Source organism: Jatropha curcas, chromosome 1 (assembly GCF_041381405.1).
Source record: "Jatropha curcas cultivar XTBG-Jc1 chromosome 1, XTBG_Jcur_1.0, whole genome shotgun sequence".
Lineage (NCBI taxonomy): Eukaryota > Viridiplantae > Streptophyta > Magnoliopsida > Malpighiales > Euphorbiaceae > Jatropha > Jatropha curcas.
The window spans coordinates 19,001,747-19,145,925 of record NC_143151.1 but is presented as its reverse complement, the minus strand read 5'-3'; the positions used below and the strand labels follow the sequence as shown (position 1 = coordinate 19,145,925).

General features: G+C 34.7%; 3 protein-coding genes and 2 long non-coding RNA genes across 14 annotated transcripts; 4 read left to right on the top strand and 1 right to left on the bottom strand.

Annotated features, from left to right (window-relative positions):
• The first annotated feature begins 19,093 nt into the window (after positions 1–19,093).
• Positions 19,094–22,341, top strand: LOC105634569 (protein TRANSPARENT TESTA 16). 3 transcript variants are annotated; one of them, XM_037640647.2, is made up of 8 exons: positions 19,094–19,304; positions 19,441–19,691; positions 20,703–20,772; positions 20,864–21,028; positions 21,434–21,475; positions 21,566–21,607; positions 21,800–21,983; positions 22,084–22,341. In XM_037640647.2, the coding sequence occupies exons 2-8, from the start codon at positions 19,504–19,506 to the stop codon at positions 22,107–22,109; spliced, it is 717 nt and encodes a 238-aa protein (XP_037496575.1). In that variant the 5' UTR covers positions 19,094–19,304; positions 19,441–19,503; the 3' UTR covers positions 22,110–22,341. The 3 variants fall into 3 exon arrangements, with proteins under 3 accessions (XP_037496575.1, XP_020535106.1, XP_012072832.1); XM_020679447.3 differs by having other exon boundaries at positions 19,095–19,304; positions 19,500–19,691; XM_012217442.4 differs by having other exon boundaries at positions 19,099–19,304; positions 19,500–19,691; positions 21,800–22,005.
• Positions 22,342–22,449: 108 nt separating this feature from the next.
• On the bottom strand, positions 22,450–24,201 carry LOC105634589 (pentatricopeptide repeat-containing protein At5g08305). The gene has a single exon (XM_012217462.3). It carries the CDS (start codon positions 24,089–24,091, stop codon positions 22,457–22,459), a length of 1,635 nt encoding a protein of 544 aa, XP_012072852.1. The 5' UTR covers positions 24,092–24,201; the 3' UTR covers positions 22,450–22,456.
• A 51,069-nt stretch (positions 24,202–75,270) lies between these two features.
• On the top strand, positions 75,271–77,215 carry LOC149499098 (uncharacterized). Its single transcript, XR_016319451.1, has 2 exons — positions 75,271–76,077; positions 76,963–77,215. It is a non-coding gene; the product is annotated as an uncharacterized LOC149499098 (long non-coding RNA).
• A 2,783-nt stretch (positions 77,216–79,998) lies between these two features.
• On the top strand, positions 79,999–82,628 carry LOC149499097 (uncharacterized). Its single transcript, XR_016322293.1, has 2 exons — positions 79,999–81,490; positions 82,376–82,628. It is a non-coding gene; the product is annotated as an uncharacterized LOC149499097 (long non-coding RNA).
• A 21,262-nt stretch (positions 82,629–103,890) lies between these two features.
• On the top strand, positions 103,891–128,215 carry LOC105634571 (lysine-specific demethylase JMJ25). 8 transcript variants are annotated; one of them, XR_016322076.1, is made up of 16 exons: positions 103,892–104,878; positions 104,989–105,104; positions 105,830–105,926; positions 106,042–106,186; positions 106,707–106,770; positions 106,884–107,601; positions 108,263–108,592; positions 109,688–110,281; positions 110,683–110,755; positions 110,860–110,945; positions 111,366–111,485; positions 112,960–113,021; positions 115,307–115,424; positions 121,764–121,935; positions 127,795–127,912; positions 128,021–128,215. XR_016322076.1 is itself a non-coding variant. In XM_012217446.4 (15 exons), exons 1-14 carry the CDS (start codon positions 104,201–104,203, stop codon positions 127,883–127,885), a joined length of 3,081 nt encoding a protein of 1,026 aa, XP_012072836.1. In that variant the 5' UTR covers positions 103,893–104,200; the 3' UTR covers positions 127,886–127,912; positions 128,021–128,215. The 8 variants fall into 8 exon arrangements, 4 of the variants coding, with proteins under 4 accessions (XP_012072834.1, XP_012072833.1, XP_012072835.1 ...); XR_016322067.1 differs by lacking the exon at positions 115,307–115,424 and having other exon boundaries at positions 103,891–104,878; XR_001046882.4 differs by lacking the exon at positions 121,764–121,935.
• Positions 128,216–144,179: the final 15,964 nt, after the last annotated feature.

The following is a 144,179-nucleotide window of genomic DNA, read 5'->3' as shown; positions in this document are numbered from 1 at the left end:
TCAAAATCATCTGAATCAGACTAGCCCTGAAAAAATGGTCTCAGAATTAGACTAGACTCTCGCAGGATGTTCCAAACATCGCCACGACCTGCCAGGTATGGTTTTCAAACCAAAAATCCATTCAGAAGTGCCGAAATTAGGGTCCTTAAGCTTGAAACTTGATCAACCCTGATCTTTCGAAGGAGGCAATCTGTTGACCATGATTTTAGCACCATGGCATGGGAACATGCCTGATTCTAGGTTCCAAGGCATAACAGGCCGGACCTAAGGCACTATAGGCCCCACCCATGGCATAAGATGTAGGAAATTTTTGATACGATTCCAATGACATGAGAATCAGCTCGATCGAATGTTATTTGGGCCTCAAACGGACCTTCGAAAGCTAAAGGACTTAGATTAGAACAAAAAGGACAAAGCTATAAATCTTCTTGGGAGGTATCGACCCCCTATCTTGTGGTACCGCTCAACCAAGAATTGGTACCGCCGGCAAGGCCTCTGGCAGCCTTGTGTGGTACCACCAGAAGGGGGTACAGTAACGCCAAGGAGCTCTGCGATACTACTCCATAAAAGGTGCCAACCCTTTTTGCCTATAAAAAGGCACTCTCCCACATTTGCACACCTCTTATGGCTTGATTGAATGTTTCTCAAGCCTCAATGATTCTCTTTCTCTCCCCCTCAAGTGCGATTCTAAGGCTATAAAGTCCAACTTTGCTCTTCACCTTAGTTGAGCTAAAGCCCGACTTGGTTCTCAAAAGTCGATCCTTTCGACTTTCACTCACACTTTGGTCTTCCTTGGACTAAAACTACTAGTTAATTAATTTATTATTAATTAATTTAAGCATTAATTAATAATGCGTTAATTAACAATATTAAAGGACTATATTAGGGCCCTTGCGCCCTTCCTTAGCAATATTTTGGAGTAAGACTCGATCTCCTTGATCAAAAAGGCGAATCATGAAACTCCGCAGCCCCACGCACACGCAAATCGACCACTCGACCCTGAACTGACATAGGGTATAATCACTGAACTCAAACCTTTGTCAATTAAGGCCCGGTCCATCCAGCACCTAATATCTGTCAATCACGGTCTGTTTGGCACCCAGTGCATGTCAAGCCCAATCCATTCGGCACCCTTTAAGCCCATTCTAAGAATGGCAAAACCTTATCATCCTGATCAATGATGGAACTTCGTGTGTCCTTATCCTCATATAAACGAGGTACGAAGGCATATCTAGGATTTCAGCCTAGGCAGCGGGCCCTAGACCAAACTAACTGGTCGAGACCTAGGAGAATGTGTCACACGACCTAGAATCCTCAATAGACGAGGCTGGAGTCGGTCTTCCCTTTAAATTACACACTTTTCGATAAGTACACTTTTAATGCTTTGTTTATAATTGTCATGCATTATTAGTATGTTCATGCATTGATAAACTGACATTCATGTAAAATCACCAATTTTGATTTCTTAGTTAAGACCCAAACTGTTGATTCCTATGTAAAGAAGCCCAAAACCTAGTCCCCAAACTCAATGATTCGAGGCTAGTGCATTTTATCCTTGTGGCACATTAAATAGAGTCAAACACAGGGTTTTTTACTTAGTCTTTTCCCCGAACACAAAAATAAATTAAAATGGTGACTCTAAACACCTCACACACACTCAAAGCGCTCTAAAGAGCCAATTCGACATCACTTAAGCGCTAAACCGAGCCATAATTTGATAACCTGTTAATCTGGCCAATAAAAAGGAACCGTAGGGGAGTTCCGACTCAGTTCCGTGATGATCCAACCAATGGGCCTGTCTGGTTAGATTTCGTCCTTTGAATCTTTTCCATGGGGCTCAACAGGAGCTCATTGCATCTCGCTTCAAATCAAAGAAAAATGAGAAAATGCAAAAAAGAAAAAATAACAAAAGACAATGCAATAATCCATCCTAACAGTGTTACAACTCATAATCGTCTATCCTTAGCAGTGCAATCATTTTAAGAATTTGTCTTGCCCTTTTCTCAGTAGTGAAAACATTTTTGACTGCGAAAATTAGAAATCTTCCTTGCTCTTTCTGTTTTTAGGAGTCAATTAGAAATCCGTAGATCTAGAAGTTCTTTGACGATTCAGTTTTCGCTTTCCCTATGAAAGATATTAAGGGCAATTAAATAATTGAAATATCCTTATTCACGTGTCTAACATTTTAATTCTGATGTGGCATAACCATTTGATCCTAATCATCACCTTTTAAAAAATCAATTGGGCTCCACATGTCCTATTTGTAATTCCGGCATGCCACGTCAGTAGGCGACACTTGATTGGAAATTTTTAATGAATGTGAACATTCGATTGTAAACGTTTTCCATTGAAACATCAAAATATAAAATTTTAGAAAGTTGGGACATTAAATTTATAATTAACCCTATTTTTTATATCATGATATTTTTATCATTTAAAATAAAAAAGATTTAATATTATAAATTTGAATATTACAAGCTTTAAAATTATTTTTCTCTAAATAAGTTATATGAATATTATAAAATAATTTTAATAAAAAATGAAATGTTAAAATTGAAATTAAATATTAAAAATTAATATTTATTAAAATTATGCATTGCACAAGCATGTGGCGAGTATATATATATATATATATATATATATATATATATATATATGCAGGTTTTCCTTTGGTGCAACCATAGGATTTGAAAGAAGTGACATGTGTAATTTTTATAATTGCTTGGATTTTTATTTATTAAAACCCATAGTAATAGTATGTGCTTTAATTATTTGGCTTTATATTTATTTGAAAATAAATTTAATTTATGATTATTTATTGCTTGAATTAAATTATGTTAAGTATAATTTATTAGTATGAGATTAGAAAATCAATAACATATTAAGTAATAACTTATATACATTTTAATGATATAAATAAATTACTTAATTTATGGATTTTAATAATAGAATGGTTATTGTTTTCTATTAATTTCAAAAATAAATAATTTGAGAGTAAATTGAATAGTTATTTTTTAAAAACTTAAATTATATTAAATATGGTGGAGTTTATCATATTTAGAATGAATTACATAATTTATAGATTTTAGTGATATTAGGAGTTATTTTTTATATTAATTATAAAATAAATCAAATTAATTAATTTTCTTTTTATTTTATTTTTTATTTATCTCTATAAATCTGCTATTTTTAATACATGTGTATCTACTCATTCTCATTCTCATTATCAAAAAATCATGTGTGTGAAGAGATTACGCACGCCATTTGTACAGTAAGTATAATCTTGTAGAGAGTCTAAACTTAATACAGCTCAGTTAAATCATATTTATGATATTTTTGTTCGTTCATAAACATGAAATATATTAAGCTTTTACAGCTACAAAATCTCAATTTAACTGATACTACTGTTGATGCAAAACTAGACTTTGAATTTGTAGAATGGTTCAAATGTTATGTAAGTAACTTTCTAGTTACACAACATATATTTGTACATTCTTATATTTTACTCGTGTCATTGCTATTTCCCATAGGCTCGAAGCTCGGGAAGCGATGTTGATAACAGATTCATTACTAATCTAGCAAGAGGACCTCTACTAGTTGCTAATGCCTACTCTAGCTACTTTGTAAATGGTTACAAGTTTCACATGAGGGTTATGGGAGAAGTAGAAAGACAATGAACAGTGGTGTTTGCATAAAGGGATCAAACTACAGTGACGAATCAAATGATTTTTATGGAAAATTGGTTGAAGTTTTGGAGTTAGAATGTCCATCCCTACCAATCAAAGGCACAATCATATTCAAATGTGAATGGTTGATCCTACGCCAAACGTTGACATGAAGGTTCATCCTAAGTATAATCTTGTAGATATTAATCATAGAAGAAGATATACGAAGTACGAACCTTTTGTGTTGGCGATGCAAGCTACGCAAGTGTACTATGTTCCATATCCATTATTGAAACGAGATCGTTGCATGGATGGCAGTATGCAAAATCAAGCCTAGAGCAGTTTTTCATGAAGTTGAAACTAAACAATCTACTTTACTCACAATATTTGAGCCATTTCAAGAAGTTGCGATTGATATGCAATTGATGCAAGTTGTTGAAGATTTAACGGATAGACTAGATGATGAAACCAAAACTTATGTTGAAATAGGTGCATCAGATGATGAAGAGGAAGAAGATCAAATCATCATAGGTACCTCAGAAGACGAAGATCAAGAAGAAGAAGAAGAAGAAGAAGATGATGATGATCATGAAGATGAAGACAGAAATACTTAATGCATTATGTATTATGGATAATAAATTAGTAGATGTATATATAATATTTATGATGAATTAATTAATGTTCTTGACTTTTTTATACATATTTACCACATATTCTACAATTCATATAATAGTATACGTATATATTTAGGTTCTGTTATCTGTAGTACATATGGCTAGCTGCAGGGGCTTGATTCAGACGCGTCCGGAAGTGGTCCACGTGGAGGTCGTGGCGAAGAACGTAGTACACGTGGACGAGGAGGGACTATCCCTCCTCTACCTCCTCCTTCTTCTTTAGGTACACTTGGGGCTTCATCTTCTCCCGTGCCACCACCACTTCCTTCTATTCCTTCCTTTTCTACCCTATTTTCTAGACCAATAGAGTCTTCACCAGCTTCACAGTCACCTAGTGCACCAGGTAATCATAAATTTTATTTATGTACTATTTCCCTGTATTTATAGCATTTGTCACTTACTCCTTTTGCAGCTTCATCAAAGCCACGTAACAAGATCAGTTTGGTAGCGGGGCAATAAGTACTTATTTACTTTTTCCTTTGAATTTATTTTTTTTAGATTTTGATGCATTCGTCTACTTATATTTCACTTATGTTTTTTTTCTCAGCATATATCCATCCTCTCGAGCATCAAGCCAAATTATGAGGATAATCAAGCAACATTTGGATAAAGATAGATACACATGGGATGCCTTACCACAAGAGGCAAGAGACTTTTATTGGGAACAGTTTCAGATACGATTTGGTTCAAGTTATATTTTCATTTAATGTAATTAATAATCTGAATCTATGAGCCTTCACTTACTCTTTATGGAAATATTATTTTTCATTTTTGCAGAAGCATTTCATATGGGAAGAGCCTATTACAACTATGCTAAAAGTGGCCTAGGAGAAATTGTGTGCTCTATGGTATACTGACTTCACTTATAGGATGTGAAAAAGTGGTAAGAAACAGCAGTGCGCGTCTCAGGAGATATGGGAGAGTTGGCAGAAGGCTTGGAAGGATCTTGCATTCAAGAGAAAGTGTGAGATATTTGCACGAAACAGGTGTAGTGAGATTGGTGTGAATACTCAAATTTTGAGGCTCAAAAAGCCAGTTTTTCCGGACTGCAAACAGTCCGACCGGATCAGATGCCATTTTGGAAATTTACCGGAAGTATGCCAATATGGTACTTGAAACGTCCAGAAAATTACGAGGATCACGGAACTGGTCCCGGAATATTTTTTGGAGGTCCGGAACTCCCAAAAAAGCCTCTGGAATGAAAAATTAGCAATCTCGCAGGCCCCGGTGGCTCAGGCCGCCGGACACGGCGGCTCTGGCCGCCGGGACAGTCGCCGTTCACTGCGGCTCAAGTCACCTGACCCGGCGGCTCAGGCCGCCCGACCCTGGAGGCTCAAGCCGCCTGACCCGGCGGCTCAGGCCGCTGGACACGGCGGACCAGGCCGCCGAAACAGTCTGATTTTGCCTATAAATATCATCCCCGGCACTCAGTTTGAGGCACGCAGTCTGTGTTGACGGACGCTCCTTCTCCCCTACGCTCCTTGCGATTCTTTACTGCTTTTCTGCATTTTAGTTTAGCTTTATTGCTTTCTTTGCTTTGTTAATTGGTCACTAAATTTGAATTAATTAATATTCCCTTGACGAGGAGCTTAACCTGGAGTTAAGAAGTGGCCGTCGACTAAATCAGGTACATAAATTAAACTCTGCTTACTTAATTTTAGCACTTCATGCATACTTCTCTTCTACTCCTAATTCTACAACTGCATAAATGCATTCATGTCATCATTAGGCACATAAGCTGCCTCAATTAAATAATTTTAGGCTAAAATGCCCGGTTAATTAATAATCGTGGTATTAAAGCCTAAATCCGACAATATCGGCTTAAAATATCTAGTTGATTAATAGCTATGGTATAATCGCTTTTATTTCGAACAGTCCGGCTTAAGTCCAATTAATCAATAATTGTGGCTAAACAGCTTTAATTAAGCACGTTTTTCTTGGCAATAAGTTGCCTACATTGCAAATCAATTAATCACTTTTGGCAAACAAATTGCCTATAAGTGAGATTAATCTTGTTTTTTAGCGACAAATCGCTTAAATCAAAATTTTGGCTAAAAGCCTTCAAATAATTACTTTTGGCAAATAAATTGCCTTAAATCAATCAATTTTGGCGACAATCGCCTAATCATCAATTTTTGGCAATAAATTGCCTAAATCAATATTTTTGGCTAAAAGCCTTTAAATAGTCAATTTGGCGACAATCGCCTAAATCACATCAATTTTTGGCAACAATTGCCTAAATCAATCTCTTTGGCTAAAAGCCTTAAATCAACATTTTTGGCAACAAATGCCTAATCAAATCAATCAAACTTTGGCAAAATGCCTAAAAAAAATGCCCGAAGCATACACACACCCATGCATTAAGCATACCCATTCAAAGCCCTCTAAAAGAGGCCTATCGAACTACGTTGACTTTGATCTTCCATTCAAACAGAAGTACGTAGGCACGTTCGGGATTTAACCCCGGGTGGCAAGTCGAGATCACATAAACATTTTCATTGGTCCAATTACTTCATCTTCCTTGCAAAGCATTCATTCATTGGTTAGTTTATCAGCATGACATAGTCTCGGGATCCACCTCGGGTTCGTAGACCATGCCTTAAACATTGGGTTAATTAATCTAGTATTTAGGTTAATTAAAATTGGAGTCACTTAGGGTTTTTTCCTAGTTTACCCTAAAATAATTAAACAAGGTGGCGACTTATACACTCACGTGCATTTCTGCCCTTAGTCACATGCATTCGTATGCGTGATATTTGGGGTAGGGGTTCACAATTGGCGGTGACGGAGCAGGACCTTTCTGGCACACAGGCAGATCAATATGCGCTATAAAGACATCTCAATTATTAGTGAGTCAATTAGTTACAGTTACAAAACTGATGTTTAATGAAATGACACCATATTAATATATCATGCATAAAAATTCGTTACAGGCTGAAAAATATGGTTGTGAGCCCATACCAATGGAGATGTTCACTTACACTCGCAAAAAGGACCACGATGGAAATACGTGTATTGACAGGCGTGTGTTGGGCGTTAATGTAAGTAACAATGAAGAATTTTTTACATTTAGTTTCTAATCTTCTCTAACGCATACATGTTCAATATAATAAAGCTTGCAATTGCATTGATTAATTAATTTGTTGTTTTCAGGAGAACTGCAGTATAGCTTGCGAGTGTGTTATTTCTTCTCAGGCCGGATCTGAAGCTGAGCCAAGAATTGATGAGTTATCACTTTATCTGGAGGCCGCAGGGGGGGAAAAGAAGAGAAAAGTATATGGCATTGGGTCTCAAGCATCACAGTTTTACTGCGGCTTAGCGTCTGATGCTCCTGCAGCTTCCTCACGACCACAGCCCGACCAAAGTACCGAGGAGATTAGTGCATTACGGGCTCGTGTTGATGTGCAGGAGAGACAGCTTGCAGAGCTTAGAGCGCATGTGATGCGGATGTCTGGTCATCATGGTGTTAGTACTTCTTCCTCTGATCCTCCGCCTGCTATAGATCCACATGTTTCTACAGCTCTGCATCAGCCACTATCGTTTCCTCTTGATCCTGATATTGCAGACGATACCTTGGTCACTCCTGCAGACACTACGACACATCCAGCAGATGCTACGACCCATCCAGTAGACACTCACTGGATCGTCCAGAGGACTGACATCATAGATTTGATTTTGGACCTTTTTAGCTTTCTGTGATTTTTCCATATTTTGTATAGTATATTACATTTACAGTTCCTTCTTAGATTGTTATTGTGTTGTGATGTTGATGAGGATGCTTGTGATTGTGATATATATATATATATATATATATATATATATATATATATATATATATATATGTCAATTTTTGATAGGTGGAAAAAATTATGGTTGTTAATATCATTAAATTATTTTTTTTGCCTGTTATTATATTTTGCGACCGACAGGCAACCGAAGTGCGATCAAATTATAATCATTAAATTTAAATTTGCAATATATCACCAACCAATCACTTTCAAATTTTGCGATCACATCGTGATAATTGCGACCGATAAATTTTGCGACAATCTTTTAGCAGGAAAAAATGACGAAATTTAGTGATTGATTTGTCATAGAGTGCGACCGACTAATTTGCAACCACTTAGTCATTCAATTGCACAATAATTTGCGACGACCACTTTTGCGATCAATCGAAATCTGTCGCAAATCGGTCGCTACTTTCATTTAGCAACCGATTTCTTAGATTTAGATCGATTGCAATTTAGCGGATTTTTTTTATAGTGATGGCTGTATTTTTTTATTACCATTTATCTTTATTTATATTTTTTTAATAGCATAATATAAAAAGTTTTACTCGAGAATCTATCAACAAGTTATATACATTATATTTTTTTTTAATTTTTTAAAATTTTTTTAACCGTGCATAGCACTGGAATATTGCCAATTAATAAATATATATAAATTTCTAATTAAAATTGAAAATTAAGAAATACTAAGTAAATTATAGTGAATTTAATTTATATTTCTTGTTTACTAATATAGTCGGTCAAAGTTTGCTATCACAATAACGTACCAAAAGAAAGAAAAATTATAATTATACCCTCATATTTTACAAAGAAAAATTACATTATTCTTGTCTTTTTAAAAATAAATTGTTATACCTCGTATTTTGAATTAGTTATATATACTAAATTGCCCTTCCATTGAATATTTGCAATTTTATATGTTAAATGCGTGTAAAATAATACAATTGATCATGATTCTACCTACCACAATCTATAGTCTCTGCAAAACTTCCTCAAACCCCTAATCTTTAATTTGATTTTCAAGATTATCTATGTCAAACCTTTTGCTCTACTTTCTCAAACTATCTCTTTATGTTTTTGTCTATACCCATCTAAATCCATCGTTCAAATAATCATCCATCACTTGAAAATGGCACAAGCAATCAAGGGAAAAAGAACATCAAAATTGAAATTAACAAATTAAAATCATTAAATTCAAATTGATTTTTAGTTTTCTTGGAAGCATTTTCCTTAAAAAAAAAAAAGGATATCTTCTTCTTCATCTAGATTTGGATTAACAAAACTTAAATCTAGTGAGGGGTAAGGAACCGGTAACATGAAATCTCCATGAATTTTTTTTTTCCATTTTATGAATTTTTATTTTTTACATTTTTTATAAATCTGGTGCTTTGTTTTTTTGCTTCCAATATTCTGAATTTGGTGCTTGTGCATTGTTGTTACTTCTATGTCTACTTTCCTGTTCAACTTGTGTGATTTTAATATTGTTTAAGAAGGACATGATCAGGAGGATTGAGGAGGATGAATATTAAGAAGACGAGGAAGAGGATATTTTGAAGAAAAAATTTTCTTCTCTCTTTAGACTGTCAAATTTTCTTTGAATTGTATTCTCAAATGCAAATATTGGAGAGAAGGCAATTTAACGTAATAGACTCAATTTATAAGGGTATAATTGCATATTTTTTTAAAAAAACATGGATAATTTTTTTTTTTTTTTGCAAAATATAGTGTAACGTACTCAAATTATAAGGGTATAATTGCATATTTTAAAAAAAAAATAACGATAAATTATTTTTTTTCTTTGCAAAATATAAAGGTATGATTATAATTTTACCTAATAAAAAAACATATATACTAATACACAATATTTTATGAAAATAATTAGTGAATCGCAAAATTGATTGTTTCCTCATTAATTTGCTAAGTTAAAAATGAATTCGATAAAGATGTTAGAGAATAATTGTTAACCATAATTTTGCTTATTATGTTGCTAATATTCATGAACCAAGGTCCATGCATGCATATAAAAAGTCTTTTCCAATTTGATTGTTATACGTTGTCGTTTCCTATTAGGATCTGGGCGGTAAAGTAAATTTATATTTATTCACTTCAGTAAATTTTGCTTTCATGTATTTTAACTTTGTAAAATTACCTATTTTATTTATACATATGTTGGAAAAAAAGCTCATAAGCACTTAGGATGTGTTTATTTATAAAAAACAATTTCCTATTTTCTATTTTTTAAGAAAATAATTTTCTTCGAAAATAAAAACTAGAAAACAGAAAATAGAAAATGCCTTCATTTGGTAATAATAAAAAATCATATTTTAAAATCTAACTTTATCAGCACTTAGGATATGTTTATTTATAAAAAATAATTTCCTATTTTCTATTTTTTAAGAAAATAATTTTCTTTTTTTTTTTTTTTTGAAAGAGAGAAAATAATTTTCTTAGAAAATGAAAACTAGAAAATAGAAAATAGAAAATGTCTTCATTTGGTAATAATAAAAAATCACATCAGATAAATACAACTAACTAAAAGAGCATATAATGTGAAGGGTGAACCAACCAAAATGGCTTAGGCCATTTTGTATTAAAGGTAAGTCCAACTCATTATAAGCCCAATATGAAACATATAATTGAATTTGATTTGATTAATTTGCTCCTAGAGCCCAGATTCTCAACATAGTATCAGAGCTTGGGACCCGAACCTGCATGAGGAAAGTTCCCGTGTTGGGTCGTACCCTGATGGACCCATGTGTTGGGCCATCGTATGCTTGTCAAGTGGATAGTCCCACTTTAGGGGGGGAGTGTTGGAGTATGTGGTAATCCGACATCGGATAAGTGCAACTCTCTAAAAGAGCATATAATGTGAAAGGTGAACCAACCAAAATGGCTTAGGTCATTTTGTGTTAAAGGTAAGCCCAACTCATTATAAGCCCAATATTAAATATATAATTGAATTTGATTTGATTAATTTGCTCCTAGGGCCCAGATTCTCAACAGTTTATAATAATAATATCATTTTTTATCATTTTGTAAAATGTTTTAAAAATAAAGGACATTAATATATTTGTAATAATAAAATTATTTATTTATTAAAGCATAATATAAATTTTATATTATTTAAATATTTTTATTTTTCAATGACAATATTTTATGGAAAAAATTATTTATAGAAATTATAATTTTAAATATGAAAATATCATTTTTTTTTTAAAATAGAAAACAGTCAGAAAATATGTCTTTCATTATAAAGGAAAACTCTTAAAAATAACTTAAAATTATTTTTCAAATGTTAGTTAAATTTTAGAAAACTGGAAAAATGTTTTCTAGTTTTCTAAATAGAAAATTGACTGATTTAAATATAAAACTCTATTTTTCAATTTTCTTGAAAAATTTTTCTAGAAAACTATTTCTGCAGGTAAAAACACCCTCAAATTATTTGTTCTTTTATCTTTTTAAATTTATATTTTAATTGTATTTCCTTAAAACAATAAATTTTCGATTTAGAATTATATATGTATAGTAAAAATTAGATGGAGAAATTTTTATGGGTTTTACATAGTAACTATATATTAGTTGTGGGGGATATTGATAATTTTAGTGCCTGAACTCTTTCATTTTTTTTTTTATTTGACTGCCTGACTAGAAAATATTTTCAATTGGCTGCCTAAACGTTCTAAAAAAATGCAATTAAGTGCTTTTGCCTGACTTCTCTCACCAGATTGATGATTTTGCATATGTGCGCCCCACTTTTAATGACGTGTAATAAAAGATAAAGACAATTCAGATCCATATGGAATGGACTGCGAAATCTCAAAAATTCCCTTGAATTCCCATTGCATATGTGGATCCAAACTATTTTTGCCTTTTATTATACGTCATTAAAAGCGGGGCTCATATATACAAAGTTAGCAATCTAGTGAGAGAAGTCAGCTAAAAGTACTTGATTGCATTTTTTAAAACATTTAGGCATCCACTTGAAAATGTTTTCTGGTTAGGCACTCAAATCGAAAAAATGAAAGAATTCAAGCACTAAAATTATCAATATCCCTAACTGTGGGGTTTGGTTATTTACTTGCTAACCGTCAGACACCAATGCTTATCTATCTTTAAAAATTACTTCCTAAACATAATGTAACTTTTTTTTTTTTGAAATGTAATCCATTAGTAATAATATAACAAGAATTACAAATAATCATACAGACCAGACATAATATTTTATTATTAGTAGTTAATAAAGTTTGTTGATCTTCTAACAAAACAAAACAAATTCATATTATTTTGAATAATGAAACTAAAATTAAAAGAATATAATAATAGATCTTTCCACTTAGAGTTTATCTTCATAGCAATAACTAGTCTGTTAATTGATTTGGATATCAAAATAATAAATCATTTTGATCTTTTATAACTGGTTTGTTTTTCTAAGAATTTGTAACATATGATGAACACAAATGAATTTCCGCCACCAATGCATCAATAGTATCAATGGAGGAACATGCTGCACTAACAGCCTCCATGTCCCATTAACAGGCCCCATGCTACATTAATAGGCTTCATCGATTGAAGATCCAACGTCTGTAAATTAAGGTCTAAAGTTTCCAGCTAAATAAAGTCTAATATTATAGTTTTATATAGTAATAAACCCCTATAAAGAAAAGATAAAAAAACTCTAAATATAAAGACAAACCAATAATAACAAAAATAAAAAAAGACAAAATATGTTATAAAAAAAACAAATCTTAATTTGTTAAAGCAAAAGAAAATTAAAAGTAAAAGAAGTGAATTGAAAGAGAGAGTAAAAGGTAAAAGGTAGGAGCTGCCGCTGATAGATATTGGCGACATCAAAATGTAACTTTTTCATATCATTAAAACATGAAAATTAAAATAACCATTTCTAACACTTGGAATTGACTAATTAATTTGTGAGAATTAGTAAACGAAAAGCTTACATATTTAGCAAATACGTGAACTATTAGAGGAAGCATCCGTCTCAAAGTTCAAAACACAAAAAGATGGGCCTTAAACCAAATTTTTCTATGAGAAACTGAACCAAGTTTTAGTTCAATTTTTTCTATTAAGAACAAAACAAAACTGAACTGGTCATTTGGTTCCAAGGCAAATCTAGAAAATCAAATTAGTAGGGGCAATGTATAAAAGTAATAATTTAATGAGGCAAAATGTAAAAACTCATTAGAATAAACACAAAATAATATAATTATATATACTACGATGTAAAAAACTATAAACTAAACGTTGAAAAGGCAGTAGGGCAAAGTGCCCTCTGTAAAGGATATGTATCGGATGTGTATCTTGTAACAGATCGTAACAACTCCCTTTAGAATAGGTTAGTTATAACTTCTTTTGTGTATATATGTAACCTATTTTACTGCGAATCAAATAACAAGAAGGAGTCTATCATTCTGCTCCTAATTCAAAAATGTATACTTTCTACCGGTTTCTTTAATTCTCTTCATGGTATCAGAGCCTAAACAAAGCTCACTACGATGATGTCTCCCGACGATTTAGCGAAGATTCTCGCTGCGATTAACACCAAAAATAATGCGGACGATCTGTATCATGTAAACCATTCCGAAGCCCCTGGGTTCAGCCTTGTTAACACGCCTCTGACGGGACAAAATTATCTGTCCTGGAGTCGATCCGTTCAAATCGCTCTTCGAGCAAAGAAGAAACTCGGATTTATCAACGGCAAAATCAAACCGCCGTCACCGGAATCTGATGATTATGACAGATGGTTGACAGCAGACAGCATGGTAGTCTCCTGGTTGTTGAACGCTATATCCAAAGACATCTCTAATGCGTTTGTATTCTGTAAGAATGCAAAGGCTCTTTGGGACGAATTAAAACAGCGTTATGGAGAGAGTAATGGGCCGATGATTTACCAAATTGAACGAGAAATCGCTGGTTACAAACAAGGTAATACTTCTGTTACAGATTATTATACCAATCTGAAACGCAGGTGGGATGAATTGAGTTGCTTAGCTCCATTACCTATTTGTTGTGATTCTGGTACTGCGATTGCCGATTATGATAACAATCGGCGGTTGATGCAATTTTTGATGGGGTTAGGTGATGAATATGACAACGTGAAAAATCAAATTCTACTCCAAGACCCATTACCTTCCCTTAATAAAGCATTCTCTATGATCATAAGCGTTGAAAAACAACGAGAGGTGCAAACTGACAGTACTGCTTCCTCTGAAACTGCTGCTGTTATGCTTGCTCAAAGGAATCCTACGGGCACTCGCGGCAATGCAAGGGCTGGGTATACCAGAAATCTTTCTTCCGCAAGAAAAGAGGAACGTAAAAAACAGTATTGCTCTAAGTGCAAAACTACAGGGCATACCATTGATGACTGTTTTCTTATTCATGGATACCCAGATTGGTTCATCGAGTTGCAGCGGAAGAAGGGAGTGGATGTTCGCAAGTATTACAGTGCAAATAATGTTGTTCGAGTTGCATCAGCTGATGACCCCTTAAATTTGGTGGTGCCGCAGCAAAAGGGCATGGATTCTTTGAACACAGGAATGCCCGATTATTTACTACAGGAATTTCAGAAATTTCTCACCGCCAAAGACAGCAGCAGTGCACACGTTGAAGGGGATGTCCGAAACGTGAACTTTGCAGGTACTTTACTTAATTCTGTTTTTACTAGCATTAATTTTAATTGCAAGGATAATTGGATAATAGACACTGGCGCAACAGATCATATTACACCTCATCTCAGTTTTTACGATCATGTTATTAAACTCAATCCACCCACAACCATCCGACTACCTGACAATTCCACACGATTGGTTACTCACATTGGTAATATCAGATTGAATGCCAGAATTGTGTTATACAATGTTCTGTATGTTCCATCCTTTAGTTGTAATCTTTTATCAATCAGTCTTCTCACAAGAACCTGTGGATTATCAGTGCACTCATTTCCTGAATATTGCTTATTCCAGGATTTACTGACTAGTGAAGTTTTGGCAAGGGGAACCGTGATCAGAGATCTTTATTATTTGACGAAAGATTCTTTTTCTAAGCAAATCAATTGTAATTCTGTTGCTCGTTGTTCTGAGCATAATACGCACTTGGCCTTGCTTTGGCATGCCAGATTAGGACACGTTTCTTTTAAACGTTTGAAACATGTGGATGGAGTTGCTCATTGTGATTATACTGAATTGATGTGTTCTGTCTGTCCTGTTGCAAAGCAAACGCGATTATCTTTTCCTACCAGTGTTATTTCTTCTGTGCATGTGTTTGATTTGGTTCATATTGATTTGTGGGGGCCATATAAATTGAAGTCAATTACCAATGCAGTTTATATGTTAACCATCGTTGATGATTATAGCCGGTTTTGTTGGACTTATATGCTGAAAACCAAAGACCAGGTCTTGCTTGCTTTGAAATCTTTCTTTAATTATGTGCTCACTCATTATGACAAACGGGTAAAGGCTATTCGAACAGATAATGGAACAGAATTTGTGAATGCTGCATGTAGCACTTTTTTACAGGACCATGGCACTTTACACCAAAGGACTTGTGTTTATACTCCTCAGCAGAATGGCGTTGTTGAACGGAAGCATCGGACGCTTTTGAACATTGCTCGCACCTTGCTTTTTCAATCAAAATTTCCATCTATTTTCTGGTCTGAATTGTTGTTAGCTGCCACTCATATCGCCAATCGATTACCATCTGAAAATCTGGATTGGAAAACTCCTTATGAACGGCTGCATGGGAAACAGGTAAACTACAGCTATTTTCGCACCATTGGATGTCTTTGTTATGCTACCAACACTGTACCCCATAAACAGAAATTTGATCCTCGAGCTTTCCCTTGTGCTTTGTTGGGTTATGCTCAAAATCAAAAGGCTTATAAACTCTATTGTTTAACCACCAAGTCCATCCTTGTTTCCAGAGATGTTGTTTTCATGGAAAACATTTTTCCTTTTCATCAAACCAATCCAACAGATGTAACCACTTTTGTACTACCCAAGTGTGCCGTTGATACTGATCCTACCTTTTTCGAATCTCAAATCACCAACACTCCACAACCTGAACCTACCCATGAGCCTACCTTACCGAACACTGAACCTCCAACCCCTTTTCTTACCGAACCTCCTACCCATTTCCCAAATTTACTTGTTTCCCCTGCTCGAAATGATGGAATTCCATGCGAGGTGGATGATGCTGCTATTTCCAAAAATATTGTTCCTTTACCAGAAGTTCGGCGTAGCACAAGAACCTGACGACCACCTGCTTGGCTTAATGAGTATGATACTGGTACCTCATCCACTTCCCAAATTAATTTTACCACATCCCATATGTTTTTTATTGCGCAGTTGTCTAAAATTAAAGAACCTTGCAATTATAATGATGCTAAACAAAACATGAATTGGGTAAATGCCATGAATAATGAACTAGCTTCATTGGAACAAAATAACACTTGGATATTGACTGATTTGCCTCCTAATACTAAACCAGTTGGTTGTAAGTGGGTGTACAGGATTAAATATAATGCAGATGGCAGCATTGATCGCTATAAGGCTCGGCTTGTTGCCAAGGGATATAACCAGTTGCTTGGCTTGGATTATCTTCATACTTTTTCTCCAGTTGCAAAATTAGTTACTGTTCGTGTTTTCTTGACTATAGCAGTCGCCAACTCTTGGAGTGTTCAGCACCTGGATATCAATAATGCCTACTTACACGGTACTATTGATGAAGATATTTATATGCAGATTCCTCCTGGTTATGACAAAGCTGCAGAGGGACAGGTTTGCAAGTTGCAGAGATCTCTTTACGGGTTAAAGCAAGCCGGTAGACAGTGGAATAAAGCATTGACAACTTCTTTATTGAGCCAGGGCTTCACACAATCTTCGTTTGATCATTGTTTATTTACTAAAGGCTGCGGTGCTTCTTTTATTGCTCTCTTAGTTTATGTGGATGATTGCTTAATTACCAGCCCATCTGTCACATTAATTTCACAATTGAAGACTTATTTAGATCAGAAATTCACCATAAAAAATCTTGGGGATGTGAAGTATTTTTTGGGCATTGAGGTAGCAAGGGCAGATGATGGTATGTTTTTGACTCAACATAAATTTATCTCTGAAATTATTCAAGACACTGGTCTTCAAGATGCAAAAATTGCACACAGTCCTTATATTCAAGGCATGAAGCTTGGCACAGATATGGGGCATCCGTTGCCGGATCCAGGCAGTTACAGACGTCTTGTTGGCCGCTTACTATATCTGTCCATGACTCGCCCAGATATTAGTTATGCTGTTCAACAACTCAGTCAGTTCATGCAGGTTCCTCATCATTCACATCTAAAAGCTGCTCTTACTGTTGTCAAATATCTGAAAGGTACCAGTTTCACGGGATTATTTTTGCCAGCTAAAAATGACTTAAAGTTAAGAGCCTTCTCTGATGCCGATTGGGCGTCGTGTAGTGATTCTCGACGGTCCATTACTGGGTTTTGTATTTTTCTGGGCACTTCATTAATTTCATGGAAGACAAAGAAGCAATCAACGGTTAGTCGGTCCTCGGCTGAGTCCGAATATCGAGCCATGGCATCTACTGTATGCGAAATTCAGTGGTTAACTTCTCTTTTAACTGATTTTCACATCCACATTGCTCGACCAATTCCACTTCATTGTGATAATAAGGCAGCCATTCATATTGCGGCCAATCCCGTTTTTCACGAGCGTACTAAGCATATTGACATCGACTGCCATGTTGTTCGAAGTCAATTGCAAGCAGGTTTGATCAGCACTCCACATTTGCCATCAAATATGCAGCTCGCAGACATGTTCACGAAGTCCTTGCCCTCACATTCTTATCGCACTTTTGTCTCCAAGCTTGGGTTGGTTGATTTCTCCCCACCACCAGCTTGAGGGGGGGGTGTAAAGGATATGTATCGGATGTGTATCTTGTAACAGATCGTAACAACTCCCTTTAGAATAGGTTAGTTATAACTTCTTTTGTGTATATATGTAACCTATTTTACTGCGAATCAAATAACAAGAAGGAGTCTATCATTCTGCTCCTAATTCAAAAATGTATACTTTCTACCGGTTTCTTTAATTCTCTTCACCCTCGTTGCCCCCATTGTAGATCTACCCCTATTTGGTTCGATTGGGTTGATTTTACCATGTTAGAAATATTTTCTTTCAAGAAGGGTAAATATTCGGTCGGTGCAACTCAGATCAAGTGGAATTAATAAAATATGAGAAAAGTTTAACCAAATTAATTTAGTTTAGCTTTTCAACCTTGACAATTTTTGGATTCAATCAATTTGTCTTTAAGTTTTTTTATCAAAAACTGATCTAATTAAAAAAGAAATTGATTTTTTTATCAATTAGAACTAAAATCAATATTGGTTTAGTTCAATTTAATCTATTTTATTATATTCTGCTCAACTATAATTTTTCATGATATGTTTTTGATTTGCTAAAATTATATGTAAACTTGTGTCAGTTAAATTTTTTCGGAATAACACCATGGAGTACATAACAGGTACACAACAGAGGTAGCCTTTCCCTTGACTCACCAAATTGGTAAAAACAATTATATTCGAGAGGACTCGAACTCGAGACCTCCCACTTCTCACATAAATGAGAGGACTAATCTGTCACTCAAAATTTACTATTGTAGTAGTGTACAAACAGCATTTTATGAAAATAATTATTGAATGGTAAATTTTAATTAATGTATCCATATGAAAATGAATTTGGTAAAAAAATTAGACAATAATTGTTTGTTAACCATAATTTTCCGTATTAAGTTGCTATAATGCTTAATGACCAAGCGATGAAGAAAAGAAACCGGCATGTATATATATATATATATATATATATATATATATATATATATATATATATATATATATATATATATATAAGTCTATTCCAATTTGATTGTTACACTTTGTCGTTTCCTATTAGGGTCTGGGCTATCAAGTTTGTATGTATTCTAACCTACTTATCTGAACCGTGGTTCGAACATGCCAAAATTGGCAAAGTTCAGGTAACTTGGCAGAGAGTGGTTAACAGTCACAGCAACCTTCTGTCCATTCTTCCATTTCCATATTATAGCTTTGAAGATATGTTAACTTATAGCTTCAGATAATTGTAGAAGCAGAGGATTAAAGATAATAATAGGTATGGAATGTTTTCTCTTTTCTATTTGAATTGCACTAAAAGAGAAGATATTATAATTTTCCAGGTTTCAGAAACGCTTTAGTTTCCATTTCTCATTTCTTTGCGTCTTCTACTCCCTTATTTGAACCTTCTATAGATCTTTATATCTTTCCTGAAAAGCTAAAGGCTAAGGCTAACAAAGGTCTTTGGGATCAGATTTATGGGTCGTGGAAAAATACCAATTAAAAGAATAGAAAACCAGACGACGAGGCAAGTCACCTTCTCCAAGCGAAGAGCTGGTCTTCTGAAGAAGACTCATGAACTTTCAGTGCTTTGTGAGGCTCAAATTGGTCTCATCATCTTTTCTAGCACTGGAAAACTGTGCCAGTACTGCACTGAGCCTTTCAGGTTTATTCATTTTACCATTTCTCTACTTTTTTTTTTTTTTTGTTCTCCATTTTCTTTCTGAGATGGATCTGTTGTTTCTGATTTTTTCTTATTAGAACTTCAATTGACAAATATCTTGAGTGGATTCACTTTTCTTTTCTGCATGTTTCTGACAAGCTAGAGCTAGGGTTTCCAGTCTAGTTCCATTCTCTCCGTTTCTTGAACAGCTTCTTTTACAATGATTTTACCTTTTCTTTTTCTTTTTTTTTTTTCCTTTACTTTCTATTTCTGACTTTAGTTATGTCTGACATTATTCTATTTCATCATCCTTAAACATGTAATATATTGTAAATAAAATTGTGTGATATGATCTGATCATCATCACAATTTTGTCTTGAGTTCAACTGTAAGGCCATGTTTATGGACTGAAATTTTTGTAGTAAGAACTTTCAGTTCATTTATGAGCACTACAAAATTTTGTTTTCGTTCCAATAACTTAAATTTATATTCAAGTTTTCTATATTTTTAAGCATAATTCCTATTCTTGCTAAAAAAATTCTATTTTGTTATTCAAGAATTAAACTTTGGGTGGAATACTTTGATCTTAAATGTTTATTTTCATTCCCATTCCAATTTTTAATGTAATCCAAACAGTTCCTGGAAGTGATAACTTTATCTAAATGTGTGTTTGTGTATATATGTATCGAAATATATGAAAATTATATTAATAATCTGTTTCTTTAATTCAATAAAATATTGTTAGTTAGTAATAGAAAGTGAGAGACACAATTACATGCAACAAATTTCTTTTACTTGTTCCTCCACCTGAGCAATGATATAGTTAAGAGTAATTTGACCTAGACTTGAACTTCACCTATGAATGATCTGAGCTGACTACAACTGTAAAAACAAAAAAAAAAGTGTGCAATGCATGATTATTTCCAATTACAAATACTTAATCTCTCATATAATTATTAATTAAAGATTTCCATTTGAGATCTCGTTCTTGTTTTTGTTATACAAATGTTGTAGGATGAAGCAAATTATAGAAAGATATCAGAAGCTTAGGGGGAACAGTATTCCTGAGCATGATAGTTTAAGGGTAATTAATTGAAATACTTTAATTACATGTATGTATGAAAATTAATCCATGTTTTGCAATTTAATCCTTTTTCCATTTATTAATTTTGCAGGAACATCTATATGGGGAGTTGGCAATGCTAAGGAAAGAAACTTGCCGTCTTCAATTAAATCTGCAGCTTTACAGAGGTGAAGACATGAGTTCCATTTCTTTTGAGGATTTAGGTGAACTCGAACAAAAACTAGAATCCTCTGTTGCCAAGATCCGCAACCGGAAGGTAATTTTTCTTTCTTCTTTCTTTTCTTTTTTTCATTTGAAAATTTTCTTATTTAGTTGTTATCGCTGGATGTAGCGATAAGAACTCTGTGCTTTATATTATCAACAAGAAAAATTGCAAGAATGAGGAAGAAGAGTGATACTACTAAAACTTAAACTCTCTAAAATTGTAAATTTAAACTGATTTAAATACTCATAATAATAATTGAACACGTTAATTATTATTATTTATTATTATTAGTGGACCCGGATGAAAAGACTAGTCATGGCTTACCATACCCATCCATTAATTCCAACAACGTATACATTGTTATGAAGAAACTTTCTTGGAACATACAGATAGACCCCAAGTTTTTCTTTTTCTGAGTTAATTCTTTTTGGTTCTTTGACTTTGTTGTGCATACAGAATGAACTCTTGCAACAGCAACTGGATAATCTGCGGAAGAAGGTGAAAGCTGTTTCTTTCTTCTAAAGCACATGAGAATTTCCTAGTTGAACGCATGTATAACCTAATTCTTCCTTTTTCTTTATATGTCAGGAGCGAATGTTGGAGGAGGAAAATGGCAATATTTACCGTTGGGTATTCGATTCAGACCAAATATTTTCTTATCTTGTTATTTTATTTTATAGGAAACGTTCTTGTTGTATAATGTCTGTAGCTTATTTAAGTTGATATATATGGATTTATTAAGTACTACTAAATGTAATAATGTAAATTTAACATGATTATCTGAAAATTAATGCATACATATGATCGATTTAATTAAATCAGATCCAGGATCAACGTGTCGCAATGGAGTATCACCAGGTAACAATAGAAGCAAAACCAGCGGAGCATCAACAAGTTCTTGAACAATTCCCATTCTGTGGAGAACCAAGTAGTCTCCTTCAGCTTGCAATCATTCCTTCTCAAATTCAGTCGTACCATCTCCAGCTTGCTCAGCCCAACCTTCAAGGTTCTGGCATCTAGCACTTCAAGTAAGCTATATTAACAAAAATATGCATCATCTTTCTTCCCCGCTATCTCGTAATCTTTTTTTGTTTTTTTTTTTTTAGGCTTTTGCAGAACTGTAATGTTTTGAGAGAAGCGCTTCTTGGGTACAAGTATTGTGCAATTAACAGCAGACAGAATGCAAGCATTGCTTTTGAGACAGACTGTTCATATATTTGGTTTCTCACTGCATTAATGTTCTTCAAATTATGGCTTGGAGTGATAATTAAACAATAGTGGTGTGTCATCTTTGAGCCGAAAATAATCTAGCATAATTTGAACATTTGAAACTTTTCTTTGTATGTATATCCTGGTATTCTATAGAGTTATGTGTTTGTGTTCTATGGAAGCAAAGAAACAAAGGTAAAAACTGTTTCAACACATCTGAAGTAATTCGACGGTACCAATAATGAAAGTAAGAAAGTTAAAGGTAAAAAACTATAATAATTTCCCTTCATTATCATAAAAATAATATTCTTGATTTTCATAATCAACAATGTGTTTCATTTGGCTCACTATAAATCCTAGCATCATATATATTTGCTCTGAGCTAGGATGGGATTTATCATGCGCAACAAATCTATGAAGAGCTCCATGCATCTCTACAAAACTATAACCAGGGGATTTTTTCACCCCCATCCTCTCCATGGCCTCTCTCATGCTTCTGGCTTTATCCCAGCGTCTAAAAATAGCATAAACATTTGATAATCCAACATATCTACCATCTTGGTGTGGCTCTAGCTCAATAAGCTTCCTTCCTACAGTTTCAGCGAGGTCCAACTTTCCGTGATTCATACATCCATTGAGAAGAGCACCTAACATTGAAGCTGTTGGCTGAATTGGAATTTGACATAGAAATTGATAAGCCTCTGCTACTTGACCGGCACGAGCCATGACATCAACCATACAAGCATAATGCTCACTTTTGGGAGTCATGCCATTTTTACCAAGACAATCAAAGAAATACCAAGCTTCCTTTACCAATCCACCATGAGCACAAGCACTCAACAAATTCAAGTATGTGATCTCATCTGGCTTAACGCCAACTATATGCATTTCTGAAAACAAATCTAGAGATTCTTTTACCAAACCATGACATGCGAATCCTCCAATCATAGAGTTCCAAATGAAAACATCACTTGGCTTCATGAGACCGCTACGAAACACATGTAAAGCCTCCTGTATTGCCCCGCATTTTGCATACATGTCAACAAGGGAGGTACGTAAAACCAGAGTTAATGGCAACTCATTATCAATCACATAATGATGCATCATTCTTCCTTTATCAAGAGCACCTAAATGTGCACAAGCACACAATACACTGACCATAGTCACCTCATTCGGTTTAGGACCAGAAACTCGCATTTCCTCAAAAACAGCTAAAGCTTCATCGTAGTCCCCTTTCCTGACATACCCATCAATCAAACAACTCCATGATAAGACGTCTTGTTCAGGCATTAAATCAAACACTTGGCGTGCCATGCTTATATCCCCACACTTTGCATAGCCATCTAGCATGGAATTCCATGAAACCAAATTCTTCACCGGTATTCCATCAAATACTTTTCGTGCATTTGGAATATCTCTAAAGGAAGAATACATGTGAATCAAAGAATTAGAAACAAACCTATCGGACTCATAACCAGCTTTTGTAATATAGCCATGAATGGCCAAACCAAGTTCTCGCTTCAAGAGGCAAGCCGACGCCTTGGCAAGAAAAGGGAACGTTAAATGGTCTGGAAAGACACCAACCCTTAACATTTTAACAAAAAGTGATATTGATTCATTTGGTTTCTTGCTCTTTGAGTAACCTCTTATGACTGTATTCCAATTGAAAATTTTTGGCTTTGAGAGAGAGAATAGAACCCAGCAGGAGTAGTCGATGCATCCGGAATCAGATAGTGCAGAGAAAGAAAGAAGTCTTGACACAAAGGCCTCATCTTGGGAGAGGCCTAAAGTTATCAACAAAACATGAATTTGCTTCAGCTGAAACATTGACTTGCATTTATCAAGGATGGTGATTAGGGAGGATATAGGACTGGCATTTCTACCAACTAGTGATGCATTCAACATTTACAGGTTTTGAGCAGCTGAAGGGAACAGTGATGGAGGTGGCGAGCAGTGACAAGTAACAACCATTTTCTTGCAGCAGTAAAGATTGCGCATTCGACTCGCCACACCAGGGGAGTCATTATATACGGCGAAAAACTTATCTAGACAATGTCCTGTATAGACTAAACTAATAAAATTCAGTATTTTTATTGAAACGAAAGTATTTTTTACCGTACACTTAAAATCGATAAAGTCGAAACACTTTTTAAAAATCTTGAATTTCATTTGCTTAGTCCATAGACGAGGGTATGGACCAGATTTAGGCAAGTTTTTTTCTTTTATATAATTATCTACGGGCCCCAAGCCACGTGGACTTGTATATAGTGAGTGTAGAATACAAGGCAAGGGGTTGTGATATCATGGAAGTTCAAGGGCAAAGATGTCCTTGTATATTGAAAATGAGGTTTTTGAAGTAGAGTTGGTTGGTGCAAAGCTTCCAACGAAAGCTACCAATAAATGGCTTGGGGAATAGAAGAGAAGAAACTTTAGGTTGAAAAGTTGAGTTTAAAAATTTTTCAAAAATCATAGAGTAGAGAGTGGAAAATTTTGGTGTTGCTCTAAGGCATTGGCTGAGCGAAGAAAGTGGAGGTTGAGAAGCAGGTCGGCATTCTCACCAAGAGCTTCAGGTAAGCATAAAATGGAAACACACTTGCGTTCATATGTTTGCTGATTCAGAATGCACTCGTATTCATATCTTAGTGATGAATATTAGGCTTAAATTTGAGCATAACTTTGTATTAGGCACTGTATTTTCTATAATTGTCCAGCAAAGCCTTTATGAATTTAAGCTCTACTTCTTATTGATAAATGCTAGTCATTTTATATGTTTGTTGTTATTGTTACATGGTAGAGTATATGTTTGATGTTATTGTTACTTTGTAGAGTATATGGATGCTGCATATCAGTCTTGAAATGAAAGCTAACATATTGCTTAACATGATTTGGATTAGCGATGTCAATTAACATGATTCATCTTAGCATCAAGTACTATAGACAAATTTTTTTTTTTTTTTTTTTTTTTGCAAAAGGAAAATTTTATTTATATCTCAAATAAGGAGAGCCAGTACAATAAAAAATAATGAGACCTCTAATAGTTCGTGGCAAAGATTCAAAAGAGAAAAAACCTAACGAGTTCTGAGTAATTCTGCTCTGAATTGCAATAGAGTGAGCTACTTGATTGCCCTCCCTATATATATGTGTGATGAAAGAATTTGAGGATAAAAGGAAAGACCGAATAGATTGAATCTTAAGGTCAGACAAAATATTATGAGTTTGTTGTAACTTTTGAATCAGTTGCAAGGAATCCACTTCTATTTGGAAAGAGGTCGGAATTCTTTGAGTACACCATTTGATACTTTCCTGAAGAGCGTGGAGCTCTGCCTGAAATGGAGATACTGCTGAGAAGAGAAAGGAGTGGCCGGCCACAAAATTCCCATTTGAATTCCGAATGACAACGCCTCCAGAAGAAGAAGAATCGGAATAGGAAGCATCCACGTTAATTTTATAAACTGTTGCAGTCGGCTTTCTCCAGTAAACCAAAGAGAGTTTACGATGATTCCTCTGACCAAAACTAGTAGGTAGCAGATTGGTTAGAGCATTGGCAGGTTTTCTAGTGAAGTTGCGAGGCGAACAAGCAACTCCCCAATTAAAAATAAACTTACTAATCTGCTGCTGAAGTAAGTGAATTCCTGCATCACCTTCACCCTAGCTGAAATTACAATATAATTTTCATACATGCCACATAATTACTAGAGGAACTAGCCGACGAAGGATGCTTACAGTACTTTGTGGCCGAGAAACTAAATGCCATGTTATCAACTCTTGACGCAGTGTGTGACAAGTAGAATTGCCGCCGGAAAGCAAATATTGTCTAAAGAAATTCCATACCCATAGAACCTTTGGACAATGAAGAAACAGATGATCAATGGTGACTAATGAGCAGGAACATAGAGGACAGCAATAAGGCCCATTAATCCCTAACACATTCAAACTATGAGGAAGAGGAAGAGCATTTCGGAGCAACCTCCAAGTAAAGGCCGAGAGTTTTTTAGGGATAGAAGAGTCCCACATCATGCTAAATAACAATGTGTTGCTTTTATGTACTCGAACATGCTCATAAATAACAACGAAAGAAGGTGACACAACCTCTGCAGAATTATTTAATTCTGAAGCCACTTCATGAACACGACAAATGCGTTTCCATGAGCAGGAATCAGTCGCTTGAAAAGACATAAAACCTTTATGGTGATACCTCTGAAACATGTAAGCTGACCATATCGAATCGCGCTTCATATAAGAGAACCAAAGCTTGACTGGGTATGCTTGTTGAATGGAAGAAAGGGATCGCAGACCCAAACTGCCCTCAGCAGTAGGAAAACAAGTTTTCTGGAATTTAACCCAATGATGCTTATTTTTTGCATCTGTTTTACCCCATAAAAAATCTGCCATTTGAGTCTCCAAAATACCAATAACACGAGCTGGAAGCTTCATAGTACCCATAATATGTATGGGAATTGAACTCAAAACATGCTTAATTAAGACCAGTCTACCACCCATCGACAAAATTGTCTTAGACCATCCCATAAGCTTAGCAGAGATCTTTTTAATCAACTCACTGCAATATGAGGTACGATTAATACCTTGGTAAATCGGGGCACCGAGATATGTGAAGGGGAGGCATTTCTTTTTAATTGAAAGAGCTGCTTCAATTCTTGAGACGGTCAGGGACCCCAGTTTTTTTGAACAATAGAAAGAGCATTTTTCAAAGTTAATCATCTGGCCCGAAACATCTTGATAGTAAAGGAGAAACTTTTTAAAATTGGCGGTACTACGCTTATCCCCCCTAATGAAGATCAATAGATCATCTGCAAAGCTTAAATGAGTAACAGGGGAACAATTGCGAGCAAGCTTATAAGGTTGAATTTTTCCAGAAGAGACAAGATGTTTCAAACCGCGAGAGAAACATTCAGAAACCAAAATAAATAAGTAAGGAGAAGGTGGATCCCCTTGCTTGACCCCTCCAGAAGGTGCGAAGAAACCATAATTGACACCATTAACACAAACTGACAGTCTGGTGGCCGAAAGGTTTGCTATGATCAATCGAACAATAGGTTGAGAGAAGCCAAAGCAAAACAGGACTGCCTCTAAGAAAGACCATGAGACACGATCAAAGGCTTTAGCCATATCAAGCTTAATGGCAATATTGTTTCCTCTAGCTTTCCTGCCAATTTCATGAATCATCTCATTAGCCAAAAGGATCTTGGAGTGAATTGACCTACCTTTCATGAAACCAGCTTGTTCCGGAGAAATTAAGAAATCCAAAAGTGGAGCAATCCTGTTTGCCAAAATTCTAGTACACACTTTACTAATAAAGTTAGTAAGACAAATAGGACGAAATTGGTCGAAAACTGATGGATTCTCAACTTTAAGAATGAGAATAATCTGAGCGCAACTGAAAGATTGAGGTATTAGAAGGCCCAGAAAAAATTCCTTAACAGCGCTACAAACGTCCCACTGAATAATAGACCAACAGTCTCTATAGAATCTCCCGTCGAAACCATCTGGACCAGGAGCACTAGAAGGATCAAGTTGCCAAACCGCGTTTTTAATTTCAGAATCAGTAGGAATAGCTCCCAAAGCCAAATTATCTTCCGTTGTAATTAATGAGGGAAGATATTCAAGAATTTGGCTACAGTCTTGCTGCATAACTTCACCCTGAAAGAGACTGGAAAAATGTTTGATCGCCTCCTCACCTATGTCTTCCTGCAACGAAAGCCAAACACCATCAGAGTTTTTAATTGAGGAGATACGTTGAAATTTCCTTGATAGCTTGACATAATTATGAAAGAATTTAGTATTCGAGTCCCCATCTTTTAGCCATTTTACATGAGATTTTTGTTTCCAGTATATTTCCTCAAGCCGAAGTTTACAGAGTAGGTGAGCTTGTTTTTCCTGCCATGTCTTCCTATTATTCGGACAAGGATCTGCAACATATTCTCTTTCAGCTGTCTCAGCCGCTACTTCAGCATCCTTGATAGCAGAAAAAATGTCACAAAAAATGGTCTTATTCCATTGCCTAATCGCACCTTTGAGAGCCTTGAGTTTAAGATGAAAACCCTTCATCCCCCCTCCAGAAAAAGAGGAGTTCCACTACTCCCGAATCATGGGAAGAAAAGAAGGATTACTGAGCCACATATGCTGAAATTTGAAAGGTTTAGGAGCGTTGAACAAGCTCTTATTACAATTCAACAAACGAGGGGAATGATCCGAAGAGGTTTTACCAAGATGCTTGATCTGAATCTCATCAAAGAAATCAAGGAAAAATTGATTTGCCATAAAGCGATCAAGACGCTTCCACACGCGTCCAGAACTGCGCACACCAGTCCAGGTAAAAGGATTGTAACGTCCCATTTTTCTATTGAATCGAGTCGTTGCTTAGAGTCGAGTCGGGCTGCTCCAAAACCCGGTTCGAGCCATTAGAGTCTAGAGTGGGCTAGAATGAAATAAGGAGAAGAAGTGGACTTACTTGAAGGAAACAAAAAGATCAAAGTATAAGGATTCGGACTTGCTTGCACTAAAATATAAAGTTGAGGTATTAAGTTGTACCATTTTGACACTTGAGGTACCATTTGGTAATTTTAACATAAAAATCCATGATATTTTGGAGATGTACCCATGAGTTCCATTCCTTGTCATTTCTTCATCCTTATCTTCATCTTCTTCCTCTACTTTCCTCTTCCACTTTCCTTTCTCCATCACTTTTAATGGTAGTGAAGATGTTAATGGGATTCAAACATTAATTCAACTTCTATTCTATCCAAGTAAGTAAACCTTCTTGAATTTCATACTTGAATCATTTGGTGATATTTTTAGATGATTCATAAGAATTCTCATGTATAGGAGAGGTGAGCTCAAAGGTAAAAAGGAAGCTAAGAAGAAGATTCCAAGCTTGTTAAGTGAAGGTGTGCTATCTCTTTTCGTTTAATTAATTTCCTTGCACGAGAATTTATGTGGTGTGTTGATAATGAGAAAATATGTTGTTTCATGTTGAGTAAGATGACTGAAAATGGTGAAAAAGCATGAGATGAAATGAATAAATGAAGTAGATATTGAGTTCATGCTGAAACAAGTTTTGCTGGAAAAGTTACCAGTAAATTCACCTTGATTTTTACCCCATTTAATGATGGAATTAGGAAGTGTCATAGAAGAGTTATTTGTTCCTCTATGTGTTAGCTTTACATGGGTTTTTGAATCACCCAAATCGGAGTTATATATTGAGAGATATGGCCAAAAGAGTACAGACTGCGCAGGCTGGAAAACACGTCGCGCGCTCGCGACTTGGCCTGTAAACTCACTGACTCTCTTTTGGTGCTTTGCGCGCTCGCGACTTTCATTTGCGCGCTCGCGACTTATGTTTTTATGCTCTTTTGACTTCATTTTCAATGCAATTGTATTCCTTTGCTCAACTTATATGCCTCCAATCATTTTAAAACAAAAAGACAACATTAGAACATGCATCAAAACAACATGCAAGCATGCAAATGATGTGAAATGAGGTAAACACAACTTGTAATTGTATTCTATGCAATTGTGAAATGATGTGAAATGGTGTATGAAGTTATGAATTCTATGCAATTGTATTCCTTTTATCAACTTGTATGTCTTCAACCACTTTAAACCAAAAAGACAACATGAACACATGTATAAACACAAAATGCAAGCATGCAAATTACGACACAGTTACTATGCTTTTGTTTTATCTATTGTCTTTCCATTAATATGCTCCATTGAGGTTAGGTAGAAACCATGTAGATAAGGCTATGTCGCGACATAGAATAGCAGATCTGCGCCCCATACAGTTTGGTACTCCGGCTACAGGCCGTTGAGTGGATATGATTATATAGGCCATAGCAGCCAAGCATACAGTTTCATCCAGTTTCATACAGTTTTTCTTATCACTTCGGTTTCACTATAACCTTATGGAGCCATACAGATATCTTGACATAACATTGCATGAATCATACAGTATACTAAACAGCAAGAAAGATCATCAAGGTAAAATGAAAGTATCATGATATGTGTGCTTACATTCCATATGTGAGTACATGTTTATTTCTACATATGTATGTGCTTATATGTTTCTTTATTCATTGTGATATTCACTGAGTTTAATCAAAGTTGCAGAATTCATACAGCATAAAGAACATCAGGTAAGATCATAAAAGTATAATGCTATATATGCTTACAAGTTTAGTTATTGAATCTTTAAGGAGCCATACAGTCATGAGATGTTATTAATCATAACTTATATGATGTGACTAAAAGTGCATAAGTCATACAGCATAATGAATAGCAAGTAAGACAATGAACATATACTGTTATGTATTCTTACATGTTTATTGATCTCATCCATACAACACAATGAACAACAGGTAAGATCATGCTAGTATCATAATGTGTGATTACAGGTTCATGTAAAGGAGTTATGAGATAATTAGAACTAAATTATTGATGTTTATGAATTAGAAGTTTATTCGTTGCTATAAAGAGACATTTATGTTGAAATTTACTGATTCTATGATGATCAATGCTTTATGAAATTTGTATTTTAAGTTAGTTGCCACCACACTTTGTTAAGTATGTGAATTATGAGCACCACTGAGTTTTATACTCAGCGCGTCGATTTTTATCACGCGCAGGTTGAAGATCGTGGTTGCTACTTGAAGACTAAAAGAGTACCATCAAAACAGAAGTGACTATTTTAGTCATAGTAGATTGAGAGTTGTATAATTAAGAATTATGGATGTATTAAGATTTATGGCATGTATGATTATTACATTTGTTAGAGCTTATGTGATTGGAAATATAATTGAAGCATGTAATTATTATGGTGTAAGTATTTGGAGGAAATGATTGAATATGAAATATTTTACTATAGTTGGTATGATTAGGTCATGAAGACTTGATAGAGATCATGAACGCAAATATTTTGCTGGATATTAAATGCTATTGAGGATTTATACAGTTATGACTATCTATATAAAGTGTTGTTGTGTTATGATGATTAGTTGGAGATATTGGAAGTCTGAAATTTTAATTGGGAGTGTTTTATATTCATATTTCGCATACAGGATGATATCAGCATGACAGGATATAAGTTCAACCAGATTGTAGCGTCTCGGCTCGGTTCATTCGGGTTAACGGGTGGACCGGGAAGGGATGTTACAATTTTTTGTATCAGAGCCTAGGTTTAGGCGGTTCTCGGACTGTATGTGTATATATGTAGGAAGTTATATATTTTGCAGTGAGAATAGGAGTAATTGAAGTTAAAGACATGCCATATTGGTTTGCTTAGAAACAACCAGCCATTGGAGAATGGTGTTGTGGTAAGCGGAGTATATATTGAGGTTCCTATTGAGGATTACTGGTTATATCCTTCTAGATCATTATGCATGGAGGATATTCTTAGAGAATAATGAATAGGGAATTCGAGGTAGTGGTTATTGGAGATGAAATATTATTGAGGTGTTAAGGATTTGTGTATTTTCGTGAGTTGATATGAGTTCTTAATGTTATAAGTATTATGAGATGTATTTTGAAACTGATTTTTATCCATGATTGTGATAGCGTGAATGACTTGTAAAAATGTTTGTTCATGTGGACTCCAGAAGAAGCATAGTTTATGCTGCTTATGAACAAATGATTTTGCTATGAAAATTCTTCTTCTCTGAACACTTTGAAAAAAATAAATAAATTTTCAAGTGTGGTTTTCTAAAGTTTTGATAAATGAAGGATTGTTTTATACATGACAATGAAGTTACTTGTATAAATTCATGAGCTATGAAGTATATTGGTTTATGGCTTAAACAAGAAAATAACATATATGTAGATACAGATGTAAGATGAAGTGTACACTTGTATGGTTGTGTAAGCACAAAGCTATATTAAGTTATGCATGATTAAGAGTATAAAGGTGAAATGATGTGAATGTGAAATGCATGCATAAAATGCATGAATGTGTGTACATGTGCCTATGGAAGGAGTATGTTGAGGATGAGATGCTAGTCTTATATAATAAGAAAACGAACTGATTCGGATTTAAGGACATTAGAATCTAGTTAAGAACAGTATTGATGTTTACATGATTTTGGTTAATGGAACTTATTATGACTATTGAGATAAGCATTTTGCTGGATAGAATACATATATACATATATTCATTGGTGTATTTACATATATGATCTTAATGATGAATGATTCGATGTGATTTGCTATAAGAATGAGTGATGAGTAGTTTTCATAAGAACTAATGTCATTATTTCAAGCCATTTATGAGAAGTGATTTCTTTTTATGAGAGATACTTACTATTTGGTGGAGTCAAGTATATTGTGGTGTTCATCAGCTATTTTGCAAATGTATAACTATCAGGAATCATATAAAGTACTATGGTTATAAGAAAAGTATGGTGATTCTTAGGATGAAGTCAATTATTTAACTCTTGAAGAGCCTAGTAGTGAAGCTGTATGAATTGTGGCACCTTGTGGGTTAATATGGTATAAGTGTGAATTATATTGAACAAGATTTAATTTTTGAGGTTTAAAATATTTGTTGAATGCTAGATATTATGTAAGTTATACATAAGGATTTGTGTTTATTGAGAGAGTCTATGATCCGAGGAAAAAGGTAAACGACTCCTAAACACCAAATGAAGATAATGATGTTATATAAATATTGGACCATGATGAGTAAGTGAAATGATGAATGACATTGGACATGGAGAGATAGTTGTCCAACTATTGAATTGACGTTATACCAAGACATTAGGTAAGTACGAATGGATCTAGTCATAAAAGCATCAATTAAAGAGGTGAAGGAATATGAATTCGGATGATTTAAATGAGATGATAATCATTCAGAGTTTTTGTGACAAATTAGGAATCATGGTTATTAAGATTTGATGGAAATAAAGTAATGATGCATCAGAGTATATACAAGATCAGACTTACTATACTTTGAGAGTTCATGAATATGTACAAATTGTGGTTCGTGTTGATCTCACTATGTTTTTATAAGTGATCATTCTTCAAACAGAAAAGATTGGTTACTCGTTAATAGAAGTATTTATAAGTCACAGATGATTTATGGATTTATGTGAGCTATCTATGAGTCAAAAAAAAAAAAAAAAAAAAAAAAAAAGAGAAAGGTGGAATTGTTATCACTTAGTGAATTCTAATTGGATGGAACTACCAAATCATTATGGATAAATGGTCAAGTTGAGATAATCTATATGGCACATTGCATGATTTGCATAACTTTGTGATTGTGTATAATTACTTTCATGTATGGACATTTGGAACTTTGGTTTCATTTTGTTTTGTTCTTGAGTGGAACTTGCAAGTATGCATGTATGACTATATGTATATATGCATGACAGTGGATGAGAAGAAGTACCATAATAAAAGTAAGTACCATGACGACATGAAGTTATTCACACAGTTATGAACATAAACTATGTGATCTCAGGATATGTTTCTATAATCTCATCATGCTTTATGAGAATTTACTTTATGCAAATCTTTGAATAGGCTATTGCAATGAAATGCCTTGATATGTATATGAGATGATGATATGATATGTATATGATATGTCTATGATATGCTGATATGTTTAGAATGGGCAATATATAGGTCTTTGGATTGAGTGCTGATATGGACTGGATATATTAGCTAGTATGGATGTTCATTTGGGAGAATCATGTGGAGAACATAAGGCTAGTAAGTGCTAGCCGATGAACGAAGAATCAAATTGAGTTGGAAACTATTAGGAGAGTTGTAAGTGTTTAATGTAAGTGAATTTCGAGGACGAAATTCTTTAAGGGGGGTAGAACTGTAACGTCCCATTTTTCTATTGAATCGAGTCATTGCTTAGAGTCGAGTCGGGCTACTCCAAAACCCGGTTCGAGCCATTAGAGTCTAGAGTGGGCTAGAATGAAATAAGGAGAAGAAGTGGACTTACTTGAAGGAAACAAAAAGATCAAAGTATAAGGATTAGGACTTGCTTGCACTAAAATATAAAGTTGAGGTATTAAGTTGTACCATTTTGACACTTGAGGTACCATTTGGTAATTTTAACATAAAAATCCATGATATTTTGGAGATGTACCCATGAGTTCCATTCCTTGTCATTTCTTCATCCTTATCTTCATCTTCTTCCTCTACTTTCCTCTTCCACTTTCCTTTCTCCATCACTTTTAATGGTAGTGAAGATGTTAATGGGATTCAAACATTAATTCAACTTCTATTCTATCCAAGTAAGTAAACCTTCTTGAATTTCATACTTGAATCATTTGGTGATATTTTTAGATGATTCATAAGAATTCTCATGTATAGGAGAGGTGAGCTCAAAGGTAAAAAGGAAGCTAAGAAGAAGATTCCAAGCTTGTTAAGTGAAGGTGTGCTATCTCTTTTCGTTTAATTAATTTCCTTGCATGAGAATTTGTGTGGTGTGTTGATAATGAGAAAATATGTTGTTTCATGTTGAGTAAGATGACTGAAAATGGTGAAAAAGCATGAGATGAAATGAATAAATGAAGTAGATATTGAGTTCATGCTGAAACAAGTTTTGCTGGAAAAGTTACCAGTAAATTCACCTTGATTTTTACCCCATTTAATGATGGAATTAGGAAGTGTCATAGAAGAGTTATTTGTTCCTCTATGTGTTAGCTTTACATGGGTTTTTGAATCACCCAAATCGGAGTTATATATTGAGAGATATGGCCAAAAGAGTACAGACTGCGCAGGCTGGAAAACACGTCGCGCGCTCGCGACTTGGCCTGTAAACTCACTGACTCTCTTTTGGTGCTTTGCGCGCTCGCGACTTTCATTTGCGCGCTCGCGACTTATGTTTTTATGCTCTTTTGACTTCATTTTCAATGCAATTGTATTCCTTTGCTCAACTTATATGCCTCCAATCATTTTAAAACAAAAAGACAACATTAGAACATGCATCAAAACAACATGCAAGCATGCAAATGATGTGAAATGAGGTAAACACAACTTGTAATTGTATTCTATGCAATTGTGAAATGATGTGAAATGGTGTATGAAGTTATGAATTCTATGCAATTGTATTCCTTTTCTCAACTTGTATGTCTTCAACCACTTTAAACCAAAAAGACAACATGAACACATGTATAAACACAAAATGCAAGCATGCAAATTACGACACAGTTACTATGCTTTTGTTTTATCTATTGTCTTTCCATTAATATGCTCCATTGAGGTTAGGTAGAAACCATGTAGATAAGGCTATGTCGCGACATAGAATAGCAGATCTGCGCCCCATACAGTTTGGTACTCCGGCTACAGGCCGTTGAGTGGATATGATTATATAGGCCATAGCAGCCAAGCATACAGTTTCATCCAGTTTCATACAGTTTTTCTTATCACTTCGGTTTCACTATAACCTTATGGAGCCATACAGATATCTTGACATAACATTGCATGAATCATACAGTATACTAAACAGCAAGAAAGATCATCAAGGTAAAATGAAAGTATCATGATATGTGTGCTTACATTCCATATGTGAGTACATGTTTATTTCTACATATGTATGTGCTTATATGTTTCTTTATTCATTGTGATATTCACTGAGTTTAATCAAAGTTGCAGAATTCATACAGCATAAAGAACATCAGGTAAGATCATGAAAGTATAATGCTATATATGCTTACAAGTTTAGTTATTGAATCTTTAAGGAGCCATACAGTCATGAGATGTTATTAATCATAACTTATATGATGTGACTAAAAGTGCATAAGTCATAGAGCATAATGAATAGCAAGTAAGACAATGAACATATACTGTTATGTATTCTTACATGTTTATTGATCTCATCCATACAACACAATGAACAGCAGGTAAGATCATGCTAGTATCATAATGTGTGATTACAGGTTCATGTAAAGGAGTTATGAGATAATTAGAACTAAATTATTGATGTTTATGAATTAGAAGTTTATTCGTTGCTATAAAGAGACATTTATGTTGAAATTTACTGATTCTATGATGATCAATGCTTTATGAAATTTGTATTTTAAGTTAGTTGCCACCACACTTTGTTAAGTATGTGAATTATGAGCACCACTGAGTTTTATACTCAGCGCGTCGATTTTTATCACGCGCAGGTTGAAGATCGTGGTTGCTACTTGAAGATTAAAAGAGTACCATCAAAACAGAAGTGACTATTTTAGTCATAGTAGATTGAGAGTTGTATAATTAAGAATTATGGCATGTATTAAGATTTATGGCATGTATGATTATTACATTTGTTAGAGCTTATGTGATTGGGAATATAATTGAAGCATGTAATTATTATGGTGTAAGTATTTGGAGGAAATGATTGAATATGAAATATTTTACTATAGTTGGTATGATTAGGTCATGAAGACTTGATAGAGATCATGAACGCAAATATTTTGCTGGATATTAAATGCTATTGAGGATTTATACAGTTATGACTATCTATATAAAGTGTTGTTGTGTTATGATGATTAGTTGGAGATATTGGAAGTCTGAAATTTTAATTGGGAGTGTTTTATATTCATATTTCGCATACAGGATGATATCAGCATGACAGGATATAAGTTCAACCAGATTGTAGCGTCTCGGCTCTGTTCATTCGGGTTAACGGGTGGACCGGGAAGGGATGTTACAAGGATTGCCTAAAAAAGGTAAATCAACAAGACCACAAGAATTAGAACAATCAGAGAAGTCTCGCATACTGAGCAGATTTGGTGAAGATCCACCCTTATACTCTGAAATTAACTTAATAGTGTTGAAATCACCACCAACGATCCACGGCCCTTGAATTAAACCTGCCATACTCTCTAGCTTCTCCCATAAGGATAGTCTAGAAACCCGAGAATGAAGACCATACACAGTAGAGATCGTAAAAACAAAATCAGGGGATCTCATTCTTGTAGAAACTGAAACAAGCTGTATATCATCTTGGAAATTTTCAAGAGCAAAGTGAACATCATTCCACAATAACCAAATCTTGTTATTAAAGCTAGTGAAAAAATTGTTGAAACCCAAATGAGAAACAAACAAAGAACAATTGCAAGAAGCAACCATAGGTTCTATAATAATAAGCAATTTAATGTTATAATCCACACAGAGTTTTTGAAGTCGAGTGATAGAGGAATTAATACCTCTAAGGTTCCAGCATAATATATTCATTGAATAAGGTTAGAGGCAAAAGCAAATGTTTTCTTGGAACGACGCGTGACCATAGGCTCAATTGGTTTGGGAGTTTTCTTCCTGTTGAATTTCTTTTTTGTAACAGCTACAAAGCCATCATTTAGTTCACAAGTTGCATTCAGTTTATTCCCTATAAAGATACCAATAGCTCTCAAATCATCTATAGAGCTGACATCCATATCCATATCAGCATCCCCTTCAGATTTATGCCCAACAGAATCATAATCACTAACCGAGTGTTCAGGACCGGCATCAGAAAGACCACCAAAAGTCACGCAAGTGTTATCCCTCACCGCATCCAAGCCAGTAGTCCCGCCTTCATCATAAATGGGGTCTGGAATAGTAATATCAGCATGTCGATCTGAAATGGCACAAGCTGGTTCGCAACTTGATACAACTTGCAAAACTACATCATCTGCATCATGCATAGCCGCTTTGTCAGAGGGAATAGAAGTACTCGCGGAATGCACCTGAGATGGGTGGGGAAAAGCAGTCTTCTTTACAACCCAAGCTTTAGGAGGAGCAACATTTTGTGTCTGATTCTGGGTATCTTGTTTAGATTGGGCAGGTTTTGTGGCAACAGCTTTTGGCAAAACATCATAGACATGATTTTGATCATTTTTCCCTTTGCAAGATTGGGTGGAATGACCAATTCTCTCACAAGAGCTACAATATTGAGGAAGACCTTCATATACAACAGATTGAAAGAAAACATGTTTTCCATTATTAATCCAAATTTTGTCAGGTAGTTCCTTTGTTAGGTCAACTTCTATACAAATTCGAGCTACCGAGGGTCTGATACGAGAAGATGTGGCAGCATCAATCTTAAGAGGAGCATCAATCAAATTAGCAATAAGAAATAAAGCCTCCTTATCGAATAAATGAATAGGAAGACCTTCAAGTGAAATCCAAATCGGAACTATGGGACTATCAATATCCGGTCTGAAGTCCGGAGACCATTTTGAGACTACTATAGCAAAACCATTGAAATACCAAATTTGACGAAGCCAACAGCGGAGAAAGTCAGTCTCTAAATCAAAGTTGATCAAAACATTCTTGGCATCAATCAATCCAATTGAAAAAGGGCCCTTGAAGCCCACGGCATCAAAACTTTTCTTAAGAAAAGGCATGTTAGGTCGACCAGAATTAAAGGTGCCAATAAGAGCAAATCTAAACGGAGAAGTCAATTGAGTTACATCCTCTACAGAGAAATCAATTGAGGGGAAGCCCTTAAATTTGCCAATACTAATATTCGACAATCTCCTGTTATCCTGAATAGACGCAAAGGAACTAGAATCATCCAATGAAAAGGGGGTAGTTTTGTTACCAGAAAGGGCAGCAGCATAGGAGCGGCTAGCAGGTGCAGAGGAACGAGAATTGTCCAGTGAAGAGGGATTGCAATCAGAAAAGGCAGCAGCATAGGAGCGGCCGGCAGGCTCAGGTTGAGCCGCCGCCACAAGAGGGGAAACCAACGTCGTCGTACTGAACAAGGTCTTCTTTCAAGTTTTGCCACTTCTAGACAAAGGTACTTAATTCAAGTGTACTATAGACAATTTTCTTCTCAATGAAAATCATTAAATAAATCCACACTTGGAACTCCTATGTCAACTGCAATCACTAATATCACATATTCACATAATTTTCCATCTTGTTGAGGAAAAATGAGTACTAAGGAAGGAGTATGCCATGTTTTCAGGTTCAACAGCATCAATCACAAACAAAATGCATTGTCATTTTTCTGCATGCTAAATTTCTATGTCATTTTCCATAATATTAAGTTTATGTCATCTGCTAACATTCCGTACTTTTCCCTTACCCAACTAGACCAACATAGTAATCATTTTGTTTACCTCCTAATCACCAAGGTTTTATTATAATTTGAATACTTGGATGTTTAGTTACTAAAAAATTTTTGGTTTCATTTGCTGGTTTTAACTGACATAATTTGGATTGGAAATGCCAATTAACATGATTCATCTTAGACCTCAAATGGACTGGCAATTAATCACTATAATTTAAGTTCTAGTTCAATAATGATGTTCTAAATAATCACACAGTAATTTCAATAATATTACATGTTTAGTTAGTAAAAAATGTTTATAATCAATTGTTGGCTTTGCTATTATACAATGGATGAGTCTAGTTTCGTAGATGGTATGAATATGAATGAATGGAAATCAAAAGAGAATATCGGATTATCAAATGAGCATTTTGCAGACAATAATGGAAGTAACATGTCTAATGAGCCACAGGTTGGCATGTCATTTCCAGAAATTGAGGAACTACATGAAAATTCTTAGATAAATGATCTTTATGCATGGAGAGAGAAACGGGCTCCCATTTATATGAGGAGGTACTTTAGGGCCAAAATGTCTTTGACACAAAGGAGTGAAAGCATAAATTCCTTTTTGATGGGTATATTCAATCAAGGAGCACATTCAAGCAGTTTGTGGATCAATATGAGATGGCATTGATAGACAAAATCGAGAAAGAATCATAAGCTGATTTTGATTATATGAACACAGAGACCCCCCTTTGTAGCTAATATAATATTGAGAAACATTGCAAGATGTATACACACACGAGATTTATGTTCAAGTTCGGAAAGAATTCTTTAAAATGATGTATTGTGATCTATACTTATTAAAGTGACAGGGAATATCCACTAGTATTCGGTGGATTGCAAGGTTTTTATCAATAATGACGTAAGGAAGCGAGTGTGCTATGATGTTAAATACAACAATAAGTCATATGATGTAAGTTGTAGTTGTATGTTGTTTGAGTCAAAAGGTACCTTATGTGCCCATGCATTATTTGTGCTCACTAAGCATGATGTTGAAGTTTTACCTAGTAGATATATATTGAATAGATTGCAAAAAGGGGAGAAGCATTCATATAACAAGATAAAGAATAGTCTATTTGGCCACAAATATTCTGAAGAAGCGAGGCGCATGAAAGATATGGAGGAAGTATTCATATCAACCGCTGACATGGCTTGTCATAAGGAGGAAATGTGTTTATATGTTTGCAAGGAGTTGAAGAGGGTAGGAAGGAAGCTAGAGAGTTGGTTTATTGAGGGCAATTGTAGCAGTGTTACCAATAAGACCCCCTGCTTCCAGGTTTAATGCAACAAGCAGTAATATGCAAGATTATGGTTATAATGAAAACACTCCGAATTAGGTTTAAATCGATCTTGTGATAGCCAAGCGTCACGTTAGACCAAAAACAAGCGGCAAAACCCCACTTGGAGAGGAAATTGAAGAAAACTAAAAGCAAGAAGACTGTGTAGTTTGCAGCACATCACGTATAGTTGAGTTGTAATTTAAGAGTTGTAATTTTATTATGCTTTAAATTTCTCCATTCATTTATTAAATATTATGATTGAAAATTTTCTCAATCTTAGTTATAATATGATATATAATTTGCAAATCCATGTTAAGAAAATCCACATAACTCTGTCCCTCCAATTGTGAAATCAATGGTAGGACACAACATGCGGATTCCAGTATGGGGATAATCGACCCGCTAAGGATGATGGGAGGAGGATTATGATTGTTTTTTATTTTGTAATAAGGAAACTGCACTTTTTGATTAGTATGTGTATGCCATGTTGTTTAAAGCTCTATTGTAATTCTAGTGAGATTCATATTGCACTTGTTTAAGGCTTTATTGTAATTCTAGTGAGATTCAAGTTGTAGTTGTATGTATTAAGAGTTTTGGTATATTAGCTCAGTCAGTGACTTTATGGCTGAACATTAAAGTTGTAAAAATGGCTCTTTGAAATTGTAAAAATGTCTCTTTACATATGTTGGCTTGACTGAAATTTGTCCTAATGTTTGCTCATTGTTAATTCTTATGGCATTTGATTATGCTTTAGAATAGGTTACATTAATAGGAAAACGGATTGGATTTTATGTTAATTTTTGATAGTTTTGGTTCAAATGCCTACTTTGGGCACTTGCTGTGCGAAATTTGGCCCCTTATTAATATTAATTTTGAAACTTGGCTTTTAAGTATATTGGCCACACTAAATGAATCTCTATGCCAAAACCAATAGGCAATATAATTTGTAGATGGAGGTAGTAATTCTAATATCAATTTTGTGTAAAGCTATTTTAAGGTGCAGCATCAATTTATTACCTATTCATGTAAAAAAATGGCAACAAAACCATCAAGGACAAAAAATAGATGTTAGAGAAATGAAAAGATATACATGAGGCAAGAAAAGAAAGAAAATGGGAGAACTTGCTACTTCACAATTTGGCCCATTATTAATATTAATTTTGGAACTTGGCTTTAACTATATATTTGTCACACTTAATGAATCTCTATACCAAAACCAATAAGCAATATAATTTGTGGATGAAGGTAGTAATTCTAATATTAATTTTGTACAAGCTATGTTAATGGGCATCATCAATTTATTACCATGTAAAAAAAATTAGCAACGAAACCATCAAGGATGAAAAACAGATGTTAGAGAAATTAGAAGATATACAAGAGTCATGAAAAGAAAGAAAAGGGGAGCACTTGCTGTTCCGGAATTTGGCCCGATATTAATATTAATTTTGAAACTTAGCTTTAAGTATAGATTGGCCACACTTAATGAATCTCTATGCCAAAACCAATAAGCAAAGGTAGAGATATATTATTAAGCCAAAGACATTAACTTGAAACAGAGATACTAGCATAATGAATCATAATCATTCATCATGATTCAAACATACTACATATGCAATTATTAAAACAAAATACATACTACTTCAGAAGTCAAGATCATGCCCAAACTTTTAGTTCCATATTACATGAAAGTAACAAAAACTTATGCAATCTACAACTTTAGGAAATATAGCTATGCAAGATACAATTGCAAAAGTGAACAAAAAGAAAAAACTTTGGGTTGTGATCTTGAAACTAGCAAATACTATGATCATAATATTGTTCAGTAAACCTACATATAACAACTACTATAATAATAATATTGTTGAAAGCTCATGGGCACACAACACCCCACCCTCACCATAACTACTATAATAATAATATCCTCTCACTAGTAAGGTATTCCGCTATATGCCACCCTCACCATAAGCTCTTGGGGACGCAGCACCTTGAAACTCAGACCATCTTTCTTCTTTAATGATTCACCCTCGAGCAGACTAAAGAAACTAGTGATGCAACCTGAGCCATATGGGTAATGGTAGAGCTCTGCATCATAGTAAGTGCCACAACAGACCAACTTGATGTTTATTTCCCTATCATCAATGTTTCCATAGTAGAAGGCTTGTTAACAGTCTTGCATAAATGAAAAATAATTGGGTTCAGTTATGAGAAGAAAAGTGGAATGAAGCTTCACACATTAATAGAGAATGAGGCAACAACATAATTTTAGCAATTTCCAAAAAGAAGAAACAGAAATTTGTTAAGCATAATATAAACAATAACAACAATCTAATTCTAATATAGTAATAACAAGTTTAAGAATAACAATAACAAGCTTCTAATTTATATTGATTCTATTTCCTAATATGAGACTCATATTAACAGTGATATAAGCCTTTACTTAATTAATCAAAATGGATACTCTAAAAAAATTTACTATTAGACTTTTGATAAAAACAATTTAGTTTAACTTTAGTTAGTTCTGTTTCCAAATATAAGCCTATTGCCTTTCAAATTGAAGATTCAATAGCAAAATGTATATATAATATAAGCCTTTAAGCCTAATAACAAAGTGATACTCTAAAAAAATTTAACCCTAACAACAAAGTGAAACTCTAAAAAAATTTGGGCGTCATAAACATTAAGAACAATCTTAAGCTCCAATAAGTTTTATCAAAGTATATTTAAAGCCTAATTCAATAAGGTTTATCAAAGTCAATTATGATTGAGTGATTAAGTACTATGTTCCTCGAAATAATCATGTTCTTTGTCACCCTTTTCCACATCACCGAAGAGTTTGAGGTACATGACGGAATGAGTGATTTCTTGAGCACTAGACTTGGTGGAGATTGCTTCTCTATCTTCTTCTATGGCTTAAACAAGGTCTTTGGAGTTCCAACTTTCTTAGAGCTCCTCTTGCTACATTCAGGACTGTCTAAGTTAATAACTTCTATAGGAGTCCTCTTGGGGGATTCAGGAGTTTGTAGCCTAATCACCTCCTTTAAGCTCATGCTACAATTAGGACTCACTAGCTTAATTGGTCTCTTGGATCTCCTCTTGTTACATTCAAGATTGTCATATAATTTCAGGGAAGTGATTTTTGGGCTGCGGCTGATGGATATTAGCTTTATAGGTTCAGTTGTGGATATACCTCTCTTGTAAAAAATGCAGACTTTGAACTTATTGTTTCCTTTCAGCTTCAGCAACAGTTGGAAATATGCCCTGACCTTATAATCTTCCAAGAACTCTTTCAGGCCTATCAATTCTAGGAATCCATATTATCGACCTTAACACGCACCTTATATTTATGACGAACTGCTTAAGTCCAATATGATGGACTATTTAAGTTCGAAGTGTCGTGCATGGAGAGGAAGAAATAAGTTGGGTGCAAAATCATAAGAAAATCTCAAGAAAAACATAACAAATCATGTCTCCTACACCTTAGATTTAGAGTCTTCCTCCAATCTCCCCTTTTACAACCTAATCCTAAGGCTTGATATGTTAAATGAAAAAACTTAAGAGTTCGTTGTTATTATCTTTTCCTAGAACTAAGTTACAATTTATTTTGTGGATATACAATGGGCTTTCTTTAAGTTGTCTGAATTCCATGTTCGAGGTAGCTCGGTCCCATGGATCTTTTTGAGTTTGTATGTGCTTGGTCCTAGTTGTTTTATTATCTAGTACGAACCTTCCAAATTCCGTCCGAGCTTCCCCACAACTGCCGAGCCTTTGGTTATTTCAGTTTTTTTCCCTACTTTGAATTATCTACTTTGCACTTGTCGATTGTGATATCTTCACATCCTTTTGTGAACCCCTCCCCCGAAAATAGGAGTATAATGCATATGACTAAGGGCAGAAATGCACGTGAATGTGTGAGTCGCCGCCTTGTTTAATTATTTTAGGGTAAACTAGGAAAAAAGCCTAAGTTGACTCCAATTTTAATTTACCTAATTACTAGATTAATTATCCCAATGTTTAAGGCATAGTTTGCCCAAGGTGGATCCCGAGACTATGTCATGTTGATGAACTAACCAATGAATGAATGCTTTGCAAGGTAAATGATGTAATTGGACCAATGAAATGTTTAAGTGATCTCGACTTGACGCTCGAGGTTAAATCCCAAACGTGCCTACGTACTTCCGTTTGAATAGAAGATCAAAGTCGACGTAGTTCGATAGGCCTTTTTTAAAGGGCTTAGAATGGGCATGCTTAATGCATGAGTGTGTGTATGCTTCGTGCATTTTTGTTTAGGCATTTTGCCAAAAGAATTAATTGATTTGATTAGGCGTTTGTTGCTAAAAGTGTTGATTTAAGGCTTTTAGCCAAAAAGATTGATTTAGGCAATTGGTTTGTCAAAAGTGATTATTTGAAGGCTTTTAGCCAAAATGAGTTGATTGAGGCAATTTGTTTGCCAAAAGGTATTGATTGGGCGATTGTCGCCAAAATTGATTGATTTAAGGCTTTTAGCCAAAAGATTGATTAATTCAAGGTATTTTTGCCAAAGCTTTGATTTAAGCGATTTGTCGCTAAAAATGGTTAATCTACTTAATAGGCAATTTGTTTGCCAAAAGTGATCAATTGAATTGCAATATAGGCAATTTATTGCCAAAAAAACGTGTTTAATTAAAGCTATTTAGCCACAATTATTGATTAATTGGACTTAAGCCGGACTGTTCGAAATAAAGGCGATTATACCATAGTCATTAATTGACTAGATACTTTAGCCAATATTGTCGGATTTAGGCTTTAACACCACGATTATTAATTAACCGGGCATTTAGGCTTAATCATATTTAATTAAGGCAGTTTACTTGCCAAACTAATGACGTGAGTGCATTTATGCAACCAGTTTAATTCAGAATTGGAGTAGAAGAAGAATATTCATGAAATGCTGAAATTAAGTAGGCAGAGTTTCGTTTATTTACTTAAGTTAATTAGCGGTCGCTTCTTAGCTTCAGCTTGAAAATTCCAAATTAAGCTCCTCGTTTAGGGAATATTAATTAGAATTAATTCAATTTAAGTGACCAAGTATCACAACAGCAGAATAATAAAAGCATATACTAAATGCAGAAAAGCAGTAAAAGAATCGCAAGGAGCGTATGGGAGAAGGAGCGTCCGTCAACACAGACTGAGTCAGTAAAAAAGTCGCACCAGGGCTGTATTTATAGGAAAAAACGGGCTGGAGGGCGGTAGCTGCCGCCGCGGAGGGCCGCCGCCGCCGCCGTGGCTTGTGCACTTTCTAGTTTTTCGTTCCGAAGGCTTTTTTAGGAGTTCTGTACCTCCAAAAAATATTCCGGGACCAGTTCTGCGATCCTCATAATTTTTCGGACGTTTCAAGTACCATATTGGCATACTTTCGGTGAAATTTTTTGAATGGCCTCCGGTCCGGTCGAACTGTTTGCAGTCCGGGAAAACAGGCTTTTTGAGCCTCAAAATTTGAGTATTCACATTTGCCCCCCACCGGCAACCATAAAAATGATTTATGGGCGTCAGTGGTTGTCTGAAAAATAAATTTTGAAGGCGAAAAAACGGACCTGTCCAGACGACCCGCCTTTTGGCTATTTTACTTGATTTTTTTTTTTTTGGGCCTTAGGGGCCAAAATGTGAACTTTTGGGCCTTTGTGGCCAAATTGGGCATTTTTGGGCCTTTGGGGCCAAGATGTGAACTTTTGGGCCATAGGGGCCAAATTGGGAATTTTTGGGCCTTTGGGGCCAAATTGGGAATTTTTGGGCCTTTGGGGCCAAATTGAGAATTTTTTTGGGCCTTAATGGCCAAATTGAGAATTTTTGGGACTTGGTGGCCAAATTGGGCATTTTTGGGCCTTTTGGACCAAATTGGGAATTTTTGGCCCTTAGGGGCCAAAATGTGAACTTCTGGGCCTTTGTGGCCAAATTGAGAGTTTTTAGGCCTTTGGAGCCAAATTGGGCATTTTTGGGCCTTTGGGGCCAAATTGGGAATTTTTGGACCTTAGGGGCCAAAATGTGGACTTCTGGGCCTTTGATGATCAGAGGAGGAGGAGGCCCCGTCGCTGATGCCATGGTTGTCAGGCTTTTCTGTTGTCGTCTGTACTTTTCTTTGCCTGTATTTTCTGCACTGTACTTCATTTGTACCTGCATTTGGTTAGTACTGAAAATTTTATATGTATGCATGATTATCCACTTTGACTTGTAAAAAACGGGATTTTCTTTCAATTTTCGATTTTCAAATTTTTTCAAAAATGAATCCCTTTTATAACCACAGCATGCACAATTAGACTAAGAGTCTCTCCAAGGTAGAAAAGATCAATTTGGGGAGGTACGGTCTATTTCCTGGTATGACATCACCCGCTTCATCCAGGTTAGCTTCTGCCACACTCGAGTTTACCTGCTTGGCCTTACACACTGTACTTGGTACTGCGCTTCGCGCGTTTTGAGGCAGATGGGGATAGACCAGACTGTCCCGATTGTAGATGGCACTTCAGCCATCACTCCGGGTGTTACCTGAGCCATCATTAAGGCCTGGGTTAGAGACCATCACATGGTTAGGCCTTTACCTAATCCTGTCGGTGTTCAGACTTCTCCTGAGTATCGGACCTGGTTCATTGCCGTTGTCTGGCTGGTTGAAAGGCCAAGGAGGAACGCACTGCTGAGTGTACTTGAAGGTTGGGCTCAGGCTGACGCTGATAATGAGATTGGGACTGATGAGGAGATTGTGTTTGCTCCTCGGATAGGCGAGATTGGAGAGAGTTCAGCGGCTAGGGATGACTCGGAGGATGTTGCTCCACGGAGGCGACGGGACACCTAGACTCTTATAGGCTTTTGGACTCTTGTTATTTTTTCCCTTATTTTGACTTTTTTGACTTTTTATTTGGGACTTTGACTTTGGATTTTGGATTTTGGCTTTGGATGTATGTTTTTGTGTTTTTTTTTTTTTTTGGACTTGGACTTGGACTTAGACTTCATTATTTATTTATTTTGGACTCTATTGCTTTCTGCTTGACTTCGGACTGTTTGACTTTATGGCTTTAATTGGGAATGTCATTTGACTTTTAAGCTTTCCAAGCATTTTCCAACTTTATTTATTCAAGATCTAATTTTTGCCTAAGTCGCCCTTTTGGGTTTTCAACTTAGCGAGCTACCCATTTTTGCCTAAGCTGCCCTTTTCGGGTTTTCAACTTAGCGGGCCCCGACTTTTGCCTAAGCCGCCCTTTCGGGTTTTCAACTTAGCGGGTTTTTCTCTTTTTTTTTCTTTTCTTTTTCTTTTTTTTATTATTGTTGGCAAAGAAAAAAGAATTATGGAATGATTTTCATTAATGTTTAGACCGTACCCAATGAGGGCTGCCTACATATCTCCGATACATAATTTCTTTTTTCCGAAGAGAATCAGGTCTAATGTAGTTCCTTTTACATTATGCAATGCTTATTATACAAAATATCTTTTTAACTGATCTAAATTACATGGATTCGTGAATTCCAAACCATCCAAATCAGTCAAAATGACGGCTCCGCCAGACAATATTTTCTTCAACACATAGGGTCCAGCCCAATGAGGACGAAATTTCCCACGTGGGTCTATGATTGGCTGTCTAATTTCCTTAGGACCGAACAACCTTCTTCCAGTTTTCGGTCTTTGACCTTCTTATTAAAATGCCGTGCCATTCTTCTCTGGTAAACTTGAGTTTGATGGATCGCTTGCAATCGTTTTTTGTCCATACCCAAGAGTTGCAAATGATAATTCTTAGCCCAATCTGCTTCGCTGATCTGGCTTTCCCGGATAATTCTCGCTGACTGAACTTCCAGCTCAATAGGCAACACTGCTTCCATACCATACACTAAGGAATACGGGGTTGCCCCAGTAGGCGTTCTGATTGAAGTCCTGTATCCCCATAAGGCATTTGGTAATTGTTCGTGCCAAGCTTTGTGCTTTCTAACTGTCTTCTGCAAAATAACTTTTATAGCCTTATTTGCAGCCTCTACAGCCCCATTTGTTTGTGGACGATAGGGTGAGGACTTATGATGTTGGATTCTCTTTTCCTTCAGTAGGTCAGAAAATTCACTTTGAAAGTGGGACCCGTTATCAGTAATAATCTTGAATGGCGTTCCGTACCGACAAAGGATGTTAGTACGAACGAACTGTGCTGCCTTCTTGGCATTCAAAACCGAATAAGAGGCTGCCTCAATCCACTTAGTGAAATAATCAATAGCAACCAGGATAAATTGATGACCATTGGAAGCCTTTGGGTGGATTTTTCCGATCACGTCTATTCCCCAAGTTGCGAAAGGCCATGGTGAAGCAATAGGATTCAAATTGACCGGAGGCTGTCTTTGTAGCTTAGCAAAAATTTGACACTCATGGCACTTCTGCGCATGCCTCACGCAATCTGAATTTATGGTTGACCAGTAATAACCCAGGTTCACGATTTTCCGAGCCAAGGCTATCCCGTGCATGTGTGGACCAGACTCCCCATTATGTAAGGAATCCATGATGGTTTGAGCTTCTCCCTCATCAACGCACCTTAGGTGCAGGCCATTCCAACTTCTTTTATATATAACTCCCCAAGTAAGGAAATATCCGGATGCTAACTGTCTCAATGTTCGTTGATCAGTCTTGGCGGATCCCTCCGGGTAGGCTTCATTCTGAAGATAGTTCTGTATGTCCCAAAACCAGGGCTTGTCATCCACCAAATTCATGATATGTGCTGGCTGTTTCTGTAGCCGAACTGTCAGAGGTCGAATGACTTGGTCTCCCCCTACATTAACCATGGAGGCCAAAGTAGCCAGAGCGTCAGCAAACTGATTTTTGGCTCGCGGCAAGTAATGTAAGGATAAATCCTCAAATTGCTGAGCCAATTCGTCCAAGCGTTGTAAGTAAGGAACCAAATGCTCTTCCTTAATTTTCCATTTTCTCAAAGCTTGGGAGACTATTAAATTGGAATCCCCAAAAACCTTGAGGACCTTTATTTCCTTTTCCAGGGTTGCTTCTAACCCCTTTATGCAAGCTTCATACTCGGCTTCATTGTTGGTGCAGTCGAAATCTAATTTGACTGCGATTGGGATGTATTCTCCAAAAGGAGTTTTGAATACGACTCCAACCCCATTTCCATGGTAGTTTGCAGCTCCATCGAAGTACATTTCCCAGACTTCACTTTCCAAGCTCAACAAGTCTTCATCAGGAAATTCTACCTCCGGCATTTGGTCTTCGACCGGTAATTCCACTAATTGATCAGCCAAGGCTCCGCCTTTCACTGCCTTCCGTTGTACAAATTTTAAATCATAGGCTGCGAGCACTGACACCCACTTAGCCATCTTACTGTCAAGAACCGGCCTCTCCATAAGGAATTTCAAGGGGTTCGATTCAGAAATAACGTATGTGGTGTAGGACGAGAGGTAGTGCTGCAGCTTTGTACAAGCCCAAACTAGAGCCAGACACAACTTCTCTATCTTATTGTATTTTAGCTCGTAGTCTAGCATCCTTTTGCTGAGGTAATACACGGCATTTTCTACCCTTGTATCTTCTGCTTGTTGAGCTAGCATTGCACCCATCGCTTCTTCTGTCACTGATAGGTACAATAGCAAAGGCTTTCCTAGCCTTGGTGGCTGTAAAACCGGCGGGGATAACAGATATTGCTTGACTTGGTCGAAAGCTTTCTGACAATCCTCATTCCATTTGATGGATACTTCTTTCCTGAGTAATTTGAAGATCGGACCACAAGTATCGGCCAATTGATTGATGAACTGGCTGATGTACTATAGCCTTCCCAGGAAACCCCGAACTTCCTTTTTCGTCTTCGGTGCTAGCATTTCCAGAATGGCTTTGGCTTTTGAAGGGTCAATCTCTATGCCCTTCCGACTGACCATATGCCCCAGAAATACTCCGGATGTAGCTCCAAATAGACATTTCGCCGGGTTGAGCTTTAAATTGTACTTTCGAAGTCTAAGGAAGAACTTCTCAAGTGCTGTCGTATGTTCTTTAGTTGTTTTTGATTTAACAACCATATCGTCCACATACACTTCTACTTCTTTGTGAATCATGTCATGGAAGATGGTCGTTGCCATTCTTTGATAGGTTGCCCCGGCATTTTTGAGCCCAAAAGGCATAACCTTGTAGCAGTAGGTTCCCCACTCCGTGATGAATGTCGTTTTCTCTTTGTCTGGCAAATGCATCATTATTTGATTGTATCCGACAGCCAGCTCGGTCAAGGAGACCATCTCGTGTCCAGCCATTCGGTCCACTAACAAGTCAATATGCGGCAGGGGGAAGTCGTCCTTCGGACATGCCTTATTCAAATCCCGGTAATCCACACACATTCTGACTTTGCCATCTTTCTTCGGCACCGGCACAATATTTGCTAACCATGTCGGATAGGCAATAGGTTCTATGAACTTATTCTCCAGTTGCTTGGCTACTTCCTCCTTGATTTTCAAGGACCATTCTATTTTCAGCCTTCTTAGCTTCTGTTTTACCGGCTTAGCCTCAGGGTATACTGGAATCTTGTTCACCGCTATTGCCGGGTCAATTCCCGTGATGTCACTTGCCTTCCACATGAAGCAATCGGCAAACTTCTTCAAGCATTCAATGACCTGTTCCCTGTTCACACAGTCAGATGCAATGTATGTATGTTCATTTTCTTCTTTGCCAATTATTATTTTTTCTTTTTCATTTTTTATTTCGTTTATTTGATTTTCATTATTTTTTGCTTGGAAATGCTTGGAAAGATAGACACGCGGGGTAGCCAATAATTTGCAAGCTCTTATTGATTAGGACGGAATCGTCCTCAAAAATTAAATCAAATTTGAAGTCTGGATTTTCCAAATCCGACACAGATGACTCAGAATTGGAACTGGACTCTGACTCAGTTTCAGACTCGGGGTCAGACTCAGACTCAGTATAGGACTTGATCATAGACTTTGACTCTAGGTTTGACTCGGGAGGGGGTTTATCAGCAGCGCGCTCCTCCTCGGCGTACCAGTTGGTGAGAGGTCCTTTGTGCGGCTTGATCAGGCTCAGCAGGTCTTGATTCCCATCATTTCTTGTAATGACCGCAACCTCATCAAAGAAACTGGGCTGCACGAAGTCTTCCACTTCTAGTTTAGTTATTGCTTCCGGCTTGTTGTCCCAGGTATCAGCAAATATTTCCAAGACACAGATGTCATTCATTTCTAAGAATAGCTCGAAAGGATCGATCAATTCCTGGTTAGAAACAATAGCATTTAACCCATGATTTGGTAAGGGATTAGTGCTAATGTTTGGCTTATTCCTTGGAATAATTGAACCATTGTCCACCAGGTCTTGGATGCGGTTCTTAAGCATCCAGCACGCTTCAATCTTGTTCCCGTTACCCTGATGGTACTCACAGTATTCGTCAGCTCTGTAGTTCCTTGGTAATGGGTTGGGTGGCGGCCTTGCTTCCAAAGGCTTGATGTAGTTTGCCTTGACAGCCTCTCGGAATACCAAAAGGGTTGGCATCCCGAGATCAGTGTAAGTTCTCCTCGACTGACTGCCATTTCTCATATTTCCCACACGTAAAGGATTCGTGGGGGTGATGCTTGCCACTTCGTGGACTTTCCTAGCTTGGCTAGGTTTCTTGTATTTTGAGGTTCTCGAGTCTTCTTTCAGTTGCCCCATTTGAATTAAATCCTCTACCTTCGTAACAGTGGCAATGAGCGACTGAAACGTTGGTAGGTACTGAGTTTGTAGTTGTTGTTGGTAGACAGGCAGCAGGTTCTTTATAATTATGTCCACCTGTTCTTGCTCAGAAGGCCGGTTGATCATTTAGGCGGCCTTGGCCCTCCACCTCGTAAGGAACAAGGAAAAGGGTTCGTTGTTCTTCTGTTTGGTGGTTTCCAGTTCCCTCCGAGTAACATCAACCTCCATATTATAGTGGTATTGCGTATTAAACGCATTGCAGATGTCTTCCCAGGTCTTCATTTTAGACCGGTCCAGGCTGACAAACCACCTCAAAGCAGCACCAGTGAGTGATTGTTGAAACAACTGAGCAAGGAGCTCTCTGTTCAAGCCAAACGGGTTGAGGGCACCCACATACATTTTCAGGTGTGTTTTGGGACAGGTGGTTCCGTCAAACTTGTCCATGTTGGGCATTTTGAACTTTGTTGGCAATCTTGCTTCGGGGAACAAGGACAAGGAGTCCATGTCCACCACTACCTTTTGTGTCTTAAGGGCAGTGATTGACCTTTCCAAAAGTTTCAGTTTTTCTCTCATTTCTGAGCTTCCAGCTCAGAAGCAGTTCTGGAGGGCATGTCATCTAGGTTAAGGGCAGGGTTTGTCAGTTCAGCAGCAGGTCCCTGATTGGAGGTAGCAGGTCCACTTCCCCCAGCGGAAGCCCCATTTCCATTACCAATACCTAGCTCAGCTATTAGGGCTGTTCTCTGGGCAGCTAATGCCTCATTCATTCTAGCCTCCATTCGGGCTTCGAGTTGTTCCACGAGATTTTGGATGTCAGCAAGTGATGCCATAGGTGCAGTTGAAGTCGATGAGGTTGGAGAAACCGGTGAGGTTGGTGAAGCTGGTGAGGTTGGTGATAGCACTGTAGGTGTGACTGGAACTTGGATAGGCACTCGAACAGTGGGTACCTGTAAGTATAAGGGTAATCGGATTAGGGTATAGTGGTTCGTGTATCAGGGTAGCTGATGTGAGGTAGATCGACTCTTTGTCCAACTGTGCATGACTAAAAAGAATATTTCATGTTCTTTTTAATGTGATGATATGTCATGAATGCGCACAACATCACGTCATAATTTGTTTTAATGAGATGCTTCAAGCATTGGGTACATACAGTCCTAAAGGATAGGTACTATAGGCTATGACACAAATAGAAAATAGGTTTATAAAGGGACCCTTGAACCTTGAGTAAGGATATACCTAACCACATGTGAAACAAAGAGTTTCGCGTGGGTCCAACAGTACGCATACTCATGGGCCATCCCCAAAAGGATTTAGGGATGGTTTGCGGTAACAGGGAGGACGCTTTGGCTGTCCGTCGACATAATCAAGGAGACCTGCCGATCAGCGCTACTTGCTATCCAGACTCAGAAGTTTGAACAGAAGAGAAGAAATTCATTTGAAATTTGTTTTTTATGCAATGAAGAAAAAGATTCTCAATTCGTGCAAATAAATAAACAAATTTAAATGATTTAAAGTGAAGTTCAATTAGGTCCAAATTCTCCTCATTAAACATTCTTAAAGAAAAAATACTTAATCTTTGTTGGGGTACCCTGCAAAACAAAGCATAGTAAAATAATACCCTAAAGAAGGGCAGGTTAGTTTACACAACAATCGTAGTCCACTTTATGCAAAATGATTACATAAGTCCCCAGCGGAGTCGCCAAACTGTGAACCCCTCCCCCGAAAATAGGAATATAATGCATATGACTAAGGGCAGAAATGCACGTGAATGTGTGAGTCGCCACCTTGTTTAATTGTTTTAGGCTAAACTAGGAAAAAACCCTAAGTTGACTCCAATTTTAATTCACCTAATTACTAGATTAATTATCCCAATGTTTAAGGCATAGTTTGCGAACCCGAGGTGGATCCCGAGACTATGTCATGTTGATGAACTAACCAATGAATGAATTCTTTGCAAGGTAAATGATGTAATTGGACCAATGAAATGTTTAAGTGATTTCGACTTGCCGCTCGGGGTTAAATCCCAAACGTGCCTACGTACTTCCGCTTGAATGGAAGATCAAAGTCGACGTAGTTCGATAGGCCTTTTTTAAAGGGCTTAGAATGGGTATGCTTAATGCATGAGTGTGTGTATGCTTCGTGCATTTTTGTTTAGGCATTTTGCCAAAAGAATTGATTGATTTGATTAGGCATTTGTTGCCAAAAGTGTTGATTTAAGGCTTTTAGCCAAAAAGATTGATTTAGGCAATTGGTTTGCCAAAAGTGATTATTTGAAGGCTTTTAGCCAAAATGAGTTGATTGAGGCAATTTGTTTGCCAAAAGGTATTGATTGGGCGATTGTCGCCAAAATTGATTGATTTAAGGCTTTTAGCCAAAAGATTGATTAATTCAAGGTATTTGTGCCAAAGCTTTGATTTAAGCGATTTGTCGCTAAAAATGGTTAATCTACTTATAGGCAATTTGTTTGCCAAAAGTGATCAATTGAATTGCAATATAGGCAATTTATTGCCAAAAAAACGTGTTTAATTAAGGCTATTTAGCCACAATTATTGATTAATTGGACTTAAGTCGGACTGTTCGAAATAAAGGCGATTATACCATAGTCATTAATTGACTAGATACTTTAGCCAATATTGTCGGATTTAGGCTTTAACACCACGATTATTAATTAACCGGGCATTTAGGCTTAATCATATTTAATTAAGGCAGTTTACTTGCCAAACTGATGACGTGAGTGCATTTATGCAACCAGTTTAATTCAGAATTGGAGTAGAAGAAGAATATGCATGAAATGCTGAAATTAAGTAGGCAAAGTTTCGTTTATTTACCTGAGTTAATTGGCGGCCGCTTCTTCGCTTCAGCTTGAAAATTCCAAATTAAGCTCCTCATTTAGGGAATATTAATTAGAATTAATTCAATTTAAGTGACCAAGTATCACAACAGCAGAATAATAAAAGCCTATACTAAATGCAGAAAAGCAGTAAAAGAATCGCAAGCAGTGTAGGGGAGAAGGAGCGTCCGTCAACACAGACTGAGTCAGTAAAAAAGTCGCACCGGGGCTGTATTTATAGGAAAAAACGGGCTGGAGGGTGGCCGCTGCCGCCGCCGAGGGCGGCGGCGGCTTGTCCACTTTTTAGTTTTTCATTCCGAAGGCTTTTTCGGGAGTTCCGTACCTCCAAAAAATATTCCGGGACCAGTTCTGCGATCCTCATAATTTTCCGGACGTTTCAAGTACCATATTGGTATACTTTCGGTGAACTTTTCCGAATGGCCTCCGGTCCGGCCGGACTGTATGCATTCCGGGAAAACAGGCTTTTTGAGCCTCAAAATTTGAGTATTCACACCTTTGTATGTATGCTTCAACTCAGACTGCAACCTCTTCTTTAAGCCTTATACGAGGTCTTAGTTGATCTTTAGACTTACGTTGTTATTGAGTTCTTTGTATTCATTTGTTTGTCTACTTGGGATGCTTATTTCAAATGGAACCAGTGGTTCAGTCCCATAAATGAGGGAGAATGGGGTTTGTCCTGTTGCTTGCCTGGGTGTCATTTGGTATGCCCACAACACAGTATTTTGTTCGTCTGCCCAGTTAGCTTTTTGACCGTCTAGCCTCTTTTTTAGTCCTTGAAATATATTTCAGTTTGTTACTTCAATGAGACCATTGGTTTGGGGATAAGCTATCAAGGTAAAGTGAAGTCCAATGTGCTAGTCCGCGCAGAAGGATCTGAAGGCTCTTGAATCAAATTGTTTACCATTGTCAGTAATAATTTTATAGGGTATGGCATAACTTAATATTATATCGTTCTTGATAAAGCCGATGATCATGGCTAGTGTTATGGTGCTCAGTGCTTCGGCTTCTACCCATTTGGAGAAATGATCGATGGCTACCACTACAAACTTTCTTTATCCGGTTATCACAAGGAAGGTCCTTGGATGTCCACCCCCATTAAGCGAAAGGCCAAGCTAAGCCCAATAGTTGTAATTATAACGAGGGTTTCTTGGGAATTCGATCATATTTTTTGGCAAGTGAGATAGTGAGAAATATACAGGTGAACGTCCTTTTTAAATGTTGGCTAGTAATATCCTAGAAGCAGTATCTTCCTTATCATTCCATCTAAATCTTCATGGGCTCCGCAGAGCCTTTCGTGAGTTTCCTTGATGATGTAGTTGCCTCTGTCTTTGAGCGCATAGTTGGAAGCTCTTCAGTAAAGTTTGATGGCTTCTTGCCTGTTGCCAAGTCAAATGTCATTCTTTATGAAGTCTATGATCAAGCTCATCCAATTGTTGGCAAGCTAAGTCATGAGAATTTTGTTTTGTTCATAGCTCGATTGACTCAATTATTCTAGCATTACTTCTTTAGGCAATTCTTCTTTTTTCACTATGGTTTTGGCTATGACATTTGCTTCTTTGTTATATTCTTAGTCAATCCGAGCGATCTCCCAAGTGCTCTTTTCATTCTCTAGCTTGCACAAGAGTGGTCGGGCTAGAGTGTGGTATTTAGTTATGTTCGCCTCTTTGGTTGTGAATGCACCTGTTATTTGGTTCACTACCAGTTATGAGTCTAACTAGTCGTATGTCTTCTTCGGTGTGTTTCCAAATTTATACCCCAAGCCTTGACGGTTTCTTTGAGTGTGAATCTGGGGTAGCTCTGTGATGCCCTGTTAATTCTTTCCAATCCCTTTTCCTTCTTCGTAATTCATACTCTTCATGATGTTGGAGATGGTGGGTCCCATATTAGTGCTCAATCTAGCAACATGAAAACTAGTCCATGGGAGGATAACCTACTTATCCACATTTAGCGTAGCTACACTCCTCTCACTAGCAGCAGGTATGGTGATGATTTTTCCATTGTAAGGAAATTTGATTTTTTGGTGCAATATTAAAGGCACACCTCCCAAGGAATGATACCATGAGCACCCAAGCCGCAAGACAAATGTAGGGGGATACCAATAACTATAAATTTAGTCTTCTTTTCAATCGGCTCCACCTTGACCACTACCTTGAAGATGTCCTCAACATGTCTGTTCAAGTAGTCGTATGCTCTAATCACAACATCAGAAGATTCCAAATCAGACAATTCTAGCTTGAACTTGGAAAGCAGCTTTAACGGACAAACATTCAGAGTTGACCCATCATCTATCATCACATTTTCGGTCACTCTCCCTCTAATCTCAAATCTAATGAACAATGTCGTGGTGTGATTCCTTCCCTCAAGAGGAAGTTCATCATTAGAAAAGTGATAGTGAGTGGATCATGATGCACTATCCCCTCAAAATCAGCTAGAGAAATGGATGATGAAACTGGAATCTCCACCATAGCTTTTAACAAATGGTGCACTATCCCTCTTGGTGTTATTTTGATGATACCAATAGGTCCCACATGCTTATGTTCGCATGGGTTCTTTTCAATTGTCTCATCAGGGCATCATCTTCTACTTCTTTCTTTGGCATATCCGATAAGATCGCTTTTTTTTTTCTCTTCCCTTATCTTGATCAAATCCGACTGATAAACTTGACCATTGCGGGTCATTTGATTCATTGCTCTAGCTTCTTTCTCATCCTCGCTACTCCAAATATCCAAACTAACAGGATTCACTTCTACTTCATCCTCACTTCCTACCTAGACTTGCTCATTTTGTTCCAATTCCTCATCACTATCCCACACATTTAGCACCATCACAAAAATTTTTCTCTAAAAGCATCTCCCTTTCTCTTTCCTCCTCCTCCTTTTCTTCAAACTTGGCCAGCACCTCCTCTGCAGTCTTTCCAGACTCAACCACAAATAAGTTCTTAGGAGGCGGCACTTTCCTAAAATTCTAAAGTGGATTAGTCCTCATGCTCAGCCTTGATTTTTCTGGATCTGTAACTTTTCCACTGTCGATCAAATCTTGTGATTCATGCCTCAGTCTCAAGCAATTATCAGTTATATGGCCCTTACCTTGATGGAAGTGGCAATAAGCACTCTGATCATAGTTCTTTGGCAAAATGGCCAGAGGAGGTCTCGGTACAAACGGTCGTAACAGACTCGCCATTTTTACTTTCTCAAATAACTTGGAGAGAGGAGTGCTAAAGTTAGAAAATCTTTTTAGTGACATATTTATAGCTCTCAAATCCAGAGTGGCTGTCGTTGTGTTCTTGTTGGTGCTCGGAATCTTGTTTTATTGACTAGACCCTTGGAACCCGGACTTATTGAAGCCTCTAGCCCGGTTCCCATACTTCTTATCTTCTCAGATTTTATCCTCAATAGCAGTCCCCACCTTATAGACTTGGGAAAATTCAGTTAAAGACATATAATACAGCTTTTAACGGAAGACTGGTAGAGTCCCCTTGATTAATATCTTTATCTGCTCCATGGTATCTAGATGATTCCTCATTTGTGTGACCTTGGCTCTCCATCTAGCCATATGATCAGTGAAGGTCTCATCATTTTTCTGCATAGTTGCTTTTAAATCTCGCAAATTGATGTTCATTTAAAGATTGTAAACATATTCTTTGAGGAAAATCGTTCTCAACTCATTCCAACCTCTCCTTACCCTCTTCTTAAGATTGTTATATCAAGTTTAGGCATACCCTATTAAGGACATCGGGAACATCTTCAAAACTTCCCTTGACGGTAGACCCGCTAACTCCATAATGGATTTGTATTGCGTGAGGTGCACCTTTGGGTCACTGTTGCCATCATAGTTCACCACTTTTGGCATCTTATAAGTCATCGGGTAAGCTTGCCGCAGCTCTAGCTCCTCATCCTCATCCTCCTCGAGGTCGACATACTAGTCCATTCCCTTGGACTTCATAAACACATGCAACTTTTCGAGCTTCTTATCTAGCTTCTCAAACTTTTCAAAGACGACCGGCTCAGACTCAACCTTCTTGGCAGACATTTCCTTGAAAAACTCATCATCTTGCCAAGTTCCATCTACATGCTCCTTTTTCTCGGATTCTCCTTTAACCTCTTCATCATCTTCGATAACCACTTTTTTCTTTCCCTTTATTGGACCTCATAAGCTTCTCAAGGCTAGATGCCACTATTCTCTCAATCATCTTCTCCATTTCAGACAAAGGAACACTGGGTTCAGCCATCTATCAATAGGAGTGGAAGCAAAAACTGGTGAATCTGTTCGAACCGGAGAGTTTTTTATCTCAAAGAGGGAGCCCAATGGACTAGAAGAAACTGAACTACGTAAATCAGAGAGTGTTGAAGTTTCTTCAACTATAATCAACCGGTTGTCTGTCCTTGACCAACTGACTATTTTCGGTGCTCTCTCTCTTTGTGGAGCTATCTTGACTATATAAAATGAATTTAGAAAACATGACATGATGCATGTATGCATGAATACATGCTTATGAAATGGCATATAGAAATGCAATCATACAATCACAACATCGTGAAATGCACCTAATGCTATATTCCAACGTGGCTTTATCACGACTATTCAAATCCAAAATCAGAGAAAGGCCCTTGAGAACTGTTAGGAAAAAAAACGTACCATATTTCATAGCCAAATACTTATAATAACCTTATTACTTATTCTTTTATTTTGTATCCCTTTCTTTTTGCCTCAAGCGTGATAATACTTATTCTTTATTTACATACAATTGTGATTTTTTTTTTTTTACATTACTAATATTTGGCTCAAAAAATATACTCTTTCATTATTTTTCCAAAAGTGAACTTTTTACATTGATTGTTCTTTTGAGGCCCTAACTAAATATTTATAATTTTTTATCCTCCAAGCCTAAGAGGTTTAATAAGGCTTCACATCCTCTAGAGTGAAGCGGCCAATTTTCACAAGGCGGTTGGCAATATTACGCATGAGTATGAATCGCGCCTCCATAATTTGGAAAAGAGTCATAACTTCGAGTTGCGCTTGCTTTATTTCAAGCAAGAGTTGGTGAGACTCTTTTAATTGGTCTTCCTTCGTCGGAATTGGAATTGAAGGAGCTTCCCTCTAAGGCATTTAGGCCTCAGCCTTATAGTCACTATTGGATAGAGCTCTTTTGGCTCGTTTTACCTCCAACACTTCTCTTAGGTCTTTCGCCCTTTGGCGCTTTGATCATCGGGATCGAGCCATGATGGAATATACCCTATATGGCTATAATAAAACAAGTTAAATGATGAATGAATAAAGCACAACACAACCATAGCAATTATATACAAACAAGGGGGGAACAGGAGTGAGGAAATGCATGACCTCCACCCTTGTACTCCCACACACGATTTGAGGTAAAGTCTTTTTCTAAACCCTAGGACATATAGGTTGGGCCCATAAACCATCATAGGGTTTTAGACCGACGTCTCTCTCATTTATTGAATGAATGCAACAATCAAATCTTATTAAGGTAAACCCAGAGGAATGAACTAGGGTCATTTACATATGCTTAGGTCGGGCTTATTAAGTCTTAGGTTCCATAAGCGACAATTGGTTATTTCCTCCTATTTGCTTTGGGTCTAAGCATAATGGTGATAACAGATTGTGCCAATTCTTTTGATATACCAAACGATACTTGACTTATGGTTGGTATATATTAGTGGCGAATCCAAACAGTCGATTAGAGTGAGAGGACCACGACCCCCAATATCATCTTTGGTGTTTATGGTAGAAAGGAGATTAAAAAGAGAATAAATGCATGAATGACATTTATAAGTACAACAAGTAAACTCAATTTAAAGTTAAAAATATTATTAAAGATTGTGAATAATTGGACAACTTTCGGAATCAACTCTCTTATTCGAATCCAAAACCGAAAACCAGAAATTCTAGGTTCGATCCCCAATGCAGTCGCCAGGCTGAAGATGTCGAATTTTTCCCAAAAGATTGGAAAGAATCAAATCGAACGGGCTTGATTTATTTTATTTAATAAGATGGTTTTCTCTATATTAAAACTCGTTTAATCCTTGAAAATGGTTTTCTTACTTTGGTAAGAGTTTAATTTTGAAGTTGCCACGCTTATTAGGAAAAATTCTCGAATCAGTCGATTCTTTTGAATCAATTAATCTGATTTTAAACCAGAGATAGGATCCAGGAGTTACGTACGAAATGGGAAGGTGTTAGGCACCCATTTCGCCTGGCTAAGCCGGCCTCCTAGTTGTCCATTAATTCACAATAATTTCATAATGCAATTAACTAAAATTGAGGTGTAAAACTTTTATGCATTTTTGGAAAAACATGTCAAGCTTACATTTAATCTCATTCAAACAACATGGAATAAACCATCTAAAGAAGGGGAGGTGAGATGAATAGAGTTACAAACCATCCTAATCATTACAATCTATCCTCAAACCCTATAAATTTCTCAAACCCAATTAATAATTACATTAAATCAATAATAGGAATCCTTAAGGACCCTTTTACATTTTGCAATAAAAAGCTTAAATCAAATATAAATCCAAACGACAAGCAACAAACATAAAGAATAATAAGTTTCCACAGAATTATATATTAATTATAAGATCATAACACAATCCATCGTCCAACAATCATGAATATGATGAATGTAAATTATACAAGATTAACAAATTAAAGGTTAGCATAATAACAATGAACATTAAACTAAATGACAAGAATTTAAAGGGCAGAAATAATAAAGAAAAAGAATAATAAAATGCTTATAAAGTAAAAGACAATAAGTAAATGATAGAAATTTAAATGTTTTAACATGATTTAAGCTCATGATCTTGATGTTCATCCTAGAAGGATGAACAAATCCACCTATCATTGCTCTCAATCATGTTTTATTTGTTTATTTGATCCATATGTTACCTAATACGCATCATAGACCTTTTAAGGTTGGAGCTTGGCCACCAGATCACCGAATCGAGACGTTTATTGGGTAAAAACAAGGTTTTTGGGCACTTGTGGCATGAGCCACAGGGAAGTGGCGCACACCACCAATGTTGGCCTCGCGCCACAAAGGTGCATAAACCCCTGTTTGGTTGATCCTAGATTTTCCTCACAACCAAACCCATAAATGATGTTTTAAACACCAAAAAAGCAAAGAAAAAGATGAAGAAAGCGTTTAAAGGTTCTCAGAAACTACCTTTAGTGATTTGCTTGATGATTTGCTCAAAATGGATGAAGAAAAACCCAAAACTTAATCCTTGATCCAAAAATCCAATATTCAAGATTAGAGTTTGTGTTTTTAGGATTCTAGAGTGTCTATAGGGGATTTTTGGTTGATTAACAATGAATTCTCAATACAAATCCAAGGTTAACACAAGTTGCCTTTAGATTTCTTTGGTTGAGTTTTTAAAATGTAAGAGCTTCCCCTTGTTTGCAAAAAGAGTCCTCCTTTACACAACCCTCAATGCTTATTTATAGGCAAATGAGAGTAGGTGGCCCCATTTTAGGCCTGACGTGGCAAAAATGCCACTATTGGGCCCTGCAACGGGACCAAGTCCATTTTTACAAAATCAAACCGGGTGGTAGTGCACCGAAAAGTGTGTTGGGCGAACCCAACGCACTTCCTAGGCCTGGTTTCGTTGCGAAATGCCTGGTAATCCGAAAAGGTAAAAATGGTTAAACACATCAATAATCTTAGCCACGGACCATTGGTCCAAAAATCAGAACAATCGAAAATTTTGATCAAATTTTATATAAAAAAAATAGTGTATTATCACTGAATCTTTTAGGGGTAAAATTTAAGTGCCTACAGTATTCCTTGACAATTCCATAACGAAATAAATCTCTTTTGACATTCAATGGTGGTTTCCAATAACAATTCATACAACTTTTGCATGACATGGAATTCTGCCATTTGAATCTGAAAATTTTGATGCAGCATTTAAGAAACTTTCAACCCCTTTAATATATTGTGGCAAAAATCTATTATTCAGTTGTGTCCAGCTTTTATCCGTTAATATTCCTTTCAATCATCAAAATATTAAGTTATATTAAAAGGACGTCCAACACAAACACAATATATATGTGTGTGTATGTGTGTATGTATGTATATGTATTCTAAGAAAAAAAAGCAAAAATAAAAAGAAATTACTTGCTCCAATACATACTTATCAACACCAAGTAGTATATCCAGTAAAAAGCCTCTAATTTATAATAAGCCTTAAAGCATCTACGTACTTAGTTAAAGAAGATAATCAGAAGCTGCTTGGTGTGACTTCATATATATTGAAACAATAATAATATAATATAAGAATCAAATAAAAACAATTTGCAAGAGTGCTTTAAAGTTTTTCTATGTGACTTTATTATCAATTCATATAAAATATTTTGATGCATAATGCATTTGATCATGTTATAAAAGCTGATAATAAGTGTGATTGTTTCCCCACTTAGAAAAAATTGATTATAAGTTTAATATTTTTGTACATATTGGTGACTTTGGAGCTTGAGAGGATTGTTGCAGTACTATATGTATCGGAGAGGTAGCACATCATATTCAACTTAGATAATGGGTTCAAACAATATTCCATATTGTCTAGTATTGGAATTATTATTATTATCAGTTCATATTTGGTTAGGCCAACCTACTCTTTGAGTTATGAAATTACTAATTTGATTTTTTTTTTTTTTTTTTTTTGGATAATTTTGTTTATTATACTTTGATTGTCCAATTTTCTCTCTTCATTTATCTTATCTCTTGAGAATAAAATTAACATTTTAGGTGACATTTTACTTTCATCCTTTAATTTGCTTTTTCATTATCGTATGAATAAATATGTAAGATTTTCACCATAGAATTTACTTTTTCCTGTTTTATGTTCTAATTAGTTTTATTTCCATAACAGTTTGTGATGAGTTGTTATTGCACATCCCACACAAGGCTTGGTGGATAGCAATCTTGGTCTTGCTCTATTTAGGATTTGCACTCATCATTCTAAATTTTCTTATACTTTATCTATTTCAAAGGAATGGAAGGCCCAAGTTACTAAATCAAAATGTTTTAAAAAAACTTTTATTTGATTGCCTGAGAATCATAACTCACATTTTGTTGCAGTAAATATTGCTGGGTGTTGACTTGCAAGGTATTCGGTTGCAAGTTCTAGTTTTTGAAAAAATTAGAGTTTGCTACTAATATTGAGGCTAAAAGGTGTTTTAATCTTAAAGTTTTACTTAGTCGATAAACATTTTCAGGGATTTTTACTGCATTTTTAGCAATAGTCATCGTAAAATGATTTGTACTAGAGTTTGTTCAATGAGGATCAACTCATGTATACTTAATTTTATTTCACAAGAAGTTATACCTAAACCTATTTTGCAGTGATTCATTTTACATATCAGTAATAATTTTAGCAATCATAAATTTTGATTGAGAAATATTAATATAAATATAATTAATTTTACTCTATACAATATATAATAAGGAGAAAATGAGATTATCAAGTTAATCTTGTGCTAATAATAATTGTTGCAGTTTGAATTCAATTAAGCTTGGGAATTCAGCATGGTAGAATCTTTAAACCATATTAAATGAGAAGAAAATAATGGCAATTTACTTCAACATTTCTTGCCTGCAATATCTGACATTGAGTGTGTATTTACTTAGAATGGTTATTTTACTATCATAGAGAGTGAATAAAAAGAAAGATAGAACTGATCTTGAAAATAATTTATTTATTTAAATTAAATAAAAATTAATTATTTTTTATTTAAGTATTAAAATTTTAAAATTTTATATCTTTTAGCTTAGATTTTCCTAAAATTAAGGTAAATATACTATAGTTTCAATTAATTTAAATTTTTTTGCAATAAATCTAAATATGATTTTGAAAGCTTACATTTTTTTTATTTTCTTTAATTTTACAAGTATTAATAATTTTAAATACATCTTGGAAGGAAAAATACTTATGAAACTAATATATTCAAATTCAATAAAAATAATGAAATATTAAGTTTAAAAAATTATATTATTATTTATGGTCAAGGTATTATTAGACCAGAAACAAATACTAGTATTATAAATAAAGATTTCAATAATTAAGTTAATATAACTCAACAAAGAAATTTTTTTTTTTTTTTTTTTTTTTTTTTTTTTTGCATTTGACAAATAAACTAGGAGAAGATTTGAATCTTGATCTTTTTTACAAATCAAATATATAAGCACTATCAAACTAAATATAAGTGTCCTAGTAGTTTAGATAGTTATTCATATTGTATAAAAGTTACAAATGTATATGGAATTAAATAATGAAATAAATATAGTTGATTACATTTTAAATAATGAAATAAATATGGAATTAAATAATGAAATAAAATTCATACCATTCATAAAACTACGAGAAATGTTAAACTTTTAATTTATACTTTCAAATATAGTTGATTACTTTTTAACCTAATTGATTATAGGAATCTTATTTTCTTTTTAGTCTAAGTAACACATTCAAACTTTTTATATAATGTTATGAAAAATGTCCATGATAAAGTTTTTTTTATTGCATCAAATCATCGGTGTTTCTTTATAAAGCAAGTGTCCAATTTATTGAAAAAACTGTTTCTTTATAATCTCTTAAAACAAAACCATAAATATGTTTTCCAAAGTAGTGTCTTATTAAGATTATCCCCTTTAGAGTTCATACATTTTTTCCCTGAATAAAAACTATATTTGTATGTGTTTACTTTAATTGTATGAAAGTTGAGTATACACTCCTTAATCAGCTGAAGTAAAAAGAGATTACTACTTCCTAGTATTATCCTTTATACATATATATAAAACATTATTAATATCTTCTAACAATATTAATAATTATAATTTTTATGGATCTTTCAACGAAATATTAATAACAACTTATATATATATATATACACCTCTAAATAGTCTTTATACTAGGTTATAATTTTATTAGGCTAAGGTTATAATTTTAATAATTATAAATTAAATGTGATATTTAAAAAATTGTGTATGAGTTATAAGGTATAAATTTATCGTTATCCTTGATGGTTCATAACTTAAAAATTTTATTCAATTTTTAGATGTATGTTTCCTTCCAACCATTAATATCTTTTGCCTCCCTGTCACTACTCACCCATGTTTTGTTCTATAGATTCCTTTTCCATCCTCATCACTTTTATCATTTAACAAAACTTTTACTACTCTAACTCTACAATATCCAAACCTATACAGTGGTAGGCAATAGAACAATTGCAGAGATAAAAAGAGGTTGAATACATTTAAATTTGATATCCAACCATATTGTTCTTGTCATTTTTTTTCTTCTTTTCAACTTGTGATATTGAAAGATAACTTTTCAAATTCTCTTCTTTTGTTTTCAATTTTTTTCAAACAAACGAAAAGGATCAATGTATGAAAGCTTTACAAGTTCTTGTCTTCTTGGTCGCTTGTGGTATCAGGTCAGTAGAAATATTAGACTTCCATCTACTTTCATATAGGTTTTTCTAGGTATCCTTGTGAATTGCATTTTTGGGCGCCTATTTATACCCAATTCGTAAGTGAATTGAGTTAAGATTGAAAAGAAGTTGGCCATAGCATGATGTGTGAATAGAAAGAGAACAACTACACCTATTTTTTTCACCCACATGGGACTAAAAGAAACCAGATAATATGTTGTGTTTCTATTATATTAGTTTGCTGCATATATAATACTTGAAAGTTTTTATGGGTTTTAGTTCATGATTTTTTAACAGGATTCTTTAATACGGTGCCTAATCGGAAAAAGAATACAATTTGCTTACCTTGTTAAGGTGAGTGCAGGCAACTCGAGCCATATCTCAGTCCAAAATTAAGAATTTCACTTTGCCCTTAATGATTTCTTAAGTTCAATCTCAATCAAAATTTGTGAATTCCTCTACATCTTTAATTATTACACGCAGTCACGATCAATTCACATCAAGAAATTCTATTAAGACGCCATCAATTACTCAAGTTCAATATCGAACTGTACCCATAAATTCCATTGTGCATCCACTAACTACTCGAACTCAATCTCAGTCTAAATCAAAGAATTGCACTCCATCTATAGTGACTGAACAAGTCCAACCCCAATCCACATCAACAAATTTGAATGTGCATTCAATAAGTATCGAAAATCAAATCCATAATACACATTTGGATTCAACATCTCCAGAAGTAACTCACTCAAACAATCAATGTATCTGGGATTGATCATCTGTCTAATGCATCAAAAGCTTCCATTCATTCTGACCCGATGGATAACGGTGGTGAGTTATTCCTTTTAATATATTTCTTATCAATTTAACTTATTTACCATACTTATTATATGTCATTCAAATAGTTGTCAACTAAGTTTATATACTACTTTGTGAATGCAAGAGCTATACATGTCTCCTAGCTTCACTTTGTTTGTCATAGTGCACAACAACCGGTCCTCCTTTTATTCTTCATTATATTTTTGCTTTAAATATGTCATTTCTTTTTACTTTTTTTTTTTTTTTTTTTTTTTTTTTTTTTTTTGCGCTTTGATGGACCCGTTTGGAGAACAAAAGTTGAGGGTAGAAAAAAGGTTATGGCAATAGTTTTTTAATTGTAATTGTGAAAACTAATTCATATGTTGTGTGGAGGTTCCAAGTAAATAATTTTTAATTAATTATTTTTATATATTATGGGGTATTCTTTATAATGAAACAATTTGCTCTTGTCCACTTATAGAATCCTATAACAAAAGCGTTACAGATATACTTTTGCTGTTACTTGTTAGCCTTTACACTATATATGTCATTTTATATTTTTGTTTAAGTAGTGTTAAATAATACATTTCTTTTTCATATTTTTTAGTTTCTAAAAGCAAATTTGTGAGACTAAAAGAAAGTTTCCTTTCTACCATCCACACAAACCTATTTTGGATGAATTTATATAAGCTATTGCACTTGGAGTGCAGACCAATTAATTCCAAACTGTAAATGCACCCAACTTAATTCAAATTTACTACTAATTTGTCTCTCTACTAAACTCAAAGGTGGCTCTTGATGATGGGGCCACTTTGATCATAAATTTTAATCATATTTTTATAATTAATTAGCCTATTTTAATAATAAAATAAGGAATAATAATTGTTTTATATATACAAACATGAACTTATATTTGCACACGTAATTTGACAACTACTATGTTCATGTTTTGTTGTATTTATGAAAGCATTGAGAGTCATTATGCAATTGGCAAGTTTAATGAAGTACTTTGTTGGTTTTAATATTATGTGTAGTTGCAACATAAAGTAAGATGTAAATTTGTCTTTTACCACAATTTAAATATGTTAAGATCTTTCATAATTATTATTATTTATTAATTGTTCATCCTATTTTATTGCTTATTTTAACAACTAATTATTATATATTTGTTCTTGATTGTTCATATTATAAATCTCATAAAATGGTCATTATTGTGAATATCTCAACTTATATATTTTTGGTAGGTTCTATTACAAAGAAGAAGGGTCGTGGGAGGGCTAGAAGTTTTGAGGTTAAGAAGTGTCTTAAAGAGGGTACCAAGATTGGCAGTGTTATAATAGCCCCAGAAAATCACCTACCTACAGGTCCCTCAGAAAAACTATTTAAAATGGATATAGGAGTTATCACTCGAATGTTGGCACCACTTCGTATATTTTACTAGTCAGATATGACAGTTGACATCAAAGATGCTCTTTATACAAAACTTGAGGTAACCTTCTTTAACCATTATTTATTAATGTTATATATATATTTCATAATTTTTTTCATGATTTGTATGCGTAGAGTGAATTTAAACTTGACTTGAGTGACCACTTATAAGAAATGTGGTTGATCATACAATGGCTAGACGTTTTATGAACTACAAGTACCGATTGCATGTCCACTAGAAAAAGTTTTATACTCCCGAGGAAGCAAAAGAAAATCCTCCTCTAGATGTTAAAGGAGAAGATTGGATCGCCTTATGTGGTCATTTTAAAGATGAAGCTTTTAAGATAACACTACATTTTCATCATTATTATCTAATATAACTTAAGTTATACAAAGAATAGATATTGATCAAAAGTAATTATGTAGAGCTCAAAGTGCAGCAAATACAGGTAATCAACAAAAATTAGGAGTCCTAAATACTTCAGGTTCAAAGTCATATTATCAACGCTTGTATGAATTGGTATGATGAACTTGATTATTAATTATTTATAATATTTTAAATGTGGTTGTATTATTATTATCAATTGATTTTTTCTTATATTTTTATAAGAAAATTCAAAAGAAATAAATGAGGAGCTTGATACACCTGAAGAGCCTATTGAAATGAAACTTTACTTTGACACTCATCATAAGAAGGATGGTGCATGGATTCAACCACAAGTTGAGGAAAATTATATTAAACTTTTGGGCTTACATAGTAAAGTTTAATAATATATATCTTCCTTTTTTTCTTAAATACTTTATGTTAATTTATTATATATAGGTGCAAATGAAAGATGTTCGTGCACAAGCGACAATGAATGGTAATGAAGTTAATGTGAGACAAATTCTTAAACAAGTCTAAAAGCCAAAAAAATAATATGCTCGTGGACTTGTACACGGGGTGAAACCAAGATCATCTAAAGAATTAGAGTTGGACGCTTGTTTACATTCAGAAAAAATGGAATCTGAAAAGCAGGCAAAAGAATTAGAGGAGCAAATTAAGAATCAACAAGCAACTATTGATGAATTGAGATTATCACACAATGAACTTAGATCTCTTGTTCAAAAATTATGCCTCATACGAAATGGTGGAGAGACTTCAAATCATGCTCCTAATTGGTAAAGTCATATCATATTTGCAAATAATTCAAAATATTTATTTTATTTTATTAATTCAATTTTACGAAAATATTCTAAGTTACTTTAAATTTTACTTACAAACATTTTTTCTTTTGTAGATGGAGTCTATATATTACTATCATGATCTGAAACCGTGGCCTGGACCGGCACTAGGAACTAGGTAAAGCATAAGAACCCAAGGCCCGTAGTAAGCCTAAATCACTATATTCAATCACATCACATTGGATTACAGGAATAGTAAGCCCATATTATTTTATATAACAAATCTTATGATCATACTATATCTTAGCCCAAAACCAGCATATCAAATATTTCATAACTTGGGCCCAATTACATTATACATTATCTATAATATGGGCTAATCGGTCCGCATATGCACATATAGATCTATAAATCATCAACCTAAAGTTATCAGTTAACATCATCACACTCATATATAATTAGAATTATCATAATCCTATAATAGGAATTATCATAATCCTACAACTACAGAGTTCAAAATCAACAGCAATAAATAAGTTCTTGTATATAATGCTCACAATTTAAATAATTACTAAAATTAGGAAATTATTTCTCTAGCTCTGTGGTGAAGGAAACAGTGCTGTAACCAGGATAAGGAAGAATCTATTTCCTATAAAAGTTAAGCAAAAGAAATGTGAGTTTTATAATGAATAATAATTATTGCATAACACAAGTATTCACATGAGATGCTTCCTAAAATACTGAAATGAACATGCAACCCGTCAAACATATGGCACAACATCAGCACCCACAAGTAATTACAACTTCAAGTAAACAAACAAGTGGAAATTGATTAATGGCATCACAGAAACCCCAAACAAGCAGTCCTCACACCTGGCTCGCCCTCTCAAATGTGTGCACTAAGGAACCGATCCCCCATACATGGCCGACTGGTCTAATCCTCACTTAACCAACCCTTTCATTTTTTTATACACTCTTTTCTTTTCCATACCAACAGGTGGCCACCATGTGGTTTTTCATATCATATATCATCAGATGTACACGAGGGCGCTGATTTCCCTATATAAGGTGGAAGATATCAAAGATCGCCATCACAAACCCGTGGTGACCCACTTCATCCAAATTCCACACAAACAAGGCATAACAATATTACAACACAAATAATCAAACATTGCATTTAATGCAGCACATTAAATAAACAGAGATTATGCAAGTGTACAAATATACAAATAAGTAGAAAATTAATGAATGTTTATGCAATAAATAAAATAAGTAATAATTAAGTAAGTAGGTAATTATAACATCATGTAGTAGTGTCTTTATGCATGAAGCAAATAGTAATACACTATTTGTTATTACTCACAGTAGTAGAGGAGAAAGGAAAACTCGAGTTTTGATTCTGATTCACAAAAGTAGTGGAAGAGCTCGGACAATCTATAAGAAATAAAACTAAAAGGGGAGAAAAGAATTAAATGCATAATTCCTCTAAAACAAGAATAAGGATTTATCCTGAATAAACCTAACAATGATTTTATTAAAGATATTAATTCAATTTCGATAGAACCTCCATTAAAATAGGACTACCAACCTGTTTAAACAATATTAGAAATTCACCATTCAATAATTCTCATTTATTGCTCTTTACTCACAAGTTCACAATCAAAGTCTCAAATTAAAGTCTTGAACCTTATATTAATAATAAATTCATTACATAAAATCAACCAACATCTGAGAATTAGCAAATGATTGGAATAAACTATTCATTCATAACATGTTCTAACTTAAATTATAACATAATTGTTGCCAAATGAAGAAAACCTATTGACAACATCAATGTAAGTTAAATTCAAGCAAAACTCATGGAATTTCTCTAATCTGTTACTGCCAATCAAAGGAACCGATGTTATCTAATCTAAACTCGTTTTGCCTTATGCTAATTATTTCATAGCTCTTCACCAATTCTAATATCAACTCATCATCGTACACTCCGCCTTCATTCTTATCCCTATATGGCAAGCACTGGTTAACCATTGATTCCGGGACGGATGAATCCAACATAACCCTCATGCTTAGTTGTCACTATTGAGTTCAGAACCCTGAGCAGACTGCCCACCTATGGTACATATACAACCTTCCCTTCAATCTAAGTACTGTCAAACTCATGAAAACAAACAGTATAGCCGCTACCTTTTCCATAATTCTCTCATTTTCTAAATTTCATTATTAAACACTATTAAGATTGCTACCATGCACCAACAAACCTCAAATCTCAAACCAAAGCTAGCCATAAAGGCATCGATTCCTTTATTATCTTCCAAGAAATTGATTTGTGATTTTATTTCTTAACTTGTTTCAAATAAAAGCCATGGAGATTCCCATGCAGATTCTGCCATTACACAAAAACTCAATTTCTGTTACCTAAAATTTATAGCAATCATATAACTCTTCTCATTCAATAACATGAATTCAATTTATGAAATTAATTAGCAATTAAATCTAAACTTTGTCCCATCTAATCGCATGAACAGGGCTCCATGAACCATAACTTCTACACGCTAAGATTCAAGCTTTAAACCCATCAAATTATCTAAAGGAAATCATATTTGGTTCCTAAATTGCAGGTTACAGCTTCAGTCTCATATAGCAAGATTAAACAAGAACTCCTAAAATTTCCACATGAACAGTAAATTAAAACCTAATTAGCTTATTAATAAATAAAATACCCTCAATTCCTTTATGTCCTATTAAGGACATAAATATAGCATTCCTTCTCTATCCAGTAAAATAACTGATTTACAAAAATGCAATTAATAATAAGAATTCCTTATTTTGATTACTTTACATCAAGAAATTATATTTAATCACATTTGTTGCTATCTCAAACTATAACCCATGATTCATTCTCAATCTCATCCTTAGTTATTATCAAAAATACTTGTTACTTGTACATAATATCAATATATAGGTCCAATTGACAAAACTCATAAAATTTTACTAAGTAGATGCTGCCAAGCTAAAGAAATCAGAATTTTCTGATTAGAACCCATATATTTCTTGCCCATTAGCTCCTTTCTCAACCAGAACTTGATTTATCACATCATATGTCCCATATCAAAGTAATATTGTTAACAAATAGTTAGATTAGCTGCTACCATCTCAAAATCATTCTCGATTCTCATCACATTTGATCATTGGAACATCTATATTCATAACAAATTATGAAAAAAGCATATATATACCACCAACATAAACTTCGTTCAAGCAAAAATCTGTGATTTTCTCTAGCTAGAGGCTGTCACTATATCAAAGAAACTTTAAGCTCTTCACTAAACTCATACATTCTATGCTAGTTAACCTATTTCCCATCAAGAATTAATTTAAAACTTTGTTTGCATCATATCACAGCAATTATTCAGGTTGAATAATTAAGTGGCTGCTGCCATTTCAAAGATCCTTAATTCCCTTACTGAATTCTACGTTAAACTAAATAATTCATTCATTTCTATGTAGAATTTCAGTTTATACCCCGACTAAGGAACAGTAGCAGAGTTTCTAACTAGCATCTATAATGCATAAGCTAATTGTTTCATTTTCCATCAAAGTTTTAAGTATAATATCAATCTCCTTCACATTATATCAAGAACTCAAGCTAACGGCTAAAATAGTAGCTGCCATACTAAGGGATCCTTGATTTCTTCATAAAATTGCAATTGAAGCAATAATCTACATATTCCTATACATTTATCAATTATATTTGGAATAGGAATTCAATTCATATATCAACTAGAAGGTAAAGATCAAAATTTCCATCAAGAGTTAACATATAATATATATATCCTAGATAACTTATCTAAAACTCAGATTACAGCTTACAATAACATTTTTTTTTTTTTTCAAAACTTTCTAAACTAATCTGCGTAAATAGTAACTACGGCTCTCGATTTCTACACTAACTCTACTTATACCTCAAATCCTTCAATTAAGATTAAAAAACTCATGGAATAAATCTAAGAGGGTCGAAATATGGTTACCCAACTGTAGAATACACTGGAAAATCAAGGAGGAGAAAAGGCAGCATTGACAGATGCTGTCGATGGATGAGAAATCGCAGCTCACTCTTGCTGTGCTCGCCGAACCGCAAAGTGACGGAGCAAGGAGCTCGGGCCGGCGCGACTCGAACGCAAGTGGCCGGAATTAAAGGTGGAGCTCGAATCGAAAAATCTCAGCCCCGATCTTTCTCTCTTACTACGTTAAAATCGACTGAGAGTGGGGAGACGTTAACATTTCTAAAAATTTCTAATTGTTTATGGACTGGTCTGGTTCGATTCAGGGCTGATTTGGCTCAATTCTTGGGTTTCTGCTTGGATTTTCTTTTGGTTTGTGGATTTCCAATTGGTTTGATTTAGTTTTTAGGTTTGGTTTCTGTAGATAAAATAACATTTGTATTAAATTTTATCAAGTAATTTCACAAAGTAAAAATATATTTATTTTTAGAAAAATGAAAATGCCCTTTTATCCCATTGGTTAAATTTATTATTTAAATTTTAAATGGAAAATTTTTAAAATAAATTTTTTGGGTCGTTTCATTTACCAAGCAAGAAGCCATGGATGCATATAGACTACGATTTTAGTTGTAAATTTCATCTATTTCTTTTCAATGTATGTTTAGACTTTTCATTTATGTCAATATTGTATTGTTGCAATTTTTCAATATTGTCCATTTATGTTGGGAGATTTTATGTTCTGGACATTATGTTTTTTTTTTTTTTTTTGCATTAATTAATATCAATTGTCATTTTAATAATTATTTTATTATTGTTATTTATTATCCGTCACACATTTAGAGCACGCATCTAACTAAAATATTAATACTTGCAAAATATACAACCACTTTAAATATTATTATATAATATTATTATTACATTATAAAAAAATAATTTCAAATGAAAAAAATTTTGTCAATTACCATTAATGAGGAAAAAACCATTGAATTTGTGATAAATTAATATTTATCATTATCCATATGATGTCAAATATATTTTGTCACTGTAGTTATTTATGAGAAAAATTATTTCTCACATGAACTTAAAAGTAAGAAATATATTAGTTGTCATTATAAAAAATTTGTGATAAAAAATTTAGCATTAGTATATAAGCTATGATAAATTATTTTCGTCATAGAAATTATTTTGCCATACATACTCTCCATCACAATTAAGACTATGCAAAATATATTTTTGTCACAATTGTAATTGTGAAAAAATATATTTGTTAAAATATACAATTGTGACAAATAAAATTTTACATATATGGTTTTGTCACTACAAATTGTCTTTTATGGTCTTCGATCTTAGATAATTTGTGACTGAAACAACCCGAATTTTTATTTTCAAAGATTTTCCAATTAAATTTAATAAACCGACAGCTTGAAAATTTATTTTAATATTTTATTGCGAACACTGTGAGAAATCGAATCGAAAACCGATTGAAAAAGCCGAAAACCAATTGAAAATCAAAGATTTGGGTCGAATCGAACCGAATCGAACCGGTTCGACCCAAACCATCTAGAAACATCTATTTCTTTTCTTTTTATCTCCAGCGCTGCACCTCTACTTCTCATCCTCACCAGCGCCCCACCTCCACTCCACCAACACAGCCACCGCGCCTCCTCCTCCCTCTCTTCTTCTTCTTCTTCTTCTTCTTCTTTCTTTCTTTCTTTCTTTCCTTTTTCTTTCTTTCTTTCCCTTTCTTCTTCCCTGCAACTGTGTCTGCGTCACTGCCAGCAGCTCCAGCAACGTCGGCCGATCACCACCGAGCGCCAGTTGCAGTCGCACCGCCTCCATCGCGCGCCAGCACGTCCTGCAACTCCTCCGCGCGCCACAGTCGGCCCTCTGCCAGGTCTGTCGCGCCTACAGCAGCAGCACCAGCTTCAAGCCTCACCGCTAGCCGCACCTCCGCCCTCTGCCAGATCACCCAGCCACCGCTGCAGCTCCCTGTCGCAGAAACACCACCAGATCGTGCCACCTTCGCCTTCCCTTGCCACTGTCAGTCGGATCGGACCACTTCTGGCGTGCGTAGCTCCGATCCAACACGAGCAAATTTCCGAACTAGCAAAAATTCGACAAAAAAAAAATTATATTTGGGATCGTCCGGGTCCATCTAGTGCTCCTCCAGGACAACATCAAAGCTAGAATTTCGCTCTCCATCACTGTGAGTAATAATAAATAATGCATATCAACACTGCATTTGCATAACATTTATTCATAAACATTATATTTTTATTTACATATTTACAATATATTACAAGTATTTTATCATATATATTATGTTACGATCACTATAATTATACTGATATATAATTGTGCATTTGGATGAAATTGGTGTAATACGTTGAAAGAATTGTTTGATTACGTGTGCTGTGCATATACTGTGCCTTGTTTGTGTGGAATTGGGATGAAGTGGGTCACCATGGGTTTGTGAGACTGTTTCTGTTATACGGATCCTGATTCTGATTTCTGTTATATTCTGATTCTGTTATATGGATCCTGATTCTGTTTCTGTTAGCCGGGTAAATGGGAGATCGGCGCCCCCGTGTGCACCTACCGTTACCGTTACTGTTAACCACAGGTTGGCTTCTTTATTGGGCGCACCGGATAATCTAGATTTGATCGCAGCCCGCAGGGTGGCCTCCTGTTGTGAGCGCCTGATGATCTAGATTTGATGGAGACGACCGGGTTGCCTCCTGTTGGTATGGAAAAGAAAAGAGATAATGGAAAAACAATGAGAGGGCTGGTCAAGTGAGGATTAGACCGGTCGGCCAGTATGGGGGATCGGCTCCCTGGTGCACATGTGAGAGGATGAGCCATGTGGGAGGACGGCTCATCGGGGGTTCGGTGACTCCACTGACTAATTTCCACGTGATGTGATTATTTGAAGGTGATATTGTTTGTAGGTGCTGATGTAATGTCATATGATTGACTGTTGTGTGTTCATTCAGTATACTAGGGTGCATTTTGCTTGACTGTATGTGGTGTGTATTATTTATTATTATTCACTGAGTTGTAAAACTCACCCCCTTCTCTCCAAACCTCCCAGGTACTAGGAAGCAGCTGATTCGACTGAAGCTCTGCAATCTTCTCCGCAGAGTTATAAATGTAAACTTTATATTTCTGTTGTCTAATTTTGGATGTATAAGTTACTCTATTATCAGATTATTATTGAACTCCGCAGTTATAGGGTTGTGTATTACTATTGGATTTATTGTTAGCACTACACTATAAATTAAATATTATGTAATTAGCTGCAGGTGAACCAGTAAGCCCATAATGTGATTATAATTTATTGTGAATAGGCCCTGGTTAGATACTATGTGTTAATTGAGATTTAGGCTTACTACGGGCCTCGGGGGCCTTAAGCTTACCTGGGCCCTAGTGCCGGTCCGGCCCACGGAAATGGGTCGTGACAAAGGTGGTATCAGAGCATAGGTTTATAAGTTTAGAAGTAACTGCGGAGTAATTCCTGTCATGTCTTGACATAGTTTTCCTTGCTTCCCATTCAGCGTTATTCGCAGCTAGGATAAAGTCAAGTTGTTTAATGATTAAAATTTGTATCCTTGTTCTTTAGAAATGTGATTTAGTTACTGATGCTAGGGGATGGTTTAAGCAAAAAATCTTTCTATGGATTAAATAATATTCATATATAATTTAAGTAGGTAAGAAGATAAGTTATATATGATTAATAAGTTAAAGTTAAATGATGAAAGTATATTATTTTTATTTAATACGTGTTGAATATGGAATATATATATTGAAGACTGCATGAATGTTTGTATACGTGTGCCTGCGGAATTGAGAATGAGTTGCTAATTATTTAATAAGAGAACTAAATGATTTGAATTTGAGGACATTAGAATCCATTTAACTAGAGTATTGAATTAGTATATGTATTTGATGAAATTTACATGATGTTGGTTAGTAGAATTGCTTATAATTATTGAGATGAGTATTTTTCTAGATGGAATGGATATACATGATTTTTATAAGGTTTGAATATTGAAAGATTTGGTGTGATTTGCTATAATAATTGGTGATGAGTATTTTTCACAATAAATAATATTGGTGGAATTACTATATGAAGTGAAATATTATTAAAAGTAGAAAGATGGAAGATGTATACTATTGAAGGTGGGGAAATCGCTTTGAGGTTTAAAATAGTCATCACTGTTGTTGATAATTCTAATAGAATATTAAATAAATAATATAAACAAACTTATGAGTTGAGTAATCGGGTCTTTGCGAGGTGAGTTTCGAGAATTTAGTGGTACATAAATACTAACTTCAAAATCTAAAAAGAGATCAAATGTAGGAAGCTATTGAATGTGTGGTGATATACAAATAGATAAATGATTCAAGGATTGTAATCCCGATGACGAAAGAACTTAGTATTTATATTCAGAAAGAAAGACTTTCTACTTGAGAGAAAGAGATAAGAAAATTCTCACTTCTGTAACTTGATGGCATTTGGTTAGAAAATAGTTTTATGAGTTATATTAATTGAATCCACACATTGAGCTTATAAATATAGTGTGATAAGTGTTATTAATAGTAATAACTGGGAATAAGAGTTGATAAAAGATCATGGGACTTAGCTTAAGATGACAATGAATGTGAATACATGTAACTTGTTTGTGGAAAGCATATAAACATAAGGACTTTCTATTAATTAGTGCAATTCGTGCAAGATACTTGTTTTATTGGATAAAGAAGGTTAGTTATATTTATGTCCTTAGTAGAACATGGATGTAATTAAATTATTTTATTTCATTAGTAAGCTAGCTAAGTTTGAATTTACTATTTGTTTGGAACAGTGAAACTTGGTATAAGAATAAATAGGTGAATTTGGGATAGTTTAACAATTTTAGCGAGGAGAATACATGGTAGTATTTGAAAACTGAAAATATAAACTATAGGATTATTGGATGTGATAACGGTATGGTTTAAGATTATTGGAATGCTAACTCATGGGTGTCGATCAGATCATTAATAAATGAAAATTGCTCATGGAATTATTGAGATATCAATTAGGATGAGAGTCATTAAGATATTATTGGAGTCAATGTAAAGCTATTCTGAAGTTCTTAGTAATTGGTGGCAATTATGATTGAATGAATATTATTGTGTTATAAATGGCTGATGTGACATATCTTGTGGCTTAAGAGACTACTTAATTTGTTAGGTCCATTTTGAAGAATTCAATGAGGTATTAACCTTATTTAGAGTAAAGAACATAGAGAGAACATAATTAAGGTTGAAAATATTCCTACATCGTATGAGATATAAATTTTACAAATTTTGCAGGTGATAGACATTAAGATAGACTTGGAAAAAAAAAAAAAAAAGAATAACCTAATGATATTATTATTTGAATATTCATCGGCATAAAACAAAGGACATAGTTTAATTAGGAGTTGGATTATAGGTTTTAACATCCTTAATCTCTTACTTAGCTTGAGCAAAAAAAAGGGCACTACTTGTTTAGGATTCTTGATTTCTAAATACGTTAACTTAGTTCTAAAAGATTGATTAAGGATAGATGAAATAGATAAATTGAATATAAACTACGGTTTGGAGAATTTTACATCTTGATTGTAGGCTGGATCTCTTTATGGAAGTGAGTATCATAGATTGGCGTTTACAAATTCTAGAAAATAAATGAAGAATTATCTGGCATGACAACAGCTAACTTGGCTAGTTGCATAAATTCTTGTCACAATTAGTTAAGAAATGGTATGGTATGACAAATTGGAAAGAGGAATAGAGAAGTTAAAAACTAAAATAGGGATTTGATGGTGAATTTAAATTCTCTTTATAGTTGATGTGCTACTTGTTTTTAGGGGATTCTTATTAGTAGGATTTGAAAAGAGATTGTATATCTTTCGTTGGAAAATGGTTAAGTTGTTAAATAGGTGATGTGCTTGGGATAGAAGCCAAGATCTCCTATCAGTTGATAGCAATTAGCTAGAGAAGTGTCATGATTTTGTTTGAAATAAGCTTGTAGTAGTGGCAAGAATTTGTTCTCTTTAATTGGAAATGATCACATAGTACTTAATGGCAGAATTTGATAATAATCGAAAATCTCCTTGAATTGGCAGCGACCATCTTATCTAATTATAAACTTCTTCCAAGATTATTGGAGCAATGATATTAATATTTGAAATTGATGGAAAATGGATGAGTCAGCATGTAGGTTTTGAATTTTGAAATAAGGATTCTAAATTGGGATAGTAGTAAATTTGATTGAATATATGGATTCTTGTATCAGTAAGAGTGAATACTTGGTTGTGTATGAGCTTCTTATTAAGTGATGATCACTGCCTATAATAGCTAGTGAGAGAATAAATGAGGCGATACATCAATGGAGGTCACATGATATATGGTTAATGAGATGAATAACATTTACTTGAGCAAATGTTATGAGGAACTTAAATTCTTATGCGTAACGGTGGCTACTAGAGTCAAATCTGTGCCTTGGGTTATGAATATTTTACTTGATTTGATGACTTGTAGATATAGTACAACTCAAGTTTAAATTAACTATGGTGATAAGGTAGATATCTAACTGCTCATAAGAACAAGTATTCTCCTAATATGAATGTCATAACTTTTAGCAGTTGCAGCATTATGTGAGAAGTACAACCACCATTGTCGTAAACAACTGTTGCATCCTTGTTTCTTGTCACTTAGAAAATTCGAGGACGAATTTTTTTAAAGGGGGGAAGACTGAAACAACCCGAATTTTTATTTTCAAAGATTTTCCAATTAAATTTAATAAACCGACAGCTTGGAAATTTATTTTAATATTTTATTGCGAACACTGTGAGAAATCGAATCGAAAACCGATTGAAAAAGCCGAAAACCAATTGAAAATCAAAGATTTGGGTCGAATCGAACCGAATCGAACCGGTTCGACCCAAACCATCTAGAAACATCTATTTCTTTTCTTTTTATCTCCAGCGCTGCACCTCTACTTCTCATCCTCACCAGCGCCCCACCTCCACTCCACCAACACAGCCACCGCGCCTCCTCCTCCCTCTCTTCTTCTTCTTCTTCTTCTTCTTCTTTCTTTCTTTCTTTCTTTCCTTTTTCTTTCTTTCTTTCCCTTTCTTCTTCCCTGCAACTGTGTCTGCGTCACTGCCAGCAGCTCCAGCAACGTCGGCCGATCACCACCGAGCGCCAGTTGCAGTCGCACCGCCTCCATCGCGCGCCAGCACGTCCTGCAACTCCTCCGCGCGCCACAGTCGGCCCTCTGCCAGGTCTGTCGCGCCTACAGCAGCAGCACCAGCTTCAAGCCTCACCGCTAGCCGCACCTCCGCCCTCTGCCAGATCACCCAGCCACCGCTGCAGCTCCCTGTCGCAGAAACACCACCAGATCGTGCCACCTTCGCCTTCCCTTGCCACTGTCAGTCGGATCGGACCACTTCTGGCGTGCGTAGCTCCGATCCAACACGAGCAAATTTCCGAACTAGCAAAAATTCGACAAAAAAAAAATTATATTTGGGATCGTCCGGGTCCATCTAGTGCTCCTCCAGGACAACATCAAAGCTAGAATTTCGCTCTCCATCACTGTGAGTAATAATAAATAATGCATATCAACACTGCATTTGCATAACATTTATTCATAAACATTATATTTTTATTTACATATTTACAATATATTACAAGTATTTTATCATATATATTATGTTACGATCACTATAATTATACTGATATATAATTGTGCATTTGGATGAAATTGGTGTAATACGTTGAAAGAATTGTTTGATTACGTGTGCTGTGCATATACTGTGCCTTGTTTGTGTGGAATTGGGATGAAGTGGGTCACCATGGGTTTGTGAGACTGTTTCTGTTATACGGATCCTGATTCTGATTTCTGTTATATTCTGATTCTGTTATATGGATCCTGATTCTGTTTCTGTTAGCCGGGTAAATGGGAGATCGGCGCCCCCGTGTGCACCTACCGTTACCGTTACTGTTAACCACAGGTTGGCTTCTTTATTGGGCGCACCGGATAATCTAGATTTGATCGCAGCCCGCAGGGTGGCCTCCTGTTGTGAGCGCCTGATGATCTAGATTTGATGGAGACGACCGGGTTGCCTCCTGTTGGTATGGAAAAGAAAAGAGATAATGGAAAAACAATGAGAGGGCTGGTCAAGTGAGGATTAGACCGGTCGGCCAGTATGGGGGATCGGCTCCCTGGTGCACATGTGAGAGGATGAGCCATGTGGGAGGACGGCTCATCGGGGGTTCGGTGACTCCACTGACTAATTTCCACGTGATGTGATTATTTGAAGGTGATATTGTTTGTAGGTGCTGATGTAATGTCATATGATTGACTGTTGTGTGTTCATTCAGTATACTAGGGTGCATTTTGCTTGACTGTATGTGGTGTGTATTATTTATTATTATTCACTGAGTTGTAAAACTCACCCCCTTCTCTCCAAACCTCCCAGGTACTAGGAAGCAGCTGATTCGACTGAAGCTCTGCAATCTTCTCCGCAGAGTTATAAATGTAAACTTTATATTTCTGTTGTCTAATTTTGGATGTATAAGTTACTCTATTATCAGATTATTATTGAACTCCGCAGTTATAGGGTTGTGTATTACTATTGGATTTATTGTTAGCACTACACTATAAATTAAATATTATGTAATTAGCTGCAGGTGAACCAGTAAGCCCATAATGTGATTATAATTTATTGTGAATAGGCCCTGGTTAGATACTATGTGTTAATTGAGATTTAGGCTTACTACGGGCCTCGGGGGCCTTAAGCTTACCTGGGCCCTAGTGCCGGTCCGGCCCACGGAAATGGGTCGTGACAGTGACAATATATTTGCATAATTATAATAAAATTATATACATTTTTGACATAATGATTTGTCAAAGAAACTGATTTCTGGTGATGCAAAATTTTGTCACGATAAAATTTGATTTTGTGACAAAATTATTTTTTGTCATAGTATACATTTTGAGACAATTTTGTCTTGACAAACCAAGTGACAAAATATATTTGTTATAATAAAAATTTGATCACAATATTGTGATAAAATAAAAATTTATCACAATTAGTGAAAACACGAGACTTGTAGTTACAAAAAATAGTTTATCACAAAATTTTGTCATTGAATCTTGGCATCAAAACTTGGCGCGAAGTACAATAACATATTATGACGAATTAATTTTGTTAGTATGAGTATTTATCACGATAAAATAATTAACAATGACAAAATTAATTTCGTCATCATATATAAAGTAAAGTGACAAATTATATATGTCATCATAAGTTTTCATATATTATATAACAAAAGTTTTTATCACAACTCAAGTCGAAAGGAAAATACGATTATTGTTTATTAGAGTTTAATATTATTATAAATCACTTATTATGATCTATAAATTTGTTTTTAATTACGTTTGTCACAATAAATACGACTATGGTGACTAAATTAAAGTTTGTCACTACCAATAAATTTATTAAAATCATGCACTAGTAGTTTTATTATTTTTAATTTATCTTCGCACAAAAAAATAATGATATACAATTAGTTGAGGTCTGAAATAGAGGGTAGAAAATAAAGTAAGCAAAGAAAGTAATGCTAAACAATTAAACTTTTTTAAGTGTTTAAAATTATATGCAAATTACATAAATATCATAATGTTTTAGTGGTTAATAATTAAAATGAAGAGATATATATGAAAAGAATATATATATACTGAAAATTGAGATCTGGTTCAATTCCTAGCAAAATCTCATAATTTTTTTCTTTGATGAGGTTGCCTTAATAATTTGGACTTGAAATGTATGTTTGTTCATCTTTCAATTCCGTGTAAAATGTTTGTTATTGGTTTTTTTTTTTTATCAATTATAATATAGAAAGCAAGAAATTAATGGATAATTTACAATTTATGACTTATTTTGTAAAAGCTGAATTTGGGTTGAAATGAATTTTTTTATTCAATGAATGTTTATTTTTAAAAAAATTAAGTTTTTTTTACGAGCAACAAAAAATTTTATGGATAAGAGATTATAAAAAAAAAGCTTTAGGAGATGAAAATAACACGTATACTTATTTATACCTTGACCAAATCACATGGCCTTGGGTTCAAGTCGTGACACAACTTAATACATTATTAAGTTATATAACAAAATATATATTATATATAGTTATATTCTTACATGAAATGCACCTTAATTCCCCATTATATGCTTAATTTGTGTTTTTTCTAAATCACATTCTTAAATTGTTAGGACTAGAGAAGATTAGATCAACATAGAATGTTAAATAAAAAATCAAATCATTACAAAAATAAATAAGAAACTAAATTATTATTATATAAAATCTTCAGTTGATATTATAGTTCTTTTGTGAATTGAAAATATAATATTGTGTGTGTAACTTTAAATAAATTTGTCATCATTAGATATACATGAAAATAGTTATTCTACAACCCCATAAAATATTCATGAAAATAGTTATTTTACAACAATATAAAATATTCGTTTAAATGCAAGGTAGCTATATGCATAGCAAGTTGCAATATGTATGATAAATTTCTATTAATACTTGAAATATTTTAAAATATTTATTTGAGATATTGGAGAAAATTATAATGATTATAAGATTAGTCATTAAATCCAAATTAACTTAGTATAATTAGACAGTCTTATATTCTAATATGATTGATGTTCTCCAAATTAACTTACTAGTGATGATTTCAAGATTAGTAATTAGGTCAATGTTAACCATGACAACACTAGACTTATATGATTAGGCTTAATGTTAGTATAATTAGATTTTATAATCTATATCTAAGTACAATTATACTTAGTAATTTAATTATATCTAAACTTACTAGTGATGATCCCAATACCAGTGGGTGGAGGAGTAAAAATTAAAGTTGCAAGTGGAACTAAATGCTATACATACAGCTCAAGGCATTAAGGAAGAAGAGAAAATGAAGGAAATGAAAGCAAGACTAGAATTGTTGTTGGCAGATAATTCAAGAATGAGTAATTCATTTCCACGGCAAAATGAAAGAGATAAAATGCTTGTTAAAATTGTTTTAGCTTCATGTGTTGTGATGATTGTGATCATATGGATTTATAACTTTTTTTTTTTTCCAGGAAACCTGTCCTTATGTATTTGCCTTGAATTTTTTTGGAATATAAGTACTTGATAGTAGCTGTAGGTTGACCAAATGTATTTGTCTTTTTCTGCATTTCTATTTCCAATTGGTAAGAGGGGTCATTTATAAAAGAAAGGTTCATTTGTATCATATTTATTTTGTGCAATGAACCTTTAGCTAAGTATTTATTATCTTTAAACATTTTTTTTCACAAATTACTGAGATGGTTATAGCATTCTTATTCAGTTTGAAAATTTTATTGCCTATTAAGTAAACGTCAAGGTCTATTAGTAAATGCTTTGGACTTGCTACATCTGTCTATTCCAAACTGAAGGAATCAAAACCAAAAAAAACCAGAAAGAGGGTCAAGCAAATGAATGCATTGCTGTCTTTCTAGTGACTTTTTATACTATTACTTGAATCCATAGAATATTACATGCCATTGTCACTGTAAAAGTACCATCGCTTTCAGGACCAAATTCATTAGACAAATCCAGTAACATAAAGAACTGTAAAACAAATTATGTCATAGCATGAGTAATTAGACTTAATAGACTTAATATAAGTAATTAAGCTTAGTAGGAGCAAAAGTAGGCTTACCAATATATATTACCAAGCTTAATATATAATTATAATTTTCAAGATTAGTAATTAGGAAAATCCATGGAATGAAAATATAAATATCTCACTAATTAGGTTTAATATGAGTAATTAAGTCTAATTGTACTTACATATAAATTACTAAGACTAATTAGAATATATAAACTAATTCATAAAATGTCCATTTTAAGATTATTAATTAGTAATCTTAATATAAAAATTAATTCATTATAGATTAGTTACAAATCTAATTAATATATAAAGTTTGAATATTTAATGCTCAATATGTCAATTGCTTGGCCATGACAGCAACAAATGAAACAAGTGGTCAGGGCACCAACAAATCAACTTGTAATTGCATCTCATGGCTATTGTGTTCAACATAGAAGCATCTCAATACCCATTGACGTCAATGATAATGAGTACCATGTCTTCATCCAATAACCATGATCTAAAGATGGTTGTTCATGTCTAATCCTTGCGCATTAACCAATGGGCAGGAAAGTAATCAGCCCAAATATTCAATTTGCCCTCTAAAAATTATCCCTTCATTTGTAGTACCTAAGGTTGTTCATCCGTCAGTTTAGGTTGGTTTGAATATAATAATTGAACCAAACCTAAAGTGGCGGTTTGAAAAAATAACATCTAAATCAAACTATAAAAAATATCAAACCAAACCAAACTTTTGGTGACAGTTTGGTTTGGTTTTGTTCAGTTTGACGGTTTGTGCGCTTTGAAATAAAAGAAATTAAACTTCCTCATTCATTACTTAATAAGAAAAAAAAAGATTAACATTATACTAAATATAAAAATGTATTAATGAAAATTATCATAAAATACATATGATTTTGAATAAATATTAAAAGTTTTTAAATTAATCTTTTATATGTATATTCTTAGTACAGTATAAAAAATGTTATATATTCAATAAGATAATAATTAAGTAAATTATAAATATAGAATTTAAGTTTTGATTTAATTATATCTATTTCATTCCTAATTTCTTCGAGCTCTTGCAATTGTAGTTTCCTCTATTCACCTGCTTCCTCCAGTCTCATGTTGCATTGTTTAACGGTCCAAAATGCTCGGTGCTCTAGTTCAACTAGTAGGTGACATGGTTTACTAATATCTAAGTAATATGGGGACATCTAGGCCTAGAGAGCGTCATCTAATTTAAGTCTTCAATCTCTCCTAGTAGGATTAACTGTTTTCTCTAGTATATATTTTACCCCTGTGTTAAATACTTCAGATTGCCTACTTGTTTGTGGATGATAGGCTATAGAAATACGGTGTGTAACTCTTATACTTTTCAAAAGATTCTCCAGAATTTTATTGTAGAGTTGAGTCCCATGGTCACTTATGACAGCTTTAATTATGCTGAACCTGGAAAAGTTGTTACTCTTAACAAAATTCACTACAGTTTTAGCGTCACCAGGGTGGTGGCTTTCGCCTCCACCCACTTTGATACATAATCTATCGCAAGCAATATATATATATATATATATATATATATATATATGAATTTTCATAAGATGATAGAAACGGACCCATAAAATCAATGCCCCACACATAAAATATTTCACATATCAATATAGGGGTGAGCGGCATTTGATACTTCCATCCCAAATTCCCAATTTGTTGGCAATTCTCACATGTTTTGCAAAATAAGTAAGAGTCCTTAAATATTGCAGGCCAAAACAAACTAAAATCTAATACTTTACGGGTAGTCCTATTAGGTCCAAAGTGGCCTCCACATGCATAGTGACGGAATCGCGGCACTGCCTAATAATCTGATCATGGCAAAACTTCCATCGATAAGGATCATCCCATACATAGCATCTAGTCTCCCTCTTGATTTTATCTTTTTGAGCTCTAGCTAATTCCTTCGAAAGTGAACCTGTAACAAGATAATTCACAATGTCAGCATAACGTGGAACAAAATTTTCATTGGAGCTATAGAGATACTCATTTAAAAAATCATCTTTTAACAGTGATGGCTTTTTATTAAGTGATAATCGGCTTAGATGATCAACGACTAAATTTTCTAATCCTTTTTTTATCTTTGATCTCTAAATCAAACTCTTAAAGTAGGAGTATGCAACGAATTAGATGGGGTTTTGACTCCTGATTGAGCAAGTATTTTAACACCACGTGGTAAGAATAAATAGTCACTTTGGTCCCTATCAAATAGGATCAAAATTTTTCTAATGCTAACATTATGGCCAAAAGTTCTTTTTCCATCATAGAATTACTGTATTATGCATTATTTGGTGTCCTTGATGCATATTATATAATATGAGGATTTTTTCGATCCATTGTCCAAGGAAAGCCCCTACGGCATGACTGCTCACATCACACACGATTTTGAATGGATATTCCCAATTTGGAGGTTAAATTATTGGTGCAGAAACTAATTCTTCTTTTAGTTTGTCAAATGCTCCCTTGCATGCTTCATCAAACTCAAACGACACATCCTTTTGTAAGAGCCTATAAAGAGGTCATGTCACCTTGGAAATTTTTTTTTATGAAACGCTTGTAGAAACCTGCTTGACCAAGAAAAGGACAAACTTCCCGCATGCTAGCGGGGTAAGGCAACAACTTTATCACATCAACCTTAGATTTATCTACTTCAATATCTTTTGAGGAAACAATATGACCTAAAATCAGACCTTGTTCCCATAAAATTGCATCTTTCATAATTTAAAATTAAGTTTGACTCTAGACACTTTTCTAATTCCTTTTTTGAGGTTAGCCAAACATTGATCAAAAGAATCACCATAGACGGTGAAGTCGTCCATGAATACTTCTATGATATTTTCTACAAATCTGAAAATATACTAACCATACGCCTTTGGAATGTGGTTGGGATGTTGCAAAGCCGCATTCTTCGATGTGTAAAAGTGTCAAAGGGACAAGTGAAAGTTGTCTTTCCCTTATCTCCTAGTGCCAATAATATCTGAAATAAACCTGAATAACCATCAAGACAACAATAATGAGAATGTTCAACTAATCTTTCAAGCATTTTATCAGTAAAAAGGAGTGGGAAGTAGTCTTTTCTAGTTGATGAATTCAACTTTCTATAATCTATATAGACTCTCCACCCATTTTGAGCTCGGGTGGGCACCAACTCTCCATCAGCATTTTTAACGAATGTTATACCCATCTTCTTAGATACCACCTTGCACCGAGCTCACCCAATTGCTGTCCAAAATTAGGTAAATCACACATGTATCCAGTAAGTTTTTAAGATTTCCTTTTAACTACGACCATCATTGGTGGATTTAGGCTTCTTTTAGCCTCTCTACTCGGCTTGTTGTCTCTTCTAAAAAGATCCTATGTATACATGTGGATGGACTCAGCCCTTTAATATTAGCTATTGTCCAACCAATAGCCTCTTTATACTCTCAAAAGACTCAAACCAACTTTTGTTCTTCCACCTTGCTTAGCTTGTTAAAGATAATTACTAAAAGTGTTTCTATATCACCTAGGTATGCGTACTTCAGATGATTAGATAGCAATTTTAATTCTAACTTTAGTGCCTGTAAAACAAATGGTAGAACTTTTGTGTGAGAAGAAGATAATTCAAAATGAAGTTTTATTTTTCAAAGGTTTGACTGTCTCCATCTTGTACACCAATCAAGTAATTTTAAACCAATTGAAAACTTCTTTTCAAGCTTTATTAATCTATCGATGTTAATGCTCCTTTATAACACTATATTAAGTTCATCAAACACTAAAATCATAAAGACCTTGAGCCAAAGGATCAACAATATCAACACCATAGACATTAGACACATCACACGGATATTTCATGGCTTTATATATATTAAATTTAATTATTTCTCCATCAAACTCCAGAATGTGCCATCATGAGCATCTATTTTTGCTCTAGCCATGCTAAGAAAAGTTCTTCTGAGCAAGAGTTCAGGTGAAGTAAAGGATTTATCATCCTCCATATCTAGCACATAAAAGTCAGCTGAAAAATTCAATTCATCCACTTGTACTAAAACATCCTCTAGTACTCCTTTGGGGTACACTATGGACCTATCATCCAATTGCATCATAACATATGTTTCTTTTAATGGAATTGCATTCAAAGAAGAATAAATAGACAATGGCATAACATTTATTAAAGAGCCTAAGTCACACATGGCCTTTTTTATTCTGATATTGCCTATTTTACATGAAATAACAAACATACCTTGATCATTGCATGTAGGGGGTAATTACCTTTGCAATATAGCTGAAACATTTTCCCCCACAGTTACCTTTTAGTAACCAGCCAACTTTTTCTTATTTGTTCAAAGCTCCTTTAAAGACTTTGCATAGTGGGGAATTTGTTTAATCGCATCCAGTAATGGTATATACACCTCCACCTTATGAAAAGTCTCAAGGATTTCTTTTGCTTCCTTATCCTCCTTTGACTTAGCCAACCTTTCACGAATAAGGGGTTGAGTTACTAGTAATTTAGGCAAGTTTACTTCTGATTCTTTAGTATGTCCATTTTGCTGAATTTCTGCTTATTTTTTAGTATCTTTCTTAAAGCTACTGTCACTTTTCTTTAAGGTTGGAGTTCCCAGCTCCTTCCCATTCCTTGAGGTGATTGCGCTTGCATTTTGCTTGGAGTTAATGACATTTGAGAAGGTAACTTCCTTTGGGACTCCAATTTACTCAAAGAGGTTGCTAATTGGCTCACTTGATTCTCCAAATTCTGAATACTGGTCTTAGTTTCTAGCTGAAATTGTTAAGCGTTAGTTGCAAGTGATTTAACAATATCTTCAAGAGAAATACCTAATTTTGGACCCGTCTGTGGTTGTTGTTAAGGTGGTTCATATTGGTATGGTTAAGAATTTTGTGGTCTTCCTCCATAACTAAAGTTTGGATGATCTCTCTGCTTGGGATTATAAGTGTTTGAGTATGGATTATATTTCCTTTGGGACCGTCCAGGAAATCCTCCCATGACATTCACTTGTTCCTAATCTCCTTCTTATAGTGTGGGACACATATCGGTTAGTTGACAAGGAAAAGCAAAAATTCCCCACATCTTAGCTTGTAAGGACATACCTGCAGCAATGCTTTGAACTAAAGAAGTTAGCTTATTAAGTTTACTCTCAATGGAAGAATCACTTACCTAACTAACTTTTCTTGCTAGGTCTTGATTACTTTTGAATTGTTGTGCATTTGCAGCGCTGGTGGATATGAAATATTGAGCTTGTTGAGGAGTTTTGTTAACAAGAGCCCCTCCACTTGCTGCATCAACCATTCTTCTTTCTAAATCTAACATTCCCTTTTAGAAATATTGGATTAAAGACTATTCAGTAATTCCACATTGTGCATAGCTTGCACATAGCCTTTTAAATCTCTCTCAATAATCATGGAGGGTTTCCACATCTTTTTGCTTGATTCCACATCTAGCTTGCAAATAGCTAGAATAACCATTCGTTGGTGACATCTTGCAAAGAGAACGGAAATGCTCTCAGCTCGATTTGCTCTTCCATTACTCCTTGTGGTCTCATACTTGAACACACCATATGGAATTCCTTCAAATGTTTATGTGGATCTTCATTCTCCAAGCCACAGAAGGTAGGAAGTAAGTGAATCAATCCTAATTTTAGCTCGAATGCCACCTCCATATTTGGATAAGTGATGCAAAGAGGTTATTGGTCAATGGAGGTACATGTAGCTGCCTCACAGTACATTCTTCGCCCATTGCTTCTTCTTCCTCAGATTCGGTTAAAATTCTACCAAATTAAGTGTTGGTTCTTCCAAAAGCAGTCTAGAAGACGTAGCTTCCTTTTCTTTTCATTGTCTTGCTTCTTTTCTCAATGCAAGAGTTGTCTTCTCAATTTCTAGATCAAAGTTGAGCTTAGTATTTTCAGACATGGTGATCAAAACAATAAATCAAATTAAACTAGTCCCCAACAATGATGCCAAAATTTGACGGTTGTTGAAGCCACAAAACATAATGCTTACTCTTCCTTATCTAAGTAAATTATAAATAGGTGAGAAGGGTCGAACCCTAGAGACTAATTCTGATTAATTCTTTTCAAAGACCAGAAAATCAAATAATAAAAATAAAAGAGAGGGGTTATTATCGATAGAGAATAGATTAACCGTAAAGCAATTGAAAAAAGTAAGAGTGCAATGAAAGTAAATAGATTTAAATCAATGGGAGATGGATTCAGTCAAAGACAATTCTTAGTATTAAATTCTCTTGATTGATTGTTGACTTTGAGATTACTCAATAATTCGAAAAGTAGATAGGTTAAAATCTTTGAACGAGTATCGCCAATCGATATTTTCTTATTATTAGATTAAACGAGACAAGTGCTATGAATAATACCTAATTAATAAACAACCTTAAATAAGTGATAAGTTTTAATTCACCAATTGCTTTAAGAATTAGAAAGACCTTGTCCTAGTTAACTACAAGCGAGATTTATTTAAACTAGTTTGTGAATTCTCACAATACAATCCAAAAGCCTGATTGCGATTCGATTATATTATTCGCTACTTAAATTAACTTAACTAAGCAATTACGTATAGACTTAATCTTGTTGATTAGTGTTAGTTATATGCCCTATAGTAAATTTATTGGTTATATTTTAGATATAATATTTCATGTAATAAATATGTCATTATTAATAAAAGTCATTTATTTTATCTTTTATATTCTATTAAATGAATCTCGATATGAGATCAAATCCACGAGATAATATTGCTTTGCAAAATAAATTATAACATGGTTATAACTATGAGTTTTATTTTGCATTAAAGCAATGTCTCTAAGTATTCCTGGATAATGTTCTCCTCATTATTGGATGATGATTAAAGCTGTTGAGACTGGTACATATTATGTTCTTTTCTTTGTGAGGGGAAGTAGTTGTTCTCATAAGTTGAGATATATGTGATATCTAGAACTAATATGTAGATGTTTGTTATTCAAACAAGTCCACTGAATTGACCTGCATGAGAATTCTATATGGAGAGTTACCTGTGTCTATGGAATACTCAAGTTATGGTTGTATAAGTGATCATTTGACTTGAAACCTACGACAAAAAGCAATCAAAGAATAAATAAGTCAACTGAATTGACCTGCATGATAATTAGTATCATTATTAATGTTACTTGTATTTCTAGTGTTATTAGTATTATTAATATTATCATTATTATAAAACATTAAATTTGCCAAAGGACACTTATAATGAAGATATAAACAAATAAACAAGAGTACTGTAAGTATATAGTTTGATAAATTAAAGCACTAGCTATAAATGACCTTAATAACTAGCGAATAAGGATTAAATTTTTTGGATCAGAATTGTTACTTAGAATTTCCCTTCTAGATACATACAAGATCTAGAATGACAAGACAAAGTGGAAGAAAGCAGTAATAAAGAAAGTCCTATTAAGGATAATAAGAACTGTGAGTAGAGTTAGATAATCTGCATCGCTCATGCATTTTACATTCATGCATACATGAATAATATGATATCTACGTGAAGCACACATATATATAGAAATACCATATAGGCGTGTATGCCATGAGCCGCATCGAACACATACTTATGTATTGAAATATATGGAGATGCTAGATATTATACACTATGTGAATGATATGAAATTTTGTGATTGGATATGACTTATTTGTGATGTTCGATGGAGTTAGAATGATGTAGGTCACCTTGGGGGTGAGAGCACGAGCATGGTGAGAATACCGTCAGTGGACTATAAGCGGTTGGAGTGGCATCCCCCCATGCACTCTATGTTTCATTAGGCATTGATGCTACATGAAAAAGAAAAGACAAATGACAGTAAGCAAAGGGAAAGGAAAGAAAGGAGAATCAAACGGACTGGATCCATCAAGCCCGAATGGGGATGGGCTCCTTGAGTGCACTTGACACAAGAACCATAGATTTATCTTTCTGAAAATTATTTTAAAACATGCTTTGGAGTTAAGCATGACCCTTCTTTATAATGGGTGATTCCACGGAGTAATGTCGCAGAGTAATGTCCACTGTTTAATTATTTGAATTGTTGTGACCTATTTGATAAATGTGAAATTCATGCTTGTATATTCATTCATAATTAGCTGGAGGGCTACCAATTGTATAATATGATTATCATACGTGTGATTGTGTGGGTGAGAGGGTTATCTAACCCTACTCATTGAGTTTGAAGCTCACCCCTGCCTCTTTATTTTTTCAGGTAGTGTGAGGAAAGAAGAACCCTAAGGATACTTCTAAGTTGATATAAAGATGAAGGAAAAACCGTTAATTTATAAACAATACATGTAAATATTAAGATTGTAGATTTATAGAGTTTCGCAATTATATTGCAAATCTGTTGTAAATAAATAATGTGGATACATGTATTAATTTTGTAAATTGTATGTTCTATACATTTGTGGACTATCAGGTTGGCTTTGATTGTGGAATATGGTTATTGGGCTTGATGCACGATTGTGAACAAAATATGAGCTTAACTGATTTAGGCTTACTACGAGCCTAAGAGGCCTTAAGCGCATCCAAACCCTAGTGCCGGTCCGACCCTTGAAAACGGGTCATGACAGTATTATAATTTGTCGTACACTCTACTTATAATGGTATTTTTTACGTACTTAATTCTTTTTTATATATATAATGAAGTGGTCTCAAAATAAAATTCAACATAATCCTTAGACCTAATCCTTCTGTAACACCCACCGGCCAATCCCGGAGAATCAGACGGTGGATGCCACAATCGGTGCCGGAGCACCGTCTTATGTCACTTATTAGTGCCGGACTAAAATAATACCAAGTCCCGGACCGATGGTACTATTTACAGACCGATAAATCACTATTACCGACACTAAAAGAAAATCAGTCTGTTACACCTTCAATCCCTAATTGATAAATGCATATTCTTAAAACCTTAATAAGTGCCCAAAAAAAAAAATCAGGTCATCACACAATCTCCAACCTCCTGCCCTCAACCCCAAATCAATACTTATATAACTGTTTTCTTTCGAGTCAAATAGATTTAGAATATAATAGAAAAAATATTTAAAAAGTTAAAAATGTTTAATCATCAAGAGGCCATCTATTTATTGCAATGAATATATAAATCTCTTACTAAATTAAAATGATAGTAGTTTCAAATTAATTTAGTAATGAAAAAGAAAATAAAAAATTAAAAAAGTACAAAAATTGTTATTAAGAATAGAACTCTTTTTAGAACTCAAAATACAACAAGAAACAAATTATATTTAAAAACTTACTAGTTTGAATTTAAAAATCAACCCCTTCTTTAACTAGAAATGCTGTAATTTGATGAAATTTGATGTTGATAGACAAAAAAAATATATTACAACCAAATCAATAAATGAAAATTACAAAACAAATAATGCTAGAATCTAATTTTGTTTCTCTATTTTTCTAAGTTGCAAATTCAAAATAAATATATAAATAAGTTAATTAATTAACAAAAGATTACATGAAAAAACGTTCGATCCTTGCCAAACAAACCCTCAATTTCCTGCAACCATATAGAAAAAGAAGAGTATACTCTTTTTATTATCTATATGTATTTATTTAAAAAATAATTTCTAGAAATTATATCCAATCAAATAATAAAATTTAATTTTTCTTTTTTCTTTGTCTTAACCACATGTATGCTAAGCCTACTAGGCTAGAACTAAATCATACTCATACCGGGTCGGTCCAAAAAGGGGTAAAATGTTCTTAACGAGTATTTACCCATCCATGAGGATCGAACCCTCGACCTCATTTAAAGGAGAGGAGTGTCGAACCACTTATCTCAACACTCGTTGATATAAAATGTAATTTTGTAATTGGCTATGACTAAGGCTATTTTAGGATATTTTAAATCCTATTAAGAATGATATAGAAAATCTCATTATCCCCCCTATTCCTACATTTATATATACTATAGATAGATACATTATAGATATTATAGATTATAACTATCTTTTTTTATTAAATTTGAATTCTTATATATATTCTTACCATAATTAATCCATACCTTATCTATATATGTATAATATATGAAGTAGAAAAGTCTATCTTAAATGACAACCAAGTGTAAATCTCTCAAATTGCCAAGTGTAAGGAGCGCAATCATTTAGTATGATTGTAAGAAGATAAGTTGTAATGACAGCAATTGTCAGAAGATAAGTTTTTTATATTTTTAGATAATGTCATATAAGATGAAAAAAAGAAAAGAAAACTAAATTAATATTAATAAGCAAAAACTATTTTATTTGGAAATAAGAAAGGAATATAAGGGAAAATAAATCCAATAATTTTCTATTCAAATTAGAAGGAAAATAAAAAACTATAAAAATAAATTTGTACAAAAAAATTAATTTTATTTTTCTTTTATATCAAAAAAAAAGTAACATAAGTTTTTTTGAAAAAAAATTTAGTTTCTTCTTACTTTTTTTTAAATTTAGTTTCAAAAAATGTAAATAAAAATTATTTTTATTTTTCATTTATATAAAAAAAAAAGTAACATAAGTTTTTCACGAAAAAAATTTTAGTTCCTTCCTTTTTTTTTTATCATTCATTAATAAAAAAAGATACAAAAACTTCATTTTTTCTTGGTAATAAAAAACTTAGTTGATTAGTTTGGTATATGGAATAGTCTCATATATTGAACTAGGTTGCAAGGACATGAGATACGGAAACGTACGCAAACAATAATTTTTTTAAAAATAGGACATTTACATGATTAGGATACACTACGCTAAATAAATATAATATATTAATATTTCAAATAAATAAACAATCATTTATAATAAATCATAAATATAAGATAAAAAATACTTAATTTCTTATTTCAGTATAATAAATTTTCAAAATTATTATCGCTATTAAAAAGTACATTAATAGAGTGTGTGCATTTTTTGATGCAGGTCATACTAGGAGTGTCAAAATAGGTCATGACATGTGAACACGATTCGCTAACGAGGTTAAACGAATTCATGTCATAAACAAGTCACTCATTTATTACACGAATATAAACGTACCGTGTTGCGGATTGAAACGCGGGTTAGGTGAGTAACCCATTTATTAAAAATAAAGAGATAATTTTAGTGTTTGATATAAATATTCTCCTAAAACATATTTAAATTTTATTGTTGTATTACTTTTTTATTTAGTTATGAATCTTGAAAATTTTGTGTATTTTATGTATGAAAATTTATTTTTAAATATGATTGGAGTTAATGAAATAACCCAAATTTTTATTTTCAAAGATTTTAGTGCTGGTCCAGCCCACGGAAACGGGTCGTGACAGTTAAATAGGTTAAAATTTAAAAATATTATAAACAGATTAAGTGGGTCATATAAATGTTAACTCGATCCACTTAGTATGTTTATGATATTAGGTTATATGGGTTGTATATAGGTCAATGTGACTTACTTAACCTGTTTATGATATTAGGTGGGTTAAACGTATTGTGTTCGTATTACCTGTCTAATTTTTATATCGTATTCATATTGATAAATTCAACGCAATTATTAAATTAGTTGTGTTAGTGTTGACTCTAATCGTATCTCATGTTAGGTGAATGTCACGACCCATTTCCGTGGGCCGGACCGGCACTAGGACCTGGGTGGACTTAAGGCCCCCGAAGCCCGTAGTAAGCCTGTATTATTTAAAACTCGCATTCTATTCACAATTGTGGATTCAGGCCTAATAATTTATTTTACAAATATATCCAAAGTACAATCCATATAATAAATGTCTATACTCTATTTATTCATTTACAACCCAGTTGGAATACAATTGCGGAACTCTATTTTTACATTTACATCGTCATTTCTATCGTTAACAGTCTTCTATAATTAATGTCTCAACTCCATAGGATTTTTCTTTCTTCTATTACCTGGAAAAAAAATAGGTAGGCAGGGGTGAGCGCCAAACTTAATGAGTAGGGTTAGATAACCCTCTTACCCCACACAATCACACAGATGCTAAAAGTATTTTTTTTAACTGGTCACCGATTAATTTTATGATCATGCAGTTTGTCACACAAATGGCAATACAACAGCAATCACAATTATTATCACCTTCATATAATCACATCACGTGGAAATTAGTCAGTGGAGTCACCTAAACCCGATGAGCCGTCCTCCCACATGGCTCATCCACTCACATGTGCACCAGGGAGCCAATCCCTATTCTGGCTGACCGGTATAAGCCTCACATTGCCGGTCCTCTGATTATTTCTTCAGTCTCTCTCTCTTTTTTTTTTAAAAAAAAATGCCAACAGGAGGCAACCCGGTGGTCTCCATCCAATCTAGATCATCAAGTGCTCACAATAGGAGGCCACCCTGCGGGCTTCAATCAAATCTAGATTATCAGGTGCCAACAACAAGAAGTCATTCTGTGGTTTTCGGTAACGGTAATGGTAGGTACATACAGGAGCGCCGATCTCCCATTTACCTGGCTAATCAGGATCCATATAACGGTAAAGGTCTCACAAATCCATGGTGACCCACTTCATCCCAATTCCACATAAACAAGGCACAACAATATTACATCACAAGTAATCAAGCAATATTTAATATCAACAAATAGTGCATCACAATATGGCAATAATGCATGATAACATTTAGCCGTGAATGCATGAATGCAGATGGATGAGGCGAATTATCTAACACTACTCACAGTTCTTTATTGTCCTCTAAGGGGATTGCCTTTCTAGCCACGTGCTTCCAGCCTTTGTCCTCGCATTTCTGAATTTTATAAACCTCTAAAATAAACAATAAATTCTAAGTAAGAATTTTAAATTTGAAGATTCTATTTCATATTCGTTTACTAGTTTTAGTTACCAGTCATTTAATTCACTTATTAATTTAAACTATATATATATTTATAGATATATATTGGGTTTCCTTATTTATTTATTCTAATTTATCGCCTTTAGATAAAACGTTTAGTTATTTGTTAAGTTATATTTTATAATAATACGCCTTTAGATAAAACGTTTAGTTATTTGTTAAGTTATATTTTATAATAATACGAATAATATTAATAATCATTTTAATCGTACTTCCTATTGAAAAATTCGACAACATTTCCTCTATAATCCGTACTACCCAATTTTATATTTTTTCCGCATGCCAACACACAATCCATCCATCGGGCAATTCACATCAAACAATCCCGTCCACCATAACCATCATTTATTAGTCATCCATCATACATACATAGGCACTTGTGAATCCTATCTCTAATTCATTTTTAATTTCCATAATATCATAAATTACTTATCTATATCGTAAATTATAATTTTCTTCTATTTATACTTCTTCAAATTCCGGCAATTAACTTCTATAAGTATTAGCTAAAATTCTTCTTTCATGATCAATATTATACTAATATTCATGCACTACATTTAATAATATCCAATTTAATCCATTTAAATACTCAATTAATTCATTAAATTCGAAATTTATCCAAAAATTGCGAATTGAGTCTGACAGTATACCGATTGAAAATCGGATTACGATTCCAAAATCCGTGCAAAGAGGAGGTCATTCTGCCTCTTGAAGCTTCGCCGGAGTGTCGCGGAGCCTCGCCGGACCGCCGCCGTGCACGATGGTCGGAAAATCGAACTTGCTCGAAACTGAGCACTCTTTACACCATTAGACTCGTTTTTCTGCCAGGAGTCTGATTCTGAAGTCAGTTGAGCGAGATCAGTCCCTAGCTAGCCGGATCGGACCCGACAGTTGCTTGGTGTCGCCGTTAATGGTGGTTTCGCCATTCAAGCTTTGTAGTCGGAATTAGCGGAGGGAAAACACTTACAGGGTAAAGGCGACTCAATCGATGCCTACCCCTTGCACTGACTTCGCCGGAATTGCTCGATCTCGCTGGAAAACTCCATCGTACGCTGGCGCGGCCTTCCAGTTGTGATTTCTCTTGATTCAGGCTCTCATCACACAAACCAAGGCCACCGGAAGGATTGTCTCGCCGAGCTCTTGAGGTTAGAGTCCTTGTTTGCCGGAAACGATGGCTTTTTGGCCGGCAAACGGGAAGGAGAGGGATGAGAGAGGAGGCGCGCAACTGAAGGAAGAGGAGAAGAAGAAAAGAAAGAAAAAGAAAGGAAAAGAAAAGAAATGGGCCGGGCGGGCCGGTTCGATTCGAACTGGTTCGGTTCGATTCAGTGATTTGGTCTCGTTTCGTTTGGTTTTCGAGTTTTCCAATCGATTTTCGGATCCTTCATGTGGTTCTTGACAAATTAAACTGATTTTTAGGTCCGGTTTGATTTATTTTAATTGTTTAGTTCAGTTCCGTAATATTTTTCTCACTTTATTCAATAAACATAAAATATTAATAGCAAAGAGATTTAATTTTAGGCTGATTAATTTATATAATAGTTACATATATATAAACACATTTATAATCGATTAGCAATTAGTGTTCCATTTTATTTCATCGAAATTTTTAAGTGTTACCCAAACGAAAATTCCGAATAGTTTGTTTTTGGGCTTGGGCTCAATTAGAATTACTCGGTCTTAACAGCCCATACTATCATAAATCCGAATTTTTGATTTAATGAAAATTCCAAAGTTTTGAAAATAAAAATTTATGGTATTTCAGTGAATCTGTGTCGAACCTGACACTTTCAACTCATTTTGACACCCCTAGGTCATATTATGCGTGGTTTTTACTATTGTATATCTTGGTAAAAAACTTCGCAGGATACTTAAAAAGACACATCTTAGCATTGCAACTTTTTTTTTTAGCATATCTCAGATACAATTTTATAATGTATTTCACGATAATTTTATTATACAATTTTATTATTTTTGAATGATATTATAAAAGATCATTTTATCTTTTAATATTCTTCCACATATCGTGCAAGTTTTAACACTAATTTAATATATAATACAATTTCTTATTTTATCCAAAATAGTTTAGATTTAAATAAAATGTCAACAAAACCAATCAATTTAATATACCATGTCTAATAATTTCTTAATTTTATCAAATTGATTTTTTGTATTCTTATCATAATTAATATACTAATATAATTTTTTTATTTTATTCATTAAATTTAGATTTAAATAAGAAATTAATGTAACCAATTAATGTTAAATTACCTTTATTTTTTAACCAATAAAATAAAAATTCATAAAAAGAGAAATTTTGGCGATCGCAATGTCTCCTATTTCCACAACAATTGAAAAGGATTCCCATCTCTAATGAAAAAGAAAAATTAATGAAGAATTACTATGCAATTTCAAACTGTTTGAAGTTATGTGCTTCATTTATTGCACAATGGAATACAAATATTGTAACAATTGCACTATAACTTGACATATATACAAGTCTCTCTAGATTACATTTATTACTTATATACCTTATATACCTTTTGATGTATATTTATTACTTAATCTAGTTCCTAAATAAGAAATATATTAAAAATCTAATATATAATATTTAATTATAATGAAAATTCCTATATAAGAATTACATTAGGAACCTAATATATATTATAATTATAATGAAAACTTCTGAAATAAGAATTATATTAGGTTTTAATATACTCTTTATTTTAAAAATAATTATTTCTTATTTTATTTTTTGGCTAATCAAAATAGAAGATAATTTGTCCATGACTTTTTGGACTATCCAAATGTTTACCACAATTAATATAATACCTTATATCATACTTAATATAATTTTTTATTTTATCCAATAGATTTTAAATTTAAATAAAAAATTAATGTAACCAATTAATATTAAATTATTTTTATTTATTAACTAATAAAATTAAAATGCTTAAACATATTTTCATTAATTCATAAACATTGTATGAATATTTTAGGCAATTATAATATTTCCCCTTCTTTCTTTACTAGTTTTTTGTACAACGTGTGTTGCACGTTGACTATGTTCGTTATATACTCATTTTTTTATCTATATAATATTAATGCATAAGTTTTGTTTAGATTAAAATAAATACAAGTGGTTAATTTGTATTACAATTTGTTCCACAAACTATTTGCAATGCTACTTCTTATGTACTTAATTCTATTTTGATATAATGAAGTAGTATTATAATAAAGTTTGATCAAATCCCTAAACATAATCTTTTAGCCCCTAAATTAAGCCATCATTCAATCTTCAACCCCCTGCCCTCAACCCCAAATCAATATCTATATATAACTATAATGAAAGATAATAATAACTTATTTTTACTGCTAGGTAAAAGAAAAAAAACAAGAAGATGATGTGAATTGATAATGAAAATCACTTTAACTACTGTCGCAGTATTCCTTATCCAGTATATCAAAATAAGGAACATATGCACAAACTCTAGTTCTTGAAACTTTAAAAAGTGACCCAAATAGAAATATATAGGTCTAGTTTTTTTTCAGTTTCCTAATTATTATTTTCTTTTAAGTCAAACATATTTAGGATAGAATAGAAAAAAATATCAAGAAAATTAGAAATGCATAATCATCAATAGATCATCTATTTATTGTAAGAGAGATATAAATCTCTTATTAAATTAAAATGATAATTGCAAATTATTCAGTAACAAAAAAGAAAATAATAAATTATTATTAAGAATAAATTTTTTTTTAAAACTTACCTAACAAAAAAACGAGTTAATATATATAGATATATAAATATATCAATAAAATATTATATTTTTTTAAAATTAAAAATTTCAACTTTTTATCGTCTTATGTTTAATTATGTAAATTTTATTTTAAAATTTACTTTTTAAAAAATATATCCAATCAAATCTTACAAACATAAAGAAAAAATATTAATAAAAATAATATACTTTTTTCTAATTTTTTTACCTCTCTTCTAAATAAAATATTTTATCTTCTATATGAAAATTTATTTATTTTTAAATATCCAATCAAATCATACAAACAAAAAAAGAATATTAATAAAAAGAATATATTTTATTTTATTTTATCTATATCCTAAAAGAATTAAATATTTAATAAATAAAATATAAAATAATTTTCAAATGTCTCGTTATCATATATATATATATATATATTAAAAAATAAATTTCGTAAAAATAAAATTTAAAATTTTAAAATACTTACTTATTTATATGTATTTTTTGAAAAAATAATTTTTTTATTCATTAGGAGATCTCATGGACCGAAATATACTGTGAACTACACAATAAGGAAAATCCTCCATTCACCAAATTGATGAAAACACTTGTGGTCGAGAGGATTCGAACTCGAGACTTCTCACTCCTTATATAAGTGAGAAGACAAATCAGATCATATATGATTGACTTAAAAAATAATTTTTATAAATATATTCGATTAATAAAATGTAATTTTGTAATTGAATACGACTAAGGTTGTTTTTGGATATCGTAATTTTCATTAAAAGCCCTATTAAAAATCTCATTATTTTCTTTATTTTTATATTTATACATATTATAGATAGACATAGAGATATAGATATATTATAAATTATAGATTATAGATAGAATAGAAAATTATCTATTAATTTTTATATAAATAAGCGTATATTGGATTCAAGATTTTCCTATACTTGTCTTGAGCTGAGCATTCGGTCGCGGATTTTACGCACGGCAGCGAGGCTATTTTGCTGACAAGCCTCAACAAGTCATTAAAAAGCTGAACGGAAAGTACGACACTTATCACTTCACCAATCACTATCCAAAAAAGTACTGCATTCTTTTGTTCCATTGCACACAACTTAAATTCGAATACGACACACATCAAGTTATTATTAATTTTTTTTAATTTTATTCTTAAATCTGGATTCTAACAGCAATTAAGCAAATTTATTAACATTTATTTATAATTTTATTAATAATTTTACTTATAATAAGTTAAACTTAACTTTACCAAGAAATTACTCAAAATGTTACTACATCATTGGCATGAGTTCTATATACTTCTAATAAAATCTAAGCCAGAATGATAAAAAGAAAATACATTCTATTACTAATTTGATATTAGAATCGATTTATTTAATTTCTTTCTTTTTAATTAAGAGATTTTAGATTAAGCTTTGAAAATTAAAATTGTCTATTGGCATTCGGTGCGAATATTGCTATTTAAGAAAGACTTTTGGATACTAAAGTTACAGAAATAAAAAAAGAAAAAAGGAAAAACAATTCAATATTGCTATTTAAGAAAAAGGAGGATGTTACCCATGGTAAAAGTACGACCCATTCCCCCAATCAAGAAGAAGAGGTATTTAATTAAATCAATAAAAAAAGGAAAAAAAAAAGGTCCCAAGTAGATGAGGAGTTGGTTTCCCACCTAAATTGTTGAAGCATGGAAACAAGAGAAACCCTAAAACCCCAATTTGGCGCCAGATTTCAAAACCCACAAGAAATCCCTACCCACCGTTTTTTTTTCCCAAATCCAAACCCTATTCCAGTTTCTCTCTCCTCACTCTTTTATTTTTGTTCCTCGTTCTATGTAAAAATTAGTATGTGTTCGTAAAAAAAAAAGTCTCGCTTTTGCTGAGTACTTCCTGTGGGAATCGATCTGTTCTTCTTGACCAGAGAAGATGGAGATAGCGCCGAGGGAACTTCCGGAAACGGATGGCAATCCGCCTGCAAATTGCGAGTGTGAGGAGGAAAATGGGAGCGATTATGTTCTCCCATACGGAAAGAAGCAATCTTTAGAAAATCAAGAACCTGACGATGAAACTGGCATAGGAAACGATGAGAAACTGGGAGTAATTAAAGATGAAGTGGCTGATGGGAAGGATTCTCGTAGAAGGGGTGGAAAGAAAGGAAGCAGATATGTTAACAAAGATGAGGAAATCGCAGACAAAGAGCAGGAAAATGGACAAGTTGTAGAAAGTGAAGGAACTTCTTCAAAGAAAAGGGGTAGAAAGCCTTGGGAGAAGACAAATGAAATATCTTACAGGAAGAGACTAAGAGCTAATGAAAAGAAGGTTAGCTATGCTGAGGATAGTGAAGAAGATGAAGATATTTCACTTAGGAAGAAGCGGAGTAGAAAGGGCAGAAAAAGCGTTACAGTCACAGAAAGAGATGGTATGGAAACATTAGAAAGTAATGAAAATGGAAATTCTGTTGAAGGAAATCAAAAGAAAGCTACGCAAACAGGGAAAAAGAGGCACAATAAGAAGAAGCGTGATGATCAAGTGGATCCTCGGACTATCACTGGTAACACGGTTGATGCATGGAGGGCTCAGAAAACCTCGCAGACATTTAAAGAGGTTAAAATTAAAAAGCACACAACAGAAGTGACTAATTTTCTGTGTTGTCTGTTGTTAATATTGCCTTCTGTTTATTCTTGGTGGTTTTGTTTCTGATTTTTGTGTTGCAGTTCGTTGCGGAGGTTTGCGTAATGTGCCATCAGTGCCAGAGGAATGACAAAGGTGCAGTTGTTAGGTGCCAGAATTGCAAAAAGAAGCGTTATTGTCATCCCTGCTTGTCAACGTGGTACGGTTTTAGTTTCATTTGTCCATATCACATCATATGGAAGCGGCAGATTTTAGATAGCTAAGCTTTTTACATTTGAACTGCTTTTAATGCTTGAAACTTTTGTGGCATTAAACAATTACACTTGAATAATTAGTTGTATACTTGATACGAACAAACAGTTGAAATAAATGTTTGAAGGAAAAGTATATAATGAATTCATTGCTAAAGTTAATTTATTGTTAAACCAATGATACAATAAAGCTGCCAACTTTGATTAAAAAGAAAAAAGAAAATACAAGACTACATATTAGGATTAACTATGTCTATAGTAATAATGCTTATGCATATCCTGTGTTGATAGCTAGTTTTAAGTGGTATGTTGCTGTATTATTACCAGTCATTGCTCTGAATTTCATTAATTTATACATTTATTCTATTGTTTGTGTTTATGTTTTTCTGTTGGTATTTGACAGTGCAAGTTATTATGACTTTATGAGCCTTGATAATGCATTGATATTTTTCCCTTTGATGTTTTTTCTGCTAAGATATCTAAGCTAAAAGTTCAATAATCTAAACTTAGGATTTATTCTGATCACATGCAAGATGTAGCACAAAATGGGTTTACTAAAAACTTGTGTTGAATAGGATAATTATTTTACATGATATTATGTTGATTTTACTTTTGAGTTCATTTCACCATTAGCGTTTTTGTTACTAAAGTCATTTTTTTGTTCATGCTATAGGTATCCTAAGATGACACATGGTGAAGTTGCTGAAGCTTGTCCAGTTTGTCGTAAAAATTGTAATTGCAAAGGTTGCTTGCGTGATACTCCAGCCAAAGTTAGTTCTTCTTCCTAGCCACAATGAATGATCCATTGCTGTTTTCACTATTTGCAGTAAACAATCAAGAGCTTGTCATGTTTTTTTATTTCTTCTATTTTGGTATTCTCTGCAGGAGCTGGAAAGTCTTAAAATGCTCCAAGTCACTGATGATAAGAAAGTTTTGCATTCTAAATATTTGCTTCAAGCACTTCTTCCCTTCTTGAAGCAGTTAGATGAACAACAAATAATGGAGCGAGAGATCGAAGCTAGGATACGAGGTACTTAGGGTTTGTGCTAAATACTGTTTGGAACTAATGAGTGAGTACTTTTGCACTTGCTTAGTTTGCATTCCAAAATACTGTTTCAGGTTTGTTTGAAAATCATAAAGTCTGTATATTTAAAAGTTACATTTTGTGTTTTGTTCCTATCACTTGGACGGTCAAGTGCCGAAATCATAAAACTTATTTGCTTGTTCTTTCTTTCTTTTTTTTTTTTTTTTAAAGTTTTTTGATGGTGTTAGACATAGAAGATATTTTTTTACTAGTTTCTACAGTTGCTTCCAAAGTCATTACAGTTTTCAGAAAAGCAGGTATATTAATCAGAGTGAGACTGGTTAAAAAAGTTGCTCTTTGTTTTTTTGCTTGTTCTTTTCTGGGCATGCGTGTTCTGAGCTTATCGCGGAGAAACAGGTGGATGCCTACTCTTGTGAGTTTCTCTATATGAGCTCATGCATGGATCTTTAGGTCAGCTTGTGGGTTTTGTATTTTATTAAAATGACTGAATTTTTCATTTGCGTAGGTGTGTCACTTGCGAAGTTAGAGATTCAAAATGCTAATTGCCCTATGGATGAACGCATGTACTGGTAAGGCCTTCTCTAGGTGTCGAATTTCCCTAGTTTCCCTCTAATTTGGTAAGGGTTGGAGTTAAATGCAGTATTTATTGTGTTCCATCCTTTACTTTTTCTCTTTGTTGCAGTGACAACTGCAGAACCTCTATCTTTGATTATCACAGAAGCTGTTCAAGCTGCTCTTCTGATCTATGCCTTATATGTTGCCGGGAGATCCGTAATGGACAATTGCAGGGTAGTGGTCCGGAGGTGGTTATGGAGTATATTGATAGAGGGTTTGAATATTTGCATGGGGGAATGGGGGAAGTCAATTTAGCAGTTGAAAAGCCACCTGAAAATAGTTCTAAGGATTTCCCAAGTTCAAACTTCGAATGGAAAGCAAATGAAGATGGAAGCATTGTTTGTGGTTGTGGTTTTGGCATCCTAGAGCTGAAATGTTTGTTCTCAGAATATTGGGTTTCAGAATTAGTTAAGAGAGCGGAAGTTGTTGCACAAAGATATGAATTAGACGAGGTTAAAAATCCAGCTGAAAGATGTGCCTGTTTTAACTCCAAAGGAGATCTTGACTTGGAAAATAGTCAGTTGTTAAAAGCAGCATGTCGTGAGGATTCAGAAGACAATTATTTATACTATCCTAAGGCAAGAGACATCAAAGAAAATGATCTGAAGCATTTTCAGTACCATTGGACGAGGGCTGAGCCTGTGGTTGTTAGCAATGTTCTTGAAACTGCAACTGGCTTAAGCTGGGAACCAATGGTCATGTGGCGTGCCTTTCGCCAGATAAGAAATGAAAAACATGGCACGCTTTTGGATGTGAAGGCAATTGACTGTTTGGATTGGTGTGAGGTCAGTGTAGTTTGGATTGATGACCATAGTAAATGTTCTAACTTTAACTGCTTTGTCTGACGCTTGCATTTATTCATAATATTTCATTTCTATGTTCACCAAGAATGCTAATGCATTAAGTTAGAGGGAAGATCTGTTGTCTTTATGGCTATGTTGAGTTAGTCTATGTTACTGTTATTTTCTTTTGAAGTATAACACATTTTTAACAATTTGTTTCAAGCGCTGAATATTGATGCTAAAGCATCAAGTCAAACAGTATTGTTTGTTATCTTAGGATACTGATAATGAATTATTTGTTTCCAATTATTAGCTTCCAGTCAGTTATTCGACATTAACCTAATGCCTTCTCACACTAATACTGGAAACATGGATTGTTTCTTATATAAATGACAAACATAGATGCTTATATAATTGACAGTATATCTCCACTTGTTTTAGAGGGTTGGTAATGACCATTGGTGGGGGTGGTGGTGCAGTCTTCTAGTTTACTAATAACATTTTGTCATTGCATCTTATATTATCATTTTTTTAAAAAATTTCTTTTTATTCTAACCAATTCTTGTATCCTTTTTTGTCCACAACAATTTGTGTGCTTATATTGAAAGGTTTTTGCAGTGAATTATAATCTAACCGGCGATGGTGAAATCTTCATGATATGCAGGTAGATGTTAACGTCCATCAGTTCTTTCTAGGATACTTGACGCCTGAATTTGACATAAAGAATTGGCCTCGGATACTGAAATTGAAAGATTGGCCTCCATCTAGCATGTTTGATGAACATCTGCCACGACATGGTGCTGAATTCATCTGTTGTTTGCCCTTCAAGGAGTATACACATCCTCAAATTGGACCTTTGAACCTTGCTGTCAGATTACCCAAGGAGTCTTTGAAGCCGGATATGGGGCCCAAGACATATATTGCTTATGGATGCCATCAAGAACTTGGTCGTGGAGATTCTGTAACAAAGCTTCATTGTGACATGTCTGATGCGGTATGCTCAGTGTTCTTTTTCTCTTTTGTATTTTTTGATTTCTGTAGCTAGAACTAGAAACTCAAAATGGAATGGGATTAACTGTGAGATATATTGTGTAATCTGTACTGCACTGCCCCTGTGATTAGAATACAAAAAAAAAAAATCTGAAACATCTTGATGAAACGGCCCATGCAATGTAGATATTACTGCAACCAATTTGTCTAAACTGTCTTGCATTCAGGAAGTTTGAATAATCTATTATTAGTACACCTATTCTTGGAATTCAGTTGAGGTCGGTCTAGGCCTAGTTTATTAGCGGCCAGCTGTGTTTGAATCCTTGGAAATGGTCCATATTTGAATAAGCGGTTAATGTTGGTGTCGTGAGTTCTAATTCTAGTTGATGATATAACAACAACGTACCAAATCTTGAGCAGTTTGTTAATGCCAAGGGAATTCTTTTTTTTTTTTTTTTCGTATCATGCCATATTTATGGAATGCCTGTGACACAGGAAAATACTCTGGATTGCTTGTTTACATGGCTAAAAAGTATTGCCTCTGACTTTTTTACTCCTAAACCAACCATGAAAATAATTATTTTTCTAATCAGTTCAGTTTGTGAGATTGCATAATAGGTTGTTGATTATAGTTAATTTTGATAACACACTATGGGACATTGCAAATGGTAGTGGAGCTCGAAACCTCTTGTAGGCTTAAGACCTAAGAGCAGTCTTTCGTGCCATTGAAAATATTATTTTTAAGACAACTATGATCAAACTCCCATTCCTAGTATTTCACTTAGGTGGGATCATATCTGTTTTCTGGTCTTTTTAATTTGTCTTACAGCAACATGTAAGTTTAACCTTGTAACAGGCCATTTAATCATTGATTGTTGATCTATGCTAAAATTGGCTGTTTCAGGTAAATGTTTTAACACAAAAATGAAGTGACCCTTACTCTTGCATAACTTGCTAAGATAGAAGAATTGGAAAAAGTACATAAAAGATTGTAACTGTTCTGGACAAAATGCTTAGCTTATAATTGGAATCCTAATCATTGGCTGTTTATCTATGTTGAAACTGGCTGTTTATCTATGCTGAAATTGGCTGTTTTCAGGTCAATGTTTTAACTCATACAGCTGAAGTGCCCTTTAAACCTGAAGATCTTGCTGCAATAGAAAACTTGAAAAAAGCGCACATAAAGCAAGATCAAAGAGAAATTTTTGGAAACAATCAGCTTGCAGAGGAAGATGTTGATGGAAAAACGCATGGTGGTTTGTCTGGCAGCTTGCCTACAAATGCCAAGGAAGCTGGGGCCGTTGAAAACCAAAATGAGGATTCTGGGTTTAATGATAGTTGTTTTTCAAAGAAATCAAAGCTGAAAAAGAGCATGAGCGTAGAAGTCTTTCAAGGTATGAGGGCTGAGCCTGAGAGTGACGTGGAATTTACAGTTGATGTTGATTACCAGAAAGTGGAGTCTAATTTAGTTGAGCATACCTTTTCAGAAAAATCAGAGCTGAAAAGTAATGACTTAGAAGTTCAGAGTAGATGCATTGAGAATGTCCCAAATTGCAGAAATGAGTCGGAAGGTCCAGATGAGGGAGGTGCTATTTGGGACATTTTCCGTCGAGAAGATGTTCCTAAGTTGCAGGAATATCTTAACAAGCACTTCAAAGAATTTAGGCACATACACTGCTGCCCATTGCAGAAGGTATTTGTGTATGTAAACAATAAATTCGGCTATGCTATTTTTCACTGAAATGTGTCTTTGTTATAATTTTTATGTTTGCTTCTTACAAGGCTTTGAGTCAATCCCCTAAAACTTGCCCCAAGTACGAAACGTTTATTGATAACTATAATTGATGATTGAATGCGTGACTTTTATCACTTAAAATTGCCCAAGCATTGCACCTTTTTTTAAAATAATTATTCTGCAACTACTACTCTGAACAGCAAATCTAGCATATTCTATCTAAAGGCTTCCAGTAAGAGACATTTTGAAGTTTAATAAAATATGATAACTAATCAGAGTATTGCTAGATGACTGCATGTATTGTTGTTACCATTGTCCTTTTGGCCTTTTTGTCATGACTAATGTTTTTTCTTTTGTAGGTTGTTCATCCTATACATGATCAGACCTTTTATTTGACTCTGGAGCATAAGAGGAGGCTGAAAGAGGAATATGGTTAGCCATCTTATTTTTACCATCTGCAATATTAGAATTATTTATTCTTTTCTCTTCAATTCAAATTTGAGGTTCTAGTTATGTATTAATATACTTTGATACAGGCATTGAGCCATGGACGTTCGTCCAGAAACTTGGAGATGCAGTCTTTATTCCTGCAGGCTGTCCTCATCAAGTGAGAAACTTGAAGGTAAAGTAAATTTTCATTTGGCAACTTAATTGGAATTATGACTGTTCCGTAGGCACTGCTCAAATTTTTATCATTTAGCTTGTAATATTTTGTTATTTGATGAGGTTTTAGTTTAGCATCTGTTTGTTATGCAGTGCAAGTGTCTTGTGTATTAGAAAGGCATCTGTATCAGAAATTATATTTTTCAAGTCGTAACTGTGTATGACGTGGTGTTAACTAATTTTTGGACATCGTAACTGTTTGAATGGGAGGGCACTTTGAAGCATCATAGGATGCCTCTGAATTTACAACATTTGCATTTGCTATTTTCATGCCCAAGTAACTCCATATGTTTATTTATGTTGTCAATTGGTTTGCTCTTGGAGGTACGTGTTCATATGCATAGTGAAGTGACTAATTGTCTTTCTCCGATATTGACAGTCATGTATAAAGGTAGCAATGGACTTTGTTTCACCAGAAAATGTTGGTGAGTGCATTCGTTTGACGGAGGAATTTCGTGTGCTTCCCCCAAATCATCGGGCTAAGGAAGACAAGTTGGAGGTATGAGTTGTCTTTACATTGTAGTTCTTTCGTAAGATGCATTTTATGTTGCTTTTTAACAGAGTGGTGATAGGAACTGTTGAAATGATATTGATGTGGTGATTAATATCCCATGGGCCAAGTTGCTTGATTTGTTGGTATAAGTTTCTTTGGATAGATGTGTTTTTATCTTAGTGTAGTGTGCTTTCCCCCTCCTTTTCCTTTATCCAGTTTCATATGAAGGGAAATGTTCTTGTACCCTCATAATTTGCTAGGTAGGTGGCACCTTTTCAAATTTTCTTTTGATATTTTAATTCTAGAGTTAATGTAATACAACCTTCAAATCTAGATTGCATGGCTAGTGAATGATAAGTGTGAAGTTATAATGGCACAACTAAATAAGCCTTGCCGGTTATCGAATTGGGATTCTGGTTTAACAAGCTGGCGGTTCATGCCCTGAAATCACTGAATTGGGACTGGAACTGGTTCTAAGTTTCTGATTCTGGTCCATGCTGGTTCTAGGCCCAGAAAAAGCCGGTTGCTTCTGTCTGGTTTTTCCTACCTTTTACCTTTCCTTGAAATAACATGATTTGGGACTGAATCTGATCATAACTGTTGGTTGAACTGATGGTGCTAGGATGATTCTGATCTCAAAACTTTTGGGGAGGAACTGAAACTGGAACTGATCCCTCCCGGTTCTGGGTTGAACTGGTCTGCTAGTCAGCTATGCTTCTAAATTTACTGTGAACTTGTATAGAAATTCAACTTCTTCCTTTTCCTTTCATCATTATATAAATTTCCACTGAAATGAGAATTTAAAATTCAATTTTTAAAAAATAATTAGGTGTTTTTTTTTTGCATTTTAAAAAATGGCTATTTCACACTTCTATCAATTATTAATTTTTCCCTATAAAGTAGTTAGAGGCTAGAGCAACCTTAACAAGTTAATCAAAAAACCTTCTATTTTAGAATTCTTGACTTTTTAGTATTAGAATGCCCTTTTATATGGATCAATGAGTATTCTAGTTAAGAAATTCCAAATCTCATAAGAAAACAAAAATGAAAACTTTAAAATTCATAAGCAAGCTACTTTTCAATTGCTAAATGTTAAACAAGAAAAAGTAAAATTAATAACATGTGATTAATAGCTTAGTTCCTATCCAAAGCCATGCATTAAGATTTTAAAAAATATCATTGATATGAAGAAAGTGATCTTGTTTCAGATTTCTTTAATAAATATGTCCAATAGAGATGCCATTGAAACATAACTATTAAGATTGGATCACTTGTTTTTGAATTCTATTGCTACATAACCATGCATTAGCTCCCTTTCCTGTCGCCTATGCTGTCCTCTCGAACATATATCTAGAATGTTTTGCTTATGATACCATATTGTTCATAACCTTCGTTCAACTTGTAGCATTAGTGATGCTTATCCAAATGTTACTTTCTTTTCATCATGTGTTGACTAGTTAGACTCTGGGCCTTGAAACAGGTGAAGAAAATGTATCTTCATGCTATGAAATGGGCTGTGGAAGTTTTGGAGCATGGCAAAGAGTGAGTGGCTAATGATACATTTTGAATTATACATTCATCTTTTATCTTGAGCATATTGCATTGACTGCTTCATCCTCAATTTTGTTTTCTTCATTTCCCGGCTAAACTATTGCTTATAGTAGTTATAACTGCATAGTCTTTATTAGTTTCTGATGATGCAACTCCAAATTAGCAGTTGTATTTTTCTTTTTTAATAGGATATGTTATGAATGGACAAGGAGCTCATTTCCATTATAAAGTTTGCTTTATGGTTCTAGTCTCATTAGGTGGGGATATTTCAAATTCAATAAGTGTAGTTGCTTCTTGAGGTTTCTATAAGAGTTGTGAGGTTTATCTAGGTTTATAGGCTATGGTGCAGTTTGGTTTGTGTAATATTTAGCTATGTTGACTCATAGAATCCTAGAATATCTTGTATATTGAATTTAAGAGGATTTTTAGGAAAATACTTTATTTTCCCTTTATTGCATCTTTCTTATTTAGTATAGGTTCAGGTATATTGCATCTTTCTTATTTAGTATAGGTTCAGGTATGTAAATATATATTTATATATATATCTTTGATGTAAACCACAAATACACAAGAAATAGAGAAAATCTTTCTCCCATACTCTGATATTTCAACATTGTATCAGAGCCATCCTGCCATCCTTTATTGGTAAAATTACAATAAATTACAGGCCTAGTTCTTTTAGGCTTTTTTGGGGCCAAGCTCCTCGGCATCTATTCTAGGAAGATCTAATTGTCACTGCCCACTTTGAGAAAAAAGGAAACCCACCGATCCTTGGAAGTTTTGTTGCTGTTCGGTGAAGCATGTGCTCTCATGCGTCGACGGTAATTTGTGACACTTCTTCACGTGCTGGCATGTGGCAATGTGTGGCTGAATTTCTAGGGAGTTTTTCCATTTGTTTCTTTCTTTGACAATCTTCTCTTAAGTGTTGTGCCTCTGCCCAACTTGGTTCAAGTCATTCGTTTTTAAATTTTTTTCTCTTTGGTGCTCAATTGTGTATTTCTGATTGCTGCCACTTTATTCGGCTACTTGTGTTTCCTGCTTTTTTGGCTAGTTTTGACTTATATATTCTTATATGATTTATTTCCTTTATTGTACATTGCCTATATAGTAGTAGGTTTATGTTTATATATACACCTAGATGTAAATCACAAATATTCAATAAATATAGAACCAATTTCTCCCAATCTTATTCTTGAAATCAACATGTTATTAGAGCTGGATGGGAAGTATTAGAAACTGCATAAACAAAGTCTTTACGGCAATAGGGCAGCTGATTGTCTTGTGCTATTAGAGGTTTTCTAGGTGGAGGTGAGTACACTGCGCCCTTAGAAGGAAGCCCAGACGCCGGCAACTTGCTCCTTGAAATCCGTTGACTGTCCGACCAAGTGCGTGGTCTCACACGCCTAGAGTAAGTTTCGGCCTCTCCCACGCGCCGGCGTGTGACCTTTCTCGCTGCTTTCCGCTCCGGTAGGATCAACTTGTTCTAGTATTTCAACAGGTCTCAGGGGTTGGCTGACTTTTCGGTGAGATTTTCCGATCGTTTCGTTTTCCGACAGCTTCATTTAGGTGTTGCACCTTTGACCAACCCAATTCAGATCTTTTATTCTGTGTTTTTTGTCCTTTTGCTGTGTATTTCGGACTGCTGTGTTTTTTCAGCTATTGTTTCTGCTGGGTTGCTGGTTAGTTGTGAGTCTATTAATATTTTTTGGTCGGTTTACTATTATCTAATGAATGGTGACGATATTAAAACCATGGAAAATGTTGGGAATCGCATGGACGATTGACTAGGGGTTGTGGTGGTAAAATGATGGATTGTGGTGGAAAAAGAATTGGTTCAAGTAGACCTATTGCACATCGAGCCGAAGTAGCAGCAGTACTTGAAGCATCTTCTGTTGGGAATTTCTCTGCAGAGATACAATTATTAAGCGTTTTTTGTCAAAACTTCTCTTCATCCACCGTAGTTACTTCTAATTTTGTGCGATTTGGTGTGACCCTACTTATTGATTCTGTTGATGATTCATGAGTTATAGATTCAAGAGCAGACATACATATGGCAAGCTCTTCTAATACATTTTTAACCTATTCATCTTGTTTGAATTGTTGATGGTTCTTTCTCACCTATTTATGGCACAGGTTCTATTAAGTGCGTATCCGCCATTAATTTAACTTCTATCCTTCATATTCCTAGTTTTTTTGTAAACTTTTTATCTGTTAGTGCCATTATGAAAGCCCTCAACTGCAAAGTTGATTTTTTTTCCGCTCATTGTGTTTTACAGGATCTGAGAACGGGGAAAACAATTGGCTTTGGTAGATTGCGCAATGGCTTGTATCTTCTCGAAAAAGGTTGCAGTCCTCCAGCTCCCGGTATCCCTCGAGCCCTATTAGGAAATCACGGTAAGACTAGTGATTTGTGGCTTAGGTAACTAGGACATCCTTCTTTTTTTAGTTCTGAGGAAAATATATCCTAGTCTTTTTGAGCATTGTCAATTAGAGTTTTTAAGTTGTGATGTATGTGAACTTGCTAAACATACAAGGAGTTCTTATATTTTCTATAATAATAGAAGTTTAGTTCCTTTCATGACTATTCATTCGGATGTTTCGAGTCCTACTGTTTCCTTATCTAGTTATAAATGGTTTGTTACCTTCATTGATTTTTGTAATAGATTAACTTGGATTTACTTGCTGAATTTAATGTGAGGGTTAAAATTTAAAGAATTAAATGGAACAAAGTATATGGTAGCATCTTTCAGGCATATTTAGACTCAAATGGAATCATTAATCAAACTAGTTGTGTGAATATGAGAGCTCAAATGGAGTGTTTAAAAGAAAATATAGGTATTTACTAGAGGTAGCTAGATCTCTTTTATCCACCATGAATGTTCCCAAGACTTATTGGGGAGATGCAGTGCATTCTGCAACTTATCTCATTAATAGGATGCCTCTTAAGACAATAGGATAATACCTCATATATTGTTCCTCCAAAAGTGTTTGGTTGTGTTAGAACCTAGAGCTTCGAAATGTTTATTTGTTGGTTATTCTGCCACTCAAAAGGGGTTATAAGTGTTATCATCATCTAACTCGAAAATACCTTGTGAGTATGGATACTTTTAGAGAGTGAGCCTTATTTCTCACCAACTACTCTTTAGGGGGAGATTAGGATAGAAGAGGAAGCTCCTTTAGCTCCTATTTTTGTATCTGTTCCTGAACAATTTGTGAATCTAAACACTAGTAATGAGCATGAAACAAAAAAGGGTAGACTTGATAGGCCAGATTTAAAGAGGTACGGTTGAAGAGAGAAGGTTAATGCCATCAGGCGTGGTATGCCTAGTCAACCATCATCTCTGCAATTAGATCCTGAAAAACCATCTAGTGAGTTATTATGTTCATTCACCCAAGATCTCGTCTGGTTCGAAAGCTAAAGCTTTTGTTTTGGATTTGTTCTTTCTTTAACCTGTGGTTGTTGAAAAGAAAAAGAATGTGAACTCGTTGGAAAGGGTGCTCTAACCTTAGACTCGTTAGAGAGTGTTTAGATCTGAATTTAGTTGATAATAATTGTGCTTGTTTTATTTCATGATTAAAGGCTCTAATTTAAGGAGAAATACAAGTACTAATTAAAGCAATCTTACTAGAATGAGATCTCCCACCATAAATAAAATAGGAAACTACTAAATGACAAGACTAGTAAATAGAAAGACAACTAAATAGGAAGATTATTACATAGGAGATCTTCTACCAAAAAGAGAAATAAGAAACTACTAATTAAGAAGACCACTAAATAGTTGACCTCCTACCAAAAATAAAATAGGAAACTACTACATAGGTAGACTAAACTGCAACCTGTCGTAATTGCATCTCTAACACAAGTCTTTTATAACTCCTAGTTCTAATTCTGATGCAATTCCTTCTGTTAATATTCTTAACTCTGAACCTGTTGTTGATGATGTATCTTCCCATTGCTCTCAAAAAAGGGGTTAGAACTTGCACCAAACATCTTATATTCCAATATGTTCTTATGACTATCTCCTTCCTATAGATCTTTTGTGTTGTTTGTATCTTCTGTTTCCATTCCACAGAATTAGTAGGAAGCATATTCAGATCCAAAATGGAAAGCAGCAATAGTGGAGGAGATGAAAGCTTTGGCAAAAAAATGGAACTTGGGAACTTGTTACCTCTTCATTGGGAAGAAATCAGTAGGATGCAAATGGGTGTTTACAGTAAGACACAGGGCAGATGGCACAGTTGAGAGGTACAAAGCCAGATTGGTGCTAAAGGGATTTACTCAAACTTATGGGGTGGACCATCAGGAGACTTTTGCTTTAGTTGCAAAAGCTGAACACTATTAGAGTCTTGTTGTCTTGTGCAACCAACTTGGATTGGAGCCTGCATCAATTTGATGTAAAAAAATATTTTTTTGCATGGTGGTCTAGAAGAAGAGTTTTACACAGATATTCCTCCAGGCGTTGATGATGAGAAAACCAAAGGTAAGATTTGCTGATTGAAGAAAGCATTGTATGGGCTAAAGTAGTCACCCAGAGATTGGTTTGATAGATTCAATAAAGCCATGATTTCCTTGGGCTATTCTCAAAGTAATGCTGATCATACGTTGTTCATTACACATTGTAATGGTAAGCTCACTTTACTAATTGTCTATGTTGATGATATGGTTGTGATTGGAGATGATGATGAGGAGATTGCTTGCTTAAAGAAATTGTTGGCTCACGAGTTTGAGATTAAGAACTTAGGAAGTCTGAGATACTTTCTGGGTATAGAATTTGCTAGATTAGATAAAGGGATCTTTCTCTTTTAAAGGAAATATATCTTGGATCTCTTGAATGAAATTGGCATGTTGGGTTGTAAACCAGTTGACTCTCCCATTGAAGTTAATCACAAATTGCAAACAGGAATGGGAGAATTGGTTGACTTGGGTTGATATCTGAGATTGATTGACAAGATTGATTTATCTCTCACATGCTAGATCTGATATAGCTATGTTGTAAGTTTAGCTAGTCAATATATGTATGATCCTCATAGTTCTCATCTTGAAGTTGTCTTTCGCATTTTAAGATATCTAAAGTCTGCTCCTGGAAGATGTTTACTTTTCTCTAAGCATGGTCACCTTAAAACTGAAGCTTTTACTGATGCTGACTGGGCTGGATCACTAGATGATAGGAGATCAACTTTTGGTTATTGTACCTTTGTTAGAGGAAACCTAGTTACTTGGAGAAGTAAAAAAGCAAACTGCAGTAGCACGTTCGAGTGCAGAGGTGGAATATAGAGCAATGACTCAAGGGGTTTGCGAACTGTTATGGCTAAGAAAGATAATGGAAGAATTGCGACTGCTAAAAGGAGGAGGTTCGACTTTGTTCTGTAACAACAAGGCCGCCATTAGTATTGCTTAAAATCCTATTCAACATCATCGGACAAAGCATATAGAGATTGATGGACATTTCATCAAAGAAAAAAAAATCATCCAGGGTGTTTTGAAGCTTACTCATGTGACTTCGGATAATCATATTGCAAATGTTCTTACTAAAGGGCTTAACAATAAACAATTCCATAATTTGATTTGCAAGTTGGGCATGTGCAATATTTATGCATGTGTATATTTCCTATGTAGTTGTAGGTTTATGTGTATATATACGCCTAGATGTAAATCACAAATGTACAACAAATATAAAACCAAAATTTCCCAAACTTGTTCTTAAAATCAACAGTTAGTTATGTGTCTACCCCTATTTTTTAATTTATTATTGTTAATGCATCATGGGTATTGAGACTGAAGTACAAGAACCTAAGATGTTAGAAGCAAATATAGGCTTTTCTCATGATAATCCCTCTTTACAAATATGTCTAGCTAAGCTTGATGTACTAATTATCTTGCTTGGTCAATGTCTTGTTTGGTATTTATTAAAGCTAGAGGATTGCGGAGTAATCTTGCTGGAACTAAAACCCAACTTGAAGTAACCAATCCAATCTATGATAAATGAGATTTTGAAAATTCCCTGGTGATGTCTTGGCTTATTAATTCTGTTAAGGATTAGTTGTAAATAGAACTCTAGTAGGAGTTAGATTCCTAATAGGTTTATAGTTTATTGTTTGTGTATATATTTGTGTCCCTATTGATAAATTAAATAGAGGAAAATATTTTTTCCACATTAAATTTACATGGTATTAGAGCCCAGGGCTCTTTAAAGTTGATTTTTCCCGTTTGCATAGAAAATTCCAGCGCTCCCTCAAAATCTGGTCACTGGATTCCTTGCGCGTGGTGCCTGTCAGTGTTGGTCACCATTCTAGGGTCACTGTTTAGTCTCATCGCCTACTTCAGGAGCTGCTCCAGCTGCCGACCAGCGTTCCCTCAAAATCCGGTCACCGGATTCATTGCCACGCGCCGATACAAGTTTTTGCTATAGTACCATGCGCCGGTGCATTCAGTGATCGGAAATTGCTTTCTGGCTTCGTTTTTATGTCAGCAGTCTACTCAAATAGTTGTTTTTTCGATCCAGCGAAGTTTTGGTAAGGGTGTTCTCAGTTCTGTTAATTTGGCGTTTCAAGTTACCTTTCGCTTCTGTTTGCATTGAAAGATTTTTTTTTTTTTTTTTTGGTGTCTCTTTCTGCATTGTTGGTAGGGTGTTTAGTTTTTATTAATAATGGATCCTAAACCTACAGATTCTAAAACTACTATTACTGAATTGATCCCAGCAATGAATAAAATCACAGAACATAAATTGAAAGGAACTAATTATTTAGATTGGAGTAAGACAATTCGAATTTATTTGTGAAGTGTTGAAAAGATTATCATCTAATTGATGATCCATCAACTGGTGACACTAGGCAACGTTGGCTCAAGGAAGACGCTAAGTTATTTCTATTGATTCGCAATTTTATTGTCAGTGAAGTGGTTGGGTTAATCAATCATTGTGATTTTGTTAAAGAATTAATGGAATATCGTGAATTTTTGTACTCGAAAAAGGTAATATGTCTCGTATGTATGAGGTCTGCAAAGGATTTTATCGGGCCGACCAGCAAGATAAGCCCCTTACAGCTTATTTCATGGAATTTAAGAAGATTTCGAGGAACTTAATGTTTTATTGCCTTTTAGTCTTGATGTTAAGGTTCAACAGACGCAGCGAGAACAAATGGCTGTGATGAGTTTTCTTGCAGGTCTAGCTCCAATTTTTGAAACTGCCAAATCACAAGTTCTTTCAGACTGTGATGTTACCTTTCTTCAGGAGACTTTCGCTAGATTGCTATGTACTGAAGGTTCTCATACGCCTTCCCCTTTTAATAATAGTGTTCTTGTGAGTCGTAATCAAGTAGCTAGGCAGCCAGGAAATAGAGGAAGAGGAAATAACCTTAGTAATGGACCAATCACTCGGGAGGCAAGCATTCTTATCTGCCATTGTTGTCATGAACCTGGTCACATTAAACGGTATTGCAAGAAACTGATAAATAAGCCACCAAGGGTAAATATGGCAACTCAAGATTGTGCAGTTACTTCTTCTGACAACAACGTAACAATTTCTGCTGCGGAGTTTGCTGAGCTCTCTTGATACCGTTCTTCTAAGTCTACTGATTCCTCAATTGCTGCTGCTGCTGCCAATTCAGGTACTCCTTCATGTCTTACGTCTACCTCATCAGAGTGGGTCATTGATTCTGGTTGCACCGATCACATGACAGGTAACCCTAGTCTCTTATCCTCATTAAAAGAACCTGAACAATTTAATCGTCATGTTGCTCTAGTTGATGGGTCCACATCTCCTGTCAAGTGTATTTGCATCGCCAATCCCATTTTATCTCTTCCATTGTCTTCTGTTTTTTGTTTGCCTCGTTTTTCGTTTAATCTACTGTCTGTAAGCAAAATTACTCGTACGCTGAATTATTGTGTCAAACTTTATCCTACACATTGTGTATTTTAGGATCTTTTGACGAAGTGGATTGTTGGTAAAGGACGTGAGTGTGGTGGCCTTTATCTTCTGGATGAACACATTTCATTATCTCTGGCTTGTTCTAGTGCTCTATCTCCTCTTGAGGTCATTGTTGTTTGGGTCATCCTTCATTGTCTACTTTAAAGAACTTGTGTCTGCAGTTTCAGTCTTTGTCAATTTTAGAATGTGAATCTTGTCAATTTGCCAAACATCATCGTTTACCTTTAGTTCCTCGAGTCAATAAACAGTTTCATCCCCTTTTGAGTTAGTTCATTCTGATGTTTGCGGTCCATGTCCTGTTATTTCTAAAACTGGCTTTCGGTATTTTGTAACTTTTGTAGATGATTTTTCTTGTGTTATTTGGTTATTTGTAATGAAAACTTGTTTTGAGATATTCTCTATTTTCTGTTTCTTTTGTACTGAAATTAAAACTCAATTTAATACCTCTATTCGCATATTGCATAGTGATAATGCTAAAGAATACTTATCTAGTTCCTTCCATTCTTATACGTCATAGAATGGTATTCTCTATCAAACATCTTGTGTTGATACTCCTCAAAATGGGGTTGCAGAAAGAAAAAATTGACGTCTTCTTGAGGTTGCTAGGGCACTTCTATTCCAAATGAAGGTCCCTAAACATTTTTGGGCTGATGCTGTCTCTACTGCATGTTTTTTGATTAATTGCATGCCTTCTTCTGTGCTTAATGGTGCAATTCCTTATAATGTCTTGTTTTTTTCTAAGCTTCTATTCCCCATTGAACCTCATATTTTTGGTTGTACTTATTTTGTTCGTGATGTTCGTCCACAGGTTTCCAAATTAAATCCAAAGTCCTTCGTTGTGTTATCCTTGGGTATTCTCGGCGTCAAAAAGGCTATCGTTGTTTCTCTCCCGATCTTGACCGTTATTTTATTTCTGCAGATGTCACATTTTTTGTGTTTTCCTTGGGAAGCTTTAGGACAGATTTTGTGCTATTTGAAAGGTAATTGAGGTCGTGGCTTGCTTTACAGCAATCATAGGCATTTGAACATGTGTTTTTCAGATGCGGATTGGGCAGGTTCGAAGGTTGATAGAAGATCAACTTTAGGATATTGTGTCTTTGTAGGTGGAAACTTGATATCGTGGAGGAGCAAGAAACAAAATGTAGTCTCACGATCGAGTGCTGAATCGGAATATCGATCTATGGCACAATCTGCTTGTGAATTAATTTGGATTCGTCAGTTATTAGAGGAAATTGGCTTCAAGTCATCCTTGCTTGCAAAGTTATGATGTGATAATCAAGCTGATCTTCACATTGCATCATATCCCGTATTCCATGAACGAACAAAACATAGATTGATTGTCATTTCATTCGTGAGAAGATTCAATAGGGTGTTATCTCTACAGGGCACGTTAAAACAAGTGAACAGTTAGGAGATATCTTTATAAAAGCTCTAAATGGACCTCGAGTTAACTATCTTTGTAACAAGTTGGGCATGATTAATATCTATGCTCCAACTTGAGGGGGAGTGTTAAGGAGTAGTTGTAAATAGAATTCTATTAGGAGTTAGATTTATGATAGGTTTATAGTATCTTGTATGTGTATATATATGTGTCCCTATTGATGATTCAAATAGAAGAAAATATTTTTTCTACATTAAATGTACAAATTCCATGCAACCTTAGATCTCTAGTGAGTATTTAATGTTGGACACTGCAACAAAAATCTGGATAACTATTTTCCAAACTTATTCTCAATGTGGAAATGATGCACAAGTGTATGAACTTTAGAATAAAGTTTAAGGAACCAAATAAGGTGAGATGACCATTGTTTAATATTATGCTAAATTGAACAATTTGTGGCAGAAACTTGGGTATTTACAGTAAAACACAGGGTAGATGGCAAAATTGGAAGGTACAAAGCTAGATTGGTGGCAAAGGATTTACTTGGACCTATGAAGCGGACTACCATGAGACTTTTGCTCTAGTTGCAAAGATAAACTATTAGAATTTTATTGTCATGTGCAGCTAACCTGGATTATCAATTTAATGTGAGAAAGGATTTTTTTGTACGGAGATCTGGAAGAAGTGTACATGGATATTCCTCCAGGCTTTGATAATGTAAAACAACAGGAAAGGTTTGCAGATTGAAGAAGGCATTGTATGGTCTGAAACAGTCACCTAGAGCATGGTTTGATAGATTAGTAAGGCCATGATTTCTTTTGGGTATTCTCAAAATAGTGATGATCATCCCTTGTTTATCAGACACTATAATGGTAAGACTACTTTATCAGACATTGTACATTCACCTTGTTTATGTGGATGATATGGTTGTAAGTAACATGATGAAGAGGAGATTGCCCTTAAAGAAATTGTTTGCTCAGGAGTTTGAGATAAGGATTTAGGGGTCTGCGATACTTTTTGGGCATAGAAGCCACTAAATCAGATAAAGGGATCTTTATCTCTTAGAGGAAGTATATCTCGGATCTTTTGGAAGAAACTGGTATGTTGGGTTGTAAACAAGTTGACTCCCCATTGAAATTAGTTACAAATTACAAGCAGGGCGTCAAAAAAAAAAAAAATGATTTGACTAGAAATCAAAGACTAGTAGGAAGATTGATTTATCTTTCTCGCACTAGACCAAATAGAGCATATGCTATGAGTATAATAGCGAGTATATGCATGATCCCCAAGTTCTTATCTTGAAGCTGTTTTCCGCATTTTAGGGTATCTAAAATCTGCACTTGGATACTCTTTTCCAAGCATGGTCATCTCAGTTGAAGCCTATACTGATATTGATTGGGTACTTTTGTTCGTGGAAACCTAATTACTTGGAGGAGTAAAAGGCTGAATGTGGTGGCATGTTCAAGTGCAGAAGCAGAATATAGAGCTATGGCTTGAGGGTTTGTGAAATTATTGTGGCTAAGGAAGAAAGTGGGAGATTTGCAAATGTCAAAAGAAGAAAATTCAACCTTGTTTTGTGATAATAAGGCAACCATTAGTTTTGCTTACAGTCTAGTTCAACATGATCAGACAAAGTGCATAGAGATTGACTGGCATTTCATAAAAGAAAAAGTTATCGAAGGTATCCTAAAGCTTACTCATGTGACCTCGGAAAATTAGCTTGCTTATGTTTTCATCAAAGGGCTTAACAATAGACAATTTCATAGCTTGATTTGCAAGTTGCGCATGTGTAATATCTATGCACCAACATGAGGGAGAATGACTCGTAGAATCCTAGAATATCTTGCATATTAAATTTAAGAGGATATTTAGGAAAATTCTTTATTTTCCCTTTATTGTAGCTTTCCTATTTTGATATATTTATCTTTGACGTAAACCGCAAATACACAAGAAATAGAGTAAATCTTTCTCCCATACTCTTTGATACTTCAACAAGCTAGCTTGGTTGTTGTTGTAATATTTAGCTAGTTAATGTTTGGTACAAAGTAGTGTACTTCCATATTCTAGGAATGTTATCTAGCTAAAGCTACTACTTAGTTTGTTTTTCATTTTGTCCTCTTTGCTATATAAATATATATATAGCATATTATCTGAAAAACACACTAAGGGAGGGAAGTTCTATTCTTAACTTTCATGTTATATGTTCTCTCTTAATCGGAAAACTTCAAATGATGTCAAAGCATTCTTCTTAAGGGTTGTTTTTTGCACCCTTGGATAGCAGCAAAAATTTACTCACATGACCTCTTGTTTTCTTAGTAGAGAATTATGATTTCTGGAGAGTAAAGATTGAAGGTTTTTCTAATGTTTGATGATCTACCAGAGGCTACGTGAAGGGGCATGAGTCAACCCCATTGCTAGGCACTCCCACCCCAAAACAAATGTAGCTTCACACTGATAAGTGCACCAAAAACTATAACGCCCTCGCTCTATTTCCTTCAGTAGCTATATCAAAACTTAAAAGGGTGAAATTTTGAAAATGAAGGACAGTGAAAGAGGTTGATGGATCTTGTGAATCAAATTCGGCATCTTAGATATAATATCTAAGGACACGAGACTATAGAGAATACTTGGGATGTTAGATGCAAAAATCTCATTTAATTGAATAAAGTTGTGATTAGATGATGGCAGTAGCTAAATTACTTAGCAAGTTGCAAGTTAAGGAGTAGAGTGTCTGAGATTTTAAGAACCAACAAACAGGCCTTGCCAGGCGACAACAGAAAGCAGACTTCATTTTATAAATATGGCAAGAAACCTAAGCTTGAAAAAGATAAAAAAAAGGGAAAAGCAAAGATAAAAAAAGGGGGAAAAGCACTTGATACCTTAAAGTTTAGCAGGGAAAATTTCCTCCTTGTGGTACTTGTAAGAAGAAAAACCACTCGGAGAAAATTTGCTGGTAGGAAAATTTGGCCAAAATTTGAATAAACATGGTGATAGTAAAAATTTGAAATGCGAGTAAAATCAACCTCAGCAACAACCAACTTAACAGGCAAACTTTATTGTTCAAAAACAACAAGATCATTTATTTTTGGTTTCTCAAATTGTCAAATGACTTAAAAATCTCACCTGGTTTTTTCTGGGGATGTTCCCATACTGCCTGAGTCAATCCGAACCAAGTAAGATCAAACCATGAACCATGGTTTGTTCTTACAGTTTGGTTTGGATAATTTTATAAACTGAAAGGTCAGGTGTTGTAAAATTTCTAAACCAAACCACCATTGCTTATACACATGTAAAAGTACCACATTTTTATACTTATATTTCAAATTTATTAGATTTTCTAATGTGATTAACTAAAAATCTATTTTTTGTAAAAAAAAATTATCATGTATCTCGAGGTTTTTGTAATGAACAATGGTATTTTATGACTTAAGAAGTCAAATAACTGATTTTTTCTTTTAAATTGAAGCCTAATATTACGTAAATAATAAACTAAAATTTTTAAACTTGGTAAATTGCTCAAACTGCCTAAGTTAAACCAAACTGTATATCTACAGTTTGGGAGTTTGACTACTCTGTGGTTTGGTTCTTCTTAAATTTTTTTCCGAATTGATTTGGTTAATTCGGTTTGAATATGTTCTTGAAACCGATCTGAACAAAATTTTGAAGACCACTAGTTTTTGGATAGTGATTGTACAAGCCATATATCCATGGATGGAGATATCTTTTAATTCTTTGGTAAAATCAACTAGAACCTAGGTGAACTTGAGCAATGGGGATGATTCTAAATGAAGGAAAACCTCCATTTCCTTTTGCACAATCAAATTGTTCAAATGGGGTGGAAAACGTACCATATGGATGTAAATTGTGCATTTTTAAATATTGTGCTACAGGAAGACATTTATGTTGGTAAGATTGAAGTTGTATTGTTTTTAGATGTGAGGATATGCTGTACAAGCTTTAAAATGTTTCTATCAGAGCTAAATAAGCGCATAGGGCTTGGCACAACAGAATAAATGTCTGTCTCCTGCGTTATGGTTTCGGGAGTTAAAGATGAAACTATCCTATATATGAGAAGCTCTAATGTTGTTGATTACATTTATGTATGTGGATAATTTCTTACTGGTGGGAAGTGATCCTTACTGCTCAGCTAGCCAAAATGAGTGGGAATATCTAAAAATATTATTTTTAACTAGTAATATTTTAATGTGTATGCAATGATTTATAAAGATATAAGATATATACATCGCTTTGGGCCTTTGAATTTTAGAAAAAATTTTCAAGCCCTAAATTATGCAAAATCATGCTCGCTCCTAATGCTGTTTAATTTTATTTAAAAGCTTAATTATGAATCAAGTTGAAAAAAATGAGCTGTCAATTATATTCTGTTAAAGTTTCGTGTAATTTTGTTAGCATATCATGTGCACATGGTGCTGTGAGACTGTACATTTTAAGATTATGTATTTTATCATGTATTTGTTCTCTTTGATACTATTATATGTATATTATAACTGTTAGACTACACTTCTAGTATGTAGAAATAGTAATAAGCAGAATATACAAATTTACGTCTCGAACTTTGCAATTCTAGCCCTGACACCTTGAATTTTGTAGATAACATATTGTGCACTTAAACTTATAAATTTTGGTAGCATTACATATTTTTTTTACACTAGCAATAATATTTTTTTTTTATTTTGGCTTTTATATACAAAATATTAATTTGATGCATAGTTGGCATACTTTTTAGAACAATAATTTTATATTTTTCAATTATTTAATAGGTGTTTAATTGATTTAACTTTGTAAGTTGAAGTGTTTAATAGGTATAATTTTATAAGTTGAAATGTTTGATAGATGAAAGTAAAAATTGAGAGGATGTCATAAGATTAAGGTAACAAAGCTCACGAGTGAATTTATGTATTCAGCCGATAGTAATAATTATAATCTTTGTATAATTTGATTCCAATGGAATTTTTAAGACTTGTATATATAGGATGTGTAACTGTTAGACTATACTAATAGTATCTACAAATGATAATAACTATAGCTAATCGAGTCACACATGGATGAGCTGAGGTCAAGCCAGCACAAATTTGGCTCATTAAATGAGCTCTAAAATTGGTCTCAACAAGCTTCCGTGAGTGAATTGAAATTGGTCTTTATCCTGTTTGGAGGGGGTTTGGGATGTCTTAAGTTTGAATATAAAACTTTGCTTGTGAATTGCTGATTTAGGTGTTTGAATGAAATTGGAATTTCTTTGCATTAGTTCCAACTGAGATCCTTAGAGCCAGCGATTTTCATTGACTTTCCGGGTTAATGCAACTTTCACAGATACAGATAGAGTAATGCAGGTTTAATTTTATGGTTTAGCTGAAATAACTTTTGTACTGGTGAGCTTTTTTCTTTTTTAATTTTTCATTAGTTGAATTAACTGAGTTTCTAAATTGTTGAGTTTCAGCCCTGAGATTACAGAAGTAGAGGAAAAGCCAACTGCCAAGACTCGGACAAAAAAGAAGCGGAAATCTTCCAAGCGGAAGAATACACGCTAGTCTATGCCCCTGTTGAGGCATTGTTCGGTAGGCTACTAATACCTTTTGCTGAATATTATGCTGTTCTCTTTAAAAGTTGGTTCCTTTGTTTACTAACACCGCCAGCAAGTTGATTCTTGTGTAGTTTTTCCACAGGATACCACTGGAATCTGCAGATTTTATTTTTCGTTTAGCAGGAAGCTTTTCTTTTTGTATATTAGATCATTCTAGGAAATCTCCTGTTCGGATCCCTTGTCATATGGAATCTTTTCTATTGATCTACGAAAGAAGTGGAAAATGCTCTAAATTATTACATTTAATTAATTTTAGTTAAGGTGCCATTTGTTGCTATTAATGAGTCAAAGTCATTATCAGCACTTGAATTTTGTTGATTTTGGGTTCTCAACATTGCTCTAGTCCAACCATGTGAACCGGTAAAAACTGGATAAAAACCGGTGAACCGGACCGTATATACTGCAGTTCGATTCAAACAAATTCTCACAACACAATATATTATACACATTGATCGTTAAAAGCGTGCTATTGGTATGCATGTCTTTCTATGCACATTTTCCTATACATAATCAATCAAATCAGTAAATTACCATTAATAAAATTTGAATAATTTGATAATTTTTATTGGAGAGAATTAAATTAAAGGGAAAAACAAAAAGGAACTACAATTATACCTCTTGAATTGCTCATTAGTCGTCAATTAATTTCAAAATTTTCACATCACATTTCCGCGATGCTCCTTTTATCAATTTTCATTTTATTTATTTATTTCATTATTACATCATTTTATCAATTTTCTTTTTATTTATTTATTTCATTATTATATATATATATATATATATTATATTTATTATTATAGTATATCTTTCTTATGCTATTATGGAATCAAATTGAAATAGTAGTATTGAAGTCCTATCACATGGAGTTGTAGGTTTAAATTTTAATAATCAAACACAAATTTATTCTTATATATTTAATGTAAAAAAATTTATATTATGTTTTAAAAATTATTTAGTGTTTATAAATCCATTTTGTAAAATTTATTTAGTATTTATAAATTTTTATATTTTTACTTGTAATAATATATTTTAAAATATTATATATAAAATTCCGGTTGAACCGTATTAAATCCGATCGAACCCTTCGATTCAGTGAATCCCTGCCTCTATCGGTTCATTTATCGTTTCTCCAAACATTTTTATTTACAAATTTCTTGAAAATGAGATATGCAATTGCAGTGTACCCATATGTCCTCTCATGGAAATCTAGGACGATAGGCTATTCAGGTATATTTCCAATTTCTTTCCCTTGTTTAATTTGAGAGTAAAATACGTCGTGTTACTAAATTATAGGCATATTAAAACTTACATCTTTCTATAACCATCGAATAGATGTGACATCCTTCTGTCCATTTGGACCCAAATTCAACATTAAATTTCAAATAAAAATACATAGTTAGGAGAGGAAATACAATTAAAATTCCAAACTGCCCTTAGAACTTCGCATCAGCATCATCTTCACCTTACTTAAACCTTGATAATAACTCTTCACAAAATCAAATTTGAAAGCTATTCTGCTTTTAGCAAATTCAATAGATTGTATTAATCCAAAAAAAAGTCAATTATCAGAGGATAGTCTCGAACCTGAATACATACCAAAAATTAAACTAGAATGACTAGGTAAAAAAAGATTTAATTCTGTTGAATTGTTTGTATTTATATGGAAAAAAAGAATATTTTAGTAACCTAAAAGCGACTTTAACAAATTTTTAACAAAATTTAACGATTGAAAAGAGACTTTAACAATTTTTATTAAATAAAATTTTGCAGAAAATCAGAGAGAGTTCCCTAAAAGGGATGCTGGAGACGACGCACCAAGAGTCGGCGAGGGTGGTGCCGGCGAGCTGGAGCTTACTGAGATGAGCTGTGAACATGATAGAGACTAAAGTAATCAAGTAATGGAAAGTATTGGTGAGGTCAAGAACCTTATATAAAAATTAAATCCATCATAAATCGATGATTGTCAGCTTCAATGATACAAAGGCCGTCTTCTAAACAGATGTACTGAGAAATTAGGTACTCGAGCTTTACCCATGGCGGCTTCTTGAGCTTTTGTTGCTACGTTGGGGCTGGAAGGTGAGTTTACCTTTTTGTTTCTAATAAAGGTTAATTTGGACATTGCATATTTACTTGAGGCCGCATGTGAGTCCAAATGAATGTAAGGATCCATTTATTTGACTGGCCAATAATTTAAGGATGTCAAAATTATTTATTGATTATAGAAGGACGTAAGTGTTAATATGATTATAATATAATGACTGTAAAAAGATTTCACTCTTAATTTTATTACAAGTTGTTTTCTTCTCACTTTTGTTTTCAGTGATCTCTTTTTCTCATTTGTTGATAGTTTTTAGTTGAACTCTTCATTTGATTACATTTTTTTATCTGATTAGTTTTAAATTTTTTTAATAATTTCACATATGTATTTGTTGTAATATATACATTTATCTCTCTAATTTTACTTAAAGATGTGTAATTTGGTTTTATGATCAATAATATTGAAGGTTGTGTTTGTTTTTTTAGGGTTATATGTCACTTTGGCCTTAGTTTATTGTCTACATTATTGACATGGCTTGTTGATGGGGTGTGCACGAGACCATAGAATCCTGACCTATTCTCGAAAATTGTCTCAAATTTTTCATCCCATATCTCATTCTGAAAGCAATTTTGATATGAAACTCATTCTTTAATTAGAAATATTCTATACTACTTTCAAATTTCATCTCATCCCAGTCCATCCAAAAAATGTGTAATCACATCTCATTCATTGTTTTAATCAAAACTACATAGTTTGATTTTTTGGTATTTGAAGTAATTTCTCATAACCTTGAGATTTCCTGTGTGACCATTCTTACTCTCTCCTACTAGATTTCAATTCGAGGACGAATTGTCTTAAGGGGGGGAGATTGAAATACCCCGAATTTTTATTTTCAAAACTTTTGAATTTTTATTAAATCAAAAATTAGAAATTTCGATTGTATGGGCTGCAGGTACTGTATAATCTTAATTCGCGAGTTGGGCCAAGCCCAAAGTATAGTATCGTAACCCCTAACCGAGAATTTTCTAAACTCTTCTAGAATTATTTTGGGCATTGAATATTAAATCAATTAAAATAAATTAATTGGATCCGTAAACCATGTGAAAACCTTGAAAATCAAGCAAATCGAGCAAAATCATTGAATCAGACCAAACCGGTTCGAATCGAACCGGAATGATCTAGAAACCGACTTAGTTTATTTTTTTCTTTCTCTCTTCTTCTTCTTCCGCGCGCACGCTAGCCCCTCCCCGCTGGTTCACTGCGATCTCCGGCCACCGGCCACGGACCCCGGTAACCAAGCCCTCAATCTTCATCCTCTCGACGAGAGGAGCTCATTGGTAGTGTTGGTTCGCAGAATAGAGGCCATAATCGATGAAGATCGCAACTGGAGGATCTCAACGTCGCGCGATAAGATTTCCGGCGATCCTTGCTGTTTTCGGCAGTTATAGCAAGAAGGAGAGGCATCGATCGCTTCTTCTCCTCCGTGCGAACCTTTCGCCTCTATTAGATCGGATTTCTGGTGAATATTGGTGAAACCACCATGATCGGTGGCTTTCTTGCTGGCTGTCCGGCTTGTTCCGGCCAAACGAGCCACTGGCTCATCAAATTGATGGTAGATTTGGACTCCTTACGAAAAGTTGAGTCGGGTGGTGGCGACCTTGCAATTTTCTGGGCAAGACCGACTTTCCGGCCGCCGTGCAGCAGCGGTCCGGTGACCGGCCGGCGACACTCCGGCGAGGTCCCAAGAGACAGAATTCTCTTCTCTTCGCGCCGATCATGGAATCGTGGCCGGATTCTTAATTGGTATGTTCTAAGACCAATTTCCCCATTTTCGGTATAAATTCTAAACTTAGTAATTATTACTTAATTAAATTGAACTTGAATGAATTAATTCATATATTATATATGAGCTAGGTTGAGAAGGACCCATTTATTTTGACGAACAACAACTATTTTGAATAGTTGAGGACATTTAGATAAACTAATCATAGGAATTGATATATTTAAGGGCGAATTGAATTACTTCGTAGATGTATTCATGAAATTTTAGTTTAATTGAAGCATTTGTTCTTAGTGTCTAATTTAAAATTTGATAACGGTATAAATATGTGATTGTCACCTTTAAGCAAGGGTGAAGAAAGGAAGGTTTGATAAAGAGTTCTCTAATATATAAAGGCTAGGTAACTATCAAACGAGGATGACTGAATTTAACTTATTGATATAAGTTTTGTTTATAAATTGTACATTATTTGATAATTAGTTAGAGAACAATTAATAATATCGTTGGAACATGCTTGGAGGTTATTATAATTCGTAAATTAATTGGTGCATGTGGACATGGTTGTTTTGAAAGGAGAATGGGAATAAAGCTGATTGATTGCCCAACGGATGAGCTGTGTGCATTGATTGATAAATATATAATAATATTGTGATATTTAAGCAGGTAGATAGTCCTACTTTTAGGGGAGGTGCTGTCGAAATTTCGATAGAATTTAGACTAGTTTTAATTAATAAATAAGCTTATTTAGATAAATTATATAATTTGATACATAATAAATAAAGTGCTTTAATTACTTTATTATTATTATTATTATTATTATTATTATTATTATTTATTTTATCCTTGTTGTTTATTGTTAATATTATTTATTTAATTATTTATTTGCATTTGAGAATGGATGTCTAATTGTGCATTGCATTACGATGTTCAACTGATCAATATGTCTGCATTTAATTGCAATGTTTGATTAATTGTGTTGTGATAATGCTATGCTTTGTTTGTGTGGAATTGGGATGAAGTGGGTCACCATGGGTTTGTGAGACCGTTACCGTTATATGGATCCTGATTATGATTACTGTTACCATTATATACCGTTACCGTTATATGGATCCTTAGCCGGGTAAATGGGAGATCGGCGGCCCCATGTGTACCTATCGTTACCATTACCGTTAACCACAGGTTGGCTTCTTTATTGGGCGCACCTGATAATCTAGATTTGATCGCAGCCCGCAGGGTGGCCTCCTGTTGTGAGCGCCTGATGATCTAGATTTGATAGAGACGATCGGGTTGCCTCCTGTTGGTATATATATATATTTAAAAAAAATAAAGAGGGAATGGAAAAACAATGAGAGGGCTGGTCAAGTGAGGATTAGACCGGTCAGCTAGTATGGGGAATCGGCTCCCTAGTGCACACGTGAGTGGATGAGCCATGTGGGAGGACGGCTCATCGGGGTTTCGGTGACGCCACTGACTAATTTCCACGTGATGTGATTATTTGAAGGTGATATTAATTGTGATTGCTGGTGATATGCCATTTGTGTGATTGACTGTATGAGCATATAACTAGTCGGATGACTAGATTGATATATTTACACATTTGTGTGAATATGTGTGTTGTGCAATAATAGTTACTCCTTAGAAAGCTCACATATCTTGTTTAATTTTTCAGGAAGTAAGTTTCTCTTTAATTCGGTTAAGCTATGTTCCTTCGTTGCGGGGCTAGAAAGAAAATTTTACTAGTTCAATAATTATTTTGCTATGTATCTATATGTATAAAATTCTATGTATATCTATTAGTTAGTGACTCCACAGTTGTAGAATTTGTGTACAATTAGTCGTGTATTAACATAGACGATATAATTATGTGAGCCCATATTAAAAATGTGATGTATTGTTAATTGGGCCCGAACTGTGGAATGATGTAGCTAATAAATTTGAGCCGAGATTTAATAAAATCTTGAGATTTATTTTCCTATAAATATGGGCAGAATGTTTAAAATTATATTGAGATAGTAAATTTTTAGTGTTTCAGGCTTACTACGGGTCTCGGGGGCCTTAAGCTTACCTGGACTCTAGTGCCGGTCCGGCCCATGGAATCGGGTCGTGACAGATATTACTTGATCTTGAATGTTTTTAACCTTGCTGAGATAAGTTTATCACTTGGACATCCACTATAAATTGATGCTAATGCATCTCTTTTTTCTTTTTGTTGTGGGTCCCTCCGACATGTGGGACCCACACACTTTTGAAAAGAAAAAAAAAGAAGGAAAACGTGTTCTTCGAAGAAAGAAAGAAAAGAAAAAGGAAAATCAACAATTACAGGCAATTGTTTGACAAAATGGAGAGCCGTGAATGAGTTATACACTGCTCATTCACTAATCTCTCCGATAAATAGAGGTAGCGAAGCCTCAAGCAAAGCACACAGTACTATTGGCGTTACTGTTGCTGAGTCCGTTTCAAGTAAGCCCAGCACTATTCATGCATAGTACTATTCATGTGTACAGTTACTATTCATGCATACAGTTACTATTCGACTATATTGTTACTATTCATGGTCACTATTCACATATACTACTGCTCACATATACGGTTTATGTTGGTGATGATATTCTGCACAAGTCAAAATGGACAAGCAAAATGATCCGACTAAATGGCGGGAATTACCATATATGGAGAAATGAGAGATCTCCTTATGGTAATCAAAATGCATTTGTCTGTGTTTGGTTGAACTAAACCGGAAGACAAGACTGATAAGGAATGGGCTTTCGAGCATGCGTCCAAATCTCGGTTGGCAGATTTGATGATGAAGGTTTCTGTAGCACCTTCAGAAATGGTCAGTGGAAGCTCACAAAAGGTTCATTTGTGGTAGCTAAAGACCGAAAGCTGTACGTGATGCATGCAAAACTCTCCTAAGACACTTTGAGTGTAGCGGAGAATGACAGTACAGTTGAATTGTGGCATAAACGACTACGCCACATGAGTAAGAAAACTCTAGCAAGAAAGAACGTACTACCTGGATTGGATGAAGTTCACCTAGACAAGTGTCCTGATTGTATGGCGGGAAAGCTAAACAGAGTAGCTTTCAAGATTATCCCTCCTTTTAGAATGAAGAATGTATTAAATCTGATTCATTCAGATTTGTGTGGACCATTGACAATGTCATATGGTGGAGATCGATATTTTGTGATATTTATCGATGACCATTCTAGGAAGACCTAGGTATACACATTGAAGTCTTCTAAACCTGGTTGAGAGACAGACAGGCAAGAAGCTGAAGTGTATCAGGACAGATAATGGTGAAGAATACACTCAGCCATTTGATGCTTTCTGCAAAGAGCATGACATTCGACATCAAACGACACCTCCTACGACGTTGCAACTGAACAGTTCGGCTGAGAGGACGAACAGAACTTTGATGGAGAGAGTCAGATGTCTACTCTCATATGCAAAGTTGTCTAAAAGATTTAGGGTGAAGCGTTACTCACAGCAGTTCACCGTTTACTCTGTTTCCCTCTACAATATGATACTCTAGAGAGAGTATGGTTAGGAAAGGATGTTTCCTATGATCATTTGCGACTGTTTGGTTGCAAAGCCTTCGTGCATATCTCGAAGGATGAACGGTCTAAGCTTGATGTCAAGACTAGACAGTGTGTATTCATTGGTTATGGCCACGACCAATGTGGCTATAGGTTTTATGACCCAATCCAGAAGACGATTATAAGAAATCGTGATGCCGTATTTGTTAAAGATCAGACTATTAAAGATATTGAAGTAGAGTGCCAATAGATCTGACGAAGACTCAACAGACATACAGAGAGTCCCTCTAATAGAATGCAGACAAATTGGAGATGAAGAAAATGTTCCCCAAGAACAAGTGCCAGAGTTAGAAAATCCAGAAGTTCCTAATCAGAATGAACCAGATGAAGATTATGGAGTTTATGTTCAACCACTAGTATCGGAAGGTTCTCAAACATTAAGAATATCTAGTAGAGTCTCACAACCATCTACTAGATATCCAGTCAATAAGTAAGTAGTGACGACTGACGGGGGAGAACCTGAAAGCTCTTAAGAAGCAATGGAAAATGAACACAAGAGGAATTGGATTGAAGCCATACAAGAGGAAATGAAGTCCTTGCATGAGGATGAAACATTTGAGCTGGTGAAGTTGCCTAAAGGCAAGAAAGCTTTGAAGAACAAGTGGGTGTTCAGGATCAAACAGGAAGAACACAGCTCCCAACCACGATTCAAAGCTAGACTGGTTGTGAAAGGATTCAATCAAAGAAAGGGTATTGATTTTGATCTTTTCACCAGTTGTGAAAATGACATCCATTTAGACAGTGCTCGGAATGGCCGCCAGTTCTGATCTGGAAATCGAGCAAATGGATGGAAAGACTATCTTCTTACATGGAGATTTGGAAGAAGAAATATACATGGAGCAGTCAGAGGGTTTCGTAGAAAAAGCGGATTGTGTTTGCAAACTGAGGAAGAGTCTGTATGGCTTGAAGCAGGCACTGAGACAATGGTACAATAAGTTTGAGTCTGTTATGGGGGAGCATGGCTATAGAAAGACTACTTCAGATCACTGTGTTTCTATTTTCTGATGATGACTACATTGTTTTTGCTCAATGTGGTTGATATGTTGATTGTTGGTCAGAATTCTAGCTTGAAGAAACAGCTATGTAAGTCTTTTGCTTTGAAAGACTTGGGACCAGCAAAGCAAATTCTTGGCATGACGATCAAAGAGCCAAGAAATTATGGTTGTCACAGGAGAAGTTCATTGAGAAAGTACTTCAAAGGTTTCGAATGGAAAACGTTAAAGCGGTTAGTTGTCCTCTTACTAATCACTTTAAATTGAGTTCTAAATAGTGCCCTTCTACGGATGGAGAGAAGGAAGAAAAGGAAAAGATTCCATATGTTTCAGCATTTGAAAGCTTGATGAATGCCATGGTTTGTACACGGCCAAATATTTCTCACTCAGTTAGAGTAGTGAGTCGGCTTCTTTCAAATCCTGGAAAGGAACATTGAACTGTAGTGAAATGGATTTTCAGGATATGCAATCACATTTATAGGGGGAGCCGTGTCGTGGCAGTTAAGATTATAGAAGTGTGTTGCTTTGTCAACAATTGAGGCAAAAGGAGAAGTCCGAGGTGTGTGTCAAAGCGACAGGAATGGAGAGTCCCACCATGTCGTTGGGAGGGGAGAATTGTTGTGGGTCCCTCCAACATGTGGGATCCACACACTTTTGAAAAAGAAAAAAAAAGAAGGAAAACGTGTTCTTTGAAGAAAGAAAGAAAAGAAAAAGGAAAATCAATAATTACAGGCAATGGTTGACAAAATGGAGACCCGTGAATGAGTTATACACGACTCATTCACTAACCTCTCCTATAAATAGAGGCAGCGAAGCCTCAAGCAAAGCATATAGCAGAAAGAAAAAAAAATGTAGAGAGAGAGTTATCTAGTTGTAGGAAGGGTTTCCTAAAATTAGGGAGGGAAAAATAGTGGGGAAATTATTATGGGGTGTTTTTGGGAAATACTTTGAGCGCCACTATTTTTGTATTACTCTCTTTTGTGTACCTACTATTTTTAATAGTGGAAGAATTATTCGGAGTTTGTCCCGTGGAATGTAGCCCTAAACAGTTGAGGGTGAACCACGTAAATTTCTATGTGTCATATTTTGATTATTCTGCTGCGTCAATTTTCTTTTAATTTTTTGTGAGGGCCAACACTTTTTCAGGAGATTCAAAGTTGAGCATCTTGAATGTTAAGTAATGTAACAAAAAAGACACAATTCAGCTAAGCAAAGAAATAAAAAATGTAGCTAAGAAAATAGAAATATTTTAATAATTTTTCTCATATTTGTTCTTAAAACTTTGAAGGCTGAGCATTCATAGATAAATGCCTCAGTCACACTTACCAGCTTAGTCACGCCAATGCCCTTGTCAATGATAGATAATGTGTTATTGGTTTTTCAGGAACAATGTGGAGAAAGAGCTTAGATTGAGCATTAAGCTTCCTTTTGTGTGCCAAGCTCTCAAATTTAGTTAAGTGCCATAATAATAATATAAAAAGTACAAGAATAACATCTAGAACATACAAACGAACATGTTAGCTACTAAATATATAATTCGCCATCAAGGTTTAAAACATCTAAATAGTCTTTAACGCTCCGTTTGGTATAAAAGAATTCAAAATATAAAATTCATTTGTAAATGAATTCTACTACAATTCATCTGTAAATGAATTTTTCATATTTGGTTGGATTAATTCAAAACATATAATTTAATTGAATTCTTCATTAATTATGTATAGAACAAATTCATAATTAAAAATTTATTTGCTTTTATTTCCTAAAATATCCTTGAAATAGTACTTTTTACAGTAATAAATATCAATTATATTTATGTTATGCTATATAATCTGTTCATATTTTAATATATAAAAAATAATATTAATAAAATTATTACATTTAATTTACTGATGAATGTATATTTAACTTGAATCTCTCTCATCAATAGTAAAAAAATACTCAAAATTTTAAAATAAAAAATGAAAAATATTAAAATAAAAAACACAATAGTAGGATAATATTTTTCTAAAAACAGATTCTTAAAATGATTTTGATCAACTTTGATAAATAAATAAATTAAATAAGTAAAAAATTGAAAAATTGACTTTGTAGAATGAAAAGGGTAGTTTTGTTATAAAAAGTTGGATGACTTAGTTTTGTGGAATTAATTTAGAAATTCCATCTCTTTTTATAGAATTTGGTGTAGTTATATTCAATTCCCTAGAATTAAATTCCTAAAATTGAAATCTACATATATTTTCATTCCAAATACAAAAATATTGTGACATCCTACCGAGTCGAGTCTTAGTACCGAGTCGAGTCTTAGCATAGAGTCGAGTAGTCGAGTTGAGTCGAGTTGAACCAAACCCGGTTGGGGTAGAATGGGTTTATAAGTGGAGTTACTTGAGTGAGAGAAAAAGATCAAAGTATAAGGGTTAGGATTTATTTGCACTAAAACATACAACTTGGGTGTTAAGTTGTAACCTTCTTACAATTGAGGTACCATTTAGAACTTTTACACACAAATTCATTGATATTTTGATGGCTTACCCGTAATAACCATTTCACTTTCCCATTTTCATCTTTATCTTCATCTTCTTCATTTTCTTCCTTTCCTCTTCCACCTTCCTTTCAATTTTCATGGTAGTTAAGCTTTAACTTCAATTCTTCTTCTATCCAAGTAAGTAAACCTTCTTGAAGTTCATAATTGAATCATTTGGTGCTATTATTTTAGAATTCATAAGAATTCTTATTTATAGGTGAAAGGAGTTCAAAGAGTGTAGAAAAAAGAAGTTAAAAGAAGAGAAGCTCAAGCTTTTGGAGTAAAGGTTTGATATCTCTTTTCCTTTCCCATTTTCTTTGTATGAGATTTGTGTGGTGTGTTGCTATGAGACCATATTGCTTTATGTGAGTGGGAGGACTGGTAATGGTGAGAAAACAGGGGAAAACAGGGGAAGTATTGAATAAATGAAGTGAATATTGAGTTTATGTTGAAACAGGTTTTGCTGGAAATTTTACCAGTAACTTCATCTTGATTTTGACCCCATTCAATGATGGAATTAGGATGTGTCATACAAGAGTTATTTGTTCCTCTATGTGTTAGCTTTACATGGGTTTTTGAATCATCCAAATCGGAGTTGTATATTGAGAGATATGACCAAAAGAGTACAGACTGTGTAGGCTGGAAAACGCGAAGCGCGCGCGCGAATCGCATGACGAGCTCGCGTTGCCTTCTCGCGCTCGCGATTTTCAAATGCACGCTCGCGACTTTCACCTGAAACTCTCTGACTCTTATTTGGCACATCTCACACTCGCGACTTTCAAGTGCGCGCTCGCGACTTGTGCTCGCAAACTCTCTGACTCTCATTTGGCACTTCTCGCGTGCGACTTTGAAGTACGCGCTCGCGTACTTGGCCCTTGGCCTGTAAGCGCTCGCGACCTTCATTGCGCGCTCGCGAATTTGGCCTGGGAACTCACTGTCTCTCATTTGGCACTTCTCGCGCTCGCGACTTTTAAGTACGCGCTCGTGACTTGTGCCCGATAACTCACTGTCTCTCATCTGGTGCTTTACGCGCTCGCGACTTGTGTTTTCATGCACTTTTGGACTTCTTTTTCAATGCAATTATATTCCTTTACTTCACTTATATGCCTCCAATCATTTTAACATCAAATACAACATTAGAACATGTATCAAAACAACATGCAAGCATGCAAATGATGTGAAATCAAATAAACATTATGAATTATGAAGTTATGAACTATGAATATGATGTTGTGTGATATTATTGACATACCAACATTATGCTCCATTGAGGTTAGGTAGAAACCATGTAGATAAGGCTATGTCGCGACATAGGATAGCAGATCTGCACCTCATACAGTTTGATACTCCGGCTACAGGCCGTTGAGTGGATATGATTATATGGGCCATAGCAGCCAAGCATACAGTATTCATCTAGTTTCATACAGTTTTTCTTATCACTTCGGTTTCACTATAACCTTATGGAGCCATACAGATATCTTGACATAACATTCCATGAATCATACATTATTACAAACAGTACAAAAGATAATCAACGTATAATGAAGGATCATGCTATATGTGCTTATATGTTTAATTATCCACATGCATTTACATGCTTATTTCTATCTATGGATGTGTTTAATTGTTTCTTTATCTGTTGAGTTATCCACTGAGCTTTATTTGCTCAGCGAGTTACCTGTTTAACTCGCAGGTTTTGAGATTGGACAGTAGAGAGTCAGCTTACAACTGCTGCAGTTCATCTGTAGAAGACTCAGTCTTCAGGGTAGCTACTCATTTTAACATGTATCTTTTGTCTACCCTTTTTATGGCATGTACAGGGCACTCAGTTGGGCCCATTTCATTTTGACACTAGTATCATGTTTTGTAAATATAAATTACATTATTATTGTAAACAACATCAGCATGATATTATATTCAATATACATTATGACTTCAGCATGTCAGGCCATACAGTCAACCAGTTTGTAGCGTCTCGGTTCGGTTCATTCGGGTTTACGGGTGGACCGGGAAGGGATGTTACAAATTTTGGTATCAGAGCCCTAGGTTTAGTTTCCCCGGGCTTGCATGCATAAGTCAGTATAGTGTACATGCCATGTCTACCCTGATGAACTAAGCAGTTGTTGTTCTTTTAGGAGGATGTCACAGGAAGGTGAGAGCGAGTCACACGCCTCCAGGCCAGTGGAGGGTGAGGCTCCAATAGCACCAGGTCAAGAGGTGTTGTTAAAGCAACTTGCAGATACTTTTAGACAGATTGCAGGAGTGATACCTCAAGCACCAATAGTAGTAGAAAGAGAAAGAAAGCCGCCACTAGAGAAGCTTCGGAAATATGGGGCGAAAGAATTCAGTGCTAACAAGGATGATAGTCCAGAAAGAGTTGAGTATTGGTTAGATGGGACATCGAGAGTTCTGGAACAATTACAATGTACACCAGAGGACAAGTTGGTTTGTGCCACATCATTGCTCATAGATGAGGCATATACCTGGTGGACTACTGTTCAGCAGCGGGTATCAGCAGAGCAGCGTACATGGCAATTCTTCTTGGATGAATTCAAGAAAAAGTTCATTACAGAGGCTTACTTAGATGCGAGAAGGAAAGAATTCTTATACCTGAGGCAGAACAGAATGTCAGTTGCCGAATATGAGCGAGAATTTACCAGACTCAGCAGGTATGGTAAGGGGATAGTGGCTACAGAAGCCGAGAGGTGTAAAAAGTTTCAGGAAGGCCTGAACGATGAGATTCAAATGGGAGTGGTAGCTTCCAGATTCAGAGAGTTCTCAGCTTTGGTAGAGGCAGCTCAGGAGATAGAGTGAATTCAGGCCAGTCAGCGTACCAGACGCCAGCGGTCTCAGCAGAGGAGAGACCAGACTCAGAGTGCACCCAGTGCATATCAGTCAGAAAGCAAGAGATTCAGAGGTGCTAGTAGTTCAGCTAGTGCTAGACCTTCCTTTAGCCAAGGCGCAGCTAGGGGTGCTAATGTGCCAGCGGTATCAGTTGTGGCTAGTTCTGCCGGTGGTGGTCGAGGTTCAGGCAGAGGAACTGGTAGAGGCACCGGTAGAGGTGCAGAGTCAGTCGGTTATACTTTTCCACCTTGTGAGCATTGTGGCAGACGGCATGGTGGAGATTGTTGGTTGGTGACTGGTAAATGTTGGATATGCGGAGCATCAGACCATCAGAAGAAGGATTGTCCGAAGAGGGCAAAAGTTCCTACACAGTTCATAGCAGGCAGAGGAAGAGGTGAGAGCTCCGGAGGGCAGAGACAGCAGTCAGAGACTGTGGACAGACCTGATACACGAGGTCCAGCCAGGGTCTATGCTATACGAGCCAGAGAAGATGAGGAAGCTCCAGATGTAATAGTTGGTGAGTTTTCTTTAGGTGACCATATAGTTTATGATTTAATTGATCCTGGCTCATCTCATTCATACATTAGTGTACCTAAACCTTGGGTTAAAGGGTTAGAAGTTGCATATGTGAGTCAGGGTATGTTGGCTACTAATCCATTAGGAGATGTAGTAAAAACTCATACAGTGGTCGAAGGATGTCCAATTGTTATTCATGGAAAAGAGTTTCCAGGAGATCTGATGGAGTTGCCATTTAGAGAATTTGATGTTATTCTGGGTATGGATTGGCTATCCAGACATCAGGCTATAGTTGATTGTGCAAAGAAAAGGGTGACGTTATATACAACAACAGGGGAAGAAATTACAGTAGTCGGGAAGCGGCGAGATTTTCTGGGTAATGTGATATCAGCCATGGCAGCAAAGAGATTAATTCAGAAGGGTTGTGAAGCATACTTGGTATGTGCATTACAAGCAGAGAAAGAACAGTCAGAAGTGCAAGATATACCAACAGTGTGTGATTATCCAGATGTATTTCCAGAACAGTTACCAGGGTTACCACCAAGGAGGGAAGTGGAGTTTACTATAGATGTCTATCCTGGAGCAGCACCAGTATCAATTGGACCTTACAGAATGGCACCAGCAGAGCTAAAAGAGTTAAAGATTCAGCTACAGGAGTTATTGGATAAAGGCTTTATCAGACCCAGTGTATCACCTTGGGGAGCACCGGTGTTATTTGTAAAGAAGAAAGATGGATCATTCAGATTGTGCATTGACTACAGACAACTGAACAAACTGACAATCAAGAATAAGTATCCATTGCCTCGAATCGATGATTTGTTTGATCAGTTAAAAGGTGCAGGTATGTTTTCTAAGATCGACCTTAGGTCGGGATACCATCAGTTGCGGATAAAGGAAGAAGATATGCTAAGACTGCATTCAGGACCCGATATGGTCATTATGAATTTTTAGTCATGCCATTCGGTCTCACAAATGCACCAGCGGTTTTCATGGATCTCATGAACCGCGTGTTTCATTCATATCTGGATCAGTTTGTGGTGGTGTTTATAGATGACATTCTGGTCTACTCCAAAGATAAGGTCGAACATGATAAACATTTGCGGATTGTACTTCAGACACTGAGGGATAAACAGCTGTATGCCAAGCTCAGTAAGTGTGAGTTTTGGCTGGAAGAAGTTTCTTTCTTAGGACATGTGGTGTCATCGGAGGGTATCAGAGTGGATCCTCATAAGATTGAAGCTATTGTTGATTGGAGACCACCCAGAAACGTCACAGAAGTTCGAAGTTTTCTGGGTTTAGCCGGTTATTACAGAAGGTTCGTAAAGGGATTCTCCATCATTGCATCACCTTTAACAAGATTGTTGAAGAAAGAGGTTGTATTCCAATGGGATGATAGATGTCAGCAGAGTTTTGACACTTTGAAGAAAAAGTTGACTGAAGCACCAGTGTTGACTCAGCCAGTGTCAGGTAAAGACTTTGAGATTTACAGTGATGCCTCTCATACTGGGTTAGGATGTGTACTCATGCAAGACAGAAAAGTGGTAGCTTATGTCTCCAGACAGTTGAAGCCACATGAATTGAATTATCCAACCCATGATTTAGAATTGGCAGCCATTGTCCTAGCATTCAAAGTATGGCGGCATTATCTGTATGGTGAAAAGTGTTACATTTACACAGATCATGAGAGTTTAAAGTACTTACCGACACAAAAGGATTTGAATTCAAGACAATGAAAGTGGATGCAGATTCTGGCTAATTATGAGTATGTCATTAATTACCATCCGGGCAAAGCTAACGTGGTAGCTGATGCCCTTAGCCGCAAATCATTGTTTGCTTTGAGAGCAATGAGAATTAGTATGGAGTTGCAACAGCAAGGAGTTATTCTAGCACAGATGCAAGTACAGCCATCTTGGGTTCAAGAAGTTGCAGAGGCACAGAAGAAAGATGCACAAAC

What these genes read in the sequence shown, in the direction of transcription:
- LOC105634589 (XM_012217462.3), bottom strand. Translation starts at nt 24,091, where the DNA reads ATGTTGAATGCATCACTAGTTGGTAGAAATGCCAGTCCTATATCCTCC.
- LOC105634569 (XM_037640647.2), top strand. Translation starts at nt 19,504, where the DNA reads ATGGGTCGTGGAAAAATACCAATTAAAAGAATAGAAAACCAGACGACG. An exon ending in CTGAGCATGATAGTTTAAGG is followed by an intron (nt 20,773 to 20,863) that starts GTAATTAATTGA and finishes TTAATTTTGCAG; the next exon opens with GAACATCTATATGGGGAGTT. An exon ending in TGCTCAGCCCAACCTTCAAG is followed by an intron (nt 21,984 to 22,083) that starts GTTCTGGCATCT and finishes TTTTTTTTTTAG; the next exon opens with GCTTTTGCAGAACTGTAATG.
- LOC105634571 (XM_012217444.4), top strand. Translation starts at nt 104,201, where the DNA reads ATGGAGATAGCGCCGAGGGAACTTCCGGAAACGGATGGCAATCCGCCT. An exon ending in ATCAAGTGAGAAACTTGAAG is followed by an intron (nt 110,946 to 111,365) that starts GTAAAGTAAATT and finishes CGATATTGACAG; the next exon opens with TCATGTATAAAGGTAGCAAT. An exon ending in CTAAGGAAGACAAGTTGGAG is followed by an intron (nt 111,486 to 112,959) that starts GTATGAGTTGTC and finishes GCCTTGAAACAG; the next exon opens with GTGAAGAAAATGTATCTTCA.